Here is a 144,179-nt window from a genome sequence, read left to right as displayed (position 1 = left end):
ATTGTAAATGGTAGCATGTGCCTAACTTATATAGAATTATGAATGGTAGCATAACCCTCGCTTAGATGGAATTGCAAATGATAGTATGTGCCACACTTCGATGGAATTGTGAATAATAGCATGAGCCACACTTAGATGGACTTATAAATGGTAGCATGTGCCACACTTATATAGAATTATGAATGGTAGCATATCCCTCACTTAGATTGAATTGCAAATGATAGCATGTGTCACACTTAGATGGAATTGTGAATGGTAGCACGAGCCACACTTAGATGGAATTGCAAATGATAGCATGTGCCACACTTATATAGAATTATGAATGGTAGCATATCCCTCGCTTAGATAGAATTGCAAATTATAGCATGTACCACACTTAGATGGAATTGTGAATGGTAGCATGAGCCACATTTAGATGGAATTAAGAATGTTAGCATGAGCCATACTTAGATGGAATTGTGAATGGTAGTATATGCCTCACTTAGATAGAATTGCAAATGGTACCATATACCACAATTAGATGGAATTGTAAATGGTACCATGTACCACAATTAGATGAAATTGCAAATGATAGCATGTGGCACACTTAGATGGAATTGCGAATGGTAGCATGAGCCACACTTAGATGGAATTGTGAATGGTAGCATGTCCCTCTCTTATATAGAAATACAAATCTTAGCATGTCCCACACTATGGAAGCAGGTGCCCCACTTAGATGAAATTGCGAATATTAGCCTGAGTCGATTTGAGATAGAATTGCAAATGTTAGCATGTCCCACACTTGAGTGGAGTTGCGAACATTATTCTGAATCACATCTAGATAGAAATGAAAATGTAAATGTTAACATACCACCCTGTATCACTGTGTACCCTGCTTTTCTGTCCCCATGCTGTTGCTATAAATCCCCATCCCCCTCTTCTTTTCCCTGTGAGCCCCGCCTCCTGTCTATGTGTCAGTGTGTCGCTGTGTTCCCTGCCACCCTGTTCACGTGCCTGGTCTCGGACACTTTAAAGATAACCATCTTATCACATCACTATGCTTACTCTCCACTATACACCATCATGCAACTAGAACACAGCTATACCCCTGATTAATTCGGCCTAGTTGTTCACTTATGAATACGACCCCCTGAACACCTCATCACTCTAAGAAAATGCAGCTAGCCGAGCATATTCCGGCGTTGTTGCTCACATATGCGTCCTTCATGCCTAACGCAGCCAGAGCCCAGTCTGGGTGTCCACCCACCAGGGTGGACCCATCCAACTGATTTCTTCAGCACCACACCTAATGCTAAGATACAGCTACTATCCGGCATTCACATCAGCTGCTCACATATCTGGTGTGCCTACGCACCCTTCGACTCGACCTCTCTCTACTGACCAGAACTACGGTTCCCAAGGGTGTTCAACCTACCAGCGCTTTGAGGTCATACCAATGATATATAAAGCGCTATATAAATGCCAAGTAACATAACATAACATATCACTTACCCAGGTCTCCAGATGGAACAGTAAGACCCAGGTAAATGTTTTACCTAAGGAGTCCAGAAAAGAAATAGACCTATAATTTCAAGGCTGGCCTCTAGAACCCTTCTTATAAATAGGGACCAGCTCTGCTTTTGTCAATGAATCCGGGACCTCATTCTGGTTCAGTGTAGCATTAAATAGTTTTCTCAAATATGGCACCCAAACATCAGTTCACTTGCATAAACATGAATTGGGACCCAGTGTGGGCCCGGTGCCTTACCCAGTATTTGACATCTCAGTCCTCTACCAAGCTCCTCATGAGTTAACATCAAAGGTGGTGAATTTGGGCCAACCCCCTGACTACACCCAGCACTACTCAGGGTTGGAGACTCATTGTCCTGCACTCCTTTGTCGCCATAAAAGCTACCAACATATTCCACTTATACCTGCTCAGGAATGCTACACTACAAAGAGTGTCTACCTTCCATTAGCCCTATCCAGATCATCCCCCAAAAACCTCTTGAGTCCCCCTTTATAGTAGCGCTAAGCAGTGCACCCCAGGTGTCCTTGTGTCAGGCCCTCTTTTTTTCCTTAGTAATTTACAATAAGTGTTCCTTACTGCCCTCCGCTCTGGACTTTTGCCCTCTTTCTTACATCGTGCTGCATCAATCCAATGTCCCTTAGTCAGTCTACACTCCTCATCATATTAGGGGGTAGAGGACTCGGTTTGCTTATGGATAACTGCGCAGCTTTGAGAGCCTGGACCCAACAAGAGCCACTATGCTGTCATGTGAATGTATCAATTAGCTGGCGTCCCTAGGATCCCACAATGCCACCTTGTCTAAGAGGGAAACAATATCACCAGCTTCCCCCACCTTAGATTCCATCTTGCTAGACCATGAACTTCCAGAGGGACTACTCCGAGCTCAGGGTTGCCCCATCCCCAACCCCTCCACCACCACCACTGGAGCCCCCATAGATCTTCACTGAACACCATGGCCAAGGGGTGATGATCACTTTCACTCCTGTTAATTACTTGGAAAGCTTTGACGTTATTCCAGACCTCGAGGTTCACAAGAATGTAATACTCCTCCCTTGTGTATTTTCAAAAGTAACTGTGGCGGGGGCATCCCCAGAGAATTGGCCATTACAGGCCCTTACATTAACTGCAAGAAGCAAAATTGTAACCTCTTCCACATTCGTATGTTGTCAAAGTGGGTAAGTATTATCAACCAGAGCTATGCCCCAGTGGATGTTCTCATCCATTATGTCAGTCAGGGCATGTAGGGGCTCAAACTGAAGGTTGAGGTCCCCCATAGCCACGGTCTTCAGTATAACAGTCAAAATCAACCTCTAATCAGAAATCTGTTCTACCATCATACTAATCATGTCCGGACCCCTACCTGAAATAATCCTGGTGTAAAAATTAAACAACAATAATTCAGAATTATCCCTCAGGGTTAGCTCTAATTCTAGAGGATCAGGTGAAGCTGCCTCCACCATCTTGGCTGAAGTGAAAAGTAAAACATCGACCCATATAATCAACCCCCCACTAGGACAGCCTTTCCCCCATTTAAGTGCCAGAATGGCAAAGGTTGCATACCCCTGGATATGTGGAGCATCAACTGCCCATGTCTACTGAAGGCTAACAACACCAAAGCCCCGAACAAAGGCAAGCCAATCATTGTCACTAATATGTTTATTTACCCCAGCAATGTTCCATGAAAGGACCTGTACCCCAGATTCAGTCTGCCCAGTACTTAAGACAGGAGGTTGAATCAGCATACTGCTAGCATCCCTGGGGTTCTGTTCTCATCCAGATTCTAACTGGACAGGCTTCAGAACCTGCAGGGCCACCAAATACTCCCCATCCTGCTCTAAGACCGGTATTGGACAACATTGTCTCAGGTCATCCCTAGGGTGCCCGAACCATCACTTCCAGTAGCACTGAGCTGGTCCTCGGCTCTGTTGCACTAATCTTTACTGGATACCTACAGTCTGCAATGGGTCAGCCCAGCCGCCCTCTCCCCACGGGGTATTAGGAACCCCCCTAGGTGCCAAAGACTGTTGTTGGGAGAGTGCCCAGTTTAAATGACCCATTCCATAGGCGGTCGTTTGTGCAGGTCCCCAAGCAGCCTGTCAGCCTACTGGACATCTACTTCCCTTCGGAGATTCCAACTGGGGTGGGGACTTTTTGATATGGATTGCCGGTTCACTTAGAGGTAGAGATCCCTGCTCCATCTCCAGCAGTCCTTGTAACAGTATAGCATTGCTTAGCTCGGCGCAGATTGTGTCCACCAAACATAGGCCCACCAGCCTTTCACACCCCACAATATCATTGTGAATTATAGAGAGGCATCCTCTTTTAGTTCTCAACCAGTAGATAACTTTATTAGTAAGACCCTTGTGATGTTCCCATCTGATATCCCCAAGTTTTTGGACATTCGCTAAAAAAAAGCGGGCATGGCCAGCACAGATACCCCCTAAATGCAGAATTGTTCCTTACTGTCAATGGAGGAAGTTTAGGCACAAAATTACTGGTTACTGGGCTACTAGATGAAACATTCGATGAGATGCCTAACTACCTGTGCCTGTCTCTTGCATGTTGCCCCTACACTAGAGGTTTGAGCCGTGCGAGTAGGATCCCCCCTATCCTGATCCAACAGCCCTGATGCCAATAATGTGGCCTTGGGTACACTTATCTCAGTGGGGGGATACGTAATGCTAGCCCCTCAACCAATCTAGGCTTCCTACACAGATCAGTTCTATGTCCCTCATTTTGCCACCGTAATAGCGCTATACATTTTAAGGGACATTTACAGCCCTCACAGACATGGGTTAGTTACCTCACCCCTGCAAGGGCTCTCGGTGAGACATACCAGTATGCTACCCGGCAAAACAGCATGGATTGTTGCTGAATGGGATTCATTAAGAGGAGGGGGAGCTGCAGAATCATGCTGCATGGCCAAGGCATCAAAGCTGTTCCTTATAGTCAATTCCGGGGGATGAGTTACATTAGACACCATTTCATGAGCCGCCCACTGGTCAAGTCTACCAAGCTCATCCTCTTTATTACTACAGGTGTCCCTCATCGTAAGGCCAGTGGGGGTAAATTAACCTTCACTGGTATACGATAGGAGTGTCCTTTGTTCTCAATGATACAGTTGGTAACCTAGTAACATGGCAGGATTTTCTCCACGTCCACAATTGTATTGTTTTTTTATATAGCGCCTATACACAGGAAATTGTTTCAAAGTGCTCAAGAAGGGTTGGGACAAGGGGAAAAAACAACAGTCACTCAGAGCCCTTGAAATTCTGAGACGATAATAGTCTGCACAGGCAGAGTAAGTGTGTTAAATAGATTTACCAATTGAGACACAGCAAATAGGCTTGACCGTGATTCTGCAGTTTTTTCCAGTGAAAATTATGGTGAGAGGACAGGGGAGAACAGAACAGACAGATGATCATCAGGCAGGTTGCATATGGATTGTCCAAGTGCATAGACGGTAACAGGGAGGGGGAGGTCCAAGTGCACCGACTCGGTAGAGGATGGTTTAAGCGCAGAGAGAGACACTCTCAGGGTTATTTCTAAGTGCCGTGAAGGTGGGTGGGTCTAGGACCCTGAGGCAAGCCTAATAGAGGGCTGGCGGGGGTACCTAGGACCGGTGAAACTATGCTGTGCACCAGGCGGACAGTCAGCAAGCTGTAAGGAAGAGAAGGGAGAGATGGAGAGAACAGAGAGCTAGGTTAACAGGGAAGAGGGAGAGCGAAGAAAGAGGAGAAGAGGAAGGTGTTGCAGAGTTTCCGAAACTTAAGAAGGTAAGGTTCAAGGCAGAGGGTGGCAGGGAGGCTATTCCAGAGAGTGGTCACTGCTGAGGATAAGGATCTCCCTCCAAATCTCTGCTTGGAGAACGGTTCACCGCAAGAGGCTGGAGGTAGATGAGCGGAGGGCTCCTGAGGGACAGTATTTAGGTAGGCAGCATTGCAGGTAGGTAGGTCCCAGGCCCCAGAAAGCCTTGTGGACAATGCAGAGGGTCTTGAACTTGATCCTTGCAGCCACAGGGAGCCAGCGAAGGGATTTCAGCACCAGAGAGATGCGGTGCCTGAGCTTGAGGCCAAGGATAAGTCTTGCGGTTCTGTTCTGGATGAGTTGCAGGGGGCGCAGAGCTGAAGAAGGGAGGTTGAGGAAGAGGCTGTTGCAATAGTCCAGCCTAGAGAGAACCAAGGCTTTGGAGACACTGAGCCACTGGGGGAAAGTGAGAAAAGGTAGAGTACATCTGAGGAGATGTAGCTGATAGACTTTCTGGAGATGTCAGAGATGTGAGAGGAGAAGGTCGGAGTTGAGTCAAAGATACCTCCCCGAGGTTTTTTGCCTCGCAGGTGGGTGTGGGCACAGGGCCAAGGGAGGCCGGCCAGAGTGAAAATGGGAAGATGGGAGCAGGGGTCCTAATGAGAACCATCTCAGTCTTACTGGAGTTGAGGCAGAGGTCATTTGCAGCACACCATGACTGAATAGCGGACAGACAGTAAGATATGAGCAAGGAGGAGGTGGCTGAGGGTAGCCTGAAAGATAGCTGTGTGTCATCCGCATAACACTGGAAGTTAGAGGAGTAAGTGGCAATGGCACGTGCCAAGGCAGCCATATAGACATTGAAGAACTAGGGGGTGAGGTAAGATCACTGGGGATTGTCAAATGTTGAGAGTACAATAGTCAAGAGAAAGTCTCTGAGTTCCACCTGGGATGGGCAGTCGGAGAGAAAGGAGGTTAACCACGCCAGAGCCTGACCTGTGATTCCTAGTGTGTCACAGAGATGTACAAACAGGATGTTATGGTTAACTTTGTCAAATGCAGAGGAGAGGTCAAGGTGAATGAGGACAGAGGGAATGTTAGTGTCAAGATTTGAGAGGAGGTCTTCACGGATGTTCAGAAGAGCAGTTTCCATGCCTCTAGATGCTCTAAAGCCAGACTGATGATCATGGAAGGAGGCAATAGATTCATTGTGGAAGGTCAGCTCAGTGATCGCCAACTTCTTCATGAGTTTGGCCAAGAAAGAAGTGATGGAGATAGGGCGGTAGTTTGCCGGAATGGAGAGGTCGGCAGAGGGTTTCTTGAGCAGAGGGTGCACAAGGGAGTGCTCAACGGCAGTTGGGAAAACTCCAGTGTAGCAGGAGAGATTGCAGAGATCAGCCGATATTGTCCTTAATGGTTTTAGAGGGTTAGAGGTCTACCTGCTTGGATGAAGCCTTCATAGACCAGACTTGTCTGTTGATGTCATCAGGTGTGATGAGTGAGAAAGAGGAGAGGGTAAGAGCAGTTAGAGGGTGTACGAAGTTACTCTAGTGACCTCCCGTTGTAGACAATTCTTCAAGAAAAGAGAGAAAATATAAAAAACTCCTACAGAAATGGTGTAATTAATTAATACATATAATAGATAACAGTAGTTAAAACAATTTTAAAGTAGTAATATCAGAAAAATATAAAGGCATTCTGAGGTTGAAAAATATGGTACACACAACATGGAGCGAGGCACGCCCAATAGCTCAGGGGCCTGCCTTACTCCGACTCCCCCCTTTCACTCCCATGTAGTGAATCAGTTGAACCAATTAAACATGCCCATTAGGCAGTCCAACAGCACCTCGTGGGACCACTCTGTCTGGTGCTAGCTCTTTGTCAGTTGATCAATTAGAATATCTCCCAAAATAAACTCAGCCCACAATCCAATTCATTCAGTCTGCACTCAGAATTTTAAACAAAGGTGAGTAATGAAAAAAGAGAATAGAGCCTTATCTAAGGAGGCTCAGTCACAAACACAATAAATTGGCTCAGAGCGGCACCTTGTGTACAAAACCGAAAACACTAATAGCCAGACCAGCTACACTCACCCACCAGATTGGTCCGTCCCAGCCACCCTGCGGCCACAGTTTACTGAGTAAATGCAGGAAATGTGCAGGAGCTAAAGCTACAAATTGAAAAACAACTGCCAGAATCCCAAGCTCATCTCTGCTCTGTGCCTATGGCTTCTGGTGTTGGCAGCTGGCAGTAAATCCAAGGGCAACGTAGCACTACCGAGTCCCTCAGGATCAAATGAAGAATGGGGAAAAAACAGGCACCGTAGGTAGAGGACACCCCGACAAGACCGGCGAAGCCCCACGCCTACGAGAGAAACCACCCGCGAACAAAATCATGAGGCAACACCATGGGTTCAGAACACACGTGGCACTCAAGCCAGCAGGAAGGCAGAACCCGGGAATCGAGCCAACACACGCCACCAGGAGGCTCCAGGTTCTAAAGGTGTATCTTGCAGCATGAACAATTGACTATCCGCAACCCAGTCCCTTTGGGACAAATATGTTGCTCACAGTGAAACATTAAGCAGAGCTGTTATGGTGCTGTTTGTTGTGTTTTGGGGGTTTGGGAGGCTGTAAAGCTGGAATTAGAATTAGGAGTGTAAGGGGTACTGGCAATCCTGCCACACAGCCACACCAGGTTTCCAGCTTGCCCTTTAACACTCTCTATCATTAGGGAGGCAGGGGTGAGAAAGGCATGAAAGCGTTAGGGCCAAGAGCCTACAGTTTACAGCTGTTACCATGGGTCTGTTGCTTGCAAAAACATCTTCACCAGCCACCAGGACTGCCGGGCTGCCCTTTGCTGTACTTCGGCTGGCTTCACCTTCCCAGGGTGTTGTAAAGTGGTGGGAGGTATGTACCAGTGGGAGCCCCTCCTCTTCCTCCTCTCAACATAGAGTCCACTGCAGGACTGCCCTTTGCTGCCCTTTTATATGACAGTTTCAGAGCTACCGCCATCTACTTTGGGGTCTTGTCATGTAAGTATTAAAATAGGACTTCTTCAGGGCTTGATCATTTTACTTTGATCAATGTGAACTTATTTTCCTTCCAAACAGTCTCTGCTGCAGAAATAGGAAGGGCAAAAAAAGAATAATAATTTGGCATTTTCTCCGACTATAGAGAAAACTCTCTTGCCATGGAAGTGTGTGTGGTATCTCAGAAGTAATCCAGGGAGCCCAAGTAAATGAAGTATTTTGGATTTCCAAGTTAGAAAACTTTAAGGAGCCACCGCTAATTGCGGCTAGTATAGCACTACATTGCTGAGGCTGACATTGTAAAGCATCTAGAGCTTCTGGACCAGATGGCATATGTAAATGTAATTGTTTATTTGTACAGCGCTTATACACAAGTGAAGTGCTTCAAAGTGCTTCAAGGCGGGAAGGGAGCAAAGGAAAACAGTGTTCATTCTTAGACCTTGAGGTTTCCGAATGATCTAACAAGAAGTTAACTAGCGTACTAGGCCTGAAAGCATTGCTCCTAGTGCAAGTGCATGAAGTGTTTCAGGTGCAACCAAACTAGGAAGGGGAGACAAAGAGGCACCGGACAGAACATACTAAGGCCTAGTAAGTTCAGATCATGCAAGTGTACAGATGGAAGTGCGAGGGAAGGGGGGGGACATGTACGCCCAACCCAGCAGGGCACTTGGTTAAGTGCAGAGAGGTTAGCCCTCTAATGGAATGTATGCTGAAAGTGCAGTATTGATGAACATAGTGCAGAGGCCCAGGGGCAAGGGCAAAGACTGGTGGGGGGGCCTGGGACGTGTGAGGATGCGGAGGTGAAACAGGCGACCAGTCAGCAAAAGCTGAACATAGTTAGGGAAGAGAAGGAGGAGTGATGGGAGAAGGAGACAGAAAGAGGAAAATATTGTCACCAAGATATATTATTATCAAGAAAGAACTGGAATTATGGGTGGCACTGATCAAAGAACATTTTCTCCATATTTGTGTACAGGCCATCATTCCCCCCTGCTGGCAGGAATCGATATGGGTACCAATCCACAAGAGGGGTTCTTGAAGAATGCCACATAACTATCGTCTCCTTGTAATGTTGGACTGTGGGGCAAATCCTTTTTCAAATGTTCTGTTAAGGATGTTATATGAATGGGTGACTACTAAGGGCATATTACATCGAAGCCAGCCCGACTTCAGAAAAGGTATCAGCACTATTCATTCTATCTGGGCCCTTTCAACGTTCATAGCTGATACTTATGCATATTCGGGATCGCAACTGTATCTGTTCTATGTGGATTATAGTTCTACTTTTGACACTGTCATCTGTACCAAACTATGGGAAAAGCTGACTATGTGGGGTATCAATAAATATCTTTTATATGTTATGAAACTGTTATATAATGACACCATGGTCTGGGTAAGATGACCTCAAGAGGGAACATTAAGTCAGCCTTTTAAAATGAACATTGTACATAAACAGGGCTATTTTCTAGCCCTGTTGCTTTTCAACTTATATGTTGCAGATCTTTATCAGGTACTAACGAATGTTAATAACTTCCCTCCACACTATGGAAATGTTGATTTGCCCTGTTTAACATAGGCCGATGACACAGTAATACTAGATAGACCGCTAGTTGCACTGCAAAGATCACTGAATGCTCTGTATGAGTTTGCTGTAATGAATGGTCTTCATGTTAACTTGTCAAAAACAGAAATTATGGCCATAGAGAGCAAAGTTCATTGATCTAAGAACTACCAGTGGAAAATGGGTCATATCACACTAGAACATACTTGCATTTATAAGTACCTGGGAATTTATATAAAGGCCACTCCATCTTGTGCTCATTACGCAGAAACTATATCTTTCAAAGCCTGGCAGAAATGGCTCTCCTTAAGGAAGGTGACGGCTTGATATGGAGGGGTGACTCAATTGAAGCTAAGGCTATAGCATATTGAACTGCTATAATTCCGGCTGTTCCGTATTCATTAGAAACTCTCCCTGAAAAGGTGGTAGTATGGCTATGAAAACTAGAAGGTTGCATTTTTTGATCTTTGTTATCCTTCCCAAAACCAGTTCCAGTTCAGTCAATTAGATTAGAACTTGGCCTCCAATCTATGATATCACTCTGGAAGGAAGAGGGATGCAAATTCTGGGTGAGGATTAGATTTGCCCCGCTTACACTGGATAGCTTGTTGTCACACGCAATAGACCACTTGAGGCAATTTACATCGAGCACAAGATATAGGGAAATGGAGACTTTGGTAAATTCACATGGTTCAAACATTGACATAGTCTGTGATCATGCCGGGGATGTCCCTATTTTTCTAAATAAGTTGTCGCAAACAACGAAAATGTATGATAGAATTCAATCTGTCACGCACTTATCCATGCTGCATAATTACAACATTTACTCACAACAGGGAATGTTTAAAGATACCCCTAGTTCCTACCTGACAAAGCTAAAGTTACCAGCACTGATTTTTTTTATAATTCATATACCGTTTGATAGTCTACCAGTATTGTCAAATACGGTTCCTTGGAAAGGTATCCCTAGGGATGAGCGTGTCTGTCGTCTAAATAAGGAGCAGGTTGAGACCTCTAGACATATTTTAACCCAATGCCTAGTTCTTGGTACTTTATACTTAAAGGGATACAAAAAATGTGAGTCATTCCATACAGATCAATTTTGGTCAATGTTATCGACCCCTTACTCCCACACAGTATCTGCGGCTTACCACATCGGGTACAAGATCAAAACTAAACTGGATGAAGGTGTAGAAATGTGCAAATAGTGTAATTCTACAGTATTAAAATTACACTATTAAAATTGTTAAAATTGTTAAAATTGTTTAGTGCTCTTTCATATGTAATATTTGTTTTTAATGTAATTGTATGTATGTATATGTGTGATGTGATTTTATATATGCTCTTTTTAAAAATAATATCTTTGTGATATGAAGAAAATAGTGTAAAAGGCTGATTGTACTTGACCATAAGCACTTAATAAAAAATAAAAATAAAATAATAATACTAATAATAATGATAATAAATCATGAAAGCAGATGGAAGAATTGATGGAGATTTTGCCTCCTCCCAACCACTTCTCCAGTTGTTTCCATGGATTCCTTCCATACACACAAAAACTCCAGAGGATTATCATGCCTCATCCTGGCATAATACATCATATTGAGGAAAAATAACCAGGATGTTTTTTTAAGCATTCAGAACCCAATTGTTAATCTGAAAAAACATAGACAGAAATATGCAGCAAAATTCACCTAGTTCACTTGAAAATATTACTTGCATTGGTACTCATCTTACTTCTGCCACTTTTCCGTTTTGGTTTTGCCTCATTTTGGTGGCACAGCCACCAAAATATCACCAACACCATTGCTACAGAAAAGAGAAATATTAAAGTGGTGTCAGTAAGCTGACTTTGTGGTTGACATGACAACTGGAAATGCTGTGTCATAATTGGATGACACACTAGATGTTTTTTCTTGTTCCATTATGCCGATGTAATTTAATAGTGGCTTGTTTAACTAATGTTTTCCCAATCAGGAGTTCCGTACCATACCATGTGACTGTGTTACTTTCATGGCATAGTGATATTTCTTTTTGCAGCTAGAGGCAGTTGGCCTGTATGTGGACTACTTTCCTGGCTCTTTTAGGTTTCCTCTCTAGAAAGTGTGACCATATAAGCATATTATTTTGTTGAGAGTTGACACTGACAACATACAGATGTCCTTATAAGAATTCTTGGACATGTATGTTGTCAGTCGTATTACACTTCTCAAATCTGAATGACCTCTATATGTTTTCAGTGAAATGGCACATCTCAAATAAAATAAGTTGTGAGGATGGATCTGTGTGATTTGGCCGTGGCAGAATTGTTTGCTGCGGAATTGACCATAGTCTCTGTCCCCCCACTCCCCAATACATCCCCCCATCGCCCACTTACCTTTTTCTCATTCCCTGCCTCTCTTGACCCTGTGCCATCAGTTGCATCCCTCCAACACGGGTCGCACCAGACGCGACAGGGTCCCCTTTTCTTTTTTTCCCATCCGCCACCTCCTAATGTCAGGCAGCAGGGGACACTGGCAACCCCTGCTCCCCATGTTCAGCATGTATTACCCAATTTGATTGAATTTTATCCATCGAATTGTACTGGAAGAATTCAGTCAGATATACCATTCGATAAGTACAATTCTATCAAATTGGGTAAGACTGTGAGGATATCTGCAAGTTGTAGTTCATTGTAGAGGAGCAGTGACACTGTCAAATGTGTTCTCTTACTCACAACCTGTTTCCATTTCTATTTCATATTTTCCAGGTTCTTGTTTATGTTTGTTTTTTTAGGAGGTGCAGTACCACTGACAACATACAGATGCCCTCATAAGAAAACTCAATGTGATTTCGTATGAGGACATCTGTATGTTGTCGCTGGTACTGCAATGCTCCAATAAAACGTTGTCAGGACATCTTCAGGTTCTAGTTAATTGAATCGGTGGAGAACCACTGGCAACGTGCAGGTGTCCTTGTAAGACATACTATTGAGATCAAAACTGCACAATGGGACAACTATGACCAAAGGCTGCAATTATATATACAAACAACAGATGTCACTCCCCACTTGCGCTGTTGCTCCTTTTCTCCCTTATGTTGTCGCTCCTCCCACTTGCACTGGCCATTCTACAGACTAGATCAGTGACTCACCCCCTGAAGTGTGACTGAAATAAACCTTTAATGAGTCTAGCATTTATTGTATAGAATTACAGAAAGACAATTATTTGTTACTCCTATTATTTCTTATTTAGGGCCACTACACTTGTGGAACCGCCTGTTTTTTTAGGAGGCCTGAACAAGAAAGCCAGCCATTCCAGAAATTAGGAGCCACATGGCGCAGGCCAAAGCCCAGAAGCTTAGATAAAAAAAAATATATATATGTTTGTTTAGGGTTTGCAATGGAGACCACTGGAGTAGCCAGGGAGACCTCAGTGATGTCATCAATGACATTTGTGATGTCATCTTTGATGTCCTGGGTGTTAGTCTTAACAATGCACGTTGGTGGCGCGAGTTATAGTTGCTTAGCTTACCATAACTAGCAAATTTCTGTTTTTTTTTGTTTTACTTGGAACCATAACGTAACTTTAACAAAGTTTTTTTTTACTGAATTTCATAGGTTTTCAGTAGCGCAACTTAACCATAACCTCCCTTTAACAAAGTTGTTTTTACTGAATACACATATGCATAGTGTGAATTTGATAGATGTTTACTAGGATTCCCTTACTTTATATACATGTAACATAGAACATACCAAACCCCCTGCTAGTGATTTTGATGTCCGCGGACTGTGCGTATGTCCTTGGATGGACGCGGACAACAGCAACACTACCCAAAAACTTAGGGGGTATCTTAGGTTGTTCTATCATGCTACATAAACACTGAACAAGTTCAAAAAGCAGCATATGAACACATTATATGTAATAATAAATAAGAAGTGGCACCTATATATTTAACACATCAACCATCCATTTAAATACCATGTGCACTAAAATGAAATATACCAAAACAAAAAAGATATGCTTCCAACATAAACTGCACAGCTACAGTAGACCTACACAACAGTGAGAACACAACTCACCAGAAACTAGTAAGTAAACTTCATTTTTCTTTCTGAATTAGCTACACTAAAATTAATATATATTTTTTTTACACAGAAATGTCCAGTACTTTGGAAAGGCTTGAGGAAAATTTCCCACGTGAGGAAATGTCTGAAGACAGTGATACTAATGGTAGACACTTCTCTATATAAGCACATTAATAATCATTAATTTATGTGCACTTAACATATATATATTTTTAACAGACCATACAAACATTGAAAATAATACACCAAAAGAGACATTAGAAAATACTCTGCAGTGCATGGAACAAAAAATGGCATGCTTATGGAAAATTTCAACCTTTTGAAACATTTTGTGGAGGACCACATAAAAGAAAAAAAATAAATATCATTGTCCCACATGCATCTGATCCCCCTCTCCATGTCCCAGTCAACTATCCCCAAACCCTCAAACCAAGACAAACCTTATGATGAGACTTCCATCCCTTCATCCCCTCCCTTCCATCCTCTTCAAGCCCCTAGATCCCCTGTATCTGTGTCAGTTTCTGCTTCCCTGTCTCTTTCATAAATTTGATATCTGTATATAATAAAAAAATATTCTGTGTCTTTTAATTCAGTCCTTTGTGTCTTATTTTTTTTTAAAAGACAGTTGGGATGTCCGCGGACAGTGCGGGTGTCTGGGATGTCCATAATTAACCAAAATGGGGGTGTCCTAAGGACACTATACCTGTCCATATTGTCTGCAAGCAAAATGGAACTGTTCTTAGAACGCACCCAGTATCCGGGATATCCATAATGGCCCAAAAAGGAGGTGCCCTAAGGACACTATACCTGTCCATACCGTTCGCAAGCAAGATGGAACTGTTCTTAAAACACACCCGGTGTCCGGAATGTCCAAAATTAACCAAAATGGAGGTGTCCTAAGGACACTATACTTGTCCGTACTGTCCGCAAGCATGATGGAATTGTTCTTAGAACATGCGCGGTGTCCAGGATGTCCGTAATTAACCAAAATGGAGGTGTCCTAAGGACACTATACCTGTCCGTACTGTGCTCAAGCAAAATGGAACTGTTCTTAGAACACACATGGTGTCCATGATGTCCGTAATTAACCAAAATGGGGGTGTCCTAAGGACACTATACCTGTCTGTACTGTCTGCAAGCAAAATGAAACTGTTATTAGAACACACGCAGTGTCCGGGATGTCTGTAATTAGGGAAATGGGGGTGTCATAAGGACACTATACCTGTCCGTACTGTCCGCAAGCAAGATAGAACTGTTCTCAGAACACACTTGGTGTCCTGAATGTCTGCAATAAACCAAAATGGAGGTGTCCTATGGACACAATACCTGTATGTACTGTTCGCAAGCAACATGGAACTGTTCTTAAAACACACCCGGTGTCCGGAATGTTTGCAATTAACCCTAATGGGGGTGTTCTAAGGACACTATACCTGTCCGTACTGTCTGTAGAACATCTACGCACATGCGCACCACACCCATAAGTCCTACGAACATCGCATCTGTCCGTAACTGTCTGTCTCACTTGTGTCACACTTTTAATTAGTTTGAGGACCTGAACACTGTCCGTAGAACACCCGCATGCACGCGCACATGCGTTCCTGTACATTTAGTGTCCTGCAGACACCTGTTCCCTTTGCGGACGTGTTCCTGACGTCATCATTTGACCACCCATGCTGAGCATGTGTCCTGATTTGCGGACACTGTCCGGGTCCCCGAACATTTAAAAAGTACTTTTTCAGACAATCCAAATTATTTTACAGTAAAAATTCACCATTGCACATGTCCGAGACAATGACCCTGGCTTTCTACATACTTTCTGGAACGTTTTGAGCCTTTTTAGGGTGTTTGATCTGTCGTGGACAGCAGGGTTGTCTGCGGAGCGCACACTAGCACCCCTATAAAAGGCCACACCCCAGAGCTGATCTTCATTGTGCTTATGGCTATTGCAGATTTACTTTTGCTGCCTTTGCTGCTCTTACTGGGATTTTCTCTTCAACCCTGATGGCATCCATGGCTGATGTTGCTACATCTGCCGCAGCACCACCCCCAACCCCTCCACCACCACCACCTCCCCAAGGGCCTACAGAGGGAAACAGGTGTGAGGATGTAGAGGATGATGAAGAGGATGAAGAGGATGAGGTAGAGGAAGTCCCTACTAACAGAACACGCCATGAGTCTTGGGTGTGGCGGTTGTTTACCAGTCATGGTAACGCACCAAAAGCACGTGCGTACATGGTCACCTGCAACCAGTGCAAAATGGTGCTGAGTCGTGGGTGACCTGGTTCATACAGCTTTGGTACGACATTCATGAAGCGACACCTAAGGTTGTTCCACGGTGGGGCCATTCGCAAGGTTGTACCTTGTGATCAACCTAGTAGGTTGAGTTCCTCCACCACATCCTCTGTTTCCACTCCTCTCACCACAAGAGACACTCTTGTGGGAGAGCAAATCCCTCCAGCTGCCTCACAGGGCTTTCACGATGCTGTTGACCCTTACCTTTCGAAAGTCACAATATTGTGTATGTACTGCGACGCTGTAGTCTGCTGGGGTAGAATCTTCGAAGTGCTTTTGAGACTGCAGTCACGGAGCACCAGAAGACCTGCTACCTACCTAAGGCCCACCCTACATCTTCCTCTCTCCTCCTGCCTTTCTTATCCCTGTGGTTGGTGTCCCTTCCTTACCCTCCTTTCCCCTCCTTTCCTTGTGTGTCGTGTGTAAAAAACAAAAAAAAATAAAAGCACAAAACCCCCCAAAAAAGGCTCTTTTCAGAGCTGCCTTTCACAGTTTAAAAATAGAAGTGGCAAATAAATGGAGCAGGACCCTGTGCATTTTTTAGAAGTCTGCAGACAGTTTGTAGACATCTAAAATATTGGGGTGCTGCCCTATCAAAACCATTGCACTTTTCTCTGGGAGGAAGTGGTGGCTCTGAAAAGAGTCTTTTGGTGGTGTTGTTTTGTGTTTGAATAACTTGAAATGGTCAACACTACTACAAAATGGATCGCTGTAATTCCAAAAAAGGTTGCAATGCATTTTGTACATTTCTCAGAAAAATCTGATTGCCAGCATAAGTATGATGGCCTCCATCTCTGCGAAAAATGTAAGTGCTACGAAACATAATGTTTTCATTGTGAAAAGAGGACATGTCAGCATCTCTTAGGAAGGCACAAGCAGCCTTATTGACATTGCGCCTCGCTTTCTCCATTTGTGGACCAAATGAAGAAGAACTTAGCCACATTTATCTTTGTGCAATACGAGAAAAAATTACTTGGGAATTTGAAACATGTGCATGATCTTCCCAAGTCCTTCTTTCATTGCAAATTGCAATGAAATTCCAGACACATGTACTAAACTGTTCCCTCCAAAATGAATTATAATTATGTCTGGATGATGCTCTGTCTCCAAAGTAGCACAGAGAGGTAACAAGTCCAGCCACTTCATTCCACACACTCCATGCCAGTGCACTTCCACATGAGGGAATCCAAGATCTACAGCTACTCCACATCATTCTGCATCCACCTCCAACTAATGTATCCATGAGTCTCCCAAAATCCATATGATCTGTTTTCTGAAACACACAGCCATAGCTATCTGTTCTTCTCTCAGGAAAAAGACTTTCTGACAAACTCTCTCCTTACACAACACACCCAGTAAACTTTAATGACATATCCCTTGCTCTGCTCGTTCTTATTTGCATGCCTCTCCACCCCAAAATCCCTGTATATAATGCACACTGTCCACGGACTACTGCCATGTCCGCTGACATATTGAAAATCTGAGCGTGGTGAATGTAAATTTAAATAGTGTACCCCATTATCCCTTTGAGGTTGGCTCTGAAAAGAGCTGTTTTTTTTGGGGTTTTTTTGCAGATGCTTCACAGACACCTGTTATTTTGTATTTGTTTTTCTTTTTTTTCTTACTTTACTCCTAAAATCTTCACATAACCTTCTCCAAAGCAACCCTTACATTCCAAAACAGAATGGCATTTGCCATAAAAGATAAGGAAATGCCATCTTCTTTAAAATAAACAGCATTACTGGAATCAATATTCTCATTATTACAGAAGAACATACCATCTCTAAGCATGACAGCACACATGCCTCTGTTGATTGTATACCGAGCAATGTTTTGCTGAGGACAAAAAAAAGAACTATTGTCAAATAGTGCCCTAAGTACTAATCCAGAAAAATGTACTTTGGCATTTGGGAGGATGTTCATTACTGCTTGAACCGAGTGTTCCAAATCTACCAACAATTTAGGGGCACTGATATAGCCCAAATGGAAAGCACCATAGTGCAAAACTTCTACATGGGGACTGTTCATCCTGCCCATATTTTCACAAACTCGTACAATTCCCTGTACATTGCAATCAGGCACAGTGCTCCACACCACCTCCACTCCTTTAACATCAAAATTGTTTGCCACATGTCTGCATTGAGCATACTGCTGTAAACCATGCACAAACATATCTCCAAGCTCCAACACCCTGACTTTCTCCACCTCTGCCATCTTCACTACACACAGTCTTTTTCAACACAAATCCACAACAACAACATCTGATTGGCTGATCCCTACAGTACCCTTTCCATGCTGGATTTGCTGGAAAACCCTGGATGTGGCACGCCCTGTCCGTGGACAGCTGCGGTGTCCGCAGACCATGTAACTCTTAGACAGCCCTTCTACCCTTTCCACATAACTGTCTGTGCCATTCCCTATTTGGATACAGCTAAGCAGTCACACAACCATCCACCAATCACATCCAATACCTCTACATCTAACTCCATCATCAGAGTTCAGCACTTCAAATGTACTGTTGATCACTCTGAGTACAAGTCTCATATCACTGGAAAGCACCTAATACAAAAACTATTGTACAAGTCTCCAAGATTTCTACTTGCAGCTGCATGCATATGCACATGCATGAATACAAACTATTTTCTGCACAATGCATTTACAACTCTTATGAATGCATATAAACAGAGTAACTGCCACTTAACCTGTATAACCTATAAAATGAACTTACTGTCATTTTTCCCATCTGCTATAATCAACTGTCACTCCCAAACCTGTCTATCTAAAAAATGTTTTAAACACAGAGCTATCTAAAAAATTATAATATTAGAAGATGGGAGAAATAATAGTATAATTGTAGACAAACACTTAGTAATGTATTATAAAATTACACACAGCCAGGATAAGGTCATGCATCTTCATACACTCACACAGATAGACACTATAATTGAAAAGCTCCCAGCTGCAATAACACCACTGCCTGTAAATCACATCCTTTTGCTTTATTACCCACACCTTCACAAATGCATACATTCCATGTTTTTCTATACAGTTTCTGCCATTTACCTTATACAAATTGCCAAATAAGTATATCATTATTTCTTCTTTCTCCTAACATTCAATAACACAGCCTTAAAAAACCAAGTGAGTTTCATACACTTGGTATTGTACTCATTTGCAAAGCATGTTGTACTAACATATTGTAAGGAAAATATAAAGGCTGCACATAGTCAAAGGAAAGTGCATGCACACACTATGTTCAGATATCAAACAAGAATACTACTACAAAAACATAAAAATCAACGTCTAAATTAACATCAGTGCTATAAACACACAAAATTACCAACTTCTTTGTTTGTTTGTTTATTTATTTATATTGCGCAACCAGACCTGGGGGTATACGGGCGCGAAGGCATTAAGAGGGTTGTTCAGCTTAGGTTACATGTTACAAATAATCATGAAGTACAGCTTGTGGTTACGGTGCTGTAGACATTTAATGTCAAAGAATCATAACAGTATATACAGTAAATGCAGTGTAGATGTGATAAATAAATAGAACAGAGCAAATATAATATACAGAATATACATGAGATCCCATATGCCATGAGCGTGGGGTTACACATCGTGGTCTTTTAGCCATTGGACAAGTTTGGATCTGAATTGCTGGTAGGGGAGGTCTTCCCTTAGGTCAGATGGAAGAGAGTTCCACAGTTGTGCCACTTTGACAGCGAAGCTACTCCCGCCAGATTTGGTATGTTTAAATCTGGGTACTACCAATAGGTTAGAATTGGCTTTTCGTAAGGGGCGCAAGGCTGTCTGTTTTGTGAATCTGTCTATAAGGTATTGTGGGGTTGCCTGGTTAAGGCATTTGTGTGTGAGGGAGGCTGTTTTGAGACAGATTTTGTCTTTAGTAGAGAGCCAGTTACTGGCTCTTCTAAGGTCTGATATATGGGCATTTTTTGGGAAATTTAGGGCGGCTCTTAGGGCATTATTTCGCAAAGTTTGGATTTTGGAGGTGTTGTATTGATTGCTGCCTATGTAGAGGGCATTACAGTAATCTAGTTTCGACAGGATTAGGGCTCTAGCTATGGTGACGCAGTTATTAGGTGAGAGGAAAGGTTTGGCTGCTCTAATTAGTTTGCAGGTATAAGAGGTAGCTGAGGCCATGGAATTCACTTGTTTGCCGAAGGTAAGCGTGCAGTCTATATAAAAACCGAGGGTTTTAACTACTTTAGCTACAGTGATGGTGTTGTTGTCAATTATGAAGGAGTCATATTTGGTGCCCAATTTCTTGATGTTGGAAGAGGTGCCTAGAGTGAGGAGTTCGGTTTTGTCATCATTCAGGCATAGACCGTGAGTGGCCATCCATGCCTGGATGATGAGGTAGACTCTGTTCACAAAGGCCAAATCCTTGTCATAATCTCCCGTCAGCAGGATGAGGATCTGGGTATCGTCTGCATAGTTAGTGTAGGTAATACCAAGACCGTCTAGATCATCGAAAAGGGGCTTTGTGAAAATATTATAGAGGGTGGGCGATACGCAGGATCCTTGGGGAACACTGCACGTAATGGGAGCAGGGTCAGCAGCTGCTAGGGGAGAGAAGACTCGCATTGACCTGTTATCCAGGAAAGACTGGATCCATGCGACAGCTTCCTGGGAGAAGCTGGCTGCCGTGACCAGATGATTGCATAGTATTGCATGGTCTACCAAATTGAATGCGGCAGACAGGTCCAGTAGTAGTAAAAGTGAGGTTGTGCCATTGTCTCTTTATAAGTCTATTTGTGCTTTAAGGTCTAGGATTGCAGTCTCGGTACCATGTTGTGGTCTGAAGCCGGACTGTCGGACTCCTAGGAGGTGGTTTAGTTCCAAGTGGTGTTGAATTTGTTGGTAAGCCACTTTGTCTAGAATTTTCAATAGGAACGGCACAGTAGTTATAGGGCGGTAGTTGGTTGGAATGGAGGGGTCCAAGGTTTGTTTTTTGAGGAGGGGTAGGACCCAGGAATGTTTCAGGTTACTGGATATGGTGCCTGATGTGAAAGAGGCGTTTATTAGTTTAGTAACGGGCGGCATCTTTTATAATTTGGGCTGGACATGGGTCACCCTGACAATTGGAAGGTTTAAGGGTGAGGATGACTTACTCAATTCTTTGCTGGAGACTTTGTGAAAGTAGAAGTAGGGGGCGTCCAGTGGTATCCGAGTCGGTGGTGGTGGGTTACTGGTGGCCTTGGATGAGGGGCCTCTGTTAACAGAGTTTGGGGTAGTTATGGACACTTTTTTGTTATTAATCTTCTCTTGAAGCAAGGATATCTTGTTGGCAAGGGCGTTTTGGATGCCTGTGCACCAGTTTTTGTCCTTAAGACAGGGATCGGGAACTTGGGTAGGGGATTCTACTTCCTTCAGGATGGCGAACAGTTCTTTCGTATTGGATTTGGCTTGTGTGATACGAGTGTTATATGAAGTTTGTTTCGCTAAGATGATTTATTTTTTGTATAGGGAGGCTATTTCCTTATGGTTGTTTTGTTGGTATCCGAAGGGTCTAATCTCCAGGTTTTTTCACTTATTTGTTTCTTTTGTCTGATGTCTTTCAATATGGGTGTGAACCAGGTATTTAGGTGTTGGCGGGGTTTGCTCTTCCTGGTTTTTAATGGTGCGATAATGTCTAGAGAGGCGAGCATCACTTCATTGTATGTTTCTACCATGGAGGCTGGGTCAGACTGATCTGAGATGGAATTTAAGGTGGGGAGGATGAGGGGGATAAGATTTTCGGCAATGATGTTTTTTTTGTTTCTGGTGGGTGCGGTGGGGGCTAGGGTACTGTTGATCGTAGGTGTGGTGGCTTCTAAGGTAAAGGATACCATGTGGTGGTCGGACCACAGCTGTGGCATCATAGATGTGATAGTGATTGGGCAGTTGTGTACGGCAATCCAATCAAGGGTTTTTCCTTTGAGGTGTGTAGGATTTGTGGTCTTTTGGGAGAATCCTAGTTCCTCCAAGGTGTTGCTGATTTGTAGGGCATTGGGGTCGCATGGATCATTGAATCCAAGGTTGAAGTCACCTAGGATGAGGCTCTGAGTGGAACTTTTTAGATTATCAGATAAAAGGTTTGTGAGATCTTCCTCAAAAGAGCCTATGGGGCCTGGTGGGAGATATATCAGGTGGATGATGATATTTTGATTGTTGGCAATGGTGAGTTTAGCTGTGAGGGATTCACATGAGTTGGTTTTGTGGGGTGTGGAGAGTCTAAGGGTTAGGTTATTTTTGACAAGTATAGCCAGTCCGCCACCTCTAAATGTGGTGCGATCCATGTGTATAAGAGTGTAGTTGTCAGGGGTGGCTAGCATAATGGCCGGTCCTGCTGCGGGATGGAGCCAGGATTCTGTAATGGCCAGGAAGTCAAATTTTTCATTTAGGATTGTGTCCGCTATTTCAGTGGCATGGGCTACCATAGAGCGGGCGTTAAGTAGGGCACCTTATATTCCAGAGAGGGCGGGTGAGTTAGGAGGTGGTTAGGCTTTGAGTTGGCATTTAGAGGGGGCATCTCTAAGGATTCGACTGTTGAGTTGTAGTCGATGTTGGCCAGTGTTGAGTGCAAGTTAAGGGGTGTTGGTGGTAAGCAGAGTGGGCGTAATGTGGGTAGTGTCAGGTTGGCTGTTGGCTAGAGGGTCATACATTCTTGGGAGTCTGGCGTGAAGTCTAAAGTTCCGCTGTTGGAGGCTGCATAGTCTGGTGGGCATGTTGGCTAGCTCTGGGGGTACATTATCAGGAAGTGGCTGATTATGTGGTTTAGCTAAGTTCATGTTGTAGGAGGTAGACACGTGGAGGATGGTTCTCAGTAGAACTGTGTAAAGTAGTGGAAGATACATGGTAGTGGGCTAATGTGGGTTTGACAGCTTAAGCACTCATTACTAAAGCAGGCGCTCTGGATGCAGGTTAGGGTCTGTTCTGGATGCAAGAGCAAGCGATTTCACCTAGATTTAGGGTTCAGTTTAGGGCTAAAATGCAAGTGCAAACAAGGTACACCTAGAATCAAGAATCAACAATATGGCTAAGATGCAAGTGCAAACAGGATATTTGTAGATTCAAAGTTCAAAGATATAGCTGAGATGCATGGCCAAAAACAGGGTATTTCTAAATTTAAAATTCAAAAATATAGCTAAAATGCATGTGCACGCAGGGTATTTGTAGATTCAAAGTTCAAAGATATAGCTGAGATGCATGTGCAAACAGGGTATTTCTAAATTCAAAAATATAGCTAAAATGCATGTGCAAACGGGGTATTTCTAGATTCAGAGTTCAGAAATACGGCTAAAATGTATAAGCAAACAATGTACATCTAGATTCAAATTCAGAGCATAACTGAAATGCATGTGCAATCTGAGGTTCACCTAGATTTAGAGTTAGTACTGTAAATGGGCATTACCTATGTAAAAATCATCTATGTTTCCGGATTCACGTTAGGCTAGAGGCGAGAGGTGGCAGAAATGATTGCATAGAGTCAACCCGGTTCTTAAGGTCACTGTGCAGATAGGGAAGGTAACCAAACACTACTGATGAGAGAGAGAGCATAGCGAATGTAGGTTTGCGCATACAAGAAAAGATATTTAAGCAATAGCGGATGAACAAAGGTTGGCTATGCACATGTGCTAACAGTTCATAGGTGGGCTGTGAGATATTTGAGTTGGGACGTGTGCTAGCAGGGTGAGGCGTGACACACTATGATGCACATTGGTATGGAACAGGTTTTCTTTTACAATTGCAGTGAAGACCACTCTCCTGAAAAGCAGCAGCATCTGAAGTACACACAACTCAGAAGAAGCCTGCTCATTCCACACAAAAAGAGTAAGTACAATACTACCATAATATTCTTACTGTTACTCAAACACACTGTGGGGTTGATTCATGGAATTTGTGCACGGAAAAATGGAGATTTGCGCACTATTCTGCACACAAATCCCCATTTGTTAAACAGGGATCAGCAGGTAGAATGGCACACAAATCCCTGTTTTCCGGCACACAAATGACATAATTCAGCCCCTAGAATGTTAGTATTACAGAACAAAGAACTGTTTTCAATCTATACCATTAGATTTAGTATTAGTGCTTCTCCTCACCACTAGCTTACTTTCTGCAGTAATCTGAACACCAGTATAGTAATACACAAATACAAGAATAGCCTTCCCAACTAGTTGTAGCTGCCCAATGCACAATCAAACACCACCACATACATCCTTACCATCATACTCAGACACTCATGCACACAGCACACATACATTCTAGAACAGCCCAACCCATACCTTCTTTTTTTTTCAACAGACCCCAAAGAATGCCTACCAAAAAGCAAGTCCATAGAAAACAATGCAGAAGTAGAGCAAATGAAAATAAAAGTGTCCAAAATAAGCATCCATCTTTTGTACATCCAGAATTTGTACAAAAAGTTCAAACAAAAAAGCTAATACAGTCATGAAACAAGCTTCCAGTACATAAACTTTGCCTCCTCTATCAAAGTGTAAAAAGAAACAGAAAAGGATTAAAAAGAATTCAGCTACCACTACTGCAAACACTGCTCCTATAAATCTTGATGTAGTGGCAAGTAACCATACCAAAAAAAGTATTTTAGCAAAAATGTTCCACCACAGAGTCCTTCAGAATCTTATAAAAACAGGAGACAAATCATGCACAACCTTTAAAACCTACCGTAGAAAATGTATCTTAGAAGCTTTGATAGACAGTGCAATCCTTCTCAAAAGGAAGTTATTTATTTTAGTGTTAAACAGAATGAAACCACTAACAAAACTAAATACTAAATCACAAAAAAACTTCTCAATAAACAGAATGTCAACAAAAATAACTCCTTAAATATCTGTGGAGGTGAATGGAGTCACACCATGAGTGCAGAACCATACTTCAATGAAGAAGCATACAAACAAAAGCAAATAAACACAATTGCCATACATAGCAGTGGACAAGGGTATGAAAAACCTAATAATACCATAATGCAACTAGAAATACTGCTTACAAAAATATCACCAGAAAACTCAGTATCACCTCTCCATTCGACTGAACCAGAACGTCCAGTATACAAATGGCCATGCACGTCAATGTGTAACATTGCCAAAAAATCTTTCAAATCTTTACGCCAGTTCCTCAATCAGTATGTGAAAGGCAAAGACAAAATCAAAATGAAACTACTACAAAATATGGATACCTGTCCAGTGCGCAAATACACAGGACAACAAGGACATTCATTAGCCTGCATTTCAGGACCTATTTGCAAAAGCACCTTCCATCATATCAAAATGATATCAACACATCATTCAACTATAAGACATCTAGTCTATAAACTGTAGTATGCTAAAAGTCCTGCTTTAGCACTAGCCAATTTAAATAACAATCTTCTACATGGTACAGCCAAAGACCTACTCGAAGAAATAGAGCATATCCAGAGAAAATATTTTGGAAGTGAAAGCCACTTACAAAATGCAATAGCTTTACAACAGACTAGCAACAATTGTACATATAGCAACCTTCTACTACACACATCCAAAAAAGAAATACCAGCATTTAAAAGTACATTCGCTGAAGTACCAAACCATATGTGTGTGTGTTGCCGCAGAACTTTTTATAAATGTAACATAAAAACTGAAGACGTAACATACAAAATAGAAGACAATGAAGATGGTTTGAATTAGCTCTCTACCTTATGGCAGAAAACAAATACGAAATAACTGACCCCTTGCACTACAAAACTTGACAACAAACAAACTTCTTCACATGCTACCACAAATAACTTGGAATTAATCCCACTACCAAAAACCCTGCAACAACTCAATTTATATGAGAGCATCATAATTCAAACAGCGCACCTATTTCAAGCAACAATACGCCTTCAACCAAAAACAGCAAAATTACCTCCCTCTGAATTACTGAAAGGCATTTGTGGCAAAATAGTTTATTTACCATTAGATCTGAAAGGAAATGTGCACACTCTGGGAGTGCAACGTCCAATAGGGCAATATTTAATTGTCTTAGTAAATGGTGTACCTACAATAGACAAAAATATTTGGCAACAACTCGTAGACTTACATAAAGTTATACAAGCCTTGCAATATCTAACAGACAATAATGAATACTACAAAGAAATTAATATTGAAGAAAACTTGAGGGAAACCACTCAAATAATTCAAGAATCACCAGAAACTGGTCAATTTGAACTTCTAGATCCTGCTACAGTATCCAATATTTTAGACCATTATACAATGCATCTATTACACTCTAATGACACCATAGATGAGGCACTACAAATGTACCAAATGCGACAAACCAAAGGATCACCAATCAGCATATGGGAAAAAAATATAGAAGCACGTGTTTTTCCTCGACTCTTTCCTACTGGAAAAGGAGGAAGGTATGATGATAGACCCATTCAGATAACAGCATCAGAATACCGCTCGTTACAAATGTGTTATGAAGATCCCAGATTTAGAAAAAACGTGGAATACATAGTACACCTACTCTTTGAAAGTGAACTAGCAACTCTATGTTACGGAGCTGCACACACATTGAAATCAGGTACCCACTTTCAAAATATGTCAGCCCACGCAATTACTACAAAAAGTGCAAGAAAAAGATGAGGTTTTACAATAAAGATTACAAATCTGTTGGCAAACATGCGTGGTACTAAAGAGTACTGGTTCCGTCGTCATGGAGATGTACGTTGTATGATAAGAAACCTTGGCCCACCCACTTGCTTTTTTACATTAAGTTGTGCAGAATATGCATGGGAAGATTTACATGATTTCCTACGCATATCAAACAAAAACAAAACAAACATATATATACTAACACCTGAAGAACTTTGCACTCTAGATCCCGTTAATGTTTCAAGATATTTCCATCATCGCTTCATTGCTATGCTACACTTTATCTGTACTAAAACTGTTCCTCCCCTCGGAGAAAGTGCAACACTTCTTTTGGAGAAAAGAATAACAAGCCAGAGCAGCACCACATATCCACATGCTTTTATGGATTAAAGATGCTCCTAAATTTGTTCAAGACAGTGATGCCACTGTTTTACAGTTTATCGAAAAATATTTTACATGTGAAATTCCATCAGAAGCAACAAATAGTGATCTTCATGCACACATTGTACAATTTCAAAGACACAAATGTGGGAAATATTGTCATTGCAAATGCAAAAACAAAGGGAAATACTACACAAAATGCTGCTTTGGTTTCCCTAGACCAGTTACAGAAACATGTGAAGTGAACAACTTCATGTCTTCAGTTAGACATAGTGTTAAAGGTAAATCACCTAAGAACACATTTTACATAAAAAGAACAAAAGAAGCAAAATATATCAATGATTACAATGCAATCATTGCCCTCTTATGGAATGCAAACATAGATGTGCAGTACATTGCAGACAATTCCACTGCAGTTGCACGATATGTTACAGCCTACTTAACCAAAGCAGAAAAAACAGAGCTTCAAGACCTCTGGAATGACCTATCATCGGACAAAACACTGTCTCAGAAATTGTACAGCTTAGGCATTAAAATGCTCTCTCATAGAGAATGTGGCTGCTATGAAGCTGCAGATTGTTTAACTGGTACTGCTTTGAATGGAAAATCTGAAAATATAGTATGGCTAAATCTTGGTTCTGCTAAATCTAGAAAGAGTTATCAAATCATACGACGACATAGAAACAATAGCCAAAAATGATCTCAGCAGCCAAGACATTTTGAAAAACAATTAATTAGACACATACTACACAAACAGGAGTACCACTTTGGAAACCATGTGTCTAGACCACAAAGCCCAAAACTTCACATACAAAAATACTATAAAACCCAATGAAAATAAAGGTAGATACAGAGTGACAAATTGTGAAGGCAGCTTAGTGAAACTTTCCAAACAAAGCTCAATTAATCATATCAAATTGTCATTAAAAACTCCTCAACATCAAGAACTATATTACATGGCCCTGCTACAACTTTTTAAACCATGGAGAAAAGAAGAAGAGATACTAGAAAGCTATGACTCTTATGAAGACGCTTTCAAAGCAAATGAAAGCACTATAACCGATGTAAACTTTATACAGTACAAAACAATGTTGCACAATGAACAGCAACACGAAGGAGAACTCCAGGCCCAACTAGATAAGGACACTCCCGACAGTAGTCATCCTTCTGTAACAGGAAGCCAAGAACCACTGAGACAGCCACTAATAAGAAATGAGGCAGAATTAGCTATGACAGAAGTAGAAAACACCATGTGTCACTATGAAGAAGATACAGAAGACTTAACTGTACTACAATCAAAACTGAACAAAGAGCGGCGTACCATTTTTCAAGAAGTAACAAAAGAAATTGCACATGGTGTACAACATGGAAATAAAGAATGTACCTGCCAAAATTACACACCTATACTACTATACGTCAGTGGTGAAGCTGGTTCAGGCAAAACATTCTTAATAAAAATCATCATCAAGTTCCTTCAACAATTGACAAACAACAAACTGTTAGCTGTTGTAACTGCCCCACAGGTTTAGCTGCCTACAACAACGCCGATGTCACTTTACACCGATTACTACTCCTTCCAGTAGAACACCAAAACAAATTAGAATATTACACATTTTCTACAGAGGCTGCAATTGAACTACACAGAGTGTTAAAGCAAATGAAAATGCTACTAATAGATGAAGTGAGCCTGGTCTCCAACCTAATGTTGGCTTTGATTCACCTCAGATTATAAGAAGTACTCAAAATAAACTACGAAGAGCTCTTTGGAGGAAAACACATTATTGTTTTCGGAGATCTTCTTCAACTGACACCAGTGAAAGGTGAACCTTCGGCCATGCACCCAAGACTCTAGGCCCTGGCCACAACTACCGCAGCATATCACAACCGTAGAATCAAACATTTTAACCGGCTATTTGGGCTACTGAATTGCATTTTTACATGTCCGCGGACAGTCGTGGTGACCGCGGGCATGACAAACACATCAGGGGTGCCTGCCACCTAAACAAATACAGCATTTCACCCATCTCTTACTCCCCCACCCTCCCCAAGCAGTCTTACAGACCAACACACTTGCCAAAGTTGTATTTCTCCCCCGTTCATCGCTGCGCTGTCCGCGGATGTCCGAAACAATACGACGCACCTCACGCTTCATTCCAGCCAATCAGCAAACACATTGCATGTCCGCAGACATGATGCAAGCCGATTAGCCAATCGGTGTCCTGTCCGCGGAGCGAACAGGGAAGTGTGTCCAGGGAGCGGACATAGATATCACAAATTTTGTGTGACCTCCTTTTTGGCCTTTTTAAAAAAAATCTACTCAACATTTTCACAAAATTTACAAAAGCTCACTTTCGGGTCTAAGACGCCACTCCTGATGCAAATTTGGTGAAAATCCTTCCAGCGGTTTGAGCTGTAGGCATGAGCAAAGTTTTCTCCCCATTCAGTCTATGGGAAAAAAAGAAATGTTGGGACCCACCCTATAACTTTGCTCTCCATGGACCAAATCTCACCAAACTTTGCAAAAAAATTCTGAGTGGGCCATATACTTTTTTTCTCTCCAAGATTGGTGAGGATTCGTCCAGGGAGAGCGAAGTAATAAGCCACCCAAAAAGTGCTTGTCCTATGGGATTAGCAATTTAACCATATATATATTCACTAACAAAAACTTTGTTAAGGGGACGTTATGGTTAAGTTGCACTACTATAAACCTGTGAAATTCACTAAAAAAACTTTACAAACGTGACATAATACAAACATGACATTATGGTTCAAAGTAAAACTGAAAACCCCCTGAAATTCACCAGTTATGGTACACTAAGCAACCATAACTGCCCGCACGACTGTGCACTGCTAACACTAACACCCAGGACATCAAAGATGACATCACAAATGTCATTGATGACATCACTTATGACATCATATGTGTAGCCCATTCATTTTTGTTCATTGCTACATCTATGGCACGTGGGTTCATTTACTGACAGTCAGAAACTTAACTTTCAAAAGGTATTACATTTATAGATATTGCTATTCTCACATGTTCTAACAATACTTTCGCATCTTATGATGTACATATATAGGGGAAGAAGCAGGCCTGAAACACAGCAATCATTGTTGTGCGTGAATACTATCATGTACATTATACACAGTTGCTAATGATACTGCCTCTTGTTTGCTTACTTTACTCTCCATATATAAGCCCCATATTTGTATGCATTGTAGTCTATTTATGTTTTGTGTGTATTACTAGAAATATGTAGTAACTGATGCATTATTAGCAACTTAGTACATGTTTCACAGACCAGAAAAGTTTCATACAGAAGCATTCACCGTTTTATTATACAACTTTGGAAAGTACAAACATAGAATTTCACAGGTTTTTAGTAGCGCAACGTAACCATAACGTCCCCTTAAAGTTTTTTTTAGTGAATTGTACAGGTTTTTAGGAGGACAATTTAAGTATAAGGTCTTGTTAAGAAAAAAAATGTGTACTGCATGTCACAGATTTTCAGTAGGGCAACTTAACCCTAACGTGCCTTTAGCAAGGGTTGTTTGCTAAACAGTGCACACCTTGCGAAGAATGACGCATGAAAGTATGCTGGCGTACAGCACTGTGACATGTCCCGGAATCAATACACACTTAACTGTACGATCTGTGCCTCGTGGGCAGTGTGGAAATAGATTTTATATTCATGTAGGAACATCCACCTTCAACATTTGCCATACGTAACGCCAAAACGTACTGGTATGCAGCAATTACCAATGCACTACACATTATATATCGGTAGCAAAGGTTGTACTTATCTGAAAAAGACATCAGCTAAAGGCATCCTTCCTCCCTAAGAAACAGCAGCACTGGTGTAATGTGAAAGCATAAGAAACAGTGGCGCTACCTTGGGCTTTGGCAGTTCAGATTACAAAACAAAATCCTCCTTCAAGATGGCCGCCATAGAAAGGGAAGGCGGTTATTGCATACATAGCCCCTCTTCCCTTTCCATGGTAGGCTGCAAAAAGCACAAGTATGTGACCTGATGCAGAACCTGTACATAAACATACAGCGACGTACAACCTAATAACTTACATTTGGAAATAATACAGTGGAATGAAAAAGAAAATGTGACCATTTTAGAGTTTGCAAAGTAGGTTTATTTAACAACAAACTGACAGAGACCATCGGAGTAATCCCATTTTCAATGCAATCATAACAATGCTTGTAAGGGTGGCATTGCAAATGTTGAAGATGAGGAACGCGTTGTTTTTTTCTCACAGAAACATTTTTGGGTCTTCGTTGAAGCAGTCGCTTTGTTTCCACAGTGATTTCCCAGAAGTCGTCATGACCTTGAGATTACAGCACCATAAATGATTTGACGTTGCTCCGAATAGCGAGTTCAGCTTACAGTGTCATTCCACATAATTATTATGGACAGGCAACTGCTCCCCAGCAGTTCTATTTGTCGTCCAAAGAAGCCCTCACTCAGCATTTGGAAACCATGGCATGCACAGTACGGAAATATTCCTAGGCGGGAAAGGTTACTGAAAATATATGTCAATAACCAACCTCTACCAAATAATTTAAAAAAAGACACAAAAATGTGCAAAGTACTACACAAATGTACGTGTTCAAACATGACATTTTAGTAAAATGTTATTAATGTCCATGTGTACCTATAGTAGCAGGCTACAAACGGCGTGATTTTGCATGCACCGTAAGAGAAAAAAAAATGCCAACTACACAGGAAGAGGATAATTCAGTTATGAAATGAAAAGGAATGGACAATTTAAAAAAAATGTGCGGCAATGTAACAATAAAGAGTGGTTCGCTGTAGAGTGGCCAAAAGTAAACTTACATAATAATTACTGCCTCCATTCTTTGTGTGCAAGTCAGACACCAATGTATTTGCATCGAAGAATCTTCGTAGACTGATATTGCATGTCCCTTATAAACTTTTTAAAACATAACCTTATCAATTGCTATTTTTTTCGACCCTTTCATTCCATGAATTGCTAGTAAGTTTCCCTTTCGCTCAAGGTCATAAAACAATTGCCCCTTATACATTCACTCGGATGTGCGGGCGTATTGAGCGTTCAACCAAAAAAGCAACTCATGTGGCCTTCACTCAGAAGCTAAATACATTCTTTCTTTGAAGCAACATATTGAAATCCAACTATGAGAACCGCTACTCCCATACACCTCCAGAAGCGCTGTTTCCTGCAAACACTGCAGATGGTGGCCTTAGATTTCAAAACTTAGGAGGCCAGTCTGACGGCAATATTTTTGCAAAAACATTTTAACCCACACGCAGTAATTGGTCGTGGTACAGTGAGCACGAACTTCCATTTAAACGTATCACTTTGTGGACATGAAAACTCCACTTTTTCAGTTTGTGCTTCCACATCCCATTCCGCCCCACTCAAAGGTCACCTTCTGAAATACTATTACATGAGTGTGACCAGTCCAATGCTGTCTTGTTTTAGATGTGTTTCTGGCAATATCCGTGTAGACTAAAACATGAATAAAAGATAGGGGGGGCACCGAAGAAAGCTGACTTGCTTCACGCTGTTCTACAACCATTCAGGGAAAGAGCCACATGTTCGTGGGCACAAACTTTTTCCCCCATTCAGTCTAAGGGGAAAAGAGACGTTTTGAGAACCCCTCCTCCTTATAAGTTTGCCCCCCTGCACCAAACACCACCAAACTTTCCAAAGAAATTCAGGATGTTCAATATATTTTTTTTTGCAAAGTTTGGTGGGGTAGCACAGTTATAAGGCAGCCAAAAAGTGTTCTTCCTATGGAAACGGCAACTCCACCATAACAACACAGCCACTAACGTGCCTGTCTAATATGTTGCAGTGGTTGTGGGCAGGACCTAGAGATTTGGATATATGTCCACATATATTTGAATGTATAGGTGTATATTGGCTTATAACTCCACTGCTTATAACGTTGTACACCCTCCCCAGAACCATCTGACATGCTAACCTATAGTACGAGTGTATGATTTGCTGTAATATGATGTGGTGGTTCTGGCCAGTATGGTATGGTGTATGGGCTACGGCCTGCAGCCATGCAACCAAATCTCTACATCCTGCCCACAACCACCTCAGTGATGTGCAGCAGTACGGGTGTATTGATAGTTGTGGTATGCTTCACTTGTTCTGGCCATAGACTGCACTCCTAGCTGTATGTCAATAGATATTACAATGTGTGGGTGTGCACCGGCTTATACCTCCAACACCCAACACTGTACACACTCCCCACAACCATGTAATCGATAATCAATACTACAGGTGTATTGATGTGTGGCGTACTAATCAATAACAGACCCATAGGAAAATGCAATGTAATAATGACATGTACTCAATTTCAATGGTCACTAACACCACGCGTGTCCTTCGAACATTTTCAAGGTGCCTGTACACAGCACGGACTGAAGTACTAACCTTATTAGACCCCTCATTTTCTGCACGTACAAACATCCTGAACAAGGCGGCAATGGAGAATACACCATTAACACTTCCCGCCCAAACAAGTACAGTATTTTATCCATCTCTTACTCTCTGAACCTCCCCAAGCAGTGTAGAACATCAAAATAATTTCCCAAACACCATTTCACATGGCGAATGCATCATTAACACCTGCTGCCCAAACAAGTACAGTATTTAACCCATCTCTTACTCTGTGATCCTCCCCACGCACTGTAGGAGAGCAAAACAGTTTCCAAAGCATTTCACCTCTGGTAGCGACCGCGCTGTCTTTGGATCCAAGATGTCAGGCGCATCCACACATTCTGACGCACATCACGGCTCGCTGTAGCCAATCGGCGAAGACGTCACGTGTCCGCGGTCATGATGCCACCCCCCAGGCCAATCGGTATCTTGTCCGCGGAGCGAACAGGGAAATGTGACCACAGAGCGGACATAGATATCACTAATTGTTTGAGACATATTTTTTGGTCATTTTAAAGGAAAGTACTAGAAGGATTGTTACCAAATTTACTAAAGCACGCTTTCGGGACCAAGCCCCTGCCCCTGCCACAAATTTGGTGAAAATCCGTCCAACGGTTTGACCTGTAGGCGTGCGCAAAGTTTGTCCCCCATTCAGCCTATGGGAAAAAAAGATGTTTTGGTGCCCCCTTCACCAAACATCACCAAACCTTTCAGAGTGGCCCATATACTTTTTCTGCAAAGTTTGTTGATGATTTGTCCAGGGGGATCAGAGTTATAAGCTGCCCAAAAAGTGTTCTTCCTATGGAAACAGCAACTTAACCATAACTACACGCCCACTACCGTGGCCGTGTAATATATATATATATATATATATATTACATGACGCCCAAAAAGTGCTCTTCCTATGGAAACACCAACTTAACCATAACTACACGGCCACTGTAGTGGGCGTGTAGTTATGGTTAAGTTGCTGTTTCCATAGGAAGAGCACTTTTTGGGCGGCTTATAACTTCGCTCTCCCTGGACAAATCATCACCAAACTTTGCAGAAAAAGTATTTGGGTCACTTTGAATTTTGTTTGCATAGTTTGGTGAGGATTCGTCCGGGGGGGGGTGGGCAAAGTTATAGGGGGGGTCCCAAAACTTGTTTTTTTCCCATAGACTGAATGGGAAAAAAATGTTGCTCGCGTCTACAGCCCAAACCGCTGGACGGATTTTCACCAAATTTGGACCAGGAGCAGCGGCTTGGTCCTGAAAGCCTGCTTTTGCAAATTTGGTGAAAATCCATCCAGTAGTTTTTTTTAAAATAACCAAAAAGTAGGTAAAAAAAAATAGTGATATCTGTGTCCGGTCCGCGGACACACTTCCCTGTTCGCTCCGCAGACAGCGTCCTGATTGGCCAATCGGCTTGCGTGATGTTCGCGGACATGCAACGTGTTCGCTGATTGGACGGCATGGAGCATGAAGCGCGTCAGATTTTCGGTAGCGCCCGCCATCTTGGATGTGTTGGTGTGTAGGAGTGTTTGGGGAGGGTGGGAGTGTATGAGATAGGATGAAAGTTGTGTTTTTTATAGGTTAGACGTTGTTTTTGTGTTCGATTTGTCTGCGGACATCACAGGTGTTCTGAAATGTTCTAAATAAACTGAATGGGGGGTGTTCTGAGGACTAAATATGTGTCTGTTTTGTTCGCAAGCAAACTGAAACTGTTCTAAGAACACTCGCAGTGTCCTGAAATGTTCGCAAATAAACAAAATGGGGGTGTCCTGAGGACGATGTCCATATTGTTCATTGTCAAGTTGAATATGTTCTAAGAACACTCGAGGTGTCCTGAAATGTTCGCAAATACACAAAATGGGGTTGTTCTGAAGACGTTGTCGAACACTCGCTGTGTCCTGAAATGTTTGCAAATATGAATGGGGGTTGTGGCTGACAAGTTGAATGTGTTCTAAGAACACTTGCGGTGTCCTGAAATGTTCGCAAATAAACAAAATGGGGGTGTCCTGAGGACGCTGTCCGTATTGTTCATTGTCAAGTTGAATATGTTCTAAGAACACTCGCGGTGTCCTGAAATGTTCGCAAATAAACAAGATGGTGGTGTTCTGAAGACGCTTCTAAGAACACTTGCGGCGTCCGGGGGAATGTTCGTAGGGGGTGTCCTGAAGAAGCTGTCCGTATTGTTCTCTGTCAAGTTGAATGTGTTCTAAGAACACTCTCAGTGTCCTGAAATGTTCGCAAATAAACAAAATGGGGGTGTTCTGAAGACGCTTCTAAGAACACTCCCGGTGTCCTGGAATGTTCGTAGGGGGTGTCCTGAAGGTGTAGTCCGTATTATTCGCTGGCAAGTTGAAATGTGTTCTAAGAACACTCGCAGTGTCCTGAAATGTTCGCAAATAAACAAAATGGGGGTGTCCTGAGGACGCTGTCCGTATTGTTCTCTGTAAAGTTGAATGTGTTCTAAGAACTCTCCCGTTGTTCTGAAATGTTCATAGGGGGTGTCCTGAAGATGCTGTTCGTATTGTTCTCTGTAAAGTTGAATGTGTTCTTAGAACACTCATGGTGTCCTGAAATGTTCGCAAATAAACGAAATGGGGGTGTTCTGAGGACACTGTCCGTATTGTTCGTTGTCAAGTTGAATGTGTTCTAAGAACACTCGCGGTGTCCTGAAATGTTCGCAAATAAACAAGATGGTGGTGTTCTGAAGATGCTTCTAAGAACACTTGCGGTGTCCGTGGAATGTTCGTAGGTGGTGTCCTGAAGGTGTAGTCCGTATTGTTCGCTGGCAAGTTGAATGTGTTCTAAGAACACTCGCAGTGTCCTGAAATGTTCACAAATAAACAAAATGGGGGTGTCCTGAGGACACTGTCCGTATTGTTCGTTGTCAAGTTGAAAGTGTTCTAAGAACTATCTCATTGTTCTGAAATGTTCGTAGGGGGTGTCCTGAAAATGCTGTCCGTATTATTCGCTGGCAAGTTGAACGTGTTCTAAGAACACTCATAATGTCCGCGGACATTAAAAGTTTCCATAGACCATAGTTGAAATGTTTGACTCTATGGATGTGATATGCTGTGGTGGTTGTTGCCAGGGCATAGAGTCTTGGGTGCATGGCCATTTGGCCATGCACCCAAGACTCTATGCCCTGGCAACAACCACTGCAGCATATCACATTGATGTTTGCTTATAACTTTGGGTGAAAAACAAATGTATAAGGAACAAAGGTATTAGATACTATGGATGTGATATGCTGCCATGGTTCTCCTTATTATTATATACTTACTGTTTGTGCTAGTAACCGGAGTACATCTATTTCTTGTTAATTTCTGTGATAAAACAAAATAGCATGTTAGTATTAGTATTTTGTAATGACTTATCACATTGTATAATCAATATACTTTTTTTTTTTTGGACCCTCATATTTAGTAGATTACAAATCAGAGTACTGTGCAATTTGCTCAGTTTCTGTATTTGTTGCTAAAATCATTGTGTCTGTGGGAGAAAAAATAATCCATGTTGGATTAAAAAAAAACCTTTTTCTGTTATGCTACAGTTTTTGTTTTCAGTGTTCACTTGTTTCTGGCTAATGCTTTATACTTTGGCTTGTTGTATTTTTTTGGAGCAGTAACATATTATTTATTTGTTTTGATATTATAAAATTTTGGAGCAGTTAGATACCAATTGGCGTATTCTAACTGTCTATTTTTTTGATATATTTTAGTGGTATTGATGTATCTATTTGGATATTGTTAAATTTTGGAGCAGTTAGATACCAATTGGCGTATTCTAACTGTGTATTTTTTGGTCTAATTTAGTGGTATCCATTTATCTGATTAGTTGATGTAGAATCTTTGAGCAGTTAGATAGCTTTTGGAGTATTCTAACAGTTTATATTTTTTTAACACAAGTTTACTTAGGGTTTAAATACAGTTTAGTTATCAAATTTTGGTTTTAAGAACATCAAATAAGCGTTTGTAAGATTTCCTGGTAATCTCTGCTTTAGAGTAATGGTACTATCATTACATTCAAACCATCCACATTTCTTTTTTATATATGCAGTGTAGTGCCCTGAATTGGTTGTGGCTCCTGCGTGGTAGATTATACCTATTGTTGTGAAGGTTTTCTTACCAAGTGATATTTGACCATTATGAATCCAGTCAGCTTGCAGTTGTTTTTGGTACCATCTGCATTGTAACGTAGAAGCATTAGTATTATGTATTTGCTATGTGTTTGTATTACTAACGTGGAGCGATTATCTGAATTGCAGGTAGAGCATAATCTACCATGGTTTGCATTTTGTACAAGTCGCTGAAATGGAATGGATTCACAATTTGGTATTGATATATATATGAAGCGTTCATTGGGGATTTCTTCTTGTGTCACATTGTTGCAGAGAGTGCATGTATGTTTCCACATGTATGAAATCTGAAAGATTTCATTTATAGGCATGTTTTTGTTTTCCAGTACTTGTAGTAAGTACATTATAAATTCTTGTGGATCTTCCTGTGAATTTATAGTGAATGTCACCATTCCAGCACAGTAGTCCAATTGTTGTCTTATTCCATAAACACTATACGTGTTGTCAGGATTTTTGCTGCATTTCTGTGAAGTACCAACATTTGCAAACACAATGGGTCTGTACTGTGTAAGTAAATGTTGTCAACAATTGGTGCTAATTGAAATAGAATATTCATTGCTACATTTGCGTAGCAACTTACACCAACTAAATTTGAGAATTTAAATGGTCCAGTTATTTCTGTATCTAACTGCTTTTTTTGGAGTTTGTCTTCCTTCTTTAAAGAAGTACCTGGTTTACTTTCCCTAATTGATTCTTTTTTGCTTGTGGTACTTGATGAAGTATTCGTTTCTTTTACTCTCTTTGGATGATTTGCAGTGACATCCTGTTGCATTTCTGTTTGATTTATTTTTCTTTTATAACGTTTTACTTTTTGTGGAACAGAATATGTGTTTAGGTGGGGTGTGTATAGTGAGCGAAGTCTATTGTATTCTAAAATGCAAGGAATATCAGCGTTTATTTTACTTGCATCAAAGTTGATTAGAAATAGACCGTCAAGTGTACGTAAGCGTGATAGTGCTACATAGCTCATGCCTTCTTTGAAGACTGTGCTACCAATATCTATCATTGCTTTGTCTAGGGTAAGACCTTGTGATTTATGAATCGTGACTTGCGTATGCAAGAGTTAGAGAAAAGTGTTCTCTGCGTACATACATATCTTTGTAGAGAAGGAATCTAACTGTTAAGCGTCCTATCCTTTTTACTTCTGAAAGTTTGTCAAAGAGTATATTGACAAACTGAATTTTGTTGTCGCGTGGGTATGTTTGAAAGCCAACAACTGTACCCAGTTCTCCATTAACTAGTCCTTGGTCCACGTCAAGGTTACGTTTAAGCATTACTCTGCAATTTAAGGATAATTTTAATATCTTTTCTAAGCCTGCTGTGTTTGAGATTGATTTTTCTAAACTATTTAGTCTTGTTGTGGCTTGGCCACACATGGGTAGTGTCATACCATGTACATCTAGTTTGTCTGTGGCGCTAATTTCCATTATTGGTTGCATTTCTTTACTTAGCATGATTTCATTGAATTTGAAACAGCTTGCAAGAGTTGGCATTAAGGCCATACAATTGACATTTTTGTGGGCTAATTGTTCCATAACATCTGTAGCACATGCATTATCGCCATGAAGTGCATTAATGTGCCGGGTTTTCAATATTGCTTCTGCTTCTTTAGAAAGTATACCAACTCTGATACTTTTTAAAATGTTGGCATAAGTGAGATCTGCAGATTGTCACATGTTTTCAGTTAATTCTCTGTATTGGAAATGTTGCCAAAGGTTGACATTTCCAATGCTGCCAACAGTTTTACGGCAGAGTTTGTGTCCTAATGTTTTAAAAATAGGCTCACCTTTTACTGGTGTTAATTGAAGCAGATCTCCAAAACAATAATGTGTTTTCCTGCAAAGAGCTCTTCATAGTCTGTTTTGATACTTCTTGCAATCTGACGTGAATCAAAGCTAACATCAGGTTGGAGACCATGCTCACTTCATCTATTAGTAGCATTTTCATTTGTTTCAATACTCTGCGTAATTCCATTGCAGCTTCTGCAGACAGTTTGTAATAGTCTAATTTGTTCTGGTGTTCTACTGGTAATAGTAGTAATCGGTGTAATGTAACGCCACCTATGTTGTAGGCAGCTAAACCTGTGGGGGCAGTGACAACAGCTGACAGTTTGTTGTTTGGCAATTGTTGAAGGAACTTACTAATGATTTTGATTAGGAATGTTTTGCCAGGACCAGCTTCACCACTGACGTACAGTAGTATAGGTTTATAATTATGGCAGGAACATTCTTTATTTTCATGTTTTACACCATGTGCAATTTGTTTTGTTACTTCTGAAAAATGCTACTTTGCTCATTGTTTAGTTTTGATTGTAGTATAGTTAAGTCTTCCTTATCTTCATACTGACACATGGTGCTTTCTACTTCTATCATAGCTAATTCTGCCTCATTTATTATTAGTGGTTCTCCCAGTGGTTCTTGGCTTCCTGTTACAGAAGGTTGACTACTGTCAGGAGTGTCCTTATCTAGTTGGGCTTGGAGTTCTTCTTCATGTTGCTGTTCATTGTGCAACATTGTTTTGTACTGTGTAAAGTTTACATCAGTTATAGTGCTTTCAATTGCTTTGAAAGCATCCTCATATGAGTCATAGTTATCTAGTAATTGTTCTTCTTTTCTCCATGGTTTGAAGAGTTGTAGCAGGGACATGTAATATACTTCTTTATGTTGAGGAGTCTTTAATGACCATTTGATATGATTAATTAAATTTGGTTTAGTGAGTTTAACTAAGCTGCCTTCACAGTTTGACACTCTCAGGGTAATTTATAGAAATTCGCACAAAAGTGGCGCACGCGACTGGCGCACAGCGTGCCCGTGCGAATGTCTGCACCAGCCACGTGCGCTAAAATCGATTTCCGCGCACAGCGTATTCATGGATTTTCGCATCCAAAACCAGCCGTGGCGCAGCGTGGCGCAGCGACCCTGCAGCAGTGCCAGTTACGCCCCCAAGAACGCCCTCGCGCAAGGAAAAGCCATCAAAATCCCCAAATAATCGCAAAGGGCTGCGCTAACCCTGGACCAGTTCACAGGGCTGGCAAACAGCAAACGCCAAGTGGGGAACGTGTATTTCAGTGGTTCGCGGGAAGTTCCACACGCGATTGTCCTGTGTACGTGTGCATCAGGGGTGCGCGGGAAGTATCACATGCAAAATCAGCAGGGTACGTGTATTTCAGGGGTGCGCAGGAAGTATCACATGCGATTCCAGCAGGGTACGTGTATTACAGGGGTGCACAGGAAGTATCGCACACAAAAGCAGCAGGGTACGTGTATTTCAGGGGTGCGCGGGAAGTATCACACACGATTCCATCAGGGTACGTGTATTACAGGGGTGTGTGGGAAGTATCACACGCAAAAGCAGCAGGGTATGTGTATTTCAGGGGTGCGCGGGAAGTATCACATGCAAAATCAGCAGGGTACGTGTATTTCAGGGGTGCGTGGGAAGTATGACACGCGATTGCATCAGGGTACGTGTATTACAGGGGTGCGCAGAGCACCACACGTGAATTGCATGTGTGGATCCTCCCAGGTGTTCCCTCTACACCCTCCATGGCCACTGCAGGTGGCCCACACCACAGGGGCCTACCCTGCACATGTCCTGCAGGCACCCCATCCACCATGGCCTTGCCCCCCAGCCAACCCACATGTCACCTTGCACTACTGCCCACCAGCGCATGTCCCCCTGCACCCCCAGCCACCAGGGGCAGCCTCCACCAGGCCCCCACCCATGTCTACCACCACCCCACCCCCAGCAGTGCAGGGGCAGCCTCCACCAGGCCCCCACCCATGTCTCCCACCACCCCCAACCCCCAGCCACCAGGGGCAGCCTCCACCAGGCCCCCACCCATGTCTCCCACCACCCCCACCCCCCAGCCTCCAGGGGCAGCCTCCACCAGGCCTCCACTCATGTCTCTCTGCACCCCCACCCCCCAGCAGTGCAGGGGTAGCCTCCACCAGGCCCCCACTCATGTCTCCCACCACCCCCACCCCCCAGCCACCAGGGGTACCCTCCACCAGGCCCCCACCCATGTCTACCACCACCCCCGCACCCCAGCAGTGCAGGGGCAGTCTCCACCAGGCCCCCACTCATGTCTCCCTGCACCCCCACCCCCCAGCCACCAGGGGCAGGCTCCACCAGGCCCCCACTCATGTCCCCTATCACCCCCACCCCCCAGCAGTGCAGGGGCAGACTCCACCAGGCCCCACTCATGTCTCCCTGCACCCCCACCCCCCAGCCACCAGGGGCAGCCTCCACCAGGCCCCCACCCATGTCTACCACCACCCCACCCCCCAGCAGTGCAGGGGCAGCCTCCACCAGGCCCCCACCCATGTCTCCCACCACCCCCAACCCCCAGCCACCAGGGGCAGCCTCCACCAGGCCCCCACCCATGTCTCCCACCACCCCCACCCCCCAGCCTCCAGGGGCAGCCTCCACCAGGCCTCCACTCATGTCTCCCTGCACCCCCACCCCCCAGCAGTGCAGGGGTAGCCTCCACCAGGCCCCCACTCATGTCTCCCACCACCCCCACCCCCCAGCCACCAGGGGTACCCTCCACCAGGCCCCCACCCATGTCTACCACCACCCCCGCACCCCAGCAGTGCAGGGGCAGTCTACACCAGGCCCCCACTTCTGTCTCCCATCACCCCCACCCCCCAGCAGTGCAGGGGCAGACTCCACCAGGCCCCACTCATGTCTCCCTGCACCCCCACCCCCCAGCCACCAGGGGCAGCCTCCACCAAGCCCCTACCCATGTCTACCACCATCCCCACCCCCAGCAGTGCAGGGGCAGCCTCCACCAGGCCCCCACTCATGTCCCCTATCACCCCCACCCCCCAGCAGTGCAGGGGCAGCCTCCACCAGGCCCCCACCCATGTCTCCCACCACCCCCACCCCCAGCCACCAGGGGCAGCCTCCACCAGGCCCCCACTCATGTCTCCCACCACCCCCACCCCCAGCCACCAGGGGCTGCCTCCACCAGGCCCCCACTCATGTCTCCCTGCACCCCCACCCCCCAGCAGTGCAGGGGCAGCCTCCACCAGGCCCCCACTCATGTCCCCCTGCACCCCCACCCCCCAGCCACCAGGGGCAGCCTCCACCAGGCCCCCACCCATGTCTCCCACCACCCCCACCCTCCAGGAGTGCAGGGGCAGCCTCCACCAGGCCCCCACTCATGTCTCCCTGCAACCCCACCCCCTAGCAGTGCAGGGGCAGCCTCCACCAGGCCCCCACTCATGTCCAACTCATGTCTCCCTGCACCCCCACCCCCCAGCCACCAGGGGCAGCCTCCACCAGGCCCCCACTCATGTCCCCTATCACCCCCACCCCCAGCAGTGCAGGGGCAGCCTCCACCAGGCCCCCACTCATGCCTCCCACCCCCAGCCACCAGGGGCAGCCTCCACCAGGCCCCCACCCATGTCTACCACCACCCCCACCCCCAGCAGTGCAGGGGCAGCCTCCACCAGGCCCCCACTCATGTCCAACTCATGTCTCCCTGCACCCCCACCCCCCAGCCACCAGGGGCAGCCTCCACCAGGCCCCCACTCATGTCCCCTATCACCCCCACCCCCCAGCAGTGCAGGGGCAGCCTCCACCAGGCCCCCACTCATGCCTCCCACCACCCCCACCCCCCAGCCACCAGGGGCAGCCTCCACCAGGCCCCCACTCACGTCTCCCAGCCAACATGTCACCCCAATGTAGATCCCTGGCCCTTATGGTCAGCCTCCAAATGGCAATTGCAAGTTTTGAAATGACCACATGTCCCTCACATACACCCAATGGGTGTCAGTGAATGTCAAAACCCATATCATGATATGCATGAAACCAATGAGATGATACCACACGTTGAACTTTGAAGAAAAAATATGTATTAAAAGCAACATAAATTGAATCAAAAATAAACAAACAATAATAGAAATTTAACACAAAAAAAACAGCAGGTCCGTGAAAAAATGCTAAAGCACAAATCATAATGCAAAGGAAAGGTGTCCAAATTCACAAATTAAAATCGAAAACCATTGCTTCAATGGCGAAATCATAATAAAAATTGAAATTCCAAAAGTCAACTATGTACAGATAACTATCCAGGGTCCATGATCCCAAACGAAGAAATGAAACCTATCTAATAACACTACCTAAAAAAAAATAACTAAATACAAAAATGTGGCCCATTGTCCAAAAGGTCCAAAAATAAAGCCAAACTAAAAGGAAACCTAACACTAACTATATAACTATTTACAAGGGCAGCGGGCTAGTCCGACCGCTCACTTCCGGATGTTCTGGGCCAGGGCATCATCGAACTCCTGCTCAATGTCCCGGAGGCGGTCCTCCTCCATGGCCCCGAGGGTACGCAGGGCCGTCCACATGTTCACCCCAAACTCCCTGCGGATTGCCTCGAGGCACTTGGCCCGCCTCAGGGCCCTCTGCATGGAGTTCTCCGCCCTGACCATTGTGAGCCGTGCCTCTTCCGCGCGCTGCCGCTCCGCATCTATGGCGTGGCCCAACCGCTGCCACACGGAAGACACTTCCCATCCTGGGTCCTCCTGCCCTCTGGCCGATGCCTGCCCCTCCGATGTGGAAGGCCACGAGCCATCATGGCTCCCACCACGTTGCTGCTGCTGCTGCGCCTCTGCCCGTGCACTGCCTCCTGCTGCCTGCACATCCTCCGCAGGCTGGGGTGCAGTCGTTGATGTGGCCACCCCTGCTGGACGTCCGACTCCTGACTGTGGCAGGGATGCTTCCTCCACCAGCCTGGCAGCACCGTCAGAGGCAGCTCCACAGGGCACCCAGGTGACTGATGGGTGGGAAGATGGCACAGAGGACGACTGGCGCATAGGGGGTTCAGTTGAGGAGGGGGTCATAGCAAGCCCCATCAAACAGAGGAATCCGGCCTGGGTGACATGTCCCAGTAGGCCGACGTGGTCAACGAGCCATTCGAGATGACGTGCAGTCTCCTCATGAAAAGACTGCAGGTCACCTCGCATGGCCCGTTGACTCAACGCCACACCAGTCAGGACAGGCTCAACCCGGACCCGGATAGCCACGTCCACAAGCAGAGGAAGGCCAGTTGTCGTGAGCTCATCCCCTGCCTGAAAACGGGTCTGGACGTAGGCATCCCTGCTGGTGCAAGAAGATGCAGTGACAGGATCAGGGACAGGATTGCACACAGGCACCTCTGCGTCGACCTGTGCTGCCTCCTGTCCCTGGTCCTGCACTGTACCACTAGCACCAGTGGAATCCCCACCTCCAGACCCTGTCTCTGTTGCTTGCACGGCCTCCTCCTCCACCAAACCCCCCACCAACCTGGATGACTCCATGCCATCTTCCCCGTTGGGCCCTGTGGGGTCCCAGCTGCCCCTTCTGCTGCCGAGGAGTCCAACTCTGACCGCCGCCTCTTGGACCTCCCCGCGGCAGCTGCGGCCTGGGACGCGGCACCAGACTCCTCACTCCCCAACGAGATCACAACATGGGAGGGGAGCCGGGCCTTGCGTCTCCGGCTGGCGGTGCAATCCCCGCCGCTGTGCTCCACAGCACCTTCTCCGCCCTCTTCATCAGTTGATGCTGCAGACAGGGAGAAATTAAACACAGGCATCAGGGCACTGTACAATGGACACATACACACATGACAGTTGCACATGAGTGGCATTGTCAAACCTCAGACATGGCATCACAATCGGCAACACACATGTCATTTCAACTTGCACCCATGAGCCATACCACAGCCACATCCCAACTGCCAGCACCATCCATACACATACAACAGCATGAGCAGGCAAAGGTGAGCCAGACATCACATGCAACACAGGGAGTGAACTACACATGCACGCACACCACCACACTTGCATGCATGTGTACACCTCAGCCAACTGTCGCAGTGTTCCGATGGGCATCCATGTCACATCTGCCAATCAGGCTTCCACATCCCGCTGTCACATGCATCCATGTTGCATCACTGTTGCACCCTTGTCAAATACACACACATGCACATGTACACAGTGCTGATACATGCAGCTGAAAACAACATACATGTGTGACATCACGAACATGCCCACTTACATACACATTCATCCAAACATGTGTGCCCACACAACTGCATTTGGCATGCAAGCCTACACACACAAGCACCATCCACGTCTCACACATGACAGCCCTCGCATGTGTTAGCCTCACAGCCCTGTACACCCCCACCCATACTCGGCCCCATACAAACAGATGTGCAACCAGCACACTACTGGCACATCACCACACGCACAGCTTACAATCATGATGCATGTACACTTACCGCTCGACTCCAGACGGGTCTGCCTCTCAAGGACCTGGACGTGGAGCGCTGGGGATATGCGTTCCAGGACCCTCATCTGATCTTCCGACAAGTGGCCCTGGCGCCCCTTAGCATCCGCTGCCTTCAAGAGGCACCGGGCCTTGTTCAGGGTCCTGGACCTGAAGTCCTCCCATCCTTTCTTGACATGTTGGAAGTCGCGGACTGCCACCCCCTCTGCGTTGATGGCAGTCACGATGTCCGTCCAGATCCAAGTCCGTCCTTCCTTGTCGGCGCACACACTTCCGTAGAGGGCATCATACTGCCCCAGGACTTGCTCCACCAGCACACCAACTTCCCTGGCACTGAAGCTGGTGCCCCTCTGCCTCTCTGGCCGGGGGTTGTCAGTGGTGCGAGATGTTGCAGTGCCTGACATGACAACCCCAGAGGCAGGAGTGGGTGGACAACTGGGTCCTGGGGCTGGGCTGTGGAGCAATGGAATCCCAGTCAGGAGTCTTTGGTTCCAGCAGGGGGGGTCACAGCAACAGCACCCTTGTCTGATGTGCAGGCAGCAAATGGCAGGGCATGTGGGCAGCAGGCAGTCAGGCAGCAGCAGATGGCAGGTGGGAGTGTGCTCGGGGCTCTGGGGGGCAGTAATTTGGCCTTCTGGGCAGGAGCGTGGTCTTCCGTGTGCTTACATGTGGCCAGCTTGATACGGAGTGATTTGGCACGTGAAAATCCTGCACGTCTGCGTGTGAATCGAGGAAAGGACCTTAGCGCGTATGCACGTCAGCACGCATATGCCATTTCATTTGACCAAAGGCCCTTAGCGCATAAGCGCGTCTGTGACGTGACGCGCGCGGGTGTTTCCCTCATTACACGTGATGACAGAGCACACATGGATTTCCACCAATCGCGTGTGGAACTTCCTCCGCACCCCAGAAATACACGTACCCAGGCCAATCGCGTGTACGCTCACTTCCCTCCGATTACACGCGATGACACTCGGACGTGCAGTTTTACCACGTGTGCTCGCATATGCGATTTCATTGGCCCAAAGGCCACCATGCGCAGCTGTGACGTCACGCGCATGGCTGTAGAGAATGGCGCGTGTAAAAATGAAGAGATACACGTCCGAGTGTCAAAGCGCGTTATTGGTGGAAATGGCCTCATCGCGTATGCGCGTCTGTGACGTGTGTATAAAAGGTACATGTAGAACGCCATTTCCTTGTACGTGCTTTTCGTGGAGAACGAGTGGATGAAATCTGTACTTCTTGTCAGTTCACTCGCAATTTACTTCACAGCGTTTCCAGTTCATACTCCCTGTTACCTCTGACAGCTTTTTCTCTTTTCCTCTTTTTCCTGGTCCTGTTTCCTCAAACAGCCTTCCCTTCTACTGTTGTCCTGTCTCCTCAGACAGCGTACAATTCTTCTTTTGGCGGGGGTGTTGCCAACGTGCACACGCGCATATTTTTCACGCTTTTGTTCCTGGCAGGCGGTGAGTCACGCACGTATTTAACATCTGTACTTGCCCCGTGTGTCGCGTACCCCTTCAGAGGTCATTCTAGGTTGCGTGTGACATGCATACGTTCATTCTTGTGTTTCTGGGTGCCACAGCGTAGTGCAGGTTTATTTTTCCACGCACGTGGTCTAGGAGGGTTTGCGTGCACCTTACTTCGCTATTTTGGGGTGCCTGTGCGTTGCGTGACCCGTCATCTTTCCCCAGGGGTGACATACAGCCTTGCTAGAGCACTAGGGTACGATTACCATCTGGTACCCAACCCCTTTGACCCCCAATTGCCCAGGACAATAGTTCACATCGACTCCCATACGCACAATAACATCAGTGCCATGGCTGGGAGGCGACCAAGCCGTAAGGGTGGCAAAGGTGGCCGAGCCCCAAGTGGTGGCCATGGTGGATCCAGTAGGGGATGTGGCCGTGACTTGCAGGGTGCCCCTAGCCCCCCATGTGTGGAGGAGCAGTCAGGGACACCCATGCCCCCCCCCCCGGTTAAGGTTACCGTGGCTGACACCATCCATGCTCAGCCTATTTCTACAAATAAAATAAAATTCTTATTTTCTGACTGTTACTGAAGAAAACCATGTGGCCTAGATATGTCAGCAAAAGACAAAATAGTGAGCCAGACATGTGATGTCATCAGTGATGTCATCAATGACATTTGTGATGTCATCTTTGATGTCCTGGGTGTTAGTCTTAGCAGTGCACGGTGGTGGTGCGAGTTATGGTTGCTTAGCTTACCATAACTGGTGAATTTCAAGGGTTTTCCGGTTTTACTTGGAACCATAACGTCCCTTTAACAACGTTTTTTCACTGAATTTCATAGGTTTTTAGTAGCGCAACTTAACCATAACGTCCCTTTAACAAAGTTTTTTCACTGAATATATATATATATATATATATATATATATATATATATATATATATATATATATATATATATATGTATATTCATATATCTTCATATTTTTTCTATGGCTGTACTTTCCCTGTATATGGTCATATTTGTATACATTGTACTCACACTACTTTCCTTAGGGTCCAATCACATCAAGTGATACATATACATAGGGTAAATAGCAGCTTTGAAACAGAGCAATCATTTATTTGCATGAAACTAATCAGTTAAGTTATGAATTGTTTCCGCTACTTCTTGTGCTTTTTTGCTAACTTCACTTTCCCTGTATATACCCATATTGGTATGTGTTCTTGTGTCTTTGTGTTTTGTCTATAGTAATGCAATTATGTAATACATGGGTTTTGTTAGCTACTTATTACATATTTCACAGTACACAAAAATCTATTAAAACAATTATCATTTCATTATTCAACATATTAACATTACGAATATCATACCTTCATCTTATACGCTGCACACAATGTTATGTTTCTGTATGAGTAGCTTAGTATACTAGATAGAACCCCATAATAGGATGCTATTTATATCAATGCATCGTTCAATGCACTTATTAGGGTATATTTCTTGCAATGATTCTTGACACTTTTTTCCCAACATAATAAGAATCCCTTCTACACATATTTTATGAGAAGTACATAAACATGTGATGTCATCAGTGATGTCATCAATGACATTTGTGATGTCATCTTTGATGTCCTGGGTGTTAGTCTTAGCAGTGCACGGTGGTGGCGCGAGTTATGGTTGCTTAGCTTACCATAACTGGTGAATTTCAAGGGTTTTTCGGTTTTACTTGGAACCATAACGTCCTTTAACAAAGTTTTTTCACTGAATTTCATAGGTTTTTAGTAGCGCAACTTAACCATAACGTCCCTTTAACAAAGTTTTTTTCACTGAATTTCCATAGGTTTTTAGTAGCGCAACTTAACCATAACGTCCCTTTAACAAAGTTTTTTCACTGGATTTCATAGTTTTTTAATAGCACAACTTAACAATAATGACTTTGACTTTATATACATGTCATATGGAACTGACTAGATCTCTTCTTATGAACTTGATGTCCGCAAACTTATTTAATGTTTGCGGACATTTTCGGAGAACAGTACCACTACCTAAAAACTGTGTGGGGGGGTATGTTTGATTGTTATATCATAATATAGGAACATTTAACAAATTCAAAAAGCAGCACACAAACACATTATATATAGTAATACATAAGAAATGTAATCCATATATGTAACACACTAACCATTCATTTAAATATAATATGTTCGAAATGGAATAAACCACAAGAAGATAAATTGGCTTCCAACATAATTACCTCACAGACACAACAGAACTGAGAACAAGACCAGACCCACTGAATACATAGGATTTATCTTACCAGAAATATTAAGTGTACTTCATTTTACTCATATATTTATAAACTTTCTGTATTAGATTAAAAAATATATTATCTTTTTTGTTTTTTCTCACATAAATGTCTAGTACTCTGGAATGGCTAGAGGACAATTTCCCACATGAAGAAATGTCACAAGATAGTGAAACTAATGTAAACACTTTATAATATAAACCATTTATTTATTATTTTTTTTATATACATTTAACATATATATTATTTTTTTGTACAGAGCATACCAGAATAGAAAAAACTTCAGAAAACCCTGTTATGGATAACAGTCTTCACAATATAGAAGAAAAAATGGATGTATTGTTGGCTAATTTTAATAATTTAAAAACTTTTGTAGAAAATCATTTCAAACCAAAAACATCGTACCATTGCCCCACATGTACTTGTCCCTCCTCACCATATCCCAGTCAATTATCCCCAAACCCTCTCCATAATCCAAAACGTTTTGATGAGATTTCCATCCCTTCTTCACCTAATACCAATCATGTTGAAACCCCAAATTCTCCTGTTTTTGTTTCTGTTTCTGCCCTCCTTCTCTGTCATAAATTATTAATATATGTTAAAGTTTAATTTTTATATTGTATTGTGAATAGTTTCCGTTTTTTTTTTTTAAACAATAAAATTGTCCGCGGACAGTGCGAGTGTTCTGAAATGTTCATACATAAACGAAAATGGAGGTGTCCTGAAGAACACCACACCTGTTCGTACTGTTTGCTAGCAAGTTGAAACTGTTCTAAGAACACACGTGGTATCCTGAAATGTTCGTAAAGAAACAAAAATTAAAGTATTCTAAAGAACACTATATCTGTCCGTAATGTTCGCTATCAACTTAAAACTGTCCTAAGAACACAATTGGTGTCCTGAAATGTTCGTAAACAAACAAAAATGATGTGTCCTGAACAACAGTACAACTGTTCGTAGTGTTCGCTAGCAACATGAAACTGTACTAAGAACACACGCGGTGTCCTGAATTGTTCGTAAAAAAACAAAAATTAAAGTGTCCTAAAGAACACTATACCTGTCCGGTACTGTTCGCTAGCAAGTTCAAACTGTTCTAAGAACGCTATTGGTGTCCTGAAATGTTCATACGTAAACGAAAATGGAGGTGTCCTGAAGAACACTATACCTGTTTGTAGTGTTCGCTACCCAATTGAAACTGTTCTAAGAACACAATTGGTGTCCTGAAATGTTTGTACATAAACTAAATTACACGTGTCCTGAAGAACACAATATCTGTCCTTACTGTTCGCTACCAAGTTTAAACTGTTCTAAGAACATACGAGGTGTCCTGAAATGTTTGTTTCATGTGTGACGCACTTTTAATTACTTCAGAACCCGAACAGTGTCCGTAGGACATCAATGCGCATGCACTAACCAATCTCCGTGCACTTGGTGTCCTGCGGACAGGCGCTTCCTTCGCTTCCCCACCCCCTCCACCACCACCACCTCCCCAAGGGCCTGAAGAGGGGAACAGGAGTGAGGATGCGGAGGAGAAAGAAGAGGATGATGAGAATGAGGTAGAGGAAATCCCTACTACCTGCACTAGGCGTGAGTCTTGGGTGTGGCGGTTATTTACCATTCATGGGAATGGTCCTAAGGCTCGTGCGAACCGTGTTACCTGCAATGAGTGCAAAATGATACTCAGTCGCGGGAAGCACAGTAAGTACAGCTTTGGGACCACTACTATGAAGCGGCACCTGAGGTCATTTCACTCTGGGGCTATTCGCAGGGTTGTACCTTGCGAAGAACGTAGCAGGTTGATTTCCTCTACTTCATCCTCTGTTTCTGACCCTGTCACCACAAGGACCACCTCTGTGGGACAGCGTCTTTCTCAAGCTGCCTCACAGGCCATACAGAATGCTGATGACCCTTACCTTTCGAGGGTCACAGTTGTATGTATGTACTGTGACACAGTACTCTGCAGGGGGGAGTGACTTCTTTTGAGACTATCGTCTCAGAGCACGAGAAGACCTGCTCACTACCCAAATAAAACCCACTCTACATCTTCCTCTCTCAGCTCGCCACTTCTTATCCCTGTGGTTGGTGTCCCCCCCGTTACCGTCCTCTCCTAGTGTGTCGTGTCTGAAAAACCCAAAAAAATACAAAATTACAAAAATAAAAAAAAATAAGGCTCTTTTCAGAGCCGCCTTTCCCAGTTAAAAAATAGAAGTGAAAATAAATGAAGCAGGGCTCTTTGTATTTTTTAGAAGTCCGTGGACAGTTCGCGAACATTAAAAAAAATTGGGTTTCTACTCCATCACAAACATTGTGATTTTCTCTGGAAAGAAGTGGTGGCTCTGAAAAGAGCCTCTGGGTGGTGTTTGTAAGTCAAAAATTGTAAATGCTTAACATCTACTTCAAAATTGTTGTTGTAATTCCAAAAAAGGTCGCAATGCATTTTGTACATTTCTCAGAAAAATCTGATTGCCAGCATAAGTAAGATGGACTCCATCTTTGCGAAAAATGTATGTACTACAAAACATAATATTTTCATTGTGAAAAGAAGACATGCCAAAATCTCTTCGAAAGCCACAAACAGCCTTATTAACATTGCGTCTTGATTTTTCCATTTGTGGACCAAATGAAGAAGAACGAAGCCACATTTGTTTCTGCGCAATCCGTGAAAATATCACTTGCGAATTAGGAAACATGTCCATAACCTTCCTAAATCCTTCTTTCATAGCAAATTGCAAAAGAAATCCTGTCACATGTCCTAAACTGTTCCCTCCACAATGAATTACAATTATGTCTGGATGTTGCTCTGTCTCCAAAGTAGCACAGAGAGGTAGCAAGTCCAACCACTTCATTCCACGTACTCCATGCCAGTGTACTTCCACATGTGGGAATCCAAGATCTACAGCTACTCCACAGCTTTCTGCATGCACCTTCAACCAATGTATCCACGAATCTCCTAAAATCCAAACAATCTGTTTTCTGAAAGACAAAGCCATAGCTATCTTTTGTTCTCTCAGCAAAAAGAGTATCTTAGAAAATCTCTCCTGGCACAACACACCCACCAAACTTTCCTGACCAATCCCTTTCAGTGCTTATTCTCATTTGCATGACTTCTGAACCCAAAAATCCCCAGATGTAACTCCTGATGTCCGCGAACTACCGTCATGTCCGCGGACATATCGTAACATGAACAGCCCTTATATCATTTCCATTAAACCCTCTCTGCCGTTCCCTCATTGGTTGTACCTCAAAAATCACATGACCATGCACCAATCACATTCAAGACCTCTACATCTAACTGCATCATCATAGATCAGCACTGCAAATGTACTCTGAATCTCTCTGAGTACAAGTGTCATATCATTGGCAAGCAGCATCTACCAGAAATACTGTACAGGTCTTCAAGATTTCTACTTGCAGCTCCATGCATATCCATATGCATGAACACAAACTTCAGGTATGCATATTTTCTGTATAGTAGATGAACACATTTTCAAACAGACTTTTACCTTGTAAAATCTGTAAAATGAATTTACTGTACTTTTTTCAATTTCCTAAAATCAACTATCACTTATGAACCTTTATACGTTTTACTTTCTTTATACACACACACTCAAATCATGTTAAACTAACATTTTTTAAATGAAATATATAGACTACATATATTCAAACACAATTGCATGCAAACACAATCTATGTTTAAACCTTTATAAAAATACTTATACAATTTTGTATTTATTTATTTACTTAATTACTTTAAATTAGACATGACATTGAGGCACTATTACCTAGAACAGTTTACTTACAGAAATAGTGGTATTCACTAATATATTATAAATTTCACAAGACATAGTAAAGATATTTTTTTTTGCTACAGTTAGTCATTCAATACAATTCAATACAATGGCCCTCATTACGACCCTGGCGGAAAGCAACTGACCTGACCGCCATAGCGTAAATAGCGTTTCCGCCATGGCACGACAGAGTAAAGTGCGGCTAATTCTGACCCATCGGGCACGAGCAGTACCCCTTGGCGGAAGTGCAAAGTCCGCGATGGCGGAAATGTCCCCAAAACGCCCCTCACCGCCGTCGTACGGCGACCTAGGTGCAATTCCGCCACCGGACTTAGCGGTCACCGTAATGAGCGGCAATCGGAAAATACGGTGACCGTAAATATACGGAACCCGAAGCAAAAACATGGTCCCGGAACGGGAAACAGCACGCCGTACACCTATAAAATCAGAATATTCACACAACCATTAAAAATACTACCTTGAGAGACATCCCAACCCGTCATCCACCCTAGTGAAACCAAAACAATGGGAAAAGTAGCGAAAAAAGCGTGCGACCGCAAGCGGCAGGTCCACTTCTCACGTGAGGAACTCACGGTGCTCACAGAGACCCTCCAGGAGAATGCTGCAGTCGTCTTCTCGACGCAAATGACCAGGACGGCACTTGCGAACAAGAAGGCCATATGGGCCCTGGTGGCACAGCGGGTAAGTGCGGTGGGGACCGCACCCCGCAACCCACAGCAATGCAGAAAGCGATGGGACGACTTGCGGATACGCGTACGGAGCATACTATCCGCCAACCGTAACATTGCCACAGCTACCGGGGCAGGATCGGAATCACCCATCAAGTTGACCCCCTGGGAAGAAATCTGTGCCTCCACCATTGGAATGGAGACCATAGAGGGAGTCGGAGGGATGGAGAAAGGAGTGCAGACATCCGAAGAATCAGGTAGGTGGGCCAAATAAAACTATGCTAAAACCACAATGTCCAATCATGTGAAGTACCATGTGTCCACATAGTGCAACAGAAAAACATGTCCAGGAGAACGTCCACTTACATTGGCCTGATAGCGGACATTAAAAGTCAAATTAAATAAATAAATAATTAACATTCCTAAAAACACCCTCTACACGTGCAGCAGGCACCCCCTAACTGCAGGCTGCAATACAACTGCACCCTCAATCCACACAAAAATGAAACCACCTCCAAGGCCCTGACCCAAATCACCCTCAGGTACCACCCCAATGCATGTGATACATTGCCATTCCAATTTCCACAGACCCATTAATAACGCTCGCCCTCCTTTACTCCACCACAGGGTCCGATTCAAACGACGAGCTCCAGGACACCCCTACCAGCACACCTGCAAAGAGGGCCAAGACCAACGGCCAAAGACCCTCCACCTCAGCTGCACGCATCAAGACACGGCAGCAGCACAAATCAAGTGGCAGCACACAGGAGGGGACTTCAACAGGCACCCCAGCAGCCAGCATGGCCACAACACCGCCACCACCACAGGCCCCCCCAATGGATGCCACAGAAGGCACTGCTTCTGGTGGCAGCAGCACCATAGGTGACACTGCATTAATGGCAGCATGCTCCGACACAGAAAACGGTGATGTCGATGTACGATCCATCCATGACCTGTCTCAATCCCCCTGTTTGTTTCATCCCGTACAACATGAGGATACCACGCAGGGGCACTCACAAGACGACGACTGGCCATCCCCCACAAGCCCTGTGTCAAGGCAACATGAGGTGATCAGCCCCTCTGTGACACCACCGCAAATGGCCATGGCCCAGCAGAGGCAACAGTCCCTCGACCAGGTGATCGTGCAACAGCAGCAACTGGCCACGCTCCTCAAGGACCATGCTGATGAATGTGGGGGTACCAAGGCAGCCATAGAAACATGTACAGAGACACTAAGGGCAGAAATGGAGAGAAGCACCGAGAGCCTGAGAGTACAAATGGAGAGAAGCACCGAGAGCCTGAGAGTACAAATGGAGAGAAGCACCGAGAGCCTGAGGGGGGAACTGCATGCGACGTCCAAAGACGTATGTGCTGAACTTGCCGCTGTGCGCCGTGTGCTCACTGAGCTCTCACAAACCCTTAGGGACATGCATGGACGTGAGCAGGCAGAGACATCATCCGTTGCAAGTTCCGTCCAGGGCAGCCCCCAACATAGATCTGGGAGGAACCTGCGCTCCACAGGCAGGGGTGCCCCTGATACCCGGAGAGGGGGCTTGCAATAGCGTCTGCCCACTGACAATGAGCATCTTTGGACACTGGTGTTCGGGGGGGAGGTAGGAGGGGGAGGGGGTGTGTTGGGCTTACTTGGGTGGCGGGTCGATGGGGTGTGTAACACAATTTCACATATGCTATAAACATTTCGCAATCATCCAATGAGATGTGTGGACATTGATCTTTGTGTACGAGGCCATCATAGGCGTACAGTCCATATTGTGCATGTTCCAGACACACACAGTGCCACAACTCCCGTGTCCATGTATCAACCACCAGGCGTGAGTGCTAGAAGCATGAATCTATGATAATCTGACGAATTTCACGGCCCTCCTGTGCCTCGCGGACTCCTTGAGGTTCTGCCACATCCCCACCCACATCATGACCATATTCTGGTGCTTGCAGTTCTGTGTCAGGGGGCATGGGCACATTTCTACGTATGCACATGTTGTGTAGCATGACACATGCCATGACCATCTTAGCAACCTTCTCATGGCAGTACAGGAGTGCCCCGCCAGACCTGCTGAGGCAGCGGAAACGACCCTTCAGTAGGCCGTATGCCTGTTCTATGACTACACGGGTACGTGAGTGGGCATGGTTGTAGTCCTCCTCATGCTGGTCCTGTGGGTTCCGGAGTGGTGTAAGGAGCCATCTCTTCAGTGGATACCCGGCATCACCTGTATGTGGACAATAAAGGATGTTTGAGGAATGACATTGCTACGTAAGCACCCCCCCCTTCCTGGCAGGTCATTGCCGCATCACATACCCCACATTATCATGCATGAAATGAGACTCACCGAGTAGCCAGTATCTGTTCCCTGCATGTCGCTCCATGTAGCGTGGTATTGTTGAGTTCCGTAAGACCATGGAATCATGGGTTGATCCAGGAAATCGGGCACAACAATGTGTAATGATCCTGTTTGAGTCACACACCATTTGTACATTAAGAGAATGATATTGTTTTCGGTTGCGGTACTGGGCCTCCATGGCATGTGGGACAACCAATTCCACATGGGTGCAGTCGATGGCACCAATGCAACCCGGTATGCCGGCAAGTGCATGGAATCCCACTTTTGTGTTCGTAATTTCCTGCTCCGAGCGTGGTAGAGAGATGTAGTCGTCTGCGTGCTTCAGGAGAGCATCAAGCACTTGCAATAGTGTCCGTGACAACAGTGGCTGTGAAATGCCATGCAACTGTCCGACTGTGTGCTGGTAGGTGCCTGTGGCCAGGAAGTGGAGTACAGACACCACCTTCAGTAGGGGTGGGATGGCGGTTGGGCTATCTATCATGCTGACAAGGTCAGCGTGTGTCATGTCCACAATGGCGGTTATGGTGTCCCGGTCCAAACGGTAGAGGGTGTGGATCTGCTCATCAGTGAGGTTGAACGGATGTGCTCGGAGGCGTGGGATTGCGGGCTGCCTGCGTGGTGGTAGTGGCTGTGCTGGTGGGCCTTGCTGGCCCTGCCTTGCCCTCCTCCTCCTCCTGCGTCTCCTCTGTGCGGCCGGTTGTTGTAGTAGTTGGTGTTCGTCTTCTTCTTGAAGTTGGAGTACTTGCAGTGCTATCAGGTCCCCCAGGGCCAACATCGCAAGTCCTGCCGGTAGCATTTTGGAGTGGGTGTGGTTGTGGGAGGGGGTTGGGTGTGCAATTTATGTGTTTCCAAGCTGTATAGCCTCCACCTGTGCAAGCTGCAATCCCCTTTGGGCGAGCACGTCCCGCACACAACGCTGCAAATCGACGCATGGCATCTTGCTATTACAATCATGTATTTCATCCCGATGGCAGTGAGATATTGCTTCATATGTTAATTCTGCTATGCTCCCATTGTTTCACATACTATCTTTGCAGTCGGGTACAAACTTGTGAAGGGTCAGTGGAATGTAATACTCGATTAACGGTGGACCCTCATGCAGCGCTGTACCGCGGTTCACCGACGGGCGGGGCGTCCCATTTGTGAGTGTAGCCAGTTGCCATTTTCACACACTGCCGCACTAAATGGATGGATTTGTGATTTCAAGCGGTCACAGATGCCTTTTCGACGTGATGTTGCAAATGAGGAATTCGAAGGACAGCGCTTTCGGTTTCCAGCTAGCGGCGAGGAGACGCCCACAGGTCTGACTGCAGATAGAAAGTTCTATTGTTTAATGTCCTTGGGACAGGGGCCATGCCGAGAATGCAATGATTGATATGAATAGTATGGGATGCGCAATAGCGTAGTGGAGGATAAGGCAGGACGTTCCCAAATACATGTTACTTCAGAACACTAGAATTCCGGCCTGGAGCACAGTGGATTTTGCAGACTGCATTAGGCACAGATTCAATGGAAATTTCTAATGTTATGTGAGTAAATAATCAGGCGTTTTTATACCGGGATGAGGGAATGATGTATGGATGCATGGACAGATGATTTAATAGAGAGTCTGCCATGTACATGGCTTTTTGAATCTATCAACTTCCTCTGCGCTATGTGATGCAGGGCTGCCATAGTGGGACCATCGTCTATCTGCCCTTGTTGAACCCTCCCTGTCTCGACGCGCCTTCAAACACTTGTGTCTATGCACGTTACTAATCCCATCTAATGGATTCTGTTTTAACAGACGCATGCACACAAACACTCGTTTGTAATAGTGTTTTCACCTCGATTTATATAGTTATGATTCGCAAGTGATTATTGGGTGCGAATAATCCTTTTGAGTGGGCTAGCATGCATATGGCTGTGGATTTAGTGTGATCTTTGAAGTGAGTAATTCAAATGGAGTTCAGATGCCCATACTATTCTTTTTCGTTTCATTTGGGTGACAGGTATCTCCTCCCCTTTTGCCGCTGCCATCTGTATGCCACTCCTGCAGATGGCTTTTACTCCCGACACCTGCTGCTTCGTGTTAATCAGTGGAGCACCATTACGATCTTATGGGACGATCGCCAATGGCCCACATGCCCTTACGCAGTACTAATGGCTAGGAGCAACATTTCGAGCTTTCAGCTGGACTAGTGCCTACCTAATGGGACGGCCCTGCGGTTCTAGGCGCTTCCATGTTGCCTTTTTGAACGTGAATGTAGCCCCTGTGTACCATGGAGGAACAGGGCGTCACACAAGAAGAAGCTGGTCATTTATTGCGGATGCAGCCCACAATTATGAGATATGATTTGGAGTTCATGACCTAATAGCTGTATGGCCCGGGTGATTTTGTTGTGCATTAAATTTTGATTATGATATTGACCGTGTAGCGTTATTCTTTGCAAGTAATGTAGCATATTCCTATTTGTGGAGCAATGTATTGTGAGGAGATCTGCTTTGGGTTCGGCCTTCTGAGCATAGTTGCGTGGTACTGTACTGGGCGCGTTTGCCTACGAAGGCCAGTAAGGTCAGGGATAGGGGCTGCCATTATGACTGTTTTAATGATGTCATGCTCATGGGAGGGGATTGGCTTTTGTGTAACAGATGCCGGTCAGCCAGGTGGATTGGTGGAATGATGTGATTTTCAGAATATGGCTGGTCACAGGTGCCTGTGTTTGCGTGCGTTTCTTGGAGGGAGACTGAGGTCATGTCCATTGGAATAGCTTCTGTATTCGTGCCATCTGTGCCCTGCTGCTCCCATTGGCCCCTCTTGAGATGTGCCTGGCTGCTCAGTCACTCTGTCAACTTGTGTGGTACATGCTTATGCTGCTGGTTGGTTTGTTTACTGGCAGGAGTACAGGGCTGGTGCAGTCTCACTCAGGATACTGCTTTGTATGTTGCCTTGCACTGGTGTCAAGCGATGGGGGGCCTGTTTTTGTTTGTCTCAGTTTTCAGTTCATGTTGCTGTACTTGGAGCTTCACATGCCTGTGCTGCATCAGTACGGCAATGGTGCCATGGCTAATATGAATGGCCACTCACAAGGCACTTGGAGCCCCTACATTCATTTGTTCGTTGGCATGCATGGGTGACTTGTACATTTCACTGGTTGCATTGTGTGACTTCATTGCACCTACGAGGAGTTGTGCAATGTGGCCAGGGAGTGGTGTACAGGCACTCAGTAGGGCCTTTTACGGTTGGTTTGCGATGCCGTACTTCTCACCATGGCGGAATGGTACTTTCCGCCATGCTTGATGGCGTTAGGTACATGTCCGCTAGGGTCAGAATTCCCGTACCGTTGCGCCATGGTGGTAATTACGGTTTCGCAGTGCGCGCGTGCGCGTACTTGGTGCAGTTAGCGTTGGCGTTCACTACGGTGTCGCTAATGGCATCGTACTTTACGGTGACGGGTCATAATCGCAACGGGCGGTATTCGATGGCGGTATTGCATTTCCGCCATCGTTTTTCGATTTCCGCCAGGGTCGTAATGAGGGCCAATGTGTTCATTAAGAACATATCATATGTACTGAACTGATGCAATATATCTTATGTAAATAAATTAGTTAAATGGTTTTACAGAAGGCACTGAGGATTTCAATTAAAATCAATATCTAAATTAAAAACAGTGCTATATACAAACAAAGTTACTCATTTGAAGCTTTTACAATTGCAGTGAAGACCAGTTTCCTGAAAAGAAGCAGCCAAATTCGAAGAAGAAAGAAACACTAAGAAGTTACCTGTTAATTTTTTAAAAAAGTAAGTAAAATATCACCATAATATTTGTATTATTAATCAAATATACTATAACATTAATACAAGCTATTTCGGTTTCTAAAAATAGAGATTTTGTACCATTTTATCCAAAGATTTCCATGTCTTAAACAGCGATTTACAGCCAGAATGGCCCACAAATTTCTGTTTTTGGACACACAAATTACCCAACTGAACCACTACAATTTTCATATTATAGAACAAACAACTGTTTTAATTGTATACGTTAGATTTACTATTTGTACTTTTCCACACCACTAGCTTACTTTTTTATTGTCATCTGAACCCCAGTTTAGTATCACATACATTCAAGAATACCTATCCCTACTAGTTTTAGTTCCCAATGCACAATCACACACCATTACATACATCTTTATAATCTTACTCAATCACTCATGCACACAGCACACATACATTCCAGAACACCCCAACCCATATCTTCTTTATTTTTTTCAACAGACCCTAAAGAATGCCTACCAAAAGTCAAGTCCGTAGAAAGCAACACAAAAGTAGAGCAAATGAAAATAAAGGTGTCCAACATAAGCATCCATCTCTAGCAGAATTTGTAAAAAAAGTTGAAACAAAACAGCTAATACAATCATTTAGTGAAACACAAGAGGTTTCAAGTACAACAACTTTGCTTCCTCTATCAAAATGTAAAACAAACCAAAAAACAATTAACAGAAAATCAGCTATCAGTACAGATAAAACTACTTCTTCAAATTTTAATATAGTGCAAAGTAAGCATACCAAGAAAAGTATTTTAGCCAAAATATACCGTCACAAAGTCCTTCAAAATCTTATAAAAACAGGAGAGAAATCAGGTTCAAAGCTTAAAACCTATCATAGGAAATTAATCTTAGAAGCATTGATGGACAGTGCAATTCTTCTCAAAAGAAATGTATTTATTTTACTGTTAAACAAAATGAAACCACTAACAAAACTAATAACTAAATTACAAAAAAGACTTCTCAGTAAGCGAAATATCAACAGAAAGAACTTCTTAAGTATCAGCGGAGGTGAATGGAATCACACTACAAGCACAGAACCATATTTTAATGAAGAAGCGTACAAACAAAAGCAAACTAATACAATTGCCATACATAGAAGTGGTCGAGGTTATGAAAAAGTGAATAATACCATAATGGAACAAGAAGTACTTCTTACAAAAATATGCCCTGAAAACTTAGAATTACCCCTCCATTCAACTGAATCAGAACGTCTAGTGTACAAATGGCCATGCGCGTCAATGTGTAACATTCCCAAACAATGTTTCAAATCTTTACGCCAATTCCTCAATAAATATGTAAAAAGCAAAGACAAAATCAAAATTAAATTACTGCAAAATATAGATACCTGTCCAGTGCGCAAGTACACAGGACTACAAGGACATTCATTGGCCTGCATTACAGGTCCTACTTGTAAAACCACTTTCCATGATATCAAAGGGATATCAACATATCATTCAACTATAAGGAATCTAGTCTATAAACTGTACTATGCTAAAAGTCCTGCTTTAGCACTAGCAAAGTTAAATAAGATCCTTCTACATGGTACAGCAAAAGACCTATTTGAAGAAATTCACAATATCCAGAAAAAATATGTTGGAAGTGAAAGCCATTTACAGAATGAAGTAGCTTTAAACCAATTAAGCAACAATTCTACACATGGCAACCTTTTGCTAAACACATACAAAAAAGAAATACTAAAATTTAAAAGTACATTAGCTGAAGTACCAAACCATGTATATCTTTTATAAAATCTTTTATAAAAGTAACACAAAAACTGTGGACCTATCATACAAAATAGAAGACAATGAAGATTCTAAATGGTTTGAATTAGCTCTCTACCTTGTAGCATAAAACAAATATGAAATAACTGAGCCCTTAATACTTTGCAGTTATTGCACTACAAAACTGGACAACAACCAAACTCCTTCACGTTCTATCACAAATAATTTGGAATTATACCCAGTACCAAAACCTCTCCAACAACTTAATTTATATGAGAGCATCATAATTCAAACAGTACACCCATTTCAAGCAATAATATGCCTTCAACCAAAAACAGCAAAATTACCTCCCTCTGACAGCAAAATTACCTCCCTCTGAATTGGTAAAAGGCATTCGTGGAAAAGTAGTTTATTTACCATTAAATCTAAAAGAAAATGTGCATACTCTAGAAAATGGAGTACCTACAAAAGACAAAAAAATATGGCAACAGCTGGTAGATTTAAATAAAGTTAGACAAGCCTTCCAATATCTTAAAGAGAATAATGAATATTACAAAGAAATTAATATTGAAGAAAACTTGAAAGATACAACTGAAATAATTCAAGAAACACAAGAAGCTGGTCAATTTGAGCTACTAGATCCTGCTACAATATGAAATACTTTAGACCATTATACAATTCATCCTTTGCACTGTAATGACACCGTAGAAGATGTACTGGAAACTTACCAAATGCGTCAAACAAAAGGATCGCCAATCAGTATATGGGAAAAAAGTATAGAAGCACATGCTTTTCCTCTACTCTTTCCTACTGGCAAAGGAGGAAGGTATGATGATAGACCTATTCAAATATCAGCTTCAGAATACCGCTCATTACGGATGTATTCTGAAGATCCCAGATTTAGACAAAATGTGGAATACATATTCCACCTACTCTTTGAAAGTGAACTAGCAACTTTATGTTACGGAGTTGCACACATATTAAAATCAGGATCACACTTTCAAAATATGACAGCTACACAATTATTAGAGAAAGTGCAACAAAAGGATGAGGTTTTACAATCAAATATTACAAATCTATTAGCAAATATGCGTGGTACTAAAGAGTACTGGTTTCGACGTCATGGAGATGTATGTTGTATGATCAGAAACCTTGGTCCACCCACTTGGTTTGTTACATTAAGTTGTGCAGAATATGCATGGGAAGATTTACATGATTTCCTACGCATATCAAATAAAAACAAAACAAACATAGATATTCTAAGACCTGGAGAACTTTGTTCTTTGGATCCTGTTAATGTTTCAAGATATTTTCACCATCGCTTCATTGCTATGCTACATTTTATTTGTAATAAAACTGTTCCTCCCCTTGGAGAAGTGCAACACTTCTTTTGGAGAAAAGAATACCAAGCCAGAGGAGCACCACATATCCACATGCTTTTATGGATTAAAGATGCTCCTAAATTTGGTCAAGACAGTGATGCCACTGTTTTACAGTTTATTGAAAAATATGTCACTTGTGAAATTCCATCAGAAGCCACAAATAGTGATCTTCGTGCACAAATTTTACAATTTCAAAGACACAAATGTGGAAAATATTGTCGTCGCAAATACAAAAACAAAGGCAAATACTACACCAAATGCCGATTTTGTTTCCCTAGACCAGTTACAAATACAGGTCAAGTAAACAATCTCATGTCTTCAGTTAGACATAGTGTTAAAGGTAAGTCACCTAAAAATACATATTACATAAAAAGAAAAGAAGAAGAAAAATATATCCATGATTATAATGCAATCATTGCCCACTTATGGAATGCAAACATAGATGTGCAGTAGATTGCAGACAATTCTACTGCAGTTGCACGATATGTCACAGCATACTTAACTAAAGCAGAAAAGACAGAGCTCCAAGACCTCTGGAATGACCTGTCATCAGATAAAACAGTATCTCAGAAATCATACAGCTTGGGCATAAAAATTCTCACCCATAGAGAAGGTGGATCTTATGAAGCAGCTGATCGTTTAACTGGTACTTCATTGTATGGTAAATCTGAAAATATAGTATGGCTAAGTCTTGGTCCAGCTAAATCTAGAAAAATAGTTCTAAAATCATATGAAGATATAGAAACAATAGCCAAACATGATCCCAACAGCCAAGACATGTTAAAAAAACAATTTATTGGACACATACTACCCAAACAGAAGTAATACTTTGGAAAACATGTGTCTATACCAAATAGCCCAAAACTACACATACACAAATAATATGAAACCTGATGAAAAAAAATGTAAATATAGAGTGACAGACTGTGAAGGCAGCTTAGTTAAACTCACTAAACCAAATTTAATTAATCCTATCAAATTGTCATTGAAGACTCCTCAACATAAAGAAGTATATTACATGTCCCTGCTACAACTCTTCAAACCATGGAGAAAAGAAGAACAATTACTAGATAACTATGACTCATATGAGGATGCTTTCAAAGCAAATGAAAGCACTGTAACTGATGTAAACTTTACACAGTACAAAACAATGTTGCACAATGAACAGCAACATGAAGAAGAACTCCAAGCCCAATTAGATAAGGAAACTCCTGACAGTAGTCAACCTTCTGTAACAGGAAGCCAAGAACCGCTGGGAGAACCACTAATAACAAATGAGGCAGAATTAGCTATGATAGAAGTAGAAAACACCATGTGTCAGTATGAAGATAAGGAAGACTTAACTATACTACAATCAAAACTAAACAATGAGCAAAGTAGCATTTTTCAAGAAGTAACAAAACAGCTTGCACATGGTGTAAAACATGAAAATAAAGAATGTACCTGCCATAATTATAAACCTATACTACTGTACGTCAGTGGTGAAGCTGGTTCTGGCAAAACATTCCTAATCAAAATCATTAGTAAGTTCCTTCAGCAATTGACAAACAACAAACTGTCAGCTGTTGTCACTGCCCCCACAGGTTTAGCTGCCTACAACATAGGTGGTGTTACATTACACCGATTACTACTATTACCAGTAGAACACCAGAACAAATTAGACTATTACAAACTTTCTGCAGAAGCTGCAATGGAATTACGCAGAGTATTGAAACAAATGAAAATGCTACTAATAGATGAAGTGAGCATGGTCTCCAACCTGATGTTAGCTTTGATTCACCTCAGATTACAAGAAGTACTCAAAACAGACTATGAAGAGCTCTTTGCAGGAAAACACATTATTGTTTTTGGAGATCTGCTTCAATTAACACCAGTAAAAGGTGAACCTATTTTTAAAACATTAGGGCACAAACTCTGCCGTAAAACTGTTGGCAGCATTGGAAATGTCAACCTTTGGCAAAATTTCCAATACAGAGAATTAACAGAAAACATGCGCCCATCTGCAGATCTAACTTATGCCAACATTTTAAAAAGTTTGAGAGTTGGTATACTTTCTAAAGAAGCAGAAGCAAGATTGAAAACCCGGCACCTTAATGCACTTTATGGCGATAATGCATGTGCTACAGATGTTATGGAACAATTAGCCCACAAAAATGTCAATTGTATGGCCTTAATGCCAACTCTTGCAAGCTGTCTCAAATTCAATGAAATAATGTTAAGTAAAGAAATGCAACCAATAATGGAACTAGATGTACATGGTATGACACTACCCATGTGTGACCAAGCCACAACAAGACTAAATAATTTAGAAAAATCAATCTCAAACACAGCAGGCTTAGAAAAGATGTTAAAATTATCCTTAAATTGCAGAGTAATGCTTAAACGTAACCTTGACGTGGACCAAGGACTAGTTAATGGAGCACTGGGTACAGTTGTTGGCTTTCAAACATACCCACGTGACAACAAATTTCAGTTTGTCAATATACTCTTTGACAAACTTTCAGAAGTAAAACGGATAGGACGCTCAAAAGCTAGATTCCTTCTCTTCAAAGATATGTATGTACGCAGAGAACAATTTTCTCTAACTCTTGCATACGCAGTCACAATTCATAAATCACAAGGTCTTACCCTAGACAAAGCAATGATAGATATTGGTAACACAGTCTTTAAAGAAGGCATGAGCTACGTAGCACTATCACGCTTACGTACACTTGACGGTCTATTTCTAATCAACTTTGATGCAAGTAAAGTAAACGCTGATATTCCTTGCATTTTAGAATATAATAGAGTTCGCTCACTATACACTCCCCATCTAAACACATATTCTGTTCCACAAAAACTAAAACGTTGTAGAAGAAAACTCAATCAAACAGAAATGCAACAGGACGTCACTGCAAATCCTCCAAAGAGAGTAAAAGAAACTAATACTTCATCAAGTACCACAAACAAAAAAGAATCAATTAGAGAAAGTAAACCAGGTACTTCTTTAAAGAAGGAAGACAAACTCCAAAAAAAGCAGTTAGATACAGAACTACATGGACCATTTAAATTCTCAAATATAGTTGGTGTAAGTTGCTATGCAAATGTAGCAATGAATATTCTATTTCAATTACTACCAATTGATGACAACATTTACTTACACAGTACAGACCAATTGTGTTTGCAAATGTTAGTACTTCACAGAAATGCAGCAAACAATCCTGACAACACGTATAGTGTTTATGGAATAAGACGACAATTGGACTACTGTGCTGGAATGGTGAAATTCACTATAAACTCACACTAAGATCCACAAGAATTTCTAATGTACTTACTACAAGTACTGGAAAACAAAAACATACATATAAATGAAATCTTTCAGATTTCATACATGTGGAAACATACATGCACTCTCTGCAACAATGTGACACAAGAAGAAATCCCCAATGAACGCTTCATATATATATCAATACCAAATTGTGAATCCATTCCATTTCAGCAACTTGTACAAAATGCAAACCATGGTAGATTATGCTCTACCTGCAATTCAGATAATCGCTCCACGTTAGTAATACAAACACATAGTAAATACGTAATACTAATGCTTCTATGTTACAATGCAGATGGTACCAAAAACAACTGCAAGCTGACTGGATTCACACATGGTCAAATATCACTTGGTAAGAAAACCTACACAACAATAGGTATAATCTACTACGCAGGAGCCACAACCAATTCAGGGCACTACACTGCATATATAAAAAAGAAATGTGGATGGTTTGAATGTAATGATAGTACCATTACTCTAAAGCAGAGATTACCAGCAAATCTTACAAATGCTTATTTGATGTTCTTAAAACCAAAATTTGATAAATAAACTGTATTTAAACCTTTAAGTAAATTTGTTTTAAAAAAATATAAACTGTTAGAATACTCCAAAAGCTATCTAACTGCTCAAAGATTCTACAACAACTAATCAGATACATGAATACCACTAAATTAGACCAAAAAATACACAGTTAGAATACACCAATTGGTATCTAACTGTCCCAAAATTATAAATTTGTGTTAAAATAATATAAACTGTTAGAATACTCCAAAAGCTATCTAACAGCTCAAAGATTCTACAACAACTAATTAGATAAATGAATACTACTAAATTAGGCAAATAAATACACAGTTAGAATACGCCAATTGGTATCTAACTGTCCCAAAATTTAACAATATCCAAATAGATAAATCAAAACCACTAAAATATATTAAAAAAATAGACAGTTAGAATACGCCAATTGGTATCTAACTGCTCCAAAATTTTATAATATCAAAACAAATTAAGAATCTGTTTCTGCTCCAAAAAAAATACAACAAAGCAAAGTATAAAGCATTAGCCAGAAACAACAAGTGAACACTGAAAACAAACAAACAAATAAACTTTATCATAACAGAAAAAGTTTTTTTTTAATTCAAGATGGATTTTTTTTTCTCCCACAGACCCAATGATTTTAGCAACAAATACAGAAACTGAGCAAATTGCACAGTACTCTGATTTGTACTCTACTAAATATGAGGGTCGAAAAAAAATAAAAGTATATTGCTTACACAATGTAATAAGTCATTACAAAATACTAATACTAACATGCTATTTTCTTTTATCACAGAAATGAAGAACAAAAACATGGACTCCCATTACTAGACCAAACAGTAAGTATACAATAATAAGGACAACCATAGCAGCATATCACATCCATAGTATCTAATACCTTTGTTCCTTCTACATTTGTTTTTCACCCAAAGTTATAAGCAAATATGAATGTGTTATGCTGTGGTGGTTGTTGCCAGGGCATAGAGTCTTGGGTGCATGCTGGCAACAACCACCGCAGCATATCACATCCATAGAGTCAAACATTTCAACTATGATCAATGGAAAACTTTTAATGTCCGTGAACAATGTGAGTGTTCTTAGAACACTTTGAACTTGCCAGCGAACAATACGGACACCGTTTTCAGGACACCCCCTACGAACATTTCAGAACAACGCGATAGTTCTTAGAACACTTTCAACTTAACAACGAACAATACGGACAGCGTCCTAAGGACACCCCCTACGAACATTCCAGGACACCGGGAGTGTTCTCAAAAACGTCTTCAGGACACCCCCATTTTGTTTATTTGCGAACATTTCAGGACACCGCAGCTGTTCTTAGAACACATTCAACTTGACAGAGAACAATACGGACAGCGTCCTCAGGACACCCCCTACGAACACTCCCCGGACACCGCGACTGTTCTTAGAAGCGTCTTCAGAACACCACCATCTTGTTTATTTGCGAACATTTCAGGACACCGCGAGTATTCTTAGGACACATTCAACTTGACAGAGAACAATACGGACAGCGTCCTCGGGACACCCCCTACGAACATTCCAGGACACTGGGAGTGTTCTTAGAAGCGTCTTCAGAACACCACCATCTTGTTTATTTGCGAACATTTCAGGACACCGCGAGTGTTCTTAGGACACATTCAACTTGACAGAGAACAATACGGACAGCGTCCTCAGGACACCCCCTACGAACACTCCCCGGACACCGCAAGTGTTCTTAGAAGCGTCTTTAGAACACCACCATCTTGTTTATTTGCGAACATTTCAGGACACCGCGAGTGTTCTTAGGACACATTCAACTTGACAGAGAACAATACGGACAGTGTCCTCAGGACACCCCCTACGAACACTCCCCGGACACCGCAAGTGTTCTTAGAAGCGTCTTTAGAACACCACCATCTTGTTTATTTGCGAACATTTCAGGACACCGCGAGTGTTCTTAGGACACATTCAACTTGACAGAGAACAATACGGACAGTGTCCTCAGGACACCCCCTACGAACACTCCACGGACACCGCAAGTGTTCTTAGAAGCGTCTTCAGAACCCCCCCATTTTGTTTATTTGCGAACATTTCAGGACACCACGGGTATTCTTAGAACACATTCAACTTGACAGAGAACAATACAGGCAGCGTCCTCAGGACACCCCCTACGAACATTCCAGGACACCGGGAGTGTTCTTAGAACCGTCTTCAGTACACCACCATCTTTTTTATTTGCGAACATTTCAGGACACCGCAAGTGTTCTTAGGACACATTCAACTTGACAGAGAACAATACGGACAGCGTCCTCAGGACACCCCCTACGAACACTCCCCGGACACCGCGAGTGTTCTTAGAAGCGTCTTCAGAACACCCCCATTTTGTTTATTTGCGAACATTTCAGGACACCGCGAGTGTTCTTAGGACACATTCAACTTGACAGAGAACAATACGGACAGCGTCCTCAGGACACCCCCTACGAACACTCCCCGGACACCGGGAGTGTTCTTAGAAGCGTCTTCAGAACACCCCATCTTGTTTATTTGCGAACATTTCAGGACACCGCGAGTGTTCTTAGGACACATTCAACTTGACAGAGAACAATATGGACAGCATCCTCAGGACACCCCCTACGAACACTCCCCGGACACCGCGAGTGTTCTTAGAAGCGTCTTCAGAACACCCCCATTTTGTTTATTTGCGAACATTTCAGGACACCGCGGGTGTTCTTAGAACACATTCAACTTGACAGAGAACAATATGGACAGCGTCCTCAGGACATCCCCTACGAACACTCCCCGGACACCGCGAGTATTCTTAGAACAGTTCCACTTTGCTTGCGAACAAAAAAGACACATATTGAGTCCTTAGAACACCCCCTAGTCAGTTTATTTAGAACACATCAGAACACCCGTGATGTCCGCAAACAAATCGAACAGAAAAAGAACGTCTAACACATAAAAAACACAACTTTGATCCTACCTCATACACTCCCACCCTCCCCAAACACTCCTACACACCAACACACAAAGTTTCACCACGCTGTCCACGGTTGTCCGTGAATCCAAGATGGCGGGCGCTACCGAAAAATCTGACACGCTTCACGCTCCACGCGGTCCAATCAGCGAACACGTTGCATGTCTGCGAACATCACACTAGACGCTCCTCCCCCTGGTACTGTCCATCCTTCTCCCTTGCGCTGTTACTTCTTCCCCCTCTAGCACTGTCCCTCTGCGACCTTTGCGCTTTAGATCAGCCTCCCCATGTGCATTTGCTCCATCCCCTTTGCACTGTCACTGCCTCCCCCAATGTGTGCTGTCACTCTTTCCTTCAATGATTGTCCAGTACTCCTGTGCACTGTTGCTGGCCTACATTTCATCTATTGGATTTTGTTATTCTTCCTCGTGTTGCCATGTGTTTCTTATGCTCCCCCCACAGAGCTTCTCTCATCTCCTGGTACTGCCCTTCACTCCCTCCCAAGCTGTTATTTCTTCCACTCTGTGCTGTCATTCCTCATTCCTTCCATGCTAAGTGAAAATGCAATAAGCAACTGCAAACAATCCTTGTTTGCAATGTTCCAATATATCTTTCCACGTTTAACTATGAGATTTGAGTAGTTTTTGGTCAGATGTCCACATACATCTCAGTGCCTCTCTGCGGCTACTTTTTGAAGCCTGCTAAACCACTTGAGGCTGTTATGTTTACTCCCCCTAGTAAAAAGCATGCATACATATTTTTGTTGTTTTCATTTGTTCCCACTGTTAAATTGCATTTACCAACATGTGCTGGGCTATGATGATGAGCATCCATAAACTCGGAACGTGTGCTATTGATCCATCAATTCCTAGCAATTATTATCCTTACTAAACTCAAGCTGCAGAAAGAGAAAACGATATAATAAGCTCTAGTTTAGCCCAAATATGCTTCCACATTTCTAATCCAGGGTGAATGCAATTATCCACCTCTCTCCAAAACTAAGTAATCCTTTTTCATTCTGTTTGCTGCAAATGTTCAAGTAAATGCAAGGGATACATGGTTAAGACTGTCAAGGGAATCCCAAAGAAAGCAGTTATTTGTATTCACTCACAAGGTCTCCAAGAAGCAATAATCTCGCATTGTGTTGCGAAAGCAGCCATGTTTGCTTGGAAATAATGGAAAGGTCTGCAAATCAGAATTCAGTCCATCGAATGTTTACGGGCCACGCGTTTAATGAAACAGAATTACACACTATGAAAGTCAGACCATGAGCACGGACTTGGTAATGTCATTCTTTCCGTGTCCGCCTTCTTCCCAGCCCACTGACACCCCAGGGCACTTTGATCTTCATTATGTTCTGCCTCATGTAGTAAAAGTGTCAAACAATCAAGTCTCCCAGGAGCCAAGCATACAAGGTTTTATGGACAACAGCGAAATATGTAAATAACTTGCATTGAGATTAATTATATTCAAAGATATACTGGGTGGATATCTTAAAAACACTGAGTGGATTTGGGTTTTGAGGAGAGGATCTATATGGTATGTTCATGCTGGATTCAATACACGTCTGAGCACTGTAACAGTATCTACCAGATTAACAAACCCCCAGTACGTGGCATGCACAGCACACACAGTCTGCTCCTGCGGTACACTGAAGCCATGGACAAAACAAACAAACAAGGCCCCCATAGTGCTTGTGTGAGGCACCGCTCACTTTACAGAGAGGCTGGTTTACACTGTGATCTGCGGATGCCTGCTTTCCACGGGTCCTGCCACTGTGACAATGTTAGGTGAGTGCACAAACACACATTTGGAAGGGAAGAAGTTCCTATATATTTTTTTTATTTTTATTCCGTTTATCGTGTGTTATTAGATGACTTGCATCTTTTTCACACTGACAAATGAAGTTCCTATCAACAGTAGAGAGGTGCACCCTTTATTTGGGGGCACAGAGGATACCAGGGGCACCTCTCACTATTTTACGTTACAGCCTAGGCTTGCACCTTGCTATGTAGTTTAAAGGGTATTACTACATATTATCCCCACCAAAAATATCGCCGTATATATGGTCGTTTGGAACGGCCATAGACAATATTTTTTGGGGGATAATTTTGGGGGGTTTTGGGAGCAGGGGTTGCAGGGGTGTCCCCCGCTCCTTTAAAAAAATGCGGGGATTGCGGGGGTGTCCCCCGCAGGTTCCATGCCTTAATATCGCCGCATAAATATGGCAATATTTTTGCGGGATATTACCAACACATGGAATCGTTTAAAGCATCCAAACGGGCAATAGAGGTTTCCTCATTTTAATGAGTGCTCACCAATCTAGCTGCACATATTGGGTAATAAATAAGTGATTTTGTTGCTAGTTGACCCCTCCAACCCTCTTCCGCGGGTCAAAATGCATAATGTGCCATTGCGTGGGAGAGGGGGGGGGCTATGTGCCATAATGAAGCTGAAGCTCTTATTTTTCCCCATATTAATGATGCATTGTTACTTGTGGTCAGAGCATGTATTTTTTACTTTTTTTATTGTCAATTGGAAATAAATTGATTTAGCCCAGTAAAAAAAAAAAATAAAGAATCAACAGAGGATGACACTACCTCAACAAACAGGTGCATATACACACATTCCCATCTGGGTTTCTAAGTACGTATGAACGCAGCACTACGGTGGACACCAGCCGCGAGCACTGTTCCGCCTACTCACTCATGACTACGCTCAAGCACATCAGCAAATTGTATGCAGCAAACACCTATGACAAATTCTGGCCACCTGGATACATAGCAATCATTCACAGTTGAGGGCTCTGCAATACTTTCCCTACACATTACCCACACATTTCGAAAACACTCACCGTCTCAATGGTACTTTACATGTATATAAACTGATCAATTTCTAAATATTACATGTTAAAAAATACATTATATGTATTTATTGCATATCCAATACATAACATGGTTGTGTCGAGTACATATGATTGAAACACAGTTATGCCACAAATAAGGTAAAAGGATGAAACCATATTTTGCCTGATGGCCTCAGTCGTGAAGATATGTCTTGGCACTCACATGAGTGAAGGGAACTTAGCCTTTGTTTTGTGTAGGGAGAGTTGTATCAAGGCAGTTTGATGCATCACCAAAGCTTCATAATGCTAATTCAAAATCCATCATCAAAGCAAGTGTGCATGTTGTTTGGGAACTTGGAGTATCCAAAATGCAAAGTACATTGCTGTTATTTATGAGTTTTTGATTATGGGTAATATGTGTGGCAAATGTTCTTGTTGTGGCGTTTTGATGAGATTTTACTGAAACATTTATGAATGGTCAAACTATCAATGCACTTTTAAGGAGATCATTTGAACACACGTTGAAATGGTGAAGATGACGATGCAGGGTCTGCAATCTGCAGCTGTGCACACGTTTTAGAAAAAAGAAATCTATGAAATCTCACCATTGACTATGGTGACTGTTATATGGGAGTTGATAGCATTTGTAGTATCAAAGGTCTTAGACCCTTGAAGCATCTGTTGATAGTGATAATGTCTTCATTATGTATATTACACATCTATCCCCCAGGGGTTGAAAATGCTGCATGAGATCATTCATTATGAACACATTCTACTCAGATTTATTCATGATGAAAATATCTGAAAATCTGCTTTTTTCAAATGTAACAATTGAGATCAAGTGTAATATTAAGTGCACCATGATGACAGGTTTAATTATTCCCTCAGCAAAATTCCTCTTTAATAATACCCTTCAACCAACTGTATGGTTTTAAAAATGAGTCTTTAAAAATACAGCGTTGTTGTTTCAGAGACCATGCAAGGACATTTCAGACATCAGAACATTTTAGAGTTTTCCACATGTACCTGACATGCTATGATATAATGATGCACTAATGACGTGAGGCTTATGAAAAATAATTTGGATTTTACTGCACCGGACTTTCTTTTCAAGTAGCTATTAATGATCAGATGAGAAGACCAACTGCATTGTTCACGTTAGTCTTATCCCGATATTTGTAGCAGGCATATGTGTGGGAATAAGTGTCCATTTAGAGTGTCACTACATCTGGCAATAATTAAATGTGTGTTGCTAGGCAACTGTGGACCATCTCCTCACTTCCAAAGGCCAAAAGAGAAACACTGTATTTAAATAAAACTCCTCACAGACAATTGTAATTAGACATTGTACAGACGAGACAGCAAAATAGTGCACGTCTCCCTTTTGCAAACACACAATCATTGTTTGCCTTGGGAATACGAAATAACGTATTTTTCACGTATTTTGTTTTTAAACAAAAATAATATCAGTAGCATAATTATGAATGAACAAGTAATGGTTGATCGATCAAACGTATTCCTAAATCAAAAGAAGGTACCAACTCCATTATTGTATAGTTTGCCCACGATTAATTAAAGAATAAATAGTCACCAAGGGAGTGTACAAATCCCTATTATTAAATGCCAGATCTTAGCAACGCAGGTCTCCTCTATGTGCAATAATGTGTGCTCCCAATGTCCTATCTTTGGGATGAAACTACACATTGGGAAGAAAAAATAAACTAAAGCGAGGAAAACAATGTATCTTAGGTAAATTAGAAGCTGACAATCTGGGTTCATGAATGTTTCATGCCTTACACATCCAAACTGCGACATACGATTCGGATACTAAGCATTTATTTGTCATACATTTAGTAGAGCTAATATGAAGACATATGTTTGTGCAATGTGGGATTTAGGGCATCACTATGAGTGTGGTAGGTATAGGTTTAAGCCCCAATTACTCAATGCTGCAAATGCCATCACCACATCCGACGATCTGAGGCTCCCTGCATGATTATGGGTTTACCGCTGTTCATGGGATGATGGTCATTTCTGCATGTGTAAGATATCAAAAATATGTATTTGGAAAATATTAAAGAGGCACATGTCGTCATGAAAGAAAACAGTTATTGCATGTGGAAATGCCATTAACACAGGTATGTGAACCAGGAAGCATTGCTGCAGATATTGTGTGCTCCACAATACAATTCCAAATCACTATTTTCCAGAAGCATCCGGAGACTGTGGCTGCATAAGGTGATGGGGGGTGGGGGGGTCATAGGAGTGCACTGGGGGTGATAGCTGCCAGTGGAGAGTCAGGTTTCAATTGCAAGCCATGGAGGACCTGAGAGTGGAACCTGTCAAGGACGCCCACTCTCTGACACCTCCTATCCTAAATATACATCTAGAAACACTCACAGCTCTCGGAATCCACTCACAGATTGTGGACATCACCACACACCCAAAATCTTTGAGGAGTTCAAAAATCCGTGTAACAACATTAAGAAGATTATCAGGACTTTAGTGGCGAAACATCTGCTCGTGTCCATTGCCGCTCAATAGTGTTCTTTTGTTATTCGTTCACCTCTGGCAGTATGGGGTTTATGCAGAAGGAATTAGGAACCAGGACATGGTACAAGCAAAGCCAATGGTGAGTACATCTCAAATTCATATATCTTGTACTTATACTGTTGCAGTAATACAGAAAGCATTGAAACACAATTCTATTGTATAGGCGCCTAACAAATGCTCAATAATATAAAATAAAAACAAACAAAGCTCCCATCTGGAAAGCCATATGGCAGTCATGCACTAGACAGCACTAGAAAGCACTCTTCTCAACAGACACTGTGACGTCTGTTTATAAATTGTATTTTGGGATAAGTAGTCCCACCCATGGACACTGGAAGGTACAGTACACAGCCCAGAATAACACGGTAAATGGTGTCCATATGAATACAAGCCTGCCTGATAAAGCCAGTCTTTGGAAAGCCCAATAACATGCGCAATTATTTTGAAGGTCGATTGACAAAAAAGAACCTGCTCATTGTAAGCAATAGAAGGGTGAAGTTCAGTTTATTATTACCATTTCGACAGAGGCGTCATAGGTAAACACTACAATAAGAGCATATGCCTTCAATATTATAACATTAACAAATTCATGAATAAAAAAATGTCGATGGTGAGATCGATAAAAACAATAAAAAATATCACTGAAGCAAAGTTCTTGAATATACATTTGCACCAGGTGACGTATTTAGATATTAATTTCTTGTCGGTCACACACTGTGCAAATGTTTAAATTTACGATGATCATTACTTCATTAATCCAATGAAAAACATATTAAAAACCTGCTCAGTCAAGTGCGGCTAATATGCGTTACCGTCAGATGGCAATACCGAAGTAGCGTTGCCTCCTCAGCCAGGCGCTGTGTAGGTAACCCACTGCTGCGTCAATCATTGCTTCATCATTGGATTTGCCACACATTTTTCAGTGACCGATCTTATCTGGGCTTAACAGACTCTTGGTCTTAAATATATTTTTCTCAGGTCAAGATATGCTGGGCATAACACCATAAAGTGCATATCATGTTCGCGTATTCCCTTTCGATATGGACACTTGTCAGACACTCTTGGGCCCCACTTCCTCCATCTTTCAGCCAGCTGAAGCGTACCTATCCTAAATTGAATGAAGAGTTTGCTCATGTATTTAGGTTTCAAATAATCCAACCTTTTTATTCCAATAGGTGCTTAGAAGAGTTGAGTTCTGTTTTTGATGAAATATTTGTGTACTTCTGAAGCATGGAAAGCTTTCTTAACCATTGCTTTTGAGGGAAGAAAACCAAACGGTTGTAGCAAAATCACTTCATGACCTATTTCTTGGCTTGGTTTTTTAATGTGCATGGAACCAGGGTAAAGATGTGCCCCTTCTTGCAATAGAAGATCATTTATACAATCTGTACATGGCCGACCTTCCAGCACGAGTGAGTAGTGCAGTTCACCCCGGGATACGGAAAGAACATGTTGCCTCTCTTATGTACCCAGATGATTTGGTCATACATACACAGGTATATTAAGATATATTAGAGAACTTGGTGTGTATGCCAGGGAGAACGATTTTGAGATGAATCTAGAAAAAAGCAAGGCAATGTTAATGTTAGAATAACTCGAAGGCTACCCTTAGTATTGGAACAGAATGCTGCTGAATGTGTTGAAAGCTATACTTTTTTGTGTCTTTAATTGGAGTGACAGGGAAATATTCAGAATTGATCTCTCTGAAGAGCCACAGGGTGGTGCAGTTGTCAGGGTTTATCTATAATTTTGCAAAGCAAGCAGTGGGCTACAGCCTGACCGGTCAGAGGACATCTTATACCCAATGCTTTTGCCTGTCTATTCTCTATGGACTGGAGGCTTCAACCCTGACCGACCAAAGTTGGCTCAATTATTTGGAGAGTAGATTTTGGAAACAACTCCTAAATCTCCCTCAGTCAGTTCCAATGTAAATCTTAAGGCTGGAGATCGGTATAACATCATTGAAGACGTAGTTCGTAAACGTACAGCCGAGTTATACTTAAAAACAACCAAACTCCCTAAATGTCAGCCTTTGGGCCATGTTGATAAGGAGCCCAGAGTAAAAGCGATTAACCTTGCAGTTTTGAATAAAAGGGTCTATGAGCTTATTGAATGGTCCCATGACATACGCAATAGCAGTTTAAGTGATAATTATTTTAAATTAAAGAACACTTTTAGTAAAAATATCTTGTTATGGGACTGGAACCTCAATTATGCTCACCGACAGAAATTAAAGTCTGATCAGTTGTGTCGTGGGTGTCCCATAAATTCCTGACCCTACAAAGATGTTTAATGGAATGTCCTGACCCGAAAGTGAGAGGGTTGATCTTAAGGTTAGTAATAAACCAACTCCTTGTCCTGGGTATTATGGAGTAAAAGATGGGTCGCTCGCTTAAAAACAGATATTGCAGGAATTGTAAATTGAAACATATGCCCAAATCTCCAAGACATGTTATGACTGAGTGCAAACAGCTGGGTAGTGTGTACATGTGTAATCTGGGATCGTTTGTTCGAGGTTGTAATACGATAACAAGTGAGGAGTTCTGGTTTTAGTGCCTAAACTCGGGTTTGGTCCAATTGCACATTGCACTCCATTGGATTTGGACAATAGTGGGCAAGCTCCTAAAATGGAAACATTCTTGAAGGCACACATTGATATGCTCATTTTATTGTTGTACAATTGTATTTTAGTATTCATTTTATTCTGTTATTGAAAATGAATTGTGCATATTGTATATATTTTATATTGTCATGTTTTAATTGTTGTAAATGTGATATGTGAAATGATCATTCTGAGCCAAACACATTAACAGTAACAAATATAGTAAAAAAAGAAGAGCTTCTCTATACATGCCAAGTTCTGGGGAGTTCCAAAAACATTAAAAAAAAATAACTAGTGTATTAATCTAATCCTTCATAATATACTGAATATATTGAGTTCCATGTGTAGCAGAATAGTGGGGGTAGAAGAGGGCAGTCTTAGAATGGTTTTGAGGAAGCTGTTTTCAGTCATCGAGAACATCTTTGCATTTGAGTGGCCACATAATTGGTAAAGTGTAGAGAATTCCAGGCTCCAACAAGCTACCACTGCCCTAAGCCATTAAATGCCATGTGACCTGCAGTTCCCCAGTAATTTCCATCTTAAATTCAATGGCGTCAAAGGTGGCTTATAAGTCAAGTAAGTCAAGAGAAGAGAGTTTGTTATAGGTAGTAGAGAGAAAGGAGTAGGTCACAGAGAGTGGAGCAGTTTCTGTGGAATGGAATGGGCGGAAGCCAGATTGCAAAGGTGTGAGCAAGGAGTAAACATTAGGACCAGAAGACAGCTGGGACTAAACTATCCTTTCAAGTATTTTGGAGATCTAAGGTAAGAGGGAATGGGGTGAAAATTATATGTAACAGAGGGGTCGAGCAAGTTTAAAGAAAATAGATGATTATAGTAAAATGTGCAAAGGAAAAGGGAAAGACCACTGAAGATAAAAAAAAACTATAAAAAAAAAGAGTAAAGTAACGAATTAAGAGAAGGAAGACTTAAGAACTAAGAGAGGTGAGTATGGGATCAGAGGGTGATGCTGTCGGATTTGCACAGGCAACACATTTGCCATGTCCATATTGGTAAATTGGGAAAAAGAAAGTAGCAAATGAGAAACAGGAGAGGAAAACACCCGTACTGTAAACTTTGAGGAACTAGGAGAGCAAGATTCACAAACAGTAAACACTTTAGAAGTGAAATAGGAGGAAAACTCATCAGAAAAAAGTGGAGAAGTTAAATTGGGATCAGATGAGGGTGGAGCAAGGAGACAATCAGTCTTCTAGGATACGAAGAGAGCCTTGTGAGGCGATCAGAATGGTACTCTTCTTTTGCAAGGAAAAGTGAATTATCATAAATAGTATGGAAATAGAAGAGGGAAGACAAATAAAGTGAAGCTAAAAAAAATAAATAAAAACAAACTGATGTCTGCCATTTAGAAAAAGTTAAGTTTTTGAACAGCTGTTGCGTGACAATCAATGAGCAGATTTGGATCAAATAAGAAACAACTTGTGCACACAGCATGGACTTACATTTCTTGGTTGGCGTAAATCCATCTAGTAGTTTTAAGAATATTCGACAGTGAAGGGGCTACCCTGTGCTCGGTAAAACTTTTATATCAGCCTTGGTACTTTTTACAGCAGAAATGCTGAGCGATGCTAATACCTTTTGACTTGCTGGAGGCATTTTCAAAACAAACAGTTTATCAAGAGCCCAACTAAACTGGACATTTTGGGAATGATTTGTTAGAAGATACAAAAGCTATTGAGAAAACATAATAATGCTGTTTACAGGCTGCTCACATTCATTTTCCTATTGGAAAAAAGTTATGTTTTTGAACAGGTGTGGCGAGAGAACCGCTTTGAAGATTTGGAACAACTAAGAAACAAGTTGGGCACAAAGCGTTGACTTAATTTATTTGACTTGTTTGGGGTAAATCCTCCCAAGTTTATAAAATATTCACCAGCGAATCAGGTGCTTCCTGCACTTTAAAACCTTCATATTGGTGTTGGTGCTTTGCAGCAGAGAGTATGAGAGAGGCTAATCACTTTTGACTTGCTGGATGGGTGTGGATGAGAGTTTCTAAATGAAGGAATTGTCAAAGGCCCCCCCAGACTGGACATTTTAGGAACAATTCATCAAAAATGATAACATTATTAATGGTGTGAATGGTGTATGGTGGCTATGTGTGTATAGTGCCTGAAGCCCTGAGGACCGAAGGGCTGTGGATCTTACTGTTTGCTGTGGCGAGTGGAAGGAGAAGGAGAAGGAGAAGGAGAAGGAGAAGGAGAAGGAGAAGGAGAAGGAGAAGGAGGAGTAGAGGGTGTTGAGGTGCGTGTGCCTATACCTTTAACAGCAGCTGACCTGGTCACCTGACTTTGGTCACAAGGTATATAAGGCCGCCTCTTTCACCCTTGTGGCGCTAAGCCCTGAGGACCGAAGGGCTGTGGATCTTACTGTTTGCTGTGGCGAGTGGAAGGAGAAGGAGAAGGAGGAGTAGAGGGTGTTGAGGTGCGTGTGCCTATACCTTTAACAGCAGCTGACCTGGTCACCTGACTTTGGTCACAAGGTATATAAGGCCGCCTCTTTCACCCTTGTGGCGCTAAGCCCTGAGGACCGAAGGGCTGTGGATCTTACTGTTTGCTGTGGCGAGTGGAAGGAGAAGGAGAAGGAGAAGGAGGAGTAGAGGGTGTTGAGGTGCGTGTGCCTATACCTTTAACAGCAGCTGACCTGGTCACCTGACTTTGGTCACAAGGTATATAAGGCCGCCTCTTTCACCCTTGTGGCGCTAAGCCCTGAGGACCGAAGGGCTGTGGATCTTACTGTTTGCTGTGGCGAGTGGAAGGAGAAGGAGAAGGAGAAGGAGGAGTAGAGGGTGTTGAGGTGCGTGTGCCTATACCTTTAACAGCAGCTGACCTGGTCACCTGACTTTGGTCACAAGGTATATAAGGCCGCCTCTTTCACCCTTGTGGCGCTAAGCCCTGAGGACCGAAGGGCTGTGGATCTTACTGTTTGCTGTGGCGAGTGGAAGGAGAAGGAGAAGGAGAAGGAGGAGTAGAGGGTGTTGAGGTGCGTGTGCCTATACCTTTAACAGCAGCTGACCTGGTCACCTGACTTTGGTCACAAGGTATATAAGGCCGCCTCTTTCACCCTTGTGGCGCTAAGCCCTGAGGACCGAAGGGCTGTGGATCTTACTGTTTGCTGTTTGGCGAGCGGCGTACGGCGATATCGCACAGGTTAACTGCTACCCGAGAAATGGATCCATCAAATCTACATACGTCCAAGGTGCCACGAAGGACTAGAGCACAAGTAAGACAAACAGCGATGACTACCATGACCCAAGCAAACATCAGCAGAAGCAACAGAAAAGTGAGTGAATACTTTTCTTGCGGGTCGCAATCTGGTAATACTGACTTAACTGATGGCAACGCTGCCACACGAGGATGCACCCATTAAGCAGAACTCGCCATCGTCCCTGGCTCCTCCAGTGTTGGCTGAACTCAATTCACCCCCCCTATCCGCCCCATCTCTCCATGTACATCAGGCGGAGGAAGAGGGGTGCACAGTTATAACATCCGCGAACGAATCGAAGAGGGCAAAGAATAACCTTGATTTGTCGAGTCATACGAGCACATCTAACCTGGATGAGCCGACTAGCAGTGGTACCATGCCGCCAGCGTTGTGCGCGGCGGCTGCTGCCGGTGCGGCTGGAGGCGTCCCGGTTACAGAAGGGGCCGCAGCGGCCTGGTGGTCCAGTGCCGCGTCTGACTCCCCTGCCGCGGAGCTCGCTGATGACGCAGGTGGGCCGGCCGGGGGGGCGCGCCCTTCAGCGGCAGCCAAGGTCACGTGTGGGGATGGTAATGTGGGCATCCTGGGGCTGGTGTTGCGCCTGGGAGATCTGGCTGCTGCGGTGACTGACGCAGCAGCGTCTGCGCGCCCCGAGTTCCATACGGGGCTGTCCAGTGGAACAGACAGTGCTAGGTCTGCCAGTAATAACGCTTTGAACGACAGCCCTTGTAAAGAGCCCAGTGAGAAGACCGTTTGGGATCAGAATTCGAGCCCGCCTACACCCCACGCTATAGAAGCTGCCCTGTTGAGCAATGACAAAAGAAACTCACTAGAGGTCGTTTCGGCCGTGTTACAGAATCTGATTAACTTAAATAAATCTAGATCGTGTAATCGGCCATCTGTATCTACCATAACAGCCGAAATATCTCCAAAAGCCCCTCAGAAAAGAACTTGTACGAATGTCACCGAATTAAATTGTGATATGTGGGGATCGAGCAACTACAAAAGAAGCAAAGCATACACTGCAGAATCGCCTGAGAGCCTTTTTCAATCTCAAGATGGTAACGTTGTCGATTCCCAGAAAAGAATACCGATCCCACACACGAGCAGTCACTCTAATAACAAGAAATCCCAGTTCGCTGTAAGGGAAAGTTCAATTTGTGAAGAGACGTCTGATGATTTGGAAACGTCAGATTCCTCGATGGGAGACCGTCCCTTCCCAAAGATAAGGAGGAAATGGGCCGGAGGGAGACGTTTTGCTCCTGAGACAGAGAGGAAGATAGCAGAAGATCGAACTGCTCCTTGTGTTCATGTTCCCTCTAGCGATCTCATGATGGCGCTTACTTCGGCAATGGCAATCTCGATGGCACCCTTTACTAAGTTATACGAATCCTTGAGCGACAATGTCAAGGACGTTACTACGTTACTAGCCTTATTGAATTCAAAACTGATCCATCTTGAATCAATGCAAGAGATAGAGAGACACAAACAAGAAGATGTATCGCATCAAATTTTGGCTGGCATCACAGCAGTAAAAGAGGCAAAAAAGAATGACATGATTGATAAAAAATTATTCGCTGAGGTTGCAAAGGAAGCCTTGTCCTTGTTTCATAGATCACATGTTATCAAAAAAAGCGAAGACCGGCTGGGCGATGAAAACCCAGAAGAGCCGGGAAGTAAAGCCCTGCCCCCTAATGTGGATACATTTGCAAGTTCCTCTCCGTTGGCTAAGATGTCGCCTCTACGTTCAGAACCAATCCACCAATTGAATCAAGTCCTCCAGGATGATAAGGCAGTTGATGCCGCATCAAGTGAGGTGATGAACATCTCACATGAATCACTGAAAGACAGATCATATACGCTGGAAATGGAGGCGCATAAACAAATGACTGTGAGTGAACCTCGGGATAAAAACGTTGGCCAAAAACTTCGCTTGATATTTCCTTTAACACAGCATTTCTGCAAACAAAAAATGCATTCAATCCAGCTCTAGGGGACGTGCAAATGCCCTCCGGCGCTTCTACAGTACAGAAAACTACAGAGCTGGCCCCCGAGCTGCAACTCGCAAAAGTGGCAACTCCAAAGCCTGTAGGCTTGTTTTCCATCTTCGGAAGCTTAGACAACGAAGTGCATTCGCCTGTACATGCTGGCAGAAAGTCTTGTAACGTACAATTGAAAAAGCAAAAAAACATGCCTGCCAGAAAAAAATCGCAACTAAAAGGAGCTCGCAAATTTCTGCGGAACTTAAACATGTTCCAAATAGTTGACAAGGCCATTACTACCAGCTTGAAATTAGCGGATACTATTAAGGAGACTCAAAATGCTCATCACGAATTGGATGACTTAAAGTCCAAGGTGTCGCAGAGTCCGTCGAACGATGAGGACTTAGTCATACAAACAGAACTCTTGAACATGTCAGTTTACGAAGATAACAGCGATCCTGATGATGAGGTGAATAAAACTGCTGTTGACATATGCGCCGTTCAAGAAGTGGTTACTTCTTTAGCTGGTAAAAACATGAGTAATAACCATCAGAATCCGGCACTAGAAAAACAAAGCTGTCCTAAGTTGGAAACACAGCAACGTGAAACTCCTTCAACTTGCCCCAATCGAGTAGCCAAAAATAGAATTTTGCGAGATTATGCCACAGGTTAATGAGGAGCCTGACATAATCAGAGAGCAGAGGAGTCCAGTTTTCCTGACCTTGCATGCGAAAAGGGAAAGACAAAGGCTTCAAGGCCTACTTATGTCTCAAAAATCTGATCTAACTGGGCCACTTGCCAAAAAAAAAGAATCCTGTTCAGAGGTGTCCCCTGTTTTTGACGCCATTACAGAGAAATCCCAGAAACTGGTCTTTCATAAGGCCCCCCCGACGACATTAAATCTGAAAAATAAAACAGCGCCACATGCTCCTAGACAAACAGAACCCTCATTGCTGATCAAATTAGTGCTTGAGCGTCTGGAGGGCGAGGATAATCTAATTTTGAACAGATCCAATGTGTTAAAACTGCTTCACTATGTACCTCGACTTCGCTCTTTGGAGTCGAAAGACTTGAAAATAATCGAATTTCCTGAGGAACGTCGCACCGACAAGGTGATTCTACATGTAAATTCCAACTTAATCGCAAATGTAATCTTGGAGGCGAATGAAGAACTACTATCAATGGGCTTCGACACGTATAAAGCGAGAAACCCGGAACAACGAGAAAACGATAAAGATGCGACGATAACTGAGCTTGGCGATATCCTGTTTCCCATGAAATGCACGTCTAAAGCTCACGAAGAAGTGAGAAAACTAGCTCAAGGAGAATCAAATCGGCAGGTCCATCCTGAACAGATCGATCGCTCTTGCACGGCCCAGTTTCCATCTCTTCCGTCCCAAGGCTTTACGGCGGCAGAAAAGAACCCGCATAGTCGAATTGTCCCAATTGAGAGAATTAAAATTACCATTGAAAATGGGAGCTGCCCAGGAAATTACGTGCCAACACAAACTAATAACCAAAGGGAACCCGAACAGGCGGAAGACTGGAAATGGATGGCTGTGGCCTTGAATGCTCATTCGAGCAGCTAATGCCCAAATATTATTACCGAGCAGGAATGTTCGTTTGCCTCATGGAACACACGCGGATTTTTACATCTTCTAAACAACAATTGGGCACAAGATCTTCAATTTATTTGTTTACAGCAAACCTGGATGTGCGAACTACCAATAGCTCCAGAGTACGAGTGTGCACTAAATCCAGCGATTAAAGCCGAGAAGGGCCGTCCAGTTGCAGGCCTGTTAACAATGATCAAAAGATCATCGGGCTACCGACTGCACAACTCAGTCAATTACACTGCATTCATTCAAGTCTGCGAGATACGCAAAACTGCTGCTGCTGCCAATGCTTGTGACGCGATCTATATCATTAATGTATACTGGAACCATCAACGGACTGGTTCACTGCCATTCGTCGACCAAATTACTGCAATCCTTGATAAGTTGCTGGAATCAAGCAGTGGAAGCGCAGTGATAGTTTGTGGTGATCTAAATATCGATTTCTTCAAACCTCAGAATTCCTCTAAAAACCGTTTGGCAGAGATATGGAGAGAAGAGATGGAAGTGAGAGGGCTCGCGATGTTAAACGGTCACACGCAGGGTGACATTCCAGCTAAGTCCACATGGCAGCGCGATGGGCAAAGTTCCACTATCGATTTCATGTTTGTATCTGATACGTTGCATAGAAAAATAAAAACTATGAAAATCCGCTCAATGCCCAACAGTGATCATGACATGCTAGAACTTAGATTCCTTGACACGAAAGGCCTGCAATGCAATAAGTGGAACTCCAAAGTATTGGTGGAATCCAATCGCCTTCGCTTAAAACTGAAAGAACAGGACGTGGTGAAGATAAGCCGCCAGTTTAAGGCAACGACGAAAGAGGTTGAATATACGCCAATTCTGTCTCAGTTCATAAGCAAGAATCGTGGTCTCAAAAACCAGTCATTTGCGAAAAAACATAGCTTTGACCTTATGATAATGCAACGGAAAAGATCCATGAGAGCAGAGATTCGAAAAAACAATCAGGGCCCCAAGTCTGAAAGAACTGCAAAAAACAAAGCGGTTAAACAAGCCTATAAAAACTGGCTTAAAAGTCATCGAGTCGTACGACAGCAAAACGACGCCGAAGCAATGATGAAGATGCTCAGGAATAAGAACAGTGGCGAGTTCTGGCGTACCATCAACTGCATGGAAACCTCACAAATGGCTCTGCAAGCGTGCCCAGTATTAGAAAAGGAGTGGGTCAAGTACTTTACAGACCTATACTCCAAAGACGTTGTTCCAATTGTGCCAATTTCCAACATAACCTCATGGAACCTACACTTTACCAAGGATGAAATCCGAGAGATAATTGTGAGAGCTAAAAACTCTCGTGCGCCCGGTCCTGACGGGTTATCTAATTGTATGATCAAACAATTTCCGGACCTATGGACTGACATATGTTATGATCTATTTACGAGAATCAACCAACAAAAGCAAATCCCAACCTCTTGGAAGACTGGCATTATTGTGCCGATCTTCAAGAAGGGGAATAGAGCATCACCAAAAAACTATCGCCCGGTGGCCTTGCTTGATGTGTTGGGTAAGATTTTTGCATCTCTCTTGAAAGTGCAACTGACTAACTGGGCCAAAACAGCGAAAAAAATAGATGACGACAAGCGGGCTTTGTGAAATTTGTTGGATGCTCGCTAAACCTGCTGATTCTAAATCTGCTTAAAATGGAAGCCCTAAGAATGAACACGAAAGTGTATCTTGCCTTCGTCGACTTCTCCACGGCCTTCGACATGATCGATCGTGAACTGTTGTGGGAAAAACTAGAGTTGTGGGGTTGCCCGGTTGGCCTACTAGCGGCAATTAAAGCTCTCCACACAAACACCTCAATTTCCATTCGGTTGGATCCTTCAGGAACGTTGTCCACCCAAATCAAGACACTGAAAGGAGTGAAGCAGGGTTGCCCACTAGCAGCTGCGATTTTCAGTCAATTCATCTCCGATATCGGTGAAGCGATTCAAACAGTGAGATCCTTTCCACCTAATCTCAATGGATCGAAGATAAACGGGCTGCTGTACGCAGATGATTTAGTAATCCTGGATTTAACACCTATCGGGCTCCAACGCAAACTTGATGCTGTACAGAACTACGTTTACCAGAATAATCTGAAGATCAATACATCTAAAACAGAAATATTGGTGCTCGAGAACTTGAAAACGAGTCACAATTCAAAAGGCTCAAAGTATGTATGGTCTCTAAATCAAGAGAAATTGCAGATATCAAAAACTGTAAAATACCTTGGCATGACACTCAATTCCAGTATCTGTGAGGAGCCTTGGGTGGCCGATTCAAAAAGGAAATGTGGCCAGTTGGCCTGTCAAGGTCTGGTAATTCACAAAAAATATGGGCAATTTTCAATGATACCATTACGCAACTTTTATGAACAAAAAGTAGTACCAATTCTGGTATATGGTGCAGAAAATGCCTTTGGTTGTCCATCAACACACTGGAGTTCACTAGAACATATGTTCTGGTCAAAGACCCTAAATCTACCACCTGGAATCGCAACTGCCTGTATACGGTATGAATTAGCATTAACCTCTTTGCATGCGAGAATATGCTGGAATCAACTTGCACTATTTCGAAAAACGTGTGTAGAAGCGGGAATATTTCAATTCCAGATATTTCACAAGGCGGCATCAGGAAGTCCAGATATCCTTACTTAATGGATAAAACGATGTGAAGATCTTCTGGCGATCAACAACATCAGCTTGCAAATGCTCCATAGTAATCCTGCGGCCGCAAAAGTGCGACTATGGCGTGCTGACTGGATAAATACATGTCGTGAGCGATCGATGGCTAATGCGATGACAGACTCTCCGACGGAAGCAAGAAGGTACAACATCTTGCAAAAATATTTGTCCCGCTTTCCAAACGCAAAGGCAAGAAGATTATTTTTACTGTTCCGGTTGAATGCATTAAGAACTAAAGAGCGAACCAGTTATTGGGCGTGTAATGCGGGTCAAACCTCTACTTGTCACTTTTGTAATAAGGAGCTAGAGTCCTTAAAACACTTAGTCCTCTTCTGCTCAGCTCTAAGAGACGCTAGATCAATACATCTGGGTTAATGGGCGGATGCAAATCGTTCTGCGTGCGCAAAAGAGTGGTGGCGGAAAATGTGGAATGGACTGGACATGAAACTAATCTTGCCCTTGACTTCCTTTCTGGCTATTATCGTAGCGAAATTAAAAGAGAACGCAGGTCAATAAGGAGCCGGAGAAAAGGGTTGAGAATTCTTAAAAACCATTTTTAAGGGGTAATTTGGGTGAATATCTCTGGCCGAAGGTTTGGGGAGAATGAAATCGATCCAGTCGGGGGCATTGATAAATGATGACGGAGTCGGTAAAACTCTTGTTTGGTGTAGATGTTTGTGCAATATTTTAAAGGTTTGTTTTAAACCAATAAAATTAAAATAAAAAAAAAAAAAAAATAGTGCCTGAAAGACATGTACAGTGGCCAAATGGCCACCTAGTTGTGTAAAGTAAACATATTGGGGAACATTTACATTGGACATAGCTGTACAAACTATTTACTGATCAAACTCGAGCAGATAATGGTGTGTATTTCCGGACTAACTAGCCGGACTAACCAGCTAGAAAGGGAACACTGGAAAAAATGGATATAAACACTGTTTTGGCCCAGGTTACATATGCAGTACAAAGCGTTACTGGCACACCAGGACTGGCCTCCATTGCATGTGAGCCGAGGACATAGGGGTGTGAAAGAGGTTTTACCAGCCTTTTCATCTGAAGTAAGTGAAGACATGGTGCAAACATGTAAACGAATAGGGGTCATGATCAGGAATGGCCAGAACAAGTAATCCGTGTGCTGTCTGCACCACCACCCCGAAAGCAATATCATATTTTTGAGCGCTGTGCCACTGCTCCCTCAAGGTACAGGATGAGCTCCTGGGCACACCCTTTTAGGACTCCAGCACTGCTCATGTTGCTCTACAGAATGATTCCCAAACTCTGGCCTTTTGTACTCTTGTTTTGGAGTATTGCCTGTGCTTTGCCATTGTTTGGGATCACCTGACAGTAATTGCCTGTTGGTGCTAACTGGGGCATTATGCATGTCTTCTCAATATATGTCATATATACTTAATGTATGATATGTGGGTTGACCAGAGTTCACCCCATGCATTAGCGTCTATTGGACAAAGTGTTGCGTTGATGTCCATAGATCTTGTATTGACTGCATTTGAACGTACCAGCAATTTGGCACCAAGTATTGACTGTTACCACCACTGAAGTAACATTTTAGGGTCATTGTGGATGGCTTGCATGTAGCTCCCCAACTTCGAATACGGCAGTAAATCCTGCTTGCGGTTTTCAAGAAAACACTGCAAGTACTATTGTCTGCATAACATGTAAGCTAAATAATGAATGCATTGTTCCTCGTTATGTCAGACACAGTGACACTGCATACTCTGTTCAGAATGACACCTATTTTCATCATGACCTCCAAACTGGCAATGCATGGCTGGATATTTCTTAAAGTTGAGAGAAACAGCCATATGGGCGAATGCGGCCACCCCACCGCACTTACCAACATGTTTATGAATGATGGTGAGGATATACCAGTTTTTCACACTACAATGAATGTCTTAGATATATGAATAATCTGCTAATGATATGAACTTGAACACAGGACATTATGCCAATGGTCTGTATAAACCAACGAAATCAAAATGAATTTCCAGTGACTAATCCATTATTTATAATAATAATAAATAATACTAATAATATAATTGGTTATTTATAACACGCTTAATACCCAGCGGTTTCTAAGCGCAGACCCGGGGATCGCACTTGTGTTGCTCCACGTCCGCACGTGTTGCCCCTGAGCTATCCTCCCGAGACTCTTTACTTGAATATAATGTTATTTACGAACAGAAAGAGTATAGTAGTTTATCAAATATTTACAGAGAGGAGTTCAAAGAAAAATACTTCTACCAGACACCAAACTGTTCTTAAAACTAGCTTGTACTACTCATTTTAAAGTGAAGTAACGTGGGCCGCCTGACTCACACAACACCAAGACTGTAAGGTAAGTTTACAGGTACGTTTATTAAAAGATAGTTATTTTGTAGAGAAAGCACTGGGACATTCACCCAACCCAGTTTAGGAAGTCCAACTCACTACCGTGGAACCCAGCACTACAAACATCCACCAACACTTCACATTCCATAGCAGTGACATCACAGTCCCAGTGACATCACACACAGCACATCTCACTCTCCAGTGACCAACCACACCAAATTATAACACTCCTTCATCCATACACCTTCCATACAACACCCCAACCGCAAACATGTGTGGCCAGCACGTATGAGCACCCACAAGATTGGGGAATAACCCCTTTAAAAACCAACCCTCACAACCAAGATACCAACCTTACTCGCGCACACACACACTTCATACAACAACACCATCCAACACACCGGAAGACCACACTATCAGCACAGACTCAAAACAAATAGAACACTTCCCTACCATTAGCAACAATCGAAACGGATGGGAAAAAACCCTTACACATGCCAACGCTCACTACCGAAGATGGGAAACCTGCCCACACCAATCCAGGGAAAGAGAACAAGAACCGGTGCACCACAGAAGAACGCAACAAAGAAATTAAGAAAATGACCAACTGACATCGGCAGAACCCACCAGTGAGGACAGAACTGAACCCACTAAAACCCAGACTACTAGCTCAACCACCGCAGTGAAACCCTGCCATAAACTAGAGACCCAGGTCCACGAACTACTACAATGTACTCACACGACACAGCAACAACCTAGGAACATACCCTCTGAACCCAGAGCCCACCCGGCCACCCTGGAGCACATACGAGACATCACCGCCCTCGGCCACAAGGATAATGAAACACCCAACTAAAAACCCAGATAACATTACCCCAGGGCCCACCCGGACACCCAGGCCTACAAACGCAGCAAAACTAGAAGCACCTCACTAAAACCCAGATACATTACTCCATGGCCCACCCTGCCACCCAGGACTACAAATGCAGCAAAACTCGAAGCACCTCACTAAAACCCAGATACATTACTCCAGGGCCCAGCCGGCCACCCAGGACTACAAACGCAGCAAAACCTGCCACAACCAAACAGCAACCCATAACCGCAACCGGACTGCCACACCGTACCCTCTCACTCCACCAAAAGTTCGGAACGACTTGAACCCAGAGCCCACCTGGCCACCATGGACCACAGTGCAGCAGAAAAACCCTGCCACCTAGCAGCCAAAATCAAGGACAGATCCCCATCACATACCATTACCACAAAATATCGAAGACCCAGGGCCCAACCGGCCACCCTGATAAATAAATAAATATCATCTCGGAACCTGCCCGCCATAACCCACGGCAGTGCTGCATCACCTGCACAAATCACCAAATACCCACGGGCCACTCTGGCGATAACCAAGGGGAAATCCCCTACAAACATACACATAAAGACACAAACGAACAAACGGAACAAGTGCACACGCACCAAAGAACCAGGAAACACCATGTACACCCCAAAACCAAATCGCAAAAGTTCAGTGCTTAACCCCGCTCCCCCATGTCCATGGCAAAGGAAAGTCGTAAAAATAATGTAGCCTCAATCCATATGGCCACCCTCCTATGCAAAACAAAAATACTTAAGAGTAAAAACACCCCAAAACGACTGAACCCGCACCCTCAAGTCCACGGGAAAACCTGGGGAGGTCGTCCTAAACAAACAGGCCACCAACATAAACACAATGAACCTCATTAACCATATTACAGGCTGTGACAACTAATATTTACCCAGGGCCCAACCATGCAACACGCACTATCCCTGAGGCCACTGCACATAGACAACAAACACAACTGGCCTCTCCCAAAACCTACCATGCCTTTGTCCAGGACAGCGCCATCAAACAAAAGTAGATGCCCCATATATCAGGATCCAGCTGCCGCAATCTCCTCTTCTCATTGTGGCACCTGGTGCACAAATCCTCCATGTCAATCCCGCGATGCTCCGGGCCCACAGCTGCACACCCCTCTTATGCGGAATGTTCCTCCTTACCGAACAACTTGTTATAACCGGAAGCAGCCATTCTCTGCTGCTTCACCGGAACACTCTTGCCCCGCAACGAATGGTCATCTTACACCTTCACATGCTTTGCAGACTCCACTCAGCTCCCTACGCTTACGCCATGTTCCAAAGGAACGTCGCATTCCAGCTGAGCCTGCTGGAATGCCAGTCCTTTGTGGAGTCACATCATCATTCCTCTAACCGGCACCAACAAGTCAACACGGCTATCCAGCCGAAGTCCAACAGCCACAATGATGGCCTTGACCATATGTGGCTGGGCCGCCCAGCCCCCAACCAACACATTACTGCCCATAACCCTGCACAGAACGATAGCAGGGTCACCACGATTGCCAGCACGGACCCACACCATAACTGCAGCTCCTGGCTTGCCGGGACTGCCACCTGCCAGCATACAACAGGTGGTCACAACTCCAGATGATGGCCACCTTAACCCCAGGGAAACAACCGCTCAACACAAATGGAGCCTGACAGTGCCACAGCTGTTCCTTCTTCCCTGGATACGTGTGCTGAGCTCCACCAAATTCCTCAGGGTCACCGTCCTGGATCCTGACAAAGACCTCTGCTGTTCCTGCACCGCCCGGCCTGCAGGATCCCCCAAAGCCAGAGTCTTTGGCCGTTAGGGGAACTGGAATAGCTGGATGGATGTCACCTAAGGAAGGCAGTGCTTCTCACGCTGCCCCTTCCCAGCAGGATCCCATCCTTATCGCCAGCGAAGTAAAGCGGACCGCCTGACTCACACAACGCCAAGACTGACAGGTAAGTTTACAGGTAAGTTTATTAGAAGATAGTTACTATGGAGAGAAAGCACTGGGACATCCACCCAGCAAATCATAGGAAGTCCAACTGACTACTGTGGAACCCAGTACTACAAACATCCACCAACACTCCACATTCCCTAGCAGTGACATCACAGCCCCAGTGACATCACACACACCACATCTCACTCTCCAGTGAACACCCACACCAAATTATAACATAAAGCTCATAGGCAGGGCTCCAGATATAACTATCAGGTACGCACATTTTACACCCTATTTCGTGAAGATAGGAGGTTAGGGATTAAAATGTATTTCTCATTCCTGACTGGTGCAATTGTTGTCAAGTAAAAATGTATTTCAATATTGAAAAAATAGACATTTGTCTTGTTATTAAAACGTTATTCGTAGCTAGCAATTCTTGTAAAATGTTATCTTATAGCCGATTACTATGTATCTGTGCGGTCGTTCATGCTAAGTTCTGAGGACATCACGAGCAGCATATGTGTTCATCTGTATTGTTATTGGTTGGTATTAATTACACTGATTTTAGGAACAACCTGGCATGCCACGTCTGATAAGCACTGCTCAAATGTACTAAGAATTATTATTTTTATATGTTCATCAAAAAATGTAAATCTGTAAAATAAATTGCATATTTACAAGATCAAAAGCACACAATGAGGCTATTGCTCAGTTAATGTTAACTGACCTCTTGTTCAAGATTTCCCAGTGTGTTTTAAAAACAGCAAACCACTTTATTGTTTCACAGCAAATGGAATTTGATGCATATACCAAAAATATAACTAATATTAAGAGGTTCGTTCTCATTTTCTTTTATAGATTCAGGAAAAAGTGCCCATAAGAACATACATTTCATGCATTCAATCTGTACATGACTGATTCAGAGAAAACATTGAACACGGATGTTTGCATTATGTCTACCAATGAACCAGCCCTCCATGGTGTGTGGAGTCTTGTATTCTGTGTCCTGTAATGGCTTGGGAAGCCTGCAAACATATGTACACATCACAGCGGGATCTGCACACTGCGGATAGCTGTTGATTCCGCTGGTATCAAAATTGCCAAGCATCCACAATCTGTCTGGTTGTCTTGTGCACCAGTCAGAACCTGCCACAATCCAGTGCAATAACAATCTGTAAAGTCATATCGATCCTCACAAATTTCCCTTGTAATGTAATGTAGTAAATGATGGCGCACACAATATCAGGAGCAGGAGCACAGTTGGCATGTGCCACTGTTTCTCTCAGCAGTGCCGGCACATCTGCCATCATGCACAGCAGTGGCATACTGGGATCGTCCTTAAACATGTGTTAATTCTCGGGAAGCAGTGCAGAGCTCCTCCCAAAGATTTACACTGACTCCACATGCATGCAAATCAGTTTAACATGTATCCTCAGGGTGAAAGAACATCTACAGAGATTAAACCAAGCCTCAGGTCTGTGGCAGTTGGTCTTTTTCTGTGTGGACATTCGCCCCATGGCGGATACTATAAGGGCCTGTGGGATATGGGAGCACCCGGCATTCCCTTACAGGGCCCTCATTTTTACCCCTGGGTGACATTGCAGTTCCCTGAATCAATTTCTAGACAACTTCTAAAGGTTTGCAGGAACAAGACATACCAAAAATCGTCTAATAAATATGTATTTATTCATGTTTTTATATTGATATTAAAGGAAACCGCTTTAGTGATGGCATCATTGTGGTCATAGTCAGCGCAACAAGGGATGCGAAGTTAAGGTGGCTTTAGCTCAATGTCCAGGGTTTTGTTGCATTAAGTTCTCACCTTAACATCCCTGCAACTTAAGTTTGTTCCTTGAAATTCAAGCGTTTTGTTACAAGGTATTGCTCAATTTAATTTCCCTGCAATTTTAGTTGTTTCCTTGAATTTCAAGGGTTTTATTATTCCATACACAAAGTTGCATATTTTTAAATATGTGTGGCCACTAAACTGACATTGACAGCTGCCTGTATTTCTGTAGCAAATAACGATACGGCAACAGGAACATTGAAACAAAAACATTGTTTCCTATGTAAAACGGTTGCACATGTAAACTTCAAATAAACTATCCCAACATTTTACAACCTGTACTAAAATAGCATTTCCTAACACATACTGTGTTTTACATAATAGGAATTTGCATAGCAATAAGGTCAAAACGTATGAGGGCATTCCTGTGTCTGATACTGTCCCAAAGTCTTTATTGAAGCCCTGAAGTAGTGAGAACCTTTAACTATGGGCACACTAAATACCACAACACAACAGCAAAAAAAAACATTTTTTAAAAACAAACATTTTTATATCACCCCAATAATCACTTTAACACACACCATAAGTAATTAAAAAAGTTTTGTAGATATACTCACATTTTTACTGCTCAGTGATAAATCGTTTATTTTGAAAATAACACACATACCTCTTGATTGTATATCATGCATCTCACTGAAATTCTATTTATTTCCTAATAAGCAACTTTCAATAATTATTCCCACCCCTTTTCTACATATACAGCAGCAGCACTTCTTTGTAACGAATACAGTAAAATCATTAGAAAACAAAGAAAACCACAGAGCCCCATTATGAACATATTATCAATTCAAACGTTCAACACAACAATCACCAACAACTGATTAATGCCAATCATATGTTATCACAGGTAACATGAACTGCATAGTGTGAGTTCTCCAGTGAAAATGAGAAAAGTAGACTCAAAGGGGAGTTTCATACTTTCCAAAATCAAAACCACAAAAAGAGGACTATATTATAAGAAAATGAATCAAATGGCTGACATGTTCACTGCAACCTATCACAATGAAGTAGACATTAATAAATTTAACACTACCCAATTAGAAACACCAAAACACATACAACTGCTCAGCATCAAACGTAGCCACGGATATTGAACGCGGATACACGTACATTTTTCTGCAAGCTCCAAATCAAACTGAATTGGCCTTGAAACCTTCAAATCAAATAAGTGAACAACCACATTAATGAAATAACATACACAAATGAAAACCTGTACTGTATCATCCACATAAAAGTATGATTTTTGCACAGAAAATGTATATTTATAGACACAATTTTGAACATACCCTTTGCTCCAGCCACAACAAATGAAATGCAGAGTAGTATTGACGTGCATATGCATGTGCTTTTTTTATAGACACGGCTGTACAAGAGCCGCTCTTAGACATATGTTGATAGCCGCGGCTATACACAAAATCTTTTAATTCAAAATTGCATTTAAGCTACACCAAACTCCAAAAACTGTTCCCAACATGCCTACCAGGCCCCCCTCCACCCATCATAATCCTCTTCCAATCCTCTAGTCTCTTATTATCCCCCAAAACACTCAATGCATATAACATGTCTCCCCAACCTAAATTTCAGATAGCCGCGATTACCACACGTCCACAAACACACGACTTGTCATTCGCTGTAATATAGCCACGACTGCAATGAAGGAGGTGTCTACCGGCAACTAGCAATGCCACATGCTGAGCGACTGTTTGTTAACCGCAAATACTAACAATAGCACCAACGACCAATTAAAAAGTACAACACACACACATCATACATACCCTACTGATACAAACTATTAGAAATTCAAAGTAGGAATAATTTTCCTGGAAATAGACAATACTGCAGATATCATGGCTGCTTTCAAAACTGTGTGGCTGATTGGAGACAGTTGGTTGTTGGTTCCACGTTTTTCCAAAATGGTTAAGTCTGAAAAGTACAGGACGTCATACTGTCATATTGTGGAGGCAATGATTTGGGAAATATACGATGGGTGTCCCTTACTTTAATGATGAAACAACACATGGAAAACGAATGCAACTATTTCCTCACACCATCTTCATCTTTTCCAATCTAACTCAGAGGCAAAAATGGAGATGGACCACCAGATTCAATGGCAGAATTGAGAAATCATGTAGAAATGTTAATAAAGCAGTTTCAGCATTCATGACAGACAACAACCAATTATATATTTTGAACAACATACAGTTCTCCATTGCAATTTCTATATGCATGAAGGAGCACACCTAACCGATGAACGAAATGCAGTGTTCCTTGATAACATGAAAACAGTACTCCTTATGTGCTAAAGTTCTGCACTCAGTGCTCCTCCAAACAGTCCTTTTAAGAACTACTTATCATATATAAATACACAAATACAAAAAAATAACAAAAAACATTTTTTATTATACCCGTGGCTACAGTTAGTTGACTTTTATCATAGACATGATTACAAAAAGTTAGTTAGTAATAAGATTGTAAGAGCCTTGCTGAGTAGTCTAGCTGCAAAAAAAATCCTGTGGCTTTCTTACATTCAGAACTGTATTAGCTAAACTGCAAGAACCTCTTATGTCCACTAACATTTTTGACCCCCTGTGCTCTGAGGAAGTATAAGCAATTGTTCAATAACATTCTTGTGTCGAACAAGGAGTCTCTTGCTTTGGGCATACCTGCAAATAGAAGGCCCATTGTTTTAACAACTGTAGACGGCATTCAGCCATACCTGCTTTATAGTAATAAACATTCAGATCGCTGGGCTTTGATGAGGGCCTGATATAATTATTTTTACCTTGGGGCTCGAATAAAAAGCTGGTCACATAATGTACAGCCACTAGCATGCCCTTGCTGCCAGTGGCCTGTGGAGGATATTTTACACTTTGTGTTGGTTTGCCCAGTTTATATCGACTTGAGAAGGAAAACACTTTTGCTGTTACTCAGGAATGCAGGCATTACCCAGGCAAGACCTGCTCTGGGTTAATTGCTCTTAGCTGCTACGATGCCGGTGGCTTGGGGCTCGGTGGACTATTTGAGAAAAGCTTGGCATCGCCAAACTTAAATTATTCCCTGCAACCTGATTGAACATTGATAACATTTAGACCATTTTAGAATTGTTCTGGTGGATACTATATGTATTTGTATTGTAACTGTACTGTATACCCACACATGCACTTATTATACATTCTCTGAGCCATTGATTTTTAACAATAGAATGACACTTTGTATTGTTTTATCTATTTTACTCTGTAATTGTTGTTTATGGATAATCTTTCCAAATAGACTCTTTGAACTTGGAAAAAGTTAGTTGAGAAGGGGACTGACTTTAACTTTTATACTACTATACAACTTGAATAATCAGTAAAGAACAACAATGCTCATGTACTTCAATGAAATAACTGAAAAATAATAAAAATATGTAGCAATAAACTAGGTATACCACCATTCCACAGTCACACAATATAAAACCATAATTGAAAATACACACCCTAAAATATATTCTATTGTACATCTAAAACTACACTACAATTCCTCTGCTTCATATTAATTTTATTTAACTATTTTCTTCTATTTCTCTCCAAAGTTTTACATTCTCAAGTCTTAAAACACACATCGAAAATAAAAAAGATTCTCTGATACCTACCGAATCTGTGACCAGCCATGGCCAGGGATTTTTCACCCCGATGAGACTATACCTAAACAAAGAATTAAAAAAAAAATATAGAACACTGACACCCCAAATTATGTAGCCGCACATACTGATCTACACATACCCATGGCTATCTATAGTCTTTTGGAGCCTCGAATATAGCTGGGAATATTGTCAAAATGGTGACAAAATATGCTTCCCTGCCCCCCAGGCCCTCACCAATTGCCCCCTTCATCTGTGCCAGCTCCCCCCAGTCCCCAGATAGCCAACTCACCTCCTCTGCTCTCTCCCTTTCACCCCCGAACACACGCTGCTTCTGTGATGCAGTTTGCATTGAGATGTTGGCTATTTGCAGCAATAGCTGAGGCTACGTATAGCTTTGTGCTGCAAACTTGGTCCCTACGCCTCCTCCAATTTCCAAATTTCACTCATTGCCCCATGCCCATCCTCCACCTCTACCCTGATGACATTTGTATGTTTTTTGACGTACAAGCAACTTTTTACAGTGTTTCATTTTGCCATAACCTCGGCTATAGCTGTGAATATCTCTCGCATCGAGAGAAAAACAAGATGGTGTTTTTTTAATTTCTGAAAACCATGATCCCACAATGCACCATGGGAGATATAACTATAATTTTTGTGAGGACGGGGGCACCCACTTCTCCATCAAATTGTAAAATAACCACTGCACAGAATAACCCCAAACCATAAAAGGATTGCGAGTCAACACTTTGTGCCCAAGTTGCTTCGGACATGGTCCAAATCCGTCCAGCAGTTTAGGCTGTGTGCTTTGCCAATAATTGACCTTTTTTGTGTATGGGAAAATTAATGTGAAGTAGGCCGCACTTTTGGAGAAAAAAAATTGACACTTAATAACTTTTTTAGTTTTTTAACAAATCTTTGCAAAGCTTTGCAGTCTGGGGTGGCACAGTCTTCTAATCACTTTCGACATTCCGGCTAAATCCGTTAATCGAATCTAAAGTTATTAAGAATAGAATTATGAGGGGTTCCTATGCGACTCCGAATCACCTCAACTATAGGGTGGCTATCGTGGTTGGGAACAATGCTCTTTTTATCACAGAAGAATGTACAATACATAATAATTCTGATTTGACTGGAAACAGTGAGCTTCGTACAGTGGGTTGAGTTTGAGCAACATTCTGACCGGTTGGAGGTTTGATTAATTAGTGCACACATTTTAACCATACACTAATATCAGTGGCGCTATTGACTTCAATAGGGGTAGAGTGCATCATTTTTAAAATTATGCTAGTGTTGCAGCATGCGTTGGGTTTGACTTTGCATTGTTGTGAGACACTGAGGGCAAACTAAGGGGTGATTTGGGACTTAGCATAGCACAGGGTAGTGTAGCATGCTAACAATCTTACAATTACAAAATACTAACACCACTAATAATAACTAATTATAATCCTACTGACATTAGTAATTAGACTGGAATGAGAGTGGTTTGCTTAGGCCATAGATCTGCTGCAGGCTGGGGGTGCATGAATTCATACTGCAATGTTGGCAAAAACCGCTACTTTGTTCGAACAGGCAAGCCAGAAAGGATGTCAGGATGCCATGCTGCACATTTCATCCAGGCTGGAGAAAAGTGCTGTACAAAGGTCACTGTGGAAAATTAGAAAGGGTTTGGAAAGTCACTGGGGGTATTGGCTAAAAGGGGATGGGTGATGATTGACTAATGACATTGAGAATAGGAGGAAAAAGAGATAAATAATCTATATGAAAATGTAGGCAGAGGGGAGGTAAAGGAGATGAGCTAAAAAGCTGGGGGAAGAGGAGAGAAAGGGGTTGGCCAGAAAAGGATTGAGTAGAGGAAGAGGAGAGAAAGGTAAAAAAGAAAAATCAAGGAGTTGAGAATGAGTGTGGCAGACAGAGGAAGGAGACGGGTGCCAGGTGACCTTGCTGTTCTCCTGCAGGCAGATGAGTGTGGGCGAGAGAGGGAGTGAGTCCCTGTGAGATGAAAGGCATCCAGCTGTGAAGGCAAAATCGGCATTGTATGACTGGTGAGTTTTAGTGACAAAATAAAAGAGAAATATTTAATTAGAGATAACTCATATTCTAATTATTGAAGTGTCAATTTAGGCGCGAAAGGGGGAAACCCACTTGTTCTCTATGCACCGAAGAACAAACGTGTTTTCCTGTAAGCAAATAATTACTTGGTCAAAAAGGGGGTGTTCTGCACGAGTGCTAAAAGTTTGTCAGTTTTACTCTCAAGGCTATGGGTAAAGAATGCACGTCTTCTGCCAAGTTTGCTAATGTGTAAATAGTTGTCTTGAAGAAAAGAGAGATTTCTGTTGTGGGTGGGGGTTTATCTAGGGAGTTTAAACATATGCCAATACAAGTGCACATATGTCCGGGACTCACAAATACCCCTTCTCCGGACGGCAGGTAACCACAACTGACTTCCAGGGTACTTTGATGAAGAGTAGAAGTTTGCACAATGGTCCCTCGTAGCCCTGAGAGTTCACCTTTGTAGGTCCTCTCTGGATCACTCCATGGAAGAAAACAGCAGATTTAGAATTACATGAAGAAATGCAGCAGCAGACATCTCCTCCTTGCTGGGCCTCAAGGAACAGCTTCTTCTTGCTTCAGCTTCTGAACAAATTGGTAAGTGAGAGCCCCCAGATATATACATCTGTTCCCAATTCAATATGGCTGAGCCAGGCTCAGTCAGCCGATCACGCAGAGGGACATTCATGCAGGCAGGTAGCCAACAAGGCTCACAGGCATTCAGGCCATTAACTCCACCAAGACACCCATAACCAAGAATGTGGATTGGGGTAAGTACCCAGCCTTTTAGCACACTACACTGTATTTATGTCAGTTTCAGTCAGGGTTGTCACAGTCATTGTGTCTCACACACAGAAACCCGACACCCACAACAGACATTTTGAGTTGACTCCCAACTCCATTCATACAGGTCCCACCCACAACTCAAAGCCTCTGGGAAGGCTCCAGTCAGTCTGACAGGAGGCAGTCCCAGAGCCATGTATGGTATTTCTACCAAACAGCCAGTCAGGAGGAAAGGGAACAGAAACGTATATGGTGTTTCCAGACAACAGCCACTCAGGGGCAATGGAACAGAGACAGGGCTTCCCAGGACTTTAGGAAACAAGGTAAAGGGCAATAGAGACCAAGAAGCCACAGGGGCCATCTTGCCTTCTTTCAGGAATCCATTGATTCCTATGAGAGGGCCTGGGTGTCCCAAACTGGAGCACTGCCACTGCCAAGTCAGCATGCAGCTGCCACCAGCCCATACCATGCTCTGTGGTCAACACATTGTTGCCCAAAAACACACATAAGGAGTACATGGGTGTACCCCCATCATGGGTGTCATATGCTTATCCCATGGGTGTTGTTCACCAAAAGATAAACATGAAGAGGTGCACTGCCAGAGGTCAAGCTGGACCTCAGTGGCAGAAAACATATAGTAAACACACTCAGAGAAGTGGTAGGACAAAGACTAGGAGGCCCTGTCCCTCCATAAGCCATATCCAGTATCACAATAGCCTTCCCTCAGCCCACATTACCACAAAAAGCAAATAAGAGATATCTCTTAACTGTGGCTGTTTTACCTTTATGAGTTGCATTACTGTTCCTTTATACAAGTGTAAGGTCTGAGTAGGTGGTTAATTCAGTTATGTTATTGTTATATAATGTTTTTAAAAATGGTTTCATTTTATGAAATAAGCATTTAATTAAGAAATGCAAGCAACATCAGCATACATACATAATGGAATACCTTTTTAAATGTTCCATACATTTTCTTTTCTGACTTTCTTTCAAAATCTGTTCGACTTCTTAAGCTGGTAGCAGAATTGTCTATTACCCTATGATCGAGAGTATCATGGCAAACCAGATTTCACCATGCCTTGCAATTGTGCTCTGAAATGCTCCATTGACTGATTTTCAAAGGTGCCATCAGTGGCAGTTATTTAGAACGTGCAAGCCCTCTGCACCCGATAGCAAACAAGTTGGCACTGTTCTGGCAGCAGGTCCTCCATAGTGCTGGCCATGGATTTGCCATGTTCATCTTCACCTGCCAGTCAACGCTCTGCCCGAATCCCTTTCTCTGAAACTCTGGCTGGCCCGCCACAGGTCAAGTTGTGCTAATTTCATACTATTTGAGCACAATCACCTGGCATTGGTAATTTAGCAGCAATAAGCATTGAAAGATATGCTTTTAGAAAAGCCCTGGTATTGTCCTGTTTATCTCATGTATCTCTTATTTTAGATGGTTATATTTCCAACAGTGACAGTGATTGTTTTATCATGGGTCTAATTTATTTCACCAGTATAGTTTCAGTATTGTAGGTTGTTTTTTTTCACCACCGGTCGATCAGTGTCTTACTTTATAGTTAAGCTGGTGGGGAGGTGTTTTGCTACTTAATAATTCATTTTGCTAGTTTTTCATGCTTCTTGAGCAAGCACTAGTTTACTACTGGCAATGTCAGTGATCCACTTTGCTGGGAAGTGTAAGAATATATATAGCGCTTTACTAAATGTGATGGCATTTTTATTGCAATTATTGCAAAATGTGGTGGCATTTCTGTTGCCAGCAGCAGTATAGAATGTTTATTTAGCCAGTATAATATAACCTGAGTGGAAGTACAGAATTTATAACGCAGCCAAGCCCAACTTGAAACTGCAGATGATGAAATGCATGCATAGAAGCTTGGTGCTGCAAGGCCAAACAATGAAGTGCACCATTTTTTATTTTGGATACCTCATACATGGAAGACTACATTATTCATATAACTGACTAACTCAATTAACATTGATAAATACTAATTCTAACCTCCATAACATTATAATGTAGTCTCATGTGCAAAATGAGGTGAAAATACATGTTTTGGTGGCACTACTGTAATTCGTTTTTAAATGCACACTGGCATTTTTTTTTCTTCTGTGTTAGCTTGTGGAGAGCAGAGGGAAAGTATGCGCAGCAGGAAATAAATTGAAACAGTTGCTCAGAGAGCAAGGATTCCATTATTCTAAAAATGAAGGGTGGTGCAGAAAACATTCTTTTGACCTGATTGGAAGAAAGTGTCTGCAGACATGCCACGTAAAAATGGGAAGGATCGGAACTTTGCTAATGGCAAAAGTTGCGGAGAGGAGTTAGTTGGCACTGGGCAGTGAAGGCTGAGAGTCAGAAAGGGTTCAGAGCGCTGGCTGTGAGAGAAATCTCGCTGAAGCTCCCCAAACAAGATTACAGGAGCCGTCCGTGCTTATACTGGGCCTGCATTTGCAAAAATAACAAGGTCACGCTCGGAGCTTCAAAGACATTTGAATCTTGGTAAGATATATATGTGCCAAGTGAGGGTCATTTGAATGTTGTATGTTTGGCCAAGGTTTGTTACAGAGTAGAAAGGTTATAAAATCCCTGCATGTTCATTATCGTCATGTTCAGAATGTGGGAACATTAACTCATATTTTAAAAGGATTGTTTGTTCTGCTTCTCTTTCATTTTGTATTTCAGATGATGCTGTAAATAACCATGGTAAGACTTGATGACATGTAATTGTAATTCAAAATAACAAGCACCTATGAAAACCAATGTGAGTTTGTGTCGTTCATGCATATGTGAATCATTTTCAGTAGACAAGGTCTAAAGGGGAAGCTCCTATTTGTGCAGTAGTGCCGTTGCCAATTTACCAATGCAAGTCTGGTAACAGATAAGCGAAGGTTTGTGTGTGAGTGTGTGCCTTCCTTGCATGCTGATTGGAAGGAATCTGATAAAATATATAGATTACTGGACGTCCATGAGCCAGTGATACCTAAGGGTACATAGATCGCTGGATGTAGATAAGCCAGTGATACCAGCCACAAAATGTAGATGGTGCTCTGCATAAAATTATTGGGTTATAACAGTACATAGGTCCAAGGCTCTTTATAGACCACTGGGAGGCATTATAATAGAATGGAAGGTGTTGTTTTATGATGGGGTTATAATATAAGGAAGAAAGCTATGCTCATCACTAAATACCCAATCCAAATGCAAGACTAATTTACGACCAAATTACCGCCAACATTTTTACGGTAAGAAAATACTGCCAAACCCCAACTTTACCCCAATAAAACAAAATATCTTACAGAAGCTTGACAAACCTCATTTAATTAGATCACATCAGGCTTGCAACATTTGATAATGCACTGGAGGACTAGAGGGCATGTTCCGTGCCAGGTGTTGGTCCATCCCTGGCTACTATGGGCTTCAGTCATGCTCTGTGCCACAAGAGGACCACTGTAAATGGGTCTGTGGTGCCACACAGAATGTAGAATCTTCGACTGCTGTCACCTGCACTGGTTTTATATCCGTCTGAGGAGAACCTCGCCAGATAGAAAAGCAGGCAGGTGGCAATCCACTGGCAGCAACTTGCGAATACCCATCTTGCCCTGTAGGTATTTCTATAGGGATCTACAATTTCTTTTGAATTATTTATTTGCATTAAAATTGAAACCTCCATTTTTTTAGCAATACCGCAATAAATTATCCAAAGTCCTCTGTAAAAATAACAGAGACAAAAGTGAAGAAATGGAGAAAAAAGAAGAGTAAGAAAAATAAAAAAACAGGAAAGTAAAACTCAAGTAATACAATTCAGATGATCTGAAAGACAGTGACTGATGCGATTAAGCAGTTTTAGCAATTCCTGTCTCTAGAAAGTCTTCTGCCAAGAATTTAGCCACAGCAATTACATATTTCGTTTTTCGGCCTTCCATTAAGGACATCCACCAAGTTTCAGAGTCAGAAATTGCAAAGTCTGAAAAAAGAGTTCTAAAGTGTTTTGAACCTACATCTCTTAGAGATGGACACGCTGTGATAATATAAAACAAAGATTCAACCTTGGAGGCATCATTACAATGCAGGCAATGGTTTTCTGATGATTGACCCCGAATTGCTCGAATCTCATTCATTGAATGCAAGTTCAGACAAGCTCTCATAAATTGATCCCTAACCTTCTTGTCAGGGAACTGCTTTAAATATTCACAGACTGTGATTAGTTTTCGGCCTTCTGATGGAAAATGGGCTACAGATTGGTAGCTACTAGCCTCCTCCAGAGTTTGAATCCAGTCGTAGTCTTTTCTTTTTTTTTTACTTTTACTGGATTGGTCACCAGTTGCTCTAAGGAGCTTCCAATCATTCTAGGTGATTCATCATTCTCAAACGCCAACCATTCAAGGTTGGGTTGCAGTCAGACATCATTTCTTTGTGTGCCATCTCCAAGATCGCTGGAGGAGAAGGAGTACAACATGTCCCGAACAGGGCAGGTCTATTCCAATCAACTATGCACTTCCAGGAAGGAGGCAAGGCCCAATACTCTCCGGATGATGGCAATAGGAGTAGATAGGGGACGCCCAGTATCCTTTCCAAAAGGCACCTTCAAGATATGACCATAGAAGCTCTGGGATTGTAGACATGGCTTGAGCCCCAGAAGTCACCACATAGATTTTGTTGGCTCTGTAGTACCTTAAGACTGGTAAAATGGAAAAACATCCAAACTTTCTGTTCAGTGCACATGCTTGGCTGGTAAGAGCTTTCATCTTTCAAAGGAAATGAGTAGACATTGGGCTTCAGATCTTGAGTTACTCAGCCAAACACCAATGTACTTAAAAGATTGCACCTGTTCAATTTTCTCACCACGTTTATACCAGGAAAAGCAATTGTTCCCGCTGATGGAGTTACCAAAGCTAAAGGTTTTTGTTTTTCCCTTGTTAATTTCAAGGCCGTGTTTTAGGATGTAACTTTATAGGACATTAAGTTGCCTTTGTAGGCTAACTGGAGTCTGGTCGATTAGTACAACGTCATCTGCATACAATAATCAAGATAACTGGACTCCTCCGACCTTGGGGGAAAAGATCTAGTTGTCAAAAAAGCTCCAGGCATATCCTCCAGGAAGAAATTGGAGAGGGCTGGGGCCATTGGGCACCCCTGCTTAGCTCCTCTCGAAGTTTTGATTTTGTTAGAAAGAGTCCCCGCTTTGTTCAATCTGACTCTTAAAGGGGTAGTCCAGCTAAAAATGTTATTTAAAAAACAGATAGGCAACATTAAAAAAAATACTAGTACTTTTTTTTTTAAACTTCCTATGTAAAATTTTGAGCTATTCAAGCTCAAAATTCGCAAAAGCAAGCACATGGGCGCATCCATTTTGTGAAATGGATGCCCGCCTGTGCTGGCTTTGGCTTTTGCAGCACTAATGAAGGAAAAGCCAGCCAGCTGTAGTAAACAAAAAATACCGCTGGGTGGCTTTTCCATCATTGGTGCTGTACGCGGAGGGCGGGGACCAGAGACCAGAGCAGGAAAGCTGCAGCTGAATCTCGGTAAGTGCTATTTATTTTTTTTTAAAAAATAAGCACTAGCTGCGTTTTTTTTCTAAGTTTTCCGGGCTGGAAGAGCCCGGAAAACTTAGAAATAAAACCGCAGATTTAAACATGTTGTATTTATGTTTGCAGTCGCTTTTGAAGCGACCACAAACATAAATACAACGTTATTGTGTTTGAGAACGCTGCAGTTTTTCTTTCCAAGTTTCTCAGGCTCCTCCGGTTGGTAGAGACATAGATATAATCTAAAACTAAAGTACGCCCCATGTTTTCCCATCTGGGCTGAGATGGTATGCCGTCTTTGAAGTTGCCGTTGAGCAGGTGCATATCTCTGGAATCCATAAGTAAGTTCCACAAGTCCTGTCTGGTGTACCGCGGGTCATCTAGATTCCAGGCACGGCCCTGCCTTTTTTCAGCTAGATCTGAGATGTTAAGATCACCACAAATGATGAGGTATTTAGACTGCTGGTTGATATAAGCACTGTCTAGTTGGTCAGGGACCTGGCCTATGAATGCTTCATTCGAGTTCAACACAGGGTTCCAGTAAACATTGATGATTATTAGTTTACTTAGGGTTTCTGAGCCTGATGACGATGCCTCAGTCTCCCATCCGATCACAAGTTCTTGTGTGAGGAGGTTCATATACCAGACTTAGAGGACTACCTGATTTGACCGCTGTCAGAAGGCCCGCTGATGGACACCCGACTCTCCCTTTAACGGCTGGGATTATAGACATTTCAAAGCCACTCAAAAATGAAGTCTACCTTAGCCAAGTCTCTTGCAGGCAGATCAGGTCATAGTCCCCCATATTTACTTCACTGGGTTTTGTCAAGTGGGTGAACCCCCGGGTATTCCATGAGGCCAGCTTTAAGTTGACGGGCATAGGAACCGAAAGGACTGTCTTCAAGTCTTGCCATTGTCCTTGAAGATTTCGGCTGGGTTGCTAAAGATTATTTTGAGCCGAAAGTGTACGTGAAAGCCAGGACCAGTCTGTTGATGCAAGACTGGACCTCGTGGAAGTCACTTTCACCTTAGCACAACCCACTTGTTTGAAAAGGGACGTTTATCTTTAACCCTGGACCAGACGGAACCCTTCCTAGATCTAATGGGTGCAAATAATTAGTTGTCATGTCGGGCGAGTTGTTACGCCGTCTCCTTGGAGATAATCTGAGTTATTACTGGAGAAGTTTTTCGACACCGTTGCTGGTTTTGGTTGGCTCAAAGGTACGTCACCCAAAAAGTTTGCGGCCGTCAAGATGTACCGCCGAAATTAGTAAGCTCTCTGTTGCATTAAGCAACAGGTTTTTGACGACAGGTAAATTGATGTGGAGAAACACAGAGTCTAAGCGCTTTTCGTCACTGAATTCAATAAGTTGCAGGTCCAACAAACAAAGCTTTTGCGGATTTGGAATACAGTGGAAGAGGTCCAAAACTGCTCTACAGTTGAGGATGAGCTTGTTGTTACGATCCAACACTCTCCCCAGCTTGAGAGCACGAAAGAGGGAGTTTTTGAGCCCCGACCTCTCCGGTGCATGGCTACTGTTATGCCATCTATATTCTTTATGCCTCGAATTTTCAACCCTTCCTGAGCATTCGCCTCGATAATCTGAACGTTTAGGATGGCAGGGTGACAATTCTCAATTCTTTTTATCCTTTGCAGTAGCCAACCATTCGTTAACTTTTAAACGTCGTCTTATCTCTGCCATAGTCACAAATGGGGGGAAACCGTCGAGTCCACCGGTGTCTCTGATGTCTCGACGGTGGCTTCAGGTTTGGTAACTGTGGCCACTGTCACCTTCTCACATGGCTGGCTACTTGTTGATTCGTCAAGTGTATAGGTAGAGAGTTCTAACACTGTTCGCAGTGCAGGACTCAAAGACTCTGCAGGAGCATGTGCGGATGGAGTGGCAGCACTAACGTCAACAGGCTAACCACAAGGGCCTATATTCACCGGGCTTCTCATCTTTGAAGAGGGCTTCCTTGGGGCGGGTTTTGGAGCTTCCGCTACGCCACTCTGGTTTGTTTTTAGACCCTGCTGCAGGCCCTCTGTGGTGGCTTTGCTGATATTTATGTCCTTTTTACTGAGCTCCAGAGTCTTTTGTTGGTTAAAAATAGAGAAGGCCAGGTTGCAGATGGCTCCTTAACCCTCTTCAGCCACTGAGATTATTTCCAGTGATTGGTCAGTGCAAATACATGATCCATTCTCCAATGTTTTAGCAAATGATGCTCCCCTCTGTAAGTTCTTGGGGATTCCTGTCAGATCAAAACATTCACCTGTCAAATCCACTGGTAAAAGACACATTTGTAGTATGGACAGAATTAGAACAGAAAGTGCTTGGGGCACACTCTTTTCTATGTTCCGTGCAGTCGTTGTCACGTGGAGGGTACTTTGCTGAACTCTGATCTTCATTTGCCGTGACAAAGCCTACCAGAAAAACAAGTTTAGAATGTGTCATAGCCAGTAGGGTAGTATGATCCTTAAGCGTGTCATTCAGTTGTTCGTACAATTTGGTAAATGCTGCCAGGGCTACGTGATGGTTGACATAATCGAGAATATGTCTAGTTTTTTCTCTTATTGGAGGGATTAGTTTGTTGTTGACCAAAATGCTGATCATCCTGGATCCCGGAGATGGTAGTTTGATCAGAAGCTGATGTAAGCAGACCAGCCCCATCACCCACAGTTTCATATGAAGTTAGCCCCTCTTCCCCAGGCAGCAACAAATCCAGTGTTGCTGGTGCACCAGATAAGACTGACTCCGGCTTCTTTAAATTTGAAGCAGAAACACCTTGATGGCCGCCAGAATTGGACTGTGGCAGTTCAAGGCCATGTACTTCCACAGCACTTGCCGGCATTGAAGGGTAGACCAGCTCCCACATCTACCCCTTTAGGGGTGCAACAGATGAGGACAGTGCCCCTGAGTCCAGGTACTTATTGCTCATAGTCATGGACAGCTCAGGTTCTGTCATCTATGAGCTGGCCCTATTTCGACCATGGGTCAGGCTAACATTTTGCTTATTTATCCTGGGCAGCAAATGTGATGTTAACAGGGGTTTAACTGTGGTTGAGGATGCAGTAAAGTTAAATGTTGTAATCCGGTTGGGCTCTACAGCATGGTCCTTGACGTGTCCATGAGAGTCTTTGTTCGACCACCCCCAAGACTCCACACCCTCCAAAATATCTGCATCCGATAGGTCGCCAGCGTTAAATTCGACAATAGACGGGATCAGCGTTTTGTTGTACATTGAGGGCACAGTTGTGCCTAGAGCTGGACCCCGTTTGTAAAGCCTATGGTACATGTGAGCCTTATGTGCCAGTCTTGGAGGTGGTTTAGTCATTTTTTTTTTGTCCATCATACGTCCTGGCAACGTTTTACTTGGAGATGCCGTAGCCAGCCTAGCTTGGGTCTTGGCACCTAGATGATTAGAGGAAGGGCTTATGTTATCCTTTGGGGGCGCACTGGTAACATCCATTGTACAGAGGTCTGATGCACCAGGTTCCGCCCTTTGGCTGGGCTGTTCCTTACCAGTTGAACACGGGAGACCCGGGCTATTGTTCTTTATGTCAGTATCAATCATGGGCAGAGCGGTCACAGTTTTATCTTCCGGTGTGTTGGTTACCAACCCCTCCGTATAGGACGGGGGTGTCAAAGGATGTTGACCTGTACACAATGAAAAGTTATGGACTTGAGCCTCAATCAGAAGAGGTGTACAGGAGGCAGAGCATGCCAGTTCATCCCTCTCAGGCTCAGTTGGAGTTATGTCAGCATGTGTCCCTGCTCCCTCAGCTATGATGTCCACTGGCAGTAAGGTGTTGGGGTACAGGGCGCCCATGTTAGGGCTAGCAGATGGTTCATGTAGATTTGCAGCTGATTGTAAAGCCGGCCGAAACTGATCATCGGCAGCAGACAAGTTCTTCTGAGGGGAGATCTGTGCGTGAAGGCGTAGCGGGGGCCTGTTAGATGTATAACACTGGGCCGTAAGGGAATGCAGGTCAAAAGAGGAATATGAGGGCGAAGGAGTGGCCCCAGTCTCTGTTGATACTTCCTGTTGCAGCGGCACAGGTGATGCATCCACATTTAATTTAGTGACAAGGTTGCCGGACGCGTAAGGGGCAGCATTGAGGGCAAGGAAAGCATTGGCACATTTAGAGTGGCAGTCTTGGGCCTACTCACCACTTGGTCTTCACAGTCCAAGTCCAAATGTTCCATAAACATTGTTGACATTGTTGATGTACGATGACTTGAAGGTAGCGGCCACCCTTGATAAACGTACTCCGATTTTTGCAGATCCTCAGCAACATGGCCTTGTCAATCTGCCACCAGACACCAGACACTCTACTTCACTCTGCTACGCTTTGCTTCTCATGGTGGTTAAGAGAGCGAGCGTAAGCAGGAGGAGGGGCATCAATGGGTAGACAGGAAGGAAATACTCAATGAGTCAGCAGGATCCTCGGCAGCAGTCAGAAAAAGTCTGTAACAAGTAGCAAGTTGTCCCCAGCACACCATACACTATACTACACCCCGCTATGCTTCACTTCTCAAGGTGGTTAAGAGAGCGAGCAAAAGCAGGAAGAGCAGGGTCAATTGGTAGACAGGAATGAAAGACTCAATGAGTCAGCAGCCGGCAGAAAAAGTCTGTAACAAGTAGCAAGTTGTCCCCAGCACACCAGACACTCGACTACACTCTGCTACGCTTCGCATCTCAAGGTGGTTAACAGAGCGAGCATAAGCAGGAGTAGGAGTAGGAACATCAATGGGTAGACAGGAAGGAAAGACTCAATGAGTCATCAGTATCCTCAGCAGCAGGCATAAAAAGTCTGTAACGAGTAGCAAGTTGTTCCCAGCACACCAGACACTCCACTACACTCTGCTACACTTCCTAGAGGAAATTAGTTCATTTGCTGGAATTTCTTTTTATTTTAACACATTTCATCAGATTGAAAATGCAGGGGAAGACCCCCGCAAACCTCTCAGATCCCGCCACCTTAATAAATACCTTAACCTAACTCCCATGTATATTTTGCTGTGAAATGTGTTAAAAAAACAAAAAAAAACAAATGGTCCTCAAAGAAATGGGTCTTGCGAAGAAATGGCCCAGTTCCTTTTTATGTGCAACCCCTCAATGCACCACAGCCAGTAAGGAGATGATAGTGAAACCTCATGCATGTCAGAACACAGGTAGACAAGCTTAATGGCTTGTCTATGCATCTATCTAATACAGTGGGGAAAGTCTATGGACATTTTGTCTAGGGAACATCGCTACTCATTGTCTTCTATAGACCATAGGCAGACTAAAGTTGTGCTCAAATGCTTCTAAAATATCAAAGCAAGCATTTGTTTTTTGTTTTAGCATGATTGTTGCGAGACGGTTACATGTCTTTTCATCGGAAGATGTACATCGTGGTGATGTTACATGAAATCGTTTTTAGTGAAAGATGTTTCAATGAAATGCCATACATAAAGTGGAAAGTGTTTATACATTGAAACCCTTTCATCAGAAAGAGTTTTGTTATATAAACACTTTAAATTTTTTGAATGGAAAGTCACTGAAACATGCATAATGTTATAACGTTACAGGGAGCTGTACAGCACTAAAGTCGAGTGCAAAAAGTAACAATCTAATCCAGCACTGGACAGCTCCTGTTAACTTGTGTAGTGTCAACGGGTGCACTTGACACTTTTGAACTGAGGTTCCTTCTCAGCTCTTTAAGATGGGTTAGCAATACCTTAGGATGGTGGATGCAGAGTTTACTCAAACATCAATAATAGAAACAACTATTTGGCAAAAGATACTGTTTTAATATCAATTATCTAAAACAGGGAGTACAACAGATTTCAACAGACATCCCTCATCATGATCTCTCTCGAGACTTCTCAACACATTTCATAAATAATTACATTCTTATAGCAAATATTCATCATTGATGATGTTAAACCTGTGTATTATTAACGTCATCCTAAGTGGCAAACTACAAAAACCTAAAGGTGAGTGTGATAGGTTTTACAACGATCATCTATGTATACGATCCATACTCTTTTTGGGCAGTGGAAGCAAATGATTTGTTTCTTAACATCAGGTTGGGCAACTAAGCCCTTCCCTTAAAATATGTCACTATGAATGTCACTAAATATACAACGTCTAATTGGCTACACAACTATATGACTCTTGATCATGCGGTCCTCTATCATTGGTTACTTTCCAACCTCTGTCAGTAACCTCCCAACCTACGTTGGCACTACGCAGGCTGAAAGTCCAGGTGCAGATGAGCACTTCTTAACCATAGCTTCCCACCAATTAGCATATCCACCCATCATCACCTCATTGGTCCACTGTCAATTAGGTCTTTGAACTCGGCCTTGAACATGATCTTTGATCCAGGGAATTCAGGGGAGTGAAGGCACGCTCTGCCCTCCTGCGTAGGGATGACCATCATGCTTGTCCAACTTCTCCTCCCGACGTGACTAAAGACCATGAAATTGAGCTTTCAGTGTATTAAAACACTATTCTTTAATAGATATCTGACATCTTCTTGTTTTTGTCCATGGCTTCTAAACAGGAGCTTTGATCTTTCACACTATTCGTATCCAATGTCTGTTTATTCCAGTCTGATACAACCTTGGCTTCTTGGCTCATCCAACCTCGCCTTTCTGATTTGCACCCGTGTTAATTAATTTGTGTTCTAACTGCGCCACACTTGGAAACTGGGAAAAGCAGCCTTCCTTCTTTGCTCAGCACTGCTATCATACGTAGTGGAAGCATCCATATTCTACTGACTCCAATATATATATATATATATATATATATATATATATATATATATATATATATATATATAAATGTTTATGTTGGCGCATGTTGCACTCTATTTACTACTTAGCCAGCATTTAAGAATACTTCATCTGCTTGCGTTTCTTTGCATGCGTATACGTGTAAAATAGCTTGATCTCTTCATTATGTCTGCAGCATAAGTTTCTTCATCTTGATCCCAAGATGTTATTTATCTTGATGCTTCCTTGATGCCTTAAAGAATCGTCTACATTCTCTAGTCTCTGCACCTCTTCCCTTTGTGCATCAACTTTGCTCTTCTGACATTGATAGTGATGTCATCACCATTCTTCTTCATCATTCAACCACCCTGTTTCTTCCGGAATTTCATCCAGACGGCCATCATATTGTCTCATATGCAGGTATGGCCTCCTCAATGGGAACCTTGCCTCCCAGATTCTCCTTGGTATCAGTATTTTCACTGGTACCGCACGTGTCTCACACTCTGGCATCCAACATACAGCTTCTGTGGGCAATATGGTTGAGGTGGGGGTGCTTAGCTCCTTCTCCACACTTGTATTTTATTTTTTAATGGCGGTCTTCCCAACACTCCAATAAAATAAAAGTCCCCAGTCCTGAAATTGCTCGCCAATACTGCACAAGTCAGAGGGAGCTGTCCAGTGCTGAAATTGATTTAATACAGTTACAATGTATTTCACCACTGGACAGCTCCCTCTAACTTGTGTAGTGATTCTTTTTTATTGATGGGGTTCCCCCAAACCCCTGTTTTCAAAATGTAACCCTTTCCCCGACCCAAACATCCATAGATCTAGACAATGGCCCTCATTACGAGTTTGGTGGTAGCCATGCCGCTATTGGCGACATGACTGCTGCCGAATTTGCGTCGGGTCCGGGTCCTCAGAATGAGGAATAACCGGGCCATTCCGAGTTCGGAAGGCCCAGTAATTCCTCCCTCCAAGGACCCGGAACCGGTCCTTCCCCATTCCCATTTCAGCCCCCATAGGGCTGAATGGGAATGGGTGAGGGAGCAAACAACGGGCCATTACGAGTTGGCCTGTTGTTTGCTCCCTCTTCCCCTCGCGGGACCCGGTAAGCACGCCTGGTTTGACCAGGCGTTGCTTCCTGGGTCCCGCGAGGGGCCCTCGTAATGAGGCGTTACGGGGTAAACGGTGCCGGCAACTATTACGGCGCTGTTTACCCCGTACCGCCAGGGTCGTAATGAGGCCCAATGTTCTTTGAAAGATCGTTTCGATGAAAAAATCTTTCAATGAACAATTTTCGATGAAACATCGCCTCGATGAAACATATGTAGATGAAAAGACTGTAAGGCTTGCGAGACAATGGAGAATCAGAAGCAAAGCTACAGCTAAGAGAGCAGAACTAGAATTGCCCAGAATTAAAGTAAATCTTTATTGACACCTCTTTTGTACCTTCAGGAAGTATCAATAGGGGAAGAGTTCTGCCTTGCAAGGTATACCACATTCGTGTTCTGCACAGGAAGCAATACTCATGACCTACCAGAGGAAAAATGTGGAAAAAAGAGACATGTACATTTGGCAGAGGTGCTGGCCCCAAACACTGACTCAAGTGTGTTTGACCATAAACAAGAACCAGAACATGTAGTGTGTACTCCTCTTATGTCACACAGGCTCTGGCAGATTCTCAGACCAGTGACCCCCTTTGAAAGGTTCAGCACCAACATTGAAACTTCTCTAGAGGAAATGCAAGAAGTCATTGTACTGGAGAGTTGGAGAAGGGTGAGCGAGACCAATATAGCCATCCACCAAGGAAGGGTCACACGGGAGAAGGGGAGCCAAACCAAGAAGAAACTAGTTCTAACACTGATGAAGGAATTATTATTTATTATTTATTATTATTATTATTATCATTATTATTATTATTATTATTATTATTGTTATTATGCTATTTATTAAGCATGGACCTAGGTTTGAGAAGCAACTATGCGCTTTGCAGAGGTATAGAAAGTACATATGCATAACAGAGAGCTTTTTGCAGGTAACAAAAAGTAGATATACAGCGGGGGTAATATACAGAGGGACACAGAGGAGGGGTACAGCTTTACAGGGTGGTGGGGATGAGAGGAGCACACAATGTCTAGCAATTCAGGTGGCATGGTGGTGATGTGATGGCCTAGGTGATGGGAAGGTGAGACACCTGTAAGAGGTTGGTCTTTAGTTCTTTTCTGAATTGTAGGAGAGTGGGGACCAGTCTGATGCTGACAAGGAGGAGGTTCCATAGTCCTGGGGCAAAAGCAGAGAAGGCTTGTTTTCTAGTCCTTTCCTTTTTGCAGCGGTGGATTTCAAGTCTGCATGTGGCCTGGCTTTTGGTGGTGCGCTTGTGAGAATAAATAATTCTGCCCATGTGCCTGATAAAGTAAAGGACCTATAATTTCCAAAGGTTTCTCCGAAATGCTTATGCATCAAATCATCCCCACCCCGCTACCTCCAGCAGCACTTAAAATGTTATTTTGTATATTTTATTAGTACTCCTCTTTGGTTTTAAGCACCTGCCCCCTTAGGTTAATGTTCTCTCTGTGAGTCATCTGTTTTCCTATATATATTTTGTGACTTTTTGTTTTGTACCTGGTATATGTTCTGTTTTTACACCCCCATACACTGGCTCACTACTTGTGTTCAACTTTATGCTATTGTACAGGCACCCTTCCTGATTGAACATGACATCTGAGTTTTTCAAATAAATACAAATACAAAATGATTAGATGAAAAATAGCGTAGAACACTTATGAGCATTGTCTGCATGAGATACATCCTACAGTAAGATATCGTAATAAGTCAATGCACTTGCTGTAGAGATCTTTGTGATCTGCTAGTTACAGGTTCAAATCAGGGTAGGGCCAAGTCACATGTTTACAATTATGAAGCAAATCAAATGTGTAGAGACCAAATAGGTAATTGTGAAAATAAATGGCAGAACTTCACCTTTTTAAATCAAGTACAGAGTCATGCCAGGTGTGTTCTGGTCTCCTTACCAACCTTCTTAAGTAGAAATGGTACCATTGAGCTTTTAATACTACAATATGGAGAGTACATGGCACAGATATACCTCTGACACAACTCTATGGGTAGGGCAGAATAAGCCATACCTGAAATTATTAGCTGAACCCTACCATCATTATACATACACGACTCACATATAGCAAACTCAGTCCCATCACTCCTGGCCTTTAGGAGAAACCTTTTTAATACGTGACTCACCACCCCCCAATCCTGCCAGCTTTTTATAGGATCCCACACACCGGAATGTGATCAATCAACACACTGCTCCATAAGTATATGAAGGAGTGGTTCAATATGTAGACGCATCCTAAGAATCCTAACCAGTGTATGTACGCTTATTTTTAAAAAATCTGTTTGACAGTGTTTTGTCTGGCATTTCGTTGTTATATTTTATTGTATTATTATTGTTGTGTTTATGATACATATTGTACCTTACACAAGATTACAACACTATCAAAAGCAAATCGAATACAAAAATCCCAAACATATAAAAAAAGCTATATAAAAACCTTTGCATACATTAACATCAGATTGCTAAAATCACAATGCATCAAAGCTAAACATTTCTAATCTTTCACCCCTATCTTACCAAGGGTTGAAAGTCCTTAAAAATATACATTCCAAATCTTACCAAGGCACTAATCAGTTGCAATTGTAAACCCTCTAGTTCTCTCTCCCACAAAGCAGCTGTTATAATGGAAGAGATTAGTGTACAAACAAATCCAGCCATATTGCCCTCAAAGTGACTAATGGAGGGCATTCCATAATGAAATGAAATAGGGACTCTCTGCGGCTCGTGTGGCATAATCTACAAGTTATTACCTCCTTTGAGATATTCAATCTTTGTCCAATAACTCCCATGGTAGGTAAGCAACTTAGTCTAAATCTCATTTACCACTCTCTAAACAACCGAGGAGGAAAATGTTTCAAAACTTATCTCTATATTATTTTAATCCTAATAGGTCATCACTATTATTAATTTGATCCCACCTCCATATTTAATTTTTAAGGATCCACAGTGAATCATTAATGTTGAGATCCACTTTTCCCATAAATCCTTCTCAGCGCTGCCTAAAAGTACGTAAACACACATTGGAGTTTGATCTCATTACTTCACCCATTATTTGATATAGACAAGAGTTTTTGTTATTCAATTTTTTTAATATGACTCATCACATTTTTTCACATATAGTGACCACAGTGACCACCAAGATTAAATCCCCAACTCAAGTCTGATGATTCTGATAGGCACAAAGTTGGAAAATCTTAGCACTTCTTTCCAAGTACAACCCTCTAGTGTATCAAAATAATTCCTGGATGAGAACCAGCAATTCTACGGCATACAGTACCATTGCTGCCATTTTTAACTGATAACAGTGGGGTCAGCGAGAATGCACAACGTTTCTTTGTTAGAGATTTTATCATGGCAATTGAAGCTCTTACTTTTGCCTGCATTCTTTTTGTCTTTTGAGGCTATTTTTGGCAGAGAAGATAGGTCCTAGATAGCACAATGAATCAACCTCTTTAATTCTGTTGGTGTTCTTAGACCAGACAAACTGTTTTCTCTTTCTCTAGCTACTAATTGTCATTACCTTTGATACCAAGTTATTTTCAGTTAAATACGAGGCAACACCACATAATGACGGTTGTAAGCCTGCTGGGGTACAATCCAACAAGAGAAGATCATCGGCACAGGCTGTACAAAATACTCTTATTTCTTTACATTTAGGAGACTAGCAATAACACTTATGACATTTATCCCATAAATCTGCTAAATACAAATTAAAAAGGGTTTGCGCAATGACACATCCTTGTCGGACTCCTTTCCCTACACTTCACACCTGATACATCACCATCCCCATTAAGGATCACCCTTATCTTGTTATTGTTTTTATCTTTCAAGTTATCTTATGATCCCAGTGGGAAAATGGGGGAGCGTTCATTTTATAAACTATAGAATTGATGAGCCTGGCACATGACAAGAACACATCTTTCTCTACAGAACATTTCATTGACTCTGTCTCAACTCTACTAGCATTTCATAGACACTGGGCGTTCATGATATGATATGATAGTCTATTTATATAGCGTCTATACACAATGTGTTTCAAAGAGCTTCAAGGCAAGGGAGGGAACGAGGGAAAATACAATGACATTCCTACTGACCATGAACAGTAAGGATGTGAAATTAACTATTGTACTCGGCCTGACAACATTTCAGATGGAGGTGGAGAAAAACAAAATGTGAGGGGTGCAGAAAAGGAAGGGAGTAACACAACAAGTGACTAACGTACTAGGCCTGACGACATTTCCGATAGTGCTGGAAGGGGGGCAATTAATGGGAGGTAGAAGAAGACAGACAAGGTTGCTATCATACTAGGTCCAGGGACAATTCCGATAGAGTAAGTGCATAGAAGAAAGTAGGAGGAAGAAATAGGAAAAGGGAGAAAGGGAGAGGAGGAGGAGAACAGAGAGTAAGCAGTCAAAAAGAGTGGAGAAGCAAAAGGGGAGAGCGAATACACTTGCAGAAGTCAGTAGTAACACACAATGTTGCAAGCCAGGATACAAGATGAAGATGGGAACAGCATGATTCAGGACCACCATGAGTACAAGATGCAAAGGAAGTTGAAGCCTGCCAAGGCTTCCATAAGGTATTCCCACTCAATTCGGTTGAAGGCTATATCCGCATCCAACGATAACACCACCACTTCCTTCTGATGTTCTCTGCTCTCGTACAACGTCAACAATAATCTTGTCATATTCTCTGAGGCGTGCCTCCCTTTCACAAAGGCTGTTTGACTCTGATCTATAATAATGGGTAGTAAATTCTCCATTCACCAAACTAATGCTTTTGCAAAGATTTTATTCTATGTATTTATCATGCGTATGGGTATGTAACTATGGTTTATAGTGATTGCATCGAATGACAAAGCATCAAAAGCCTTAGCATCTAAAAAAAGTAACAAAAAAAAGCATTGAATGCATTTTTTTCATTTTTTTTAATGGGGCCCCCCCCACACCACCCCTGTTTTTTTACCCCTTAAACTGAAAATCCATTATACTTAAAATGAAACCTTTACCTTTGAAAAAAAATCCATTTGATGCTTTTTTTCAATGCATTTTTCTATGCTTTTGGCATTCAATGCTTTGTATTCGATGCAATGACTGGATACCTGCAACTATTGGTTTTCATTGAGGGCTTCCCCTCTTTTAAGAAAGTGGATATAGAGGCATGTCTTGTTGTCGCCGGAAGTCGACCCTCCTTCAATGAAGAGCGAAGGATGGCCAACATTAGGCAGTACACTTCTTGGAAAATGTTATACAGTTCGGCAGGCAGGCCATCTGGTCCTGGACATTTTCCGGAATTTAGAACACTTACTGCTCCTTTGCGTTCCTCTATACTCAGGCCCATCCCCAGACAGTCTCTGCGTTCTGATTTTAGTCTTTTTAATTTACATCCACTTATAAAGTTCATTACTTCTTCATGACTCACATGGCACCTACGAGGAATATAGTTTTGAGTAGTACTCCTTGAACGTTAATTGAAACAGGCTCATAAATTATAATCCCATCACTATTTTCGATTGCACTGTTCGTCTTTTTGCTATCCATCACACGTAGGTGATTTGGATTGGGGGAAACATAATAGAATGGATTAGGCTCTTATACTCATGTCCAACAGCTAGTGTGAAAACAAATGGCCTTGTTTCGGAGGAATTTGAACTTAAGAGGGGGACAGGACAAGGCTGTCTGCTCTCACCCATCTTGTTTGTCATTGCTATGGAACTCCTAGCTGTCAAGATTAGAGAAGACAGTAAGATTGAAGGAGTACATTATGGAGAGGCCATTCAAAACGTTTGGCTTTACACAGATGACATGTTGTTGGTCCTTCAAAACATTGAGTCCTCTGTTCCGGCGTTGATAGGTCAAATTGAAATCTTTCACAGAATTTCTGGGTATAAGTTCAACTGGACAAAATCTGAAGCATTGCCAGCATCAAGCTCCCGTTCAATCATGAAAATGAATGCGTATGGTTTCAATTGGTGTCCCGAAAAGATGACCTACCTTGGAATCTGGCTGACAAAAGATGTGTCTAAAATGATGGTGGTCAACCTATCACAAATTACCCAAAATTTAGAATCAGATTTGAAAAGATGGAATGAATTGAGATTGAGCCTTTGGGGCGAGTTCATGCTATAAAAATGATGTCAACACCACAAATTAATTATGTGTTGAGCATGATCCCCTTGCAGGTCAAATATTTCATTAAAAAGATTGAGAGCTTGATCCAAACATTGCTGTGGGAAGGTAAGCAGCCACGCATGAAACTATGGAAACTGCAACTGTCCCAGGAAAGTGGTGGCCTGGGCGTTCAGGATTTTGATAGATATCATTTGGCATTTGGTGCTCGACATTTAGTTCCATTCATTGTAACCTTGACAGATGTCTGGACACAAGCAAAGGCGAGTAGATCTTCCTCTCTCTCAACAAAAGCAATTCTAACATCAATGGTTGAGGTTGGCTGCAAATCTTTCCCTCCAACTGAATTTGTAAGGGCGTGCTGGAAAGATCTTCTAAAGAAAAGCAAGCAGGATGTGGTTGGCAATAGCATCACTTCAATCTGGTTAAATCCTGACATTAAAGTGAATGGGAAGTCTCTATTTTGGCCAAATTGGCTACTGGGTGGTATACAGTAGCTGGAAGACATTGTTGAGGGGAAACAATTGATCAGTTTTAAGCAGTTGACGTCAGAAAAAGGTCTCCAAGAATGCACACTGGGAGAATATAGGAAACTGAAGAAAGCTTTGGAGAACAAAATTCCAGAAGATGGCAAGGGATGGCATATCTGGTTAAGAGAATACAAGTCAGAAGGTCACCTGGCCTCAAGATGTATAAATTGTTGGAAGAACCAAATAAGAATTACTGGACAAAGGGTCAGCCACATTAGGCACAGAGACGTCTGAGAATAGGTGGATGAATCTGTGTAAGAATGTGGCTCTTACCCCTTTGAATCTTGGTGAAAGGAGCCGCCAGATTAAAATATTAAACAGAGTATTCTGGACGTCGGAAAGTTTATATGCGAGGGGATTACTTGACTCAGAGGCCTGCTGGAGATGAAGGCATGCCAAAGGAATCCTTGAACACATGATTTGGGATTGTTATGAATTAAGGAGCTTCTGGAGGGAGGTCACTTCGAGAATAAAGAGGGTTCTTAGGTTGAATGAAGAGTATGATTTTGCAAGTATAATTCTCCATGAAATCAATTGTATAATGCTTGTTTGTTTCTTGAAATATGTGAGTACTGTGTTTAATGTTTGTGTTAAGTACTCTACTGTGATGGACTTAGTTTTAGGTTTGCTTTGTTTAATATGATTGCAAATGTTTCTTTGAATTTGAATATGTTTAAAATCTCAATAAAAAATGTTAATACAAAAATAAGATGCAAAGTCCAGCATGAGAGTTTAGAAAGGGTGACGCAACGTGAATCAACGAAGTCCATAAAAGTCAAATCCAGCATTGGCTACAAGACGGTGATGGTGAAACCAGAATATATCAGGACAGACTCCTACTGAAATAGGCTGGAGGGGGGGGAGGAGGAAAATTCATGAAATTGACCTTTACCCTGTACTGACAGCATTTCATGGGCCACACTAAAATAAATCAACAAATTCGCCATCATGCCAGGCCTTTCAAAGGAACTAGCATGTAACAAAATCTACTTTTCCTGAAGGCAAGTTTGTGTTTTTATGAGTGCATGCATGGCTGGTGAGCATTAGTGTATGCAGAGGCAGTAAACAACTGTGACTCACTCCTGCCATGTTACATGTGAAGGGACCTTTACTGAAATAGTAGTACTAAATAGTTTTTCCTATTTAGCAATACATCCCAAAACATATTTATTTATTTATTTATTTATTTATTTATATATATATACAGCAGGAACAATGATCTTTTAAACACAAAACGAAAGTACAATAGATGCGAAATCACATTTGACGGGAAGCAGTGAGCTTCCTACAATGGGGTGAGTTTGACGGACATTCTGACCAGGTTTTGGAGGGGACTAAATGGAACAGTAACCGGGGACAATACATAAATGGACATACATAGATTAAGGACAACCAACTTTTAACTTTTTTAAGTGCAGGTAGGCGGTACTGCCAGCTTTGCTTGGGATGTGACCATGTTGGATGAACCATGTTGGATGAAGTGCTGAGTGGAGGCAGAGGAAGTGAGAGACAGAGGCAGGTTAGAGGTGAGGGGAAAATATTAGCTTGCAGGCAGATGAGAGGTAGGTTAAGAGGGTAACTCAGAGGTGAGGAGGTGGGCTTTAAGTTTGGTTTTGAACAAATCTGTGTGGATTGTTTCTCGGTTGTCTGGGGGAAGAGGAGCAAGAAGTGAGAAAGAGTGGAAGCAAGAGGAAGCACATGGCGAACGAGGAGCCACAAGGGTAGTCGAGGATGCAGAGCAGAGATTATGAGAAGGCTTGTAGAGTTGGATAGATACAGTGGTGCCTTACCATGGATTGATTTGTTAAGCAGGAAAAGACATTTAAATCCGGCCCTGTTTTGCATCATCAGCCATCCAGCCCGGTCACAGTCCAAGGAAGTAGGTGTGAAGTGAGGGAGTCCAAAGAGAGAACTGGTAGCAATGTTAATGATTTTGTCAAGAGGACCCAAAGCATTGTTTGGGAGACCAAAGAGGATGCTGGCACAGTAGTTCAGTTTAGATAAGACAAGAGTGGTTAAGAGATGTTTGGTGGTTTTGAAAGGGAGGAGGTGCCTGATTTTCATAATATTTAGGAGGTTGAGGCGAGCTGCTGTTCCAGTTTTGGAGATGAACGTAGAGCAGCGCTGAAAAGGGTCATATATAACGCAGAGGTTTCTAGCTGAAGAAGAGTAGGGATGAGTGTCAGGTTGGAATTGGAAAGGCAGAAGAAGAGATAAGAAAGAGCTTTGGGAGGAAACAAGAGTATCTTTGTTTTGTTAGAGTTTTACTCAGAACCAGACTCATAATTGTTTTTTCAAACTCAAATGGTTCATAATCTGTGCACTTATTGTCATAATGTGTACATGTGACTGACAGATTAGAAATGTATCTGTGAGTCCAGAGCGTTACCCACTGAGCTAGCTTACAAACATTTGAACCAGTAAGTTAAACACTATTCTAATCATCATGTGCAAAATCTAATTGAGCTATGTTACTAAGGTTCTGTCCAACAGGCACATACTCAAACAAATGCCATGCAATCATGCGGCAGCTATCGACACCTTTAATGGTTACATCATTGAGTACCATCAAGAAGAGTTATATGGGAAGCAAATATAGCCCTGCTTGTTCCATACCTCGGAAATGACAACCACAGCGCACATTTGCTGAAAGTGTTTTTGTAAAGATGATTTCTTTGCAAACTGAGATCGAAGAGTTAATATGCGTTCTATCAAAGCTCAGAATGCCACATATACTCCAAGCTACTCATCCTGCAAAAGAAAATCATAACAATTGCCTTTGAAATTCGGTTGGCAGCAAAGGCTTTGACCTTTTCAACCCACTGTTTTTAGGCACTTCACCCCCCTAAAAAGTTCATGAACTTAAGTCGAACTTAACAACCGACTTTCATAAAAGTTGCTGAGGTTTGTCCAACTGCAAATTCCCAGAGAATTCAATGGTACAATTAAGAGTCATGTTTTGTGTCTATACATTGTGATATATATGAGCGAGCCAGAACCCCTCTTCCGGATATATAGGTGCACTTTATAATTCAAGGTAGTTCCTCGCCTCGCTTGCTGAGTAGAGTCGTGCAGCCCGAGATCCCTGCACGCGTCCAGCTACTTCGTATCTGAGCACTCACTGTATATGCATGCATAGCCCACGTGCATGAGTTATTAGTATTATTTGTACAATAGCATAAAGACAGCACACAAGATTTATTTGGCAAATTAGTCATCAGTCTATGGAGAAAGAAGGTCAGGCACTTCATTAAAATAGATTAATGCAGAACAACTATTATCTAATAAGACCAGGAGCCTGAACGACCTCCAGCCGCATTACAAAGCCCCCTCCCCCAACACACATTATTTGTGGGAGCAAGCAGAGCTAGTGGTTTAGAAACACTACAGTTGCAGTCTGGAACATGACAGCAAATATATTCTGTTTAGCAACTTTAGCCATTGATGAATTAGTTCTTGTTTGAAATTGGCATTCTGTCAGTAACCTGAAGGCAAGTCCTGCAAGTGCTGCAATTAGCGTTCCCTGAGGGGGGCTGGAGCAATGACAGTGTGTGCCTGCCTTGGACTCCACTGAGAATACTCGGGTCGGTTCATTATACAGCCTTTAAGTCTTAGGCACAACATTTGGGGCTTCTGTGAGCAGCTGTAATAATATTTGGGATCGGGAACACATAACCCGCTCATCTTTTCTGAAAACAAATGCATTAGGGAGATAATTCAATTTTTTATTGTAGGATTTTTTGCTGGATGTCTATTGTCAAAGAGCGAAAGAGACCTCAAGCTCATCATCTCTAGTGCTTGGGTGACGGTAGACAGGAGTATAGGCGCTGCACCACATTGCAGTGTCCCTGCTATCCTTCATGCAGTACTCCAGAGCATTTTCACTGGAATTCCAATGTACCATAACCAAAGTTCCCCTTTGGCATGTTTTTATTCAAGTTAAATTTTAAATAAAATGAATGATGTCATTTCACCTATATTATTGTGGTAAGAAACAGCCTCATGGTTAATGGTGACAACTCACGAGGCCATGAGGTAACCCCTTCTGAAAAATGATGTTTTGCTGAAATGCGACTAGTGTGTTTTCCAAAATCACCCCCACCCGAGTGAATGTCACGCTTTTCAAATTAATGTTGGAATAAATTAAATTATATATATTTAATAAAGAATTCCTCAGAGTGCCTCACATTATTTTTGTCATGTGTTGCGGTGGAAAGCGCAAACAATCATCAAATGCATCACTGAATGCCACATGTGCATTATTCTGCAAGAGAAAAATCATGCATGCACCATTAGAAGGGTGCATGCATTATAGAGACACTGGACGCCCAAGCACGCTAGCCACGTGTCTGCGCCGCCGGGCATAATCCATCCTCTGTTCCTGTGCCAGAGAACATCCCATCGAGGTTCCTATGCTGCCCATTTTGACATAACCATAATTGCTGACTACATATACCAGATATTGGGTGTTGATTCACAGGTTTTCTAAGGTAAGAAGAGAGGTAAACTATGTGTAACTGCTAGTTGTCCCTCAATGACAGGGCACTAGGCCAACCACAGCATGCCTTCTTGCATTGCACTTGCAGGCTTTTGTGGGATGTGTCCTGAAATAAGTCATCGCAATTCACTGTGTTCGTTTACTACAGACGTAGCCGAAGGAATATCTAAAAGCTGATTATGGTTGTTGCAATACCGATCCGAAGAACTCTCAGTGAGTCTGAATACGCAAACATCCATTACTTATCAGAACCCTCTGACTGTTTAGAACGTTTGATTTTTCCGGAGTTGTTGACTTGACCTTTTCCCTTGCTGATCTTCATCTGAGAGGGGTACAATTCCTGGATATGCACCTAAAGGTCCCTACGCATCTCAATGTCAGGGTTTTCCAAATGCACCATGTTCTGCATGTGAGTCTCATCCTAAGGATGGCTGTGTGGGGTCCACTGGTTAGTGGCAGTCTTTCAGGGGTGCACTTGGCTGAACCGTGGGGTTGCCGCTACTGGAATCCCTATTTTGGATCCGGTGCCGTGTCCAGCTGGAAGAAGTGTGTCAGGTGAGAGTATCCAGGATACTGACATTGCCTTGTATGATAGTGGGCTCTGTCAGCTTCAGTGAGTGAGGGCTGACGAGCCAGAACCAGATATAGACACATGCTTGAATTGTGTCTGGATTTGACTTTTGAATCACAACCGAAGAGAAAGCCCAGTAAGAAGCCACACAAAGCTTACATGTGGCACATCTGAGTGAATGTGTGGGTACCAAAAGGTTGGATAGATTTGACTCTATGATTGATAGCTGAATTGGCACAAAGTGCCAAAGATTCCTATTTAACCTGAGGGTTTACACCCATAGAGTGTCGAAAATGGGGATGAGTCCTAAGCCACAAAAAGAAGCCTGTCCAAAACGAATCATGAGCATGTCCTGCCAGACTTGGAAATCATCCTTTTTTTTAGGTAAAATCTATGCCTGGGTTTGCTAACATCAGATTTCTCTAGCTTTGGAATTTCCTTCCATGATCCAACAGGAGAAGCTGGAATTGTAGCTGTCTCTACAGATAACAAACAATAGAGCTCTTCAGCTTTACAACCAACTGACATAGCACCACCCTGGCCAATGCAATCTAACACCAAGGTACATCAGGCTCCCATCTAGACACACATGCCTCTATGCCCTTCACACAAAACACTAAGAAAAAGATCTGCACACAGCATCGAGCGACTTCTGAACTGCATATACCAATGTGACAGCAAAGCCATCTAGCATTTTTCTCTATTCCCACTAACCAAACCCATCCAGCTTTTTTCAGATGCAAGGGAGGGCCTGCAGACAATGCAAATGGCAGTGGTTCATTGTATAAATCACAGTAACATAACATAACATAACTCCTTGCCCTGAGATGCTTGTTTATGACCCTGCAGAGATCCTGACTCAGCAATGTGAAGACATGAGATGACTGAGAGGGATGGCAGTCAGCAGCATTTGTGGCGTGTGGCTGTGGTAGGAAGCTTCCTTTTAGACATTGCTTTATTGTCCTGAAACATGAGGCTCCAAAGACCATTACATTGCCCACAAGTACTTCTGAGAGCAAATCAAAAGCTTTTTCTGTAATTTTCTGCTATGGGGGTAGCACGAACTTAAACAACAATATAAAAATGGTAGAAACATTTGTGGAAAACGCAACTGTGATATTCAGAAGAGAAGCACTGGACCTTATTGTGAGAATCATCCCACATGCTGAATTGAAACAAGCAGCAGCAATCCGAAGGCTGCTGCTTCTGCATTTGAACTTACATCAAAGATTTGGAGTGAAACTGCAGAGAAACCAACCATGAGTTCATGAAATGTAGCATTGGCCAATTCACAGAAGAGGCCCACTTGTTGAATTGTCACACCACTCGAGCCTTTTCCATCTGTTGCGAGGTGAATGTGTTTGCTAGTACTACAGCCCAATAATCTTGCCTTTTTTGCTTTAAGAGCGGGCTCCTGGCCCCTTGAAGAAGGCATCCACCTTTGTTAAATTCCCCGCTCCCATTTTCCACATTTCCTGTGTTTAGACTTCCCTCCTGCCTCCCGACCCGCCCACCCCATACCTGATTGGCTGTCTGTGTCTGCCTTGCAAACCTAGTCCACGGCATCGGCCCACACTCGAGCCTTTTCCATCTGTTGCGAGGTGAGTGTGTTTGCTAGTACTGCAGTGCAAAAATCTTGCCTTTTTTGCTTTAAGAGCTGGCTCCTGGCCCCTTGAAGAAGGCATCCATCTTTGTTAAATTTCCTGCTCCCATTTCCGCATTCCCCGTGTTTAGGCTTCCCTCCTGCCTCCCAACCCGCCAACCCCATACCTGATTGGCTGTCTGTGTCTGCCTTGCAGACCTAGTCCACGGCATCGGCCCGCACTCGAGCCTTTGCCATCTGTTGCGAGGTGAGTGTGTTTGCTAGTACTGCAGCCAAAAATCTTGCCTGGCCCCTTGAAGAAGGCATCCACCTTTGTTAAATTTCCTGCTCCCATTTCCGCATTCCCCGTGTTTAGGCTTCCCTCCCGTCTCCCGACCCGCCCAACCCATCCCTGATTGGCTGTCTCTGTCTGCCTTGCAAACCTAGTCCACGGCATCGGCCCGCAGTCGAGCATTTTCTATCTGTTGCGAGGTGAGTGTGTTTGCTAGTACTGCATCCCAAAAATCTTGCCTTTTTTGCTCTAATAGCGGGCTCCTGGCCCCTTGAAGAAGGCATCCACCTTTGTTAAATTTCCCGCTCCCATTTCCGCATTCCCCGTGTTTAGGCTTCCCTCCCGCCTCCCAACCCGCCCACCCCATCCCTAATTGGCTGTCTGTGTCTGCCTTGCAGAACTAGTCCACGGCATCGGCTCGCACTTGAGCCTTTTCCATCTGTTGTGAGGTGAGTGTGTTTTCTAGTACTGCAGCCCAAAAATCTTGCCTTTTTTTGCTTTAAGAGCAGGCTCCTGGCCCCTTGAAGAAGGTATCCACCTTTGTTAAATTTCACGCTGCCATTTCCACATTTCCAGTGTTTAGGCTTCCCTCCCGCCTCCCAACCCGCCCACCCCATCCCTGATTGGCTGTCTGTGTCTGCTTTGCAGACCTAGTCCACAGCATCGGCTCGCACTTGAGCCTTTTACATCTGTTGCGGGGTGAGTGTGTTTGCTACTACTGCAGCCCAAAAATATTGCCTTTTTTTGCTTTAAGAGTGGGCTCTTGGCCCTTGAAGAAGGCATCCACCTTTGTTAAATTTCCCGCTCCCATTTCCGCATTCCCCATATTTAGGCTTCCCTTGCGCCTCCCGACCAGCCCACTCCCCATCCCATTGGTTCTCCCTACAGGTCTTAACTGGCCTTCCCAGGGCAGCCCTCTGCCCGGCTGCCTCCTTCGGCTAAGGATCCAGAGGCAAAAGACGGCTCCATCAAAGACGGCCCCAGACAGTATATGCAGGTATCCGCAGGAGAAGCTAGAAGCCAACAATAAGTAAGTGAGGCTAGGGTGGGGACTGGAGCAATTACTTCGCGCCATACTACTCTACCACTCAACCCTGGAAGCTAAACTGTTGTAAACTCTTCCATCCGTTGTTTAGTGTCATTTGAAAGTCCACCTAACAGCATATTTGTGGTCTAGTTGCATTTAGTAAGTCCACCTAATAGCACATCTGTGGTCTAACTGCATGTAGAAAATCCGCCTAATAGCATAACTGTGGTGTAGTTGCTTTTAGAAAATGTACCTAATAGCATATCTGTGGTCTAGTTTGCATTTAGAAAGTCCACCTAACAGCATATCTGTGGTTTAGTTGCATTTAGAAAGTCCACCTTATAGTATATCTGTGGTCTAATTGCATTTAGAAAGTCTGCCTAACACATAACTGTCACCTAGTAGAATTCAAAAGTCCACCCAATAGCATATCAGTGGTTTAGTTGCATTTAGAAAGTGTACCTAATAGCATATCTGTGGTCTAGTTTACATTAAGAAAGTCCACCTTTCATTTAGAAAGTCTGCCTAACAACATTCTGTGGTTTGGTTGCACACAGAAAATCTGCCTAATAGCAAATCTGCGGTCTAGTTTGCATTTAGAAAGTCCACCTAATAGCATATCTGTGGTGTAATTGCATTTAGAAAGTGTACCTAATAGCATATCTGTGGTCTGGTTTACATTTAGAAAGTCCACTTCATAGCATATCCGTGGTTTAATTGCATTTAGAAAGTCTGCCTAATAACATATCTGTGGTTTAGTTGCATTCAGAAAATCCACCCAATAGCATATCAGTGGTTTAGTTGCATTTTGAAAGTCTGCCTAATAGCATATATGTGGTTTAATTGCATTTAGAAAGTCTGCCTAATAGCATATCTGTGGTGAAGTTGCATTTAGAAAGGCCACCTATTAGCATGTCTGTGGTTTAATTGCATTTAGAAAGGCTGCCTAATAGCATATCTGTGGTCTAACTGCATGTAGAAAGTCCGCCTAATAACATATCTGTGGTACAGTTGCTTTTAGAAAGTCCACCTAATAGCATATCTGTGGTGTAATTGCATTTAGAAAGTGTACCTAATAGCATACCTGTGGTCTAGTTTACATTTAGAAAGTCCACGTAATAGCAGATTCTGTGGTTTAATTGCATTTAGAAAGTCTGCCTAACAATATTCTGTGGCTTAGTTGCACTCATAAAATCTCCCTAAAAGCATATCTGTGGTGTAGTTTCATTTAGAAAGTCGGCCTAATAGCATATCTATGGTGTAGTTGCATTTAGAAAGTCCACCTAATAACATATATGTGGTTTGAATGCATTCAGAAAATCCACCCAATAGCATATCAGTGGTTTAGTTGTATTTAGAAAGTCTGCCTAATAGCATATCTGTGATCTAGTTTTGATTTAGAAAATCTGTCCAATATCATATCTGCGGTTTAATTCCATTTAGAAAGTCCACCTAATAGCATATCTGTGGTGTAGTTGCTTTTAGAAAGTCCACCTAATAGCATATCTGTGGTGTAATTCCATTTAGAAAGTGTACCTAATAGCATATCTGTGGTCTAGTTTACATTTAGAAAGTCCACCTTATAGCATATCTGTTGTATACTTGCATTTAGAAAGTCCACCTTATAGCATATCTGTTGTATAATTGCATTTAGAAAGTCCACCTAATAGCATATCTGTAGTATAATTGCATTTAGAAAGTCCACCTAATAGCATATCTGTGGTTTAATTGCATTCATAAAGTCTGCCTAATAGCATATCTGTGATGTGGTTGCATTTTGAAAGTCTGCCTAATACATAACTGTCGCCTAGTAGAATTCAGAAAGTCTACCTAATAGCATATCTGTGGTCTAGTGGCATTTAGAAAATCTGCCTAAAGGCACATCAATGGTTTGTTTGCATTTAGAAAGTCTGCCCAATAGCATATCCGTGGTCTAGTTGCATTTAGAAAGTCATCCTATTAGCATATCTGTGGTCTAGTTGCATTCTGAAAGTCTAACTAGAAACTGGATATAGTTGAAGTAAGAAACTGTGAATAATCTCACCCTGTGGTATAGTGAACACGAAAACGGTGAATAATCTCACCCTGTGGTATAGTTGTACTTAGAAACTGTGAATAATCTCACCCTATAGTATATTTGAATTTTAAAACTGGGATTAATCTCACCCTATGGTATAGTTGAACTTAGAAATGTGAATAATATCACCCTATCCTATAGTTGAATTTTAAAAACTGTGATTAATCTCACCCTATGGTATAGTCGAATTTAGAAAGTGTGAATAATTTCACATTGCGGTATAGTTTAATTTAGGATATGTGAATAATATCACCCTGTGGTTTAGTTAAACTTAGAAACTGTGAATAATCTCACCCGATGGTATAGTTGAATTTAGAAACTGTGAATAATCTCACCTGGTGGTATAGTTGAATTTAGAAACTGAATAATCTCACCCGGTGGTATAGTTGAACTTAGAAAGTGTGAGTTATCAGTAAAGATAGTACAGTTAATTATAGAGAGTGTGTACAATTAACTTCCGATGGTATAGTTGAAGTGGGAAGGTGTGATCGAAATCATTCAACGCCAACTATAACACAGTTCAAACTAATCCAACCCATGAGTCCATCCAACCCACCAAGGTCCACCGAAAAGGACACCCTCGCGGCCGCCTCCCTTCCCGCCCACCCTACCTCCCATCCCCCCTTTCCCCAAACCATCCTGCCCTCCACCACACCCCATACCCATCCCCTATCCAAACACCAAGCCAGAGGGGCATGATGGTGAGCCAACCATCCTAAAACCACTGCTCCTCCTATCCCCTCCTCCCACGCACCTACTATCATCATACCCGCTCCCCCGACTAACGGCACGCATAGCCTCCCAAGCACACCCAGCCCCGCTACCATCCACCCCCACCCCTCACCCCCCTCATCAACTCCCACATCATCCCCCGCTGACCCCACTCCTTCCCCTCCCTAAAAATTGCATTCCTTGCCCTGACAAGAACAGTAGCCACTTCCCTTTCTCCCTCTGATCCCCCTACCCTCTCTCACACACCAACCACAACAAAACACTGAAGAGAAAACGTACTTGGTCTCCCTCAATCTCTCAGTACTCATCGCCACTACTGTCTCGACCCACCTCCTCATCCTCCCAATCTCGATCATCACCACCCTCACCCCTGCCTCTCCCTACCTGAAACCCCTCTCCCTCGAATTCTCACCGACCACAACTGAAACTCTTAACCCCCCCACACCGCACCTTCAAATCCTCCAACCCAAATCCAATCAACCTGTCACACCAGTCCAACCCCTCCCCCCAAACCCACCAACACAACAGCCCGCCTACTCTTCCCATCGACCACCAACCACCACCCTCCTCTCACTCCCCATTTTTCACCCTCTCCCCTCCCACCCCTAACTCTGCAACTCCCTCATCATCCACCTGTTCTGAAGTAAATTGTATCCTTTTTAATGCACGATCAGTAGCAAAAAACAGACACAGCATCTTTGACCTCCTGCCTCCGACAAACCGGACCTGGTCTTTATCACTGAAACCTAGTTCTCTGATGACTTCGCCCCTATCGCCAATGAAGCCTTCCCCCCAGATTACTCCCTCATCCCACTGAACGTCCCTCTAGAGGAGGAGGAATAGCAATCGCCTTCAAGTCTCACTTCCACGCCTCAATCATTGACAACCAGCCATTCATTCCTTCCTGCGAATCACTCCTTGTAAAACTATCCTTCCCCCCTTTGTTCTCCCACAGCTTCCTAATCATCTACAGATCTCCTGGCTATGATAGACAATTCTCATACAACCTCTGTGACTCTATTGCCACCCTCCAACTAAACCATCCCACCCTCGCCCTTCTAGGAGACTTCAACATACGCAAATGCTGGAAGAAACTAAAAATCCTTCCCAACCTAGCCGATGCACTCCTTCGAGCTCATCCCCCTACCCGCCTACCCAATGAACTCCTAACGTCCTACGCCTTTCACTCATGGCTCAACACCTCACTAATCCTGCTCACCCCCTCTTGCAAACCATCAGCTCGCCATGGCCTTTTTCCAAGATGGTTCACACCAAAACTGAAGACCACTAAACAGCTATATAAATCCCTAGAACGCAAATGGCGGAAAGACAAAACAGCACTGAGCAGATCCACCTTGGCCCGGCACCATCGTCACTACAAGGCCGAAATCTGGAAAGCTAAAAAAGCCCATTACAACTCCTGAATCCTAAACTGTAAAAACCCCAGCAAAGAACTTCACAAAATTATCGCCAAATCCACCAAACCATCATGTACCACCCTACCCACTCCCTCACAATCACTGTGCGACTCACTCTCTCTACACTTTTACACCACAGCCCTCGAATGAACAAACTCTCTAACAAACTAGCTCTCTTACACCCACCAGGTGATCCACCCACCCTACCTGCCATCCCACCGCCTGCGACCGCTACCCAACCGACTTTCGACTCCTTCATTCCAATATCAGCTGACCAATTTCTCAAACTTCTCTCTGCCCGCAAACCATGTGGCTCCTCGCTGGACCCCTGCCCAGCCACAACCCTCAAAGAAATGTTTGCATATACCTGCGCAGGAGAACATGCAAAAACCATCATAAACAACTCCCTCTCCTCAGGAATTTTTCCCAACGCATTCAAAACTGTTCATGTCAAGCCTCTTCTAAAAACACCTTCCCTCGACCCTCTCAAGCCCAAAAACTACCACCCCATCTCAAACACCAGGTTACTTGCCAAACTCATTGACCAAACCGCCTACTCTCAACTAAATGCCTTTGTCGAAGCCAACAATCTCCTAGACCCCGCCCAATCAGTTTTCAGAGCCCGACACAGAACCAAAACCACCCTAACCTCAATCTGGGATGACCTTAAAAACACTGCTGATTCTGCGGATGTGCTGCACTAATTCTTCCTGACCTATCCACCGCCTTTGACACAATCAACCACTCAATCCTCCTTGACCGCCTCCACTCCCTGGGAATCAGTGGAAATACACTCAAATGGATAGCATCCTTCCTCGACAATAGGAGCCAAATAACCTTACTCTCTACCTATGCTTCCTACGCCTGACCAGTCAACACCAGAGTTCCACAAGGAGCATGCCTATCAGCCCTCCTGTTTAACCTCTATATGTCCACCTTCCCACAAATAATCCGCTTGTACAATATCCTGTGCTACAACTACGCCGATTCCACACAATTAATCCTAAAACTTCTGAATTCAAAATCCAACTGCCAACCCCACTTCGCTTCCTGCCTTCTTGACATAGATCACTGGATGACCACAAACCACCTCTTGCTAAACCCCTCCAAAACTGAAATCATGGTATGTGGCAATGCCGAACTTCTTCCGCACCCGCTACCCTGGCCATCTGCCATGGGCAATTCCCCGACACCCGCAAAGTCAGTAAAAAACCTTAGATGCACCCTAGACTCAGACCTAACCCTCTCGCTCCAAGTTAACAACTTCTCCAAGTCCTTCCACTACCACCTTAAAACCCTTAGGTGCATTTTTTCCATACCTCTCCTTTCCAACAGACTCTCCACGGTCCAATCAATTGTTATGTCAAGACTGGACTATGCTAACCCCCTTTAACTCGGAGTCCACGCGTACCAACTGACTAAACTACAAAGGGCACAGAATGCTGCAGCCAAACTGCTACATGCACTTGGCCCAAGAGATCACATCTCCCCAACCCTCAAAACCCTGCACTGGCTTCCGGTTGCCCGAAGGGTGTCCCTCAAACCTTGTGCATCTCTCACAGAGAAATGCATAAAACCGGACCTCAATATCTTCAAGACAAATTAAAACCCTACCATCCTCCACGCACTCTAAGATCAAGCTCTGCCGGCCTCCTAGTTTTACCAAAAACAAAATGAGTCAGGTTAGGTGGATCATCATTCTCAGCTCTGGCCCCCATTCTGTGGAACACACTTCCACCCCACATCTGACCCACTGAGGACCTCATGTCTTTCTGCAAATTAATGAAAACATGGCTCTTCCCCTAAAATCGACTCTTAACTCAAACTCGGTAACAGCAATCAATGAATTTAGCCCAAAGCTGCTTTATCATAAATAACAATCCAGCAGCATGATTCCAGCGAGAAATGGGAAACTAATAACCGATAATGTAAATTAAAATGGATAAACTGAATAGAACGAATGAAGTGGATAAAAGTAGTGAAATGGATGAAAGGAATAAACTGGTTGAAAGCATTGAAGCAGATGAAATTAAGGAAATGGATGAAATAAACGAAATGGACGGAGGAACGAAGTGGACGAGTGGAATAAAGTGGACAAGAGGATAGAAAGGAGGAGTACATGATACGGATGGAGTGCATGGAATAGATAGAGTGCATGGAATGGATAGATGGCATGAAATGACAAAGTGCCTGGAACAAAAGGAACGGATGGAACAGATGAATCAAGTGCCTGACATGAATGGAGTGCATGGGTCGGATGGAGTGCCTAGGACGGATGGAGTGCATGGGACAGATGGGGTGCATGGGACGGATGGAGTGCATGGGACGGATGGAGTGCATGGGACGGTTGGAGTGCATAGGACAGGGAGGAGTGCGTGCGACGGATGACGTGGGTAGAACGGATGACGTCAGTGTAATGGATGAAGTGGGTGGAACGGATGGATAGCACGGATGAAGTGGGTGGAATGGATGAAGAGTGTGGAGTGGTTGAAGAGTGTGGAGTGGTTGTGGAGTGTAGAGCGGATGAGGAGTGTGGAGCGGATATAGAGTGTGGAGCGAATGAAGAGTGTGGAGCGGATGAAGAGTGTGGAGCGGATGAAGAGTGTGAAGCGGATGAAGAGTGTGGAGCGGATGAAGAGTGTGGAGCGGATGAAGAGTGTGGAGCGGATGAAGTGTGGAAGGATGAGGTGTGTGAATGGATGAAGTATGCGGAAGGATGAAGCCGATAGAACGGATGAAGTGGATGGAATGGATGAAATGGGTGGAACGGATGAAGTGGGGGAACGGATGAAGTGGGTGGAACGGATGAAGTGGGTGGAACGGATGAAGTAGGTGGACCGGATGATGTGGTTGGAATGGATGAAGTGGGTGGAATGGATGAAGTGGGTGGAACGGAAGAAGTGGGTGGAACAGATAAAATAGGTAGAATGGATGGAATGCATGTATCAGATGAAGTGCATAGATCAGAAGGAATGCATGGATCTGATTGAACAGTTGCAGTGCATAGAACTGAGGGAGTACCTGCGACAGATGTAATGCTTGGAACAGATAGTGCGCATGAAATGGACAATGTGCAAGAATGATTGGAGTGCATGGAACGGTTGACGTGCATTGAACGGTTGGAGCGCTTGGAACAGTTGGAGTGCTTGGAACGGTTGGAGCGCTTGGAAGGGTTGGAGCTTATGGAACGGTTGGAGTGCATGGAACGATTGGAGTGCACGGAAGATGGTTGGAGTGCACAGAACAGTTGGAGTGCATGGAACGGTTGAAGTGCACGGAACGGTTGTGAGTGCAGGGAATGGTTAGAGTGCACGGAACGGTTAGAGTACACGGAACGCTTGGAGTGCATGGAACGGTTGAAGTACATGGATCGTTTGTAGTACATAGAACAGTTGAAGAGCATCGAATGGCTAGAGTGCTCAAGTGATTGGAATGCATGGAGCTTGATAACACCCCACTTATTCTCCTTACTGTTGTACATTGGCTGCTCAACCACAGCTACCCTCGATGAGTGCAGGACACTTAGCCAAACATGCTTAGGTTACTTCAGAACCTCACGGGGCATAAAACACGTTCTCTGGAGGGATTTCTACAAACTCTACACAGGACATACCCCAAAATATTTCCCCAGAATAACGATACAATCTGGGTACGTGTTAACTGATAAATGTATAAAGGAACTCCTGGTAATACTGCCATGTTAGCAAAGTTGACTGAGGAGAATAAAAAAGACACTTTTGGTTTGCAATCCCCTTGAAATTAAAACTGAACTATAAATCAATTTCCAATTTTAAAACTGTTTTCGTATGTGCTGACGTTGTTAACACGATGTTTCTGTGTACGGCAGATGCGTCTTTTCAAAGTTGTCTCCTAGTTCAATACTGGTGTCTGTTGCAGAGCAGATCTCATTGGGATATGTCCACAATACAATGGCAAGAAAGGACCTTTTTAGCCCATATTGCAAATCATAGTTACACTGGGTATGTAGGATTTTTATTTATTGGCATAACATAATGTAACCGTATTTACATGCAGGTTTATGTAATTTGTTATTCAGAAATGTATGTATTTATGGTAGACTTTAACCTGGAAGTGGTGAATACTTGAATTGTAATTCACACAACAAGTAGTACAACCCCATGTGTTCACTGCTTAATGTGCTCTCTTCACTCTTTGATATCACATGGTCACTGTGACCCTTTCTACAACAATACATGTGTGTTCCCTTCTTTGTGTTGGGTGGAGTCCCAATTAAAATCTGATCCTGGGTTCCCCTGCAGCATAAGAATTAAAGAATAAAAGAAAGGGAAATCAGAACCCATAGGTTGGAGCAGATTGCGAACCATTCACAGTACCTCTTTTACAGTATTTCCTTGAAACACCTAGATCCGCTCTCTCCCAGGGCAAATGTTCTAAGTGTCTCCTAAATGCAAGTCTGCACTGAAGCTATATAAAACGAGACAGCAGGCTGGCAGGCTTCACTCAGGCCCTTAACTTGGGTGCCGATCCGCCTCTGAGATGTATATCGCCAATAGCACCCTCGAGTAACACACGTGGGTGCTAAATGGAATTGTAAACAAAAAAGAAATGCTTAGCTTGTGTCAGTACTGCGACGATCTGTGTGGCATAGGGAGTCCCTTTTCAGTGTTGATTGTGTCACTGAAAACGGACTCCCTCTCCCACAGATGGTGTCACACGACTGAATGAAGGTAATTTGTGTATTTTAACTACAATTTCCTTTAGGACCAGTATGTTTTTACACCTGGTTCTAAATGAGCCATGTAGGATGTGGAGAAAGCAAAGGAGGCACGAGGCAAGGCAAGGACAGCACTGGGAGTTCGAGATGCAGACTTATACCATAGAATACAGCCCGCCTTCCAGGCTCCCTGACTGGCCAGCGCTCCCGCCCAGGGTGCTAATGGAGCAGAGAAAGAGACTGTAGGCCTGATTTACAAAGCATTTTTCAATGGGGTTTTCTTATTGAAAAACACAAGTTGAACTCTTGCCCCAGAGAAGGGGGTAGTCTACATTTTGCAAGTACGAACCCATGGCAAGGTTGATTCAACCCGGCATCCTTCCGATGGTACTAAATTGAGGGATATTAAATTAGGTTGAAATACATCCAGTTATGACCATTATTAGGCACAGGATGAATCTGCCATGAAGCTCTCTATAAGAACACACATGACTATTATTAGTATTAGTAGTGTTATTATTATTATTATAAACAATAATAATAATAATAATAAGTATTATTATAAACAATAATAATAATAATAATAATAATAATAATAATAATAATAATTATAATAATAATAATAATAATAATGATAATATTAAATGGGATGGCACTTCCTAACTCATACTGAGATCACCCTTCCTTCACTGCAGAATTGAACAACCAATTAAACCAACACCCACCCTACATTAGTCCCTGATGACACACTTAAAAGGAGGTGGGCCAACAAGCAAACATTGATAAAGGGGGGCACAAAAAATATGAGGCAGGATCAGAGAGTGCACACACATGATACATGCGTGCACCCATGCTCCTCTAGCAGGAAGAGACATTTTTCATAATGAGATGCACAGTGCAGTGCAGTGGCTAATAGAGGCAGGTATGTTATGCCACAATAACAAATCTTCCGAAGAGCTACTAACACCACTGAAGTAGCCTCTTGGGCCTGACATGTGCTCAGAGACGTTTTTATGGGAGGGCAAAAGGGGCACATGCACAGGGCCCCCACCTTTGAGGGGGCCTGTAGGGTATTTTGTGGAGATTTGGGGCCTGACGGTATTTTATTACCGCCGAAAAATAACTTAGCAATAATCACTCTTTGTATTCAGATTTGGCCATGTGCAACAATAATACAATGGACATGCATTATTTCAGCACCCAGACCTGCATATTTGGTATACGTGGTTGGTGGTATTTTGGTGAGCATAATTCCCTTGTTTTATTTGTGGCCCCAATGTCCAGAATCCCTTATCTTTGCTTAGATTTTTCGTGTGATCACTAGAGAGACCTCAGACCTGCATTCTAGGAATACCACATTTCCAGTGATAGTGTTGGTGTGCCACCATGGGCGAACTCACTGACTTATTTACGACAGAGAGCTATATGTGGTAGTCTTGTGGTAATTTCCACTACCTTATATACGGTAGGGAGCTATGTTCAGAGAGTCTCTCTTCCCGTTGGCTCATGTACCTCCAACAAGCTATGCTACAGTCACTCACAATTATTCATACTGATTCTGACATGCACACATCTGTCTTAAAATGACCATTGCACTGTTTAAAAATCTCCCCACATCATCGGCATTGTAATGGTAAATAGAAAATAAAACACCCGTCTGTTTTCAAATATTTTCTGTATTATAAAAGCTGCATTTAGACACGATCTCATTCTTTACAGAAATAAATAAAATGCTACAGTCAAAGCATTGTCTATGACACACTGCAAAGAGCGTGGCGGAGAACAGAACTCAAATTGCAACATTGGTATTTGATTAAGACACGCACAGGAATCCTACACTGACTGCATATTACCGTACACACTCAGCTCCCACACTTCTCATTACCTTATCTTTTTAGTTGTTCTCTTTGTGAATGTGGCTCTCTTGGATTAACTCCAACAAAAAGGAACGCTTGCCTTCTCAAGCCGGGGTCATTGCCTGGAATTCTCAGCTTTTTCAGATAGGAATGCCTCAGCCAGTGGAAAGGTTTTTCTTTCAGCTCTCCCCAATCTCGACTGCAGCAGGACACAGGAATCTGCATTCAGTCAGGACCCCACAGCCAGGTCTTCTCCCCAGTAGTGCAGAAAGATGTCTCCCTTATCTTTTTTCCCTGATACTGCCCACTAAAACTTTCCTCTCAGCCCTCTGTATGACGTGTCCCAATGAAATCCATCATCTCTCATCCTCCTACTCTTCAACAATAGCTTCGCTTATACACTTGCAATTGTTGCAAATCTGACTTCCTTCTCCTGCAGTTACTGTGCACAAAAACACGGAGAATCAGGCAGAGAAGAGAAGAGAAAAAAATCTGCACACACATTTAAATGGTTTTCAGAGTATGCCTAATTCTGCAGTGGAGAACACATTTTATTAGTGGGTTATATTAAATAAGGTTTTATTAGTCAGGTTAATGGTTAATAGGTTAGCTGTTAATTTTCAAATGTGTCTCTCGCACCATAGGCATTTCAGGTGAAAAATAGTGTGCATTTTTAAATGAATACGTGTGCTTTTAACTGTAAAAATAGATTTGCATCTTATATGTTAAAATCGTTTTTGACTGAATAGCCTGTCTTTCCTTGTTAATCTGCTAACCCATATAGCAATGCACCGCACCCTTGTGGTGGTGGTGCTGCAAAAAAAATGTTGCTACTTGTGCAGTAGCGCTGTACTCTGTGCTGTTTGCTAAATATCCTTACATATACCCTCCTTTTGTTTTTAGAACTTGGCTATAATCCAAGCCAATTCCTAAAAACAACTTGTTCTTTCTTTTTTTTTTACAATATAGCAATCCAACAAAATGAATATTCATGTGCATCAATGAAAATTTGCAATCAACATTTCATCTGAGTCCATCAGTTCATAAAATGTTCCACATTTGCCTTCTCAGTGGAAGTGGCATTACTTTAAGTTTAAATTTTCCAAGTCAATTAAAAACAATGAAATAAAACAACTAACTAAAACAAATAAGTAATATAACAAGTTAAAATAAATAATTAAAATAATAAATACGTGGAACTTCATATGCCGGAACTTTTGTTTTGTCTCTTTTGGTATGTCCCGACCAGCGATGTTATTCAGTTCATTCGAGTACTCTTTCATCTTGGCAATCTTGAATCCACAGTAGTCATCTCTTTTGGCATTCCGGTTATTTTGTCTTCACCTCCACCTGGAGGCAGGCATCTTTTGGTCTTCATCCAGGGGACTCCAGGACTCCATCGTCTCCCGTGGCCTCTGATCCCGGAACCTCCGACCAAATAATGTTAATTGTCTAAATCAAAATAGAAAATAAACAGATTAAGTATATAGCACAATACTAACTTCATCCTTTTGCCAAAAATAAAACATGCTTGGTAAAAATATTTCGTTTTTTTTTTTTTTTTTTTTCTTCTGAAATTAAACACAAGTTAAAAGAAAACAAACACATATAAAACAGCATTCAATATTTAATACACTTTCTCTCTGCACACCAACCATGAGCTTCCATTATATGTGCATTTATTTATTTATTTATTTATTTATATTTATTTTATATTATATTTTACATATACTACAGTGTTTATGTGCCATCATAACAATCAACTTTTGAACTTCTTTGTCACTGCCTCCTGATTACACCCATTTATTTTCTCAAGGGACTCTATCTGTTTCTACATGCTCAAGCTGCCTGATCTCATGCCTGGGATGGCAAGGTTTGATTTGATTTACATGGACAAACTGCTCTATTGCTGTTTCACCTTCATTTTTCAAAATTTTATACACTACAGGAGAAACCTTATCTATAATTCGAAATGGCCCCTGCCAGGCTGCTAGAAATTTAGAATTTTTCTGTTTACTTTTTCCAAAATGAAACTTGTACACCTGATCCCCTACACTGTATTCCTTTACTGATGTCTTTTTATCATAATATGACTTTGCACTGTCAGCAGCTCTTTCCAGATTTCTCTGCACAAAAGCAAATGCATGTTGCAAATGCCTCCTCAGTTCATCAATATATTCATGAACTGTGGATGCACTCACTAGAGTTTGCTCATGTGTTCTGTATAGTAGGTGTTGTGGTAACACCATTTTCCTACCTGTTAAGACCTCATGGGGGCTAACACCTGTTGCTTTGGCAGGAGTCGACCTGATTGCCATCAAAACCAATGGTAAACGCAAATCCCAGCTGGAACCTGCTTCTGCCACAAATTTCTTTAAAATATCCACAACAGACCTATTGCTTCTTTCAACTGTACCTGAAGACGCCGCCCGATATGCGATATGTAGTTTCCTTTTCACACCTAGTATTTGCCATACCTTGCTCATTAGAGTACTTGTGAAATGACTTCCTCTGTCTGACTCAATTCTTTGCGGCAACCCAAACCTTGAGAACACATGGTTCACCAGCAATGTGGCTGCTGTTTGCGCACTACAATCTGGTGCAGGGATGCACTCAATCCACTTCGACATCAAACATACCACACTCAAAATATAACAGTGTCCCCTGCTCGACCTTTTTAAAGGACCTACATAGTCTATTTGCAAATCTGACCATGGGAGAGTTAGGCCTCTTTTCATCAATGGTGCTCTATGCATTGGTGAAGCAGGTTTAAATTGGGCGCATACTAGACATCCTCTAGTATATAATTCCACATCTTGGGACATATGAGGCCAGTAAGCATAATCTTTTAGTATTTCTAATGTTTTTTGTGAACCTCTATGGCCTGCAGTTATGGCATCATATGCATGGTGTAGCATTAGTCCTCTGAATGAAAGGGGTACTACCCACTGTATTTGCCCTGTTATGGACTCTCTAATCATGAGCCCATCCTGTAATCTAATTCGTGTTTTGTTCTTTAATAACACCCTCAACTCTTCTTTTCCCATACAATCTTTTTCTGTTAAAGGATTTTGTTCAGGATCTATCAAATGATTATAATAGATTCCCAAAATTTGATCATTCTTTTGTGCCTCAATCAAATCTTGGTCTGGCGTGTCATGACTCCACTGCACCACCGGTTGATCTATCTCCTTTGGTGCTTTAGAACGTGTCACTGCATCAATTTGTATTTCACCCATTAAATAATCAATATGTAGCAATTCTCCCATCACAGCCCCAATCTTAGCCAGATGGTCTGCCTTATCATTTCCCTCCTTATCCTCTCCTGGTGTTTTTAAATGCCCACGAATTTCTCTCCAGTATATTGTTAAATTATTTTCTGACACCAATTTGTCTATGGCTTGTATCATTTTTCCATGTTTAAGTGGCTTTTTGTTGTATGTAACCATGCCTCTTGCTTTCCAACCAGGCAAATACTCCACAAAGCTATTCCGTGCATAGTCAGAATCAGTCACCAGGACAATTTCACTGAACTTTTTATCAACTGCAGTAGCAATTGCTTTATAGATGGCTGCCAATTCCGCCACCTGACTGCTCCTATCTCCAATCCTCATCCCTATACTAGGAACGCCTTCACATTTCAACCAGACATTTCCTATTCCTGCCACTAATTGTTTATTACTGTCATTTTCAATGTGAAAAGCACAACCATCCACATAAACAGTTGGCAAATCCTTGCATGTTTTTTCATCAAAAGCTTTGTGTGGTGATTGTTCAAATTCCTGTAAACTAGCTTCCACTTCCATTTCATTTGGTATTTGTTCAGCTGCACAGTCATGTAAGTCAGCTAACCCTTGAGCAATTGGGCTCTTTTTATTTTGTCCATATCTCACTTCTACGGGAAAACCTTGTAATGCCAGCGTCCATGAAGTGATTCTGGATTGCGCTAGATTGCCTGATCTAATTCTTTTACTCTCTAAAA

The sequence above is a fragment of the Ambystoma mexicanum genome, chromosome 14 (assembly GCF_040938575.1).
Source record: "Ambystoma mexicanum isolate Mex_15411 chromosome 14, UKY_AmexF1_1, whole genome shotgun sequence".
In the NCBI taxonomy this organism is placed as follows: Eukaryota; Metazoa; Chordata; class Amphibia; order Caudata; family Ambystomatidae; genus Ambystoma; species Ambystoma mexicanum.
The sequence above is the reverse complement of the archived record's forward strand: the minus strand, read 5'-3'. Positions refer to the sequence as shown.